The sequence below is a fragment of the Durio zibethinus genome, chromosome 26, assembly GCF_047325235.1.
Source record: "Durio zibethinus cultivar Kanyao isolate XHJ-2024 chromosome 26, ASM4732523v1, whole genome shotgun sequence".
Classification (NCBI taxonomy): Eukaryota; Viridiplantae; Streptophyta; class Magnoliopsida; order Malvales; family Malvaceae; genus Durio; species Durio zibethinus.
Genome location: NC_143187.1, coordinates 8,389,857 through 8,515,268, shown reverse-complemented (window position 1 = coordinate 8,515,268; position 125,412 = coordinate 8,389,857). Strand labels below are relative to the sequence as shown.

Here is a 125,412-nt window from a genome sequence, read left to right as displayed (position 1 = left end):
TATAATTAAATTTAGAGTTTATGTTTAACAATCACGAGGAGAACTAATGTTGCTTCTTTTTTGGGCAGCCCATGGAAAACAATAATCATTTCTTGGATAGGCATAGGCATGCACTTAGTCGTGGATAATCAACCAAACATATTGACATCCATCCGGTCCTACTTTCCATTTGTAGACATGCAAGGTCAAGGGGTTTATTGAAGACATGCATTTAAATATTACAATAATTTTGTTTCAATATATATATATATATATATATGTGTTTGTATGTATAGTACATGAAGCATGCGATGATCATCCAACATGAATTGTTTGTTTAATGGGAGTGTAGTGTTAAGTATTGATTTGGAGGTGATGATGATTTTAAGTTGTGGAAGTTGAGGAATAAAAAATCATGACTGGACATTATCATTGTTGTCCTGATATTATAAATATTGTCATATATAAAGTATATATGAACTGTTATACGATTAGAGAGGAAGGAATGTATAATGTCGAATGAATATGTAGGAAAATGAAGTGAATGGAAAGCAATAAACACAACATAAAAAATCAATCATCAATTATTCACAAAAGAATCGAATTGATTTCGGTTTGATACATTTGAATTTAAATTATGATAACTAGACGTCTACGTAAAGAATCGAAATTAAAACATCAAATTTTTTTTTTTTTTTTTTGCAAAGCCAAACTTTTATTGATAATTAAAAGTTGATACAAAGTAGGGCCTGAAAAACCCTTTTAGACGCCATATAACAGCCACTGTTTCTTACAGAATTCACAGCTTTCAAGGTGGGTGGAAAAGGAATGTAATCTTTAGCTCCTACCCCGCTGCAATTCTATCAACCGACAATCAACACAGAGAGACTTGGGTAAATCAGTTCCTTACCACCACACTCCATAATCTTCAGCCCTGTCTACCTCTGCTATGGCTAGAGCATTGATAAGCCCGTTAGCCTCTGTGAATATCTTCTGGAAAGTTTCATCACACATGTCAACAAATTCCTCAATTTCATTCGTGGTAGATCACAATTCTCATGGACATGATGATTCTTTCCTGGAGCACTAATTTATTACAACCAATGAATCAGATTCAATCCACTTTAGAGTTAATAAACCTGTCAGAATTTACAAAAAGTTCAAGGGCAGTTTTGGCCATATTTGAGTCAAGGGTAAGAGAATATTTCCAGCACTTTCGAGTTTGAGTCTATTAAGATCCCCCACAGCCAGCTTGACCTGGTTTTTCTATTTTTTTATGGTTAATTATTTTTTTTAAATATCATATAATATAATTTATTTCATTTTATTTGAATTTATTGAAATTATAACCACAAATTAATTTATTTTTTTTATGAAGATTTTTTATTTTGAGGGCACATATTCAATGTAGCGACAATTATACAAAATTATTATTTATAAGTTAAAAATTTTTTATTTAAAATTTCAGTGTATCTAAGTTTGTGGAGGCCAATTTTTTTCTTTTTCCCTTTCCTTTCTCACTTTTTCTCTTCACCTTCTCCCCTCTCTTATTTACCATCTCCACTTGTAAATTTATATATATATCTATATATATAGCTTTTGTAATCTTTTATACATAGATCCTTTTGATGTGAACCGTTCATGTTGAATTTGAGGACAACTTCTTTTAGTGGGCTCCAAGATCCATTAGGTCTATTTAGATCTTTTCACAGTAGATGGAACACATGCCTATGGATTCATCTACCAAGAAGACTCAGATGTGAGTTTAGCAAGAAATAACAACTCATTGTTATGATATGTTGGGTCCGATCCCATTGATTTTGATCAATTAAAAGGTTTAAAACTTTTTTTATCTTTGACATAAAGGAGTCTTACTTAAATAAAACCTTAAAAAAAAGAAGAGGAGGTTGTGTTTAAAGGTGAGAAACAGAGGGTGGTGCTGAAACCAAAGGAAAAAGAAGTTTAGAAAAATATAGAGAAAAAAAAAAAAGAAGATTTGATTAAATAGAAGTTGATTCATAATATGATTAAACTAAAAATTTATCAGTAAGTTTATGATTCAAAGTTTTACATTCTAAACAGTTAAGATCAGGCTTAAAATTCTCTAGAAACAAATTCATGGTGTATTTATTGAGTCATCTGTTTGATGATATTTTTTAAATTATCTCTCTAGTTGTTGATTAGCTTTAGTTTTAGCTAAATGTGAATTTTGTATATCCATTATTTAATAGTGAAGATTTTTCTGGTAAGCCGTGATTTGTTCCATTTACACTAAAAGGTTTTTCATGAAAATTTTGGTGTGTTTTTTTTTTTTGTATTTTTTGTTAGTAATTATTATCTATTATTGTGGATTCATTATGATATATTATTTTTGCGTTGTTGTATTTGTTGCTTTAGGCTAAATAAGTGGTATTATAGTGAGAATTTTTTTGAGTTATCGATACAAGAGGAATCCAAGATAGAAGTAAATTTTATTTGAGATCATGAAAGGTGATACAGGTTTCATAAAAAAATTAACAGCATCAAACTATTCAATATGAAAGCCTATGATAGAAGATCATTTATATTGTAAAGATTTATATGAGCGGGTATTAGGTGATTCGACTAAATCAACTGAAACGAAAAATGAAAGCTAAAAGAAATTAGGCAGAAAGATACTGACTACAATAAAAAATAGGTTGATATCAACGTGTTCTATCATATAGCACAAGAAATAGATGCCCACATATTTGAAAAAAATTGACAATATTGTATGAGAAAAATATGTACGAATAAAGTTATGATTGTCAAAAAGTTTGTAACTTTACAGTACAATAATGATGATCGATTACAAAAAACTTGAGTAATTTTTAAGATATAGTTGGATGACTACTAGAGAACTTAAGATCGATTATAAAATAAAGACATTGTTTCTTTTGGGTTCATTATCAAACAGTTAGAATACTCTAGTTGTAACTGTTATTAATTCAGCTTCTGGTTATAAAGTGACATTAAGATGGTAAAATATAGTATGCTTAATGAAGAAACAAAGTGAAAAGATTTAGACATGAGAATCAAGCTCTGATCATAGAAGACATGGGTAAAAACATCGACAGAGGTCAGAACTCAAAAGATCATAGTAAGTTTAAACATAGATCTAAGTCCAAAGATAAAGTGAAGTGTTTTCATTATAATAAAATAGGTTATATAAAGCAATACTACAAAATCTTGAAGTAAGAGCAGAAAGATAAGAAAAACAAGAGTTTAGTTAATGGTAAATTATAACAGTGAATTCAGATAGTGATTCAATTACTTTGATTTATACACATGGTGATTGTAATTATATTGGTGATCCCGACTTTGAGTGAATAGTTGACACAAGAGCGACATATCATTGTGTTCCTAATAGAGAATTATTTATAACTTACAAAGTAGAAGACTTTGATTGCATCAAGATAAAAAATAAAAGTGTGTTGTAGATTGTTGAAATTGATGATATTATTATACAAACTAGTACAGACTGCATGTTGACTTTGAAAGATGTCAGATATATTTTAGATATAAGAATAAACTTGTTTGCTACTAATATCCTCGATAAGAAGAGATATAAAAGTTGATAAAAAATGAGTAGTGAAAGCTTCTCAAAGAATTTATGATAGTTGTAAGGAGAAAACAATACTGCACAATGTACAAATTATGAATGCAATTGAATGATAACTAGATATATACCATTAAAGATGACGTTTCAGTAAACTTATGGCACAAGAGGCTGGCAAACATGAATGAAAAGGGGTTATAGGTTTTGGCAAGACAATATCTCATTCTTTTGACTAAAGATATGTTTTTCGATTCATGTGATCATTGTTTATTTAATAAGCATCATAGAATTTTTTTTTGTAAGAGTTTTCAAAGAAAAAAATAAATTGAAATTGATTTATTCTAACATACATGATCCCATTAAGGTTGAGTCATTGGGTGGTAGCAGGTATTTTGTTATTTTTATTGATGATGATTTACATATGTATATGTTGAAAAACAAAAGCTAACTATTACAATATTTTCAAAAATTTTATGTCATGATGGAAAAGATGATAGGGCTATCTTTAAAATGTATTCAAACTGATAATGTGGGAGAATACACATCCAAAGACTTTAAAAAATACTATTTAAAGTATAGGATCAGGCATGAGATGATAGAACCTGTAATACTGTAGCATAATAGTGTAGCTGAAAAGATGAACCATACCATTTTAAAAAAAGTCAGATGTATGTTAAAGATGATAAAATTACCAAAGTTATTCTAGGGTGAAGCTATCAATACAGTTTGTTATTTACTTAAAAGATCACTATTAGTTCTTTTGGGTACATTAGAGTGTGGATAAGAAAAAATGCTTCATATTCTCATTTAAAAGTTTTTAAATATAAAGCATTCATGCATGTATCAAAAAAATAAAAGGTCAAAACTTGACAGTAAAAACATATAATGTGTGTTTGTAGGATATGATGATAAAGAATTTAGCTACAGAGTATGGGATCTAGTGAACAAAATGACAATTAAAAACAGAAATGTGATTTTTCATGAAAAAAAAATCATAACAGACCTTGAAAAAAATGAAAAAACTACTCAAGTTATTATTGAGTGTGATGTTTTAACACCGACAGGAGATTTCATCATAAAAAATCACATATGGTGAAAAGGAGCAAAAAACAAAACTTAAGAATATGAATGAGCCAACCACAGTTAGTAATGAGTCGGATGCAATTAGTTTTGAGTAAAAAGAGCAATCTTCTCCACTTAAGATTATTGTATAGGGTGAGCAGTCCTCTCCATCATAGAGTGTTGAGCAGATAGAGCTACTTTTAGCATCAGGTAGTGTAGAGTTTTAGCTTAAGAGATCTACCAGAGAGCACAGACTATCCATCAAGTGTCATAATATATAGATCATAAATTTATAGCTAAACTTAATAAATTAATAGAGTCACCATCAATCTTTTTTACCTATGTGTGATGGGTCACCTAACGAATCTATCATTTTAAAGAGCTCATAAGCTTAATTAAGGGTCCCTAAAATAATAGATTTAGGTCTGCTAACTAAAACAGGTTTGAGAGTTCGGTTACATGTAGAGAAGGTTATAGCACCCCTATATATCCATCCAAAAGATGGTACCATATTATTTAAAATTCATCATAGGGTCTTGGTTTTAATAGTTTCAAATTTTTATATTGAAATATTAAAAATAATTCTCAAGATTCTTCATTCAATCTGGTAGAACTCTTAAAAATATTTTCTCACCTCAAGAGTACTAAAAAATCCCATTTAATTTCTTGAAGAGGCTCTGTTGTTAAAAAAAGTTTAATTATTTTTTGAAAATATATCTAATTATTCCACCATTTGGGCCAAATTAGAATTATCTTCTCTTTTGAGTTTCTAAATTCTCCACCATTTTGGCCTATTTAGAAATTATTTTTATTTATTTATTTTTTTAGATTTTTAAATTTTTCACAATTTGGGCCTATTTAGAAATTCTTTTTATTTATCTTTCTTTTTTTTGTGAAAGAAAATAATATGACAATTACTTTTCTTAAGATTTAATTTAAATTCATCCACAATTTAAGACAAATTTAAAGAAATTTCTCACATAGAGATTTCTTAAAAAATTTACCATTTGAAATTTCTAAGAATCTCATCATTGGATCATTACCAAATATTTTAAACAAAAATTTTTATTTTTTTTATTGAGAATAAATATTAATTATTGTTGTTGAAATTTTATCTAAATTATTCCACAATTTAAGATAAATTTAGATAAAAATTTTCATCTAAAAATTTTATAAAAATCTACCATTTGAAATTTTTAAAAATTTCATCATTGGATAATTATTATTTATTCTCAAATTTTAATTTTATTAAGTTTTACATTTTTTATTTTTTCTACATTTAATCATGCAAAAATACTATGAAAATAAATTAAATAAATTAATAAAAAATATTAAACAGAAAAATGATTCAGCTTAGCAGCTAGAAGGCTTGACTCAGCTGCAGGAAAAAAAGATAGAATGGCTTAAAAAGTAACTCAACTTAGCTCGACTTGAGACAAATACTGAAAAAAATCATCGAAATCTGAGAATTTTTTAGATTTTTAAAAAAAAAAATTTTTTTTTAAAACCTCAAAAAATCTTCTTAACTACTTTCTCTGATTTCTGCATCTCTCTCTAATTTTTTTTGTGTTTGTGTGATCTGTGTGGGCATGTATTTATAGGATTCTGAATCTAAAAACTTCAATCTAGAAAAGAATTTCAATTTTCTTTGAATTTCAACCTTAAACCTAACTCCAACTTTACAAACCAGTTTCGACAATTTCACACAAACTCAACTACCAATTTTTTCACATTTTTTATTTTTTTTATTTTTTTATATTTTTTTATTAACAAAATTTACCCAAGTAGAACCCCAGACAGATTGGGGTATCTATAGTTGTCCCTTTTTTTATGTATTTTTTGTGAAACAAGAATTGTGCAAAGACGTAGACAACCTAATCAACTTGACACATTTTTTGTTTTTTTTTTTAAGACTCCTTGAATAACAAAAACTCCTATAAATAGAGGCTCCACAACTTTCGATAAACAATGCTCCTCTAAATAGAGGCTCAATGACTTTGAAAAATAAAAGGCTCCTCTAATCAGAGGCACAACAATTTTGAAAATAAAATGCTCTTCTAAACAGAGGCATAATAACTTTGAAAAATAAAAAGGCTCCTCTAAACAAAGGCACAACAACTTTAAAAAATAAAATACTCCTCTAAATAAAGGTACAACGACTTCAAAAAATAAAAGGCTCATCTAAACAGAGGCACAACAATTTTAAAAAATAAAAGGCTCCTCTAAACTTTGAAAAATAAATGGTTCCTCTAAATAAAGGCACAACAACTTTGAAAAATAAAAAGCTCCTCGACAATCATGTCAAGAGGAGTCATAGATCATGTCGGATGTAATGAAAACTTAAAGATTCACAATTTGAGTTTGAAATTCAAAGGTTTAGATTCACAAGAACCTTTCAGCTTTATAAGAATTCACTGAAATATGATTTTTAAAATTTTAGTTTCACAAGAATTTAAATTTGCAAGATCTAAATATTCACATTTGCAAATTGCATGACTCGCATCCAACATTTAAACATTCTCATTTGAATTTTAAAAATTCATATCCAAAAGTTCAAAGCTTCTTATTTGAGTTGAAAGATTCACATTTGACAAATTTGGGATTCATATCTAAAAAGTTTAAACTTTTCATTTGAATTTTAAAAATTCACATCCAAAAGTTTAAAGCTCTTCATTCGAGTTCAAAAGTTAAAGTTTCACATCTAGAATCTCAAAAGTTCTTATTTGAGTTCTTCTTAAAAATTTTCATTCAAATTTGAAGATTCAGATATAATAAATTTTAGAGTTTCATATCTCAAATATTCTTATTTGAGACTCAAAGATTCTTATTTAAGAAAGACTTCATCCAAAGATTCAAAATTTCTTTTTCAAATGACTTTCAAACTATTAACAAAGTTAAAATTTTGTATGTAATGAATGTCATGATCAATGATGCAAATGTTTTTTTAATGATTCGAATGCAACAATCTAGATTCTCACAAGGCCCTATTCAAATACTTACTAGCTGATGCATGTCCAAACAAAGTTTTAATTTATCAAATTATGTGCATGTACTGTTCAAACAACAATGCTAACATAATGCATGAAATGCGAATATAAATAATGTCATGAAATTTTAAATAATTATGGTGATGTAGTTTTCAAAACTCCACCATTTTGAACTTCTTATCACTAGCTATCTGAGAATAAATTCTGTCTTCTATTACTTGATCCTCGCTCACATGCTTCTCAGTACTAGCCATTTCATAATAAATTTCATCCTCCATCACTTTGTCACCACTCATAAGTTTTTCAGCACTAGCCATTTCAAAATAAATTTTGCCTATTGATCTACATTAATTTCATCATTCGTTCACAACTCACATGTTATATCGACTAATTCATCCATATATTTATCACTTGGTTATATCATTTTCTCAAATTTTGCCCCTTCTTTATTTTGTTAGCCAATCTCTCATCATATTCATCATTTGGTCACACTATGCGTCCTTTCAAATCATCTCTTCAGGTTTCTGTACTCTCTTCATTTTTTCTTATCATTTTAGGTTTTTTTTTTTTTAAAATGTAAGAATCTTTCAAGCACACATTCATTCATTCATTAGCATTTTAAATTGTGAAAAATATAATGCAATCATATATTTCATCGATTTATTCTAGGAATACAGCAATAAGAGAGCATAAGGTGAATTGAAAGAAAGATAATCAATGAAGAACGAGTTTGGCATAAAAATAAATAAAGACAAAAATAAGTTGGATGCATTTCACTATGATGAATGGTATATCCAAATAATGAATATTCAAATAATTTTAAACATCAATCTAGGATTCTTTTTCAAAAATTTATTCAATTGACTATCGAAATAATTTTGAACTCATTGAACTTTGCCCTAGCTTTGAGAGGTCTTCAGATGTCTCAGATTTTTCATCCATGAGAACTGTTTATCCAACTCTTAACTCAGAGATTTTTTTACCCAAATCATCTTTTCGAGTTTTCAATTTGAGTATTCATTTTCTCTATTTTTCATTCTTTTATTTTTTTTTCTTTTTTTCTCATTTTTTTTAATTTTTTCTTCATTTTTTTATTTTTTTTATTTTTTTCATCCATTAGTGATATCTCTCATACATCAATCTCTAGAATAATGTAGCATGATTTCGTTATTTCATCACGAGTATGCCTTAGCCTAACATATGATAATTCAATTCAAGCATTCACATTTGATCCAAATGAACTTTTAAAAGTTGTAATGTAAGCCATAGTGATGGGTCATGAAAGAAATGAATAAAATAGACTCAAAACATGTGTTTAAAGGGTTCAAAACCAAATGATCATTTCTTATTATTTGATCCAACGTGACATTTTGCTTCACATCATCTCATTGCTTTTTTTTTTTTCACATTCACCTCATTTTTCACAAAAAAATTCTCATTACTTTGCCTTAAATTATATATGGCATTCATTTTTCCCTCTTTTTCTTTTGTTTTGCTTTTTTTCTTTTTTTTTTTTAGACTTTTTATGATCTTTTATCTTTTTTTTTTTAAATTATCCCCTAGTGTGAACAGTGATCCTTGATCAAGATTTTTTTAAAAAAAAAAATCATAATAGCCTTAAAGAGGTAGCAATGAATGATTTTTTGAATGGTAAAAAAAATATAGTCATTTTTTATCTCAAATATGAATGCTTTTCTTGAACATCATCTATTGAACAAAACCAAGCTCATAGATCTTTATAAAAGATTACACATCTTCAAAACATATCTATTTCACCTCTGTTAGCAGCTTACTCTTTTTTTTTTCAAATAATCTCCTCAAATCAATGTAAATGAGTTCTCAAAATTAAATCTCAAAATTAAATCTCAAAATTATCGTTATCCTTGTCTAAATATTTATCATCTGAATTTTGAGAATAAGAATGAAAAGCTATAAAAGGTGACAAAGCATGAAACAACGGTTAAATGAAAGAGAAAATGTAATGAAATGCATCAACTTATATTATATTAAAATGATAACAAATGAAATCTTATTGCATAAAAAAATCTTAAAATAATAAACAACTTTCAATCAGCCTTAACATTCTTTTTCAAAATTATACTCCTGTGTAATCAAGTTAAAGATCTTTATTGACATCTTGCCTTCCTGATTTATCGAAGCTAACTAAGCCTTTTCAAATCACATTTATTTTTTATCTTTACTTGAAACATTGATATTGTGATTGGGCAATGAATTACCATTAACATTAGGTGTTATTACCCCTCATTGATCAAAGTTTCTCATTCCATCCTTGATCAATCATTGCACCTTATGCTTTAAAACAATGTAATTCTCTATGAAATGATTGATAATTCCATAATGGTAGTTACAGTGGGTTGTGGGATCATACCACTTAGGATAGAGTGGCTTGAGTGGCTTTAAACGGCTGGGGGCAATCAAGTGATTATTGTAAAGCTTTCGATATAATTTTGTATAAGTCATGAAGATTGGATCAAATACGAGTTTTTCATAAGTAGTTCGTTGCTCTATTAAATCATTTATTGGGCTAGTAGGATAGATCTAAAGTCTCAAAAAAGGTTGAATGTTAAGGCTATATATGGGAGCTTGGGGGTTAAAAATAGGCTGGTATATGGATAAGTAAAATGGTTTTGGTATTGGTTGATATGGGTGGGATGAGGTATTATTCACAGTAGGATAGTATAGAAAGTAACATTGTGGATAGGGTTGATATCCTCTAAACTGTCTGTCAAAGTTTACAGTTTGAGTTTCAGTCTCTTTTTTCTCTAGTACCTTTTTAGTTTCTCCTCCTTTCAACTTACAATTGTTAATAGCATTCTCAATGATTTCACCTGAGATCACTATATCGATAAGATTTTTTGTTGTATTTATTATCATTTTTTTCATAATAGAGAGATTTTAAAGTACTAACAAAAAATACCATGATCTCTTTTTCAGTCAGAAGATACTATACTTGAGAAGTAATATCTCTCCACCTCTGGGCATACTCTTTAAATGATTCAGTCATTTTTTTTCCATATTCTATTAAAAAAGATGATTTGAGGCTAAGTCTATGATATGTCGATACTGACTAATAAAGTTGTGGGTCATATCACTCAATGATCAAATGTAAGTTTTATCCAACTAAACATATCACCTAGCAGCAGAGCTTGTAAGGCTATCTTAGAATACATATATTAACAGTTTTTCATTATTAGCATGGGTAACCATCTTTTCAACAGTACATGATAATGTGAGTTTTTGGATACTTTGTACCATCATACTTGTCAAACTCTGACACTTTAAATTTCAGAGGAATAATCACATCTGAGACTAAACAAAACTCAGTAGCATCTACAAAATCATAAAAATCAATGCCATCTATGGCTCGTAACATTTCCTTTAACAAGTTCATCTTTTGTTCAAGTTTTAAAACTTCTAAAATCTCATTTACCTTAGGCCTCAATTTTTTTTCTCTTTTAGATCATCCAAGTTAGGGATTGGTATTGGTTCTACTACCTTATCAATAAATACAAGATTTACAAAAATCTGGTATTGACTTGGGTTTGAAGCTGATGTCATTTCAGGGTATGTATACCTTACTGGATATATGAACTACTGTGGTGGTGGATCTTAAGTGGATTAAGCTTGATGAGGCCCAAAACTAAGAGGATATATAGGGTTATCCATCTCTTGTGATGGATAGTCCTTTTGGCTAGTATTCTCTTTTTTTTCTCTTTATTTAACTTATTCAAAGCATCCAAAATCTTACTCAACTCTCATTCTAGCTTATCGTGAGCTTTCTCTATCCTTTCAAGATGATTAAAATTTTTTTATTCCATTTATCTGGCTTAAGCTCTTGTAATATATTAGTGAGTCGAGTGTATGAGATTTTTGGTTAGTGAAGCTATCCTTAAACCTTGAATACCATAGTTATGATAAAAAATGATATGCTATGCTTTATGTATCATATATTAATGCATGAAATGTTCATTTTTATGAATGAAATAACAAATGATGCAGATGTAGAATGTTACATATGACAATGAAAATGATGCATGATATTGTAATGCAAATGCACAAAGTCAAACAAACAAAATAGTTAGATCACAAATCATTTTTTCTTGTGTCTTAACTTCGGGTTACATCTATCACTGGATAGAAAAGGCTCTGTCTTAAGGTTGACCTCTTAACTGTGAACTATATGCAAGGTTAGGTGATTTTGACCACTAACGATTTCCAAATTGTTCCTTATATCATCGTTCATCATAGACTAAAAGGCAATCAAATCCTCACCCATCACATGCTACAAACGGAAAAAATTCAATTTGAGTGAGAGTATTTTATAGCTATTACGAATATTATCATTTTACGAGTGTGTAGGTACTTTACTCCCTTTTAAGAAGGACGGAGCTCGGGTATAGAGCTCACGTAATGCATGTAATAGTGTATGTGAAGAAACATATAGGTTTCATGCCCCAAAAATAAAAGATAAGACAAAACAATAAAAATGTTAGTAAACAAATAACACAAATCATTATAATTTAAAATCATTAGACCAAAGAATAGGATAAATTTAAAAGTTTTGGCTTGACTTTCTATGGCTTTTCCTAGCGGAATCATCAAACTGTCATAACATATAGATCCATAAATCTATAGCTACACTTAACAAATTAATGGAGTCGCCACCAATTTTTTTATCTAGGTGTGATTGGTCACATAAGTAATATATCCTTTTAAGAAGCTCCTAAGCTTGACTAAAGGTCCTTAAAAGAATAAGTTCAGGTTTACTAACCAGAACAAAATTCGAGAGTTCAATTACATGTGAGGAAGGTTATAGCACTCTCATATTCTCATCCAAAGGATTGTACCATATTATTTTAAATTCATCTTAGGGTTTTAGTTTTAATGGTTTCAAATTTTTATATTGAAATATTAGAAATAATTCTTAATATTCTTCTTTTAATCTGGTAAAACTCTTAAAAATATTTTCTTATCTCAAGAGTATTCAAAAATCTCATTTAATTTCTTGAAGAGGCTCCATCGTAAAAAAAAGTTTAATTATTTTTTAAAAATACATCTAATTATTCTACCATTTGGGCCAAATTAAAATTATCTTCTCTTTTGAATTTCTAAATTCTTCACCATTTGGGCTTATTCAGAAATTTATTTATTTATTTAGATTTCTAAATTTTTCATTATTTGGGTCAATTTAAAATTTTTTTTTTGAATTTCTAAATTTTTTATTATTTGAGCCTATTTAGAAATTTTTTTATTTATCTTTCTTTTTATTTGAAAGAAAATAATATGACAATTACTTTTCTTGAGATTTTCATTTAAATTCTTTCACAATTTTGTGACAAATTAAAAAAAAAAAATTCACCTAGAGATTTCTTAAAAAATTTATCATTTGAAATTTCTAAGAATTACATCATTGGATAATTGTCAAATATTTTTAACCAAAATTTTTAATTTTTTTGTTTTTTGGTTTTTTTTTATTAAAAATAAACATTAATTATTGTTGTTGAAACTTTATTTAAATTATTCCACTATTTGGGATAAATTTAGATAAAATTTCTCACTTAAAAATTTTATAGAAATCTACCATTTGAAATTTCTATAAATTTCATCATTGGATAATTATTATTTATTCTCAAAATTTTATTTTATTAAGTTTTACATTTTTTAATTTTTTCTAAATTTAATCATGCAAAAATACTATAAAAATAAATTAATAAAATTAATAAAAAAAATAAAAAATATCAAACAGAAAAATGGCTCAGCTCAGCGGCTAGAAGGCTAGACTCGACTATAGAAAAAAAAGCTGGAATGACTTCAAAAGCGGCTCGGCTTGGCTCAGCTTGAGACAAAGACTGAAAAAAATCCTCAGAATCTAAGAATTTTTCAAATTTTTTTCAAAAAAAAAATTTGTTAGAACCCCAAAAAATCTTTGAAAAATCTTCTTGACTGCTTTCTTTGATTTTTGCCTCTCCTTAATTTTTTTTATGTTTATGTGATCTGTATGAGCATGTATTTATAAGGTTTTGAATCTAAGAACTCCAATTCAAAAAAAAAATACCAATTTTTTTTAAATTTTCACCTTAAACTTAACTCCAACTTTACAAACTAGTTCCAACAATTTCACACAAACTCAACTACCAATTTTTTCACATTTTTAGTTTTTTTATTTTTTATATTTTTTTATTAACAATATTAACCTAAGTAGAACCCCTGACAAATTGGGATATCAACACCAGGTATTCAAGTTTAAATTTTATTTTAGTTACTAGTAAGAGAGAGTAAAAAAATGTTTAAGATGTGTAAACTACTCCAGATAGAGAGCATTAGTTAAAAGTAATGGAAAAAAAAATAGAGTCATTACGAAAAAAATGGTACATATGATCTTATTAAACTTTTGAAATAGAGGATACCGTTGAAAAATAAATGGGTATTCAAGTTGAAAAAAAAAAGTGATAAACTAGTGAGGTACAAAATTTGATTGGTGATGAAAGGTTTTTCTCAGAAACCTAGCATCAATTTTGATAAAATCTTCTCTTCAGTTGTAAAGATTAGTTCAATTCGAGTAGTATTAAGATTAGTAGTTAGTTTGAATCTTGAGCTTAAGTAACTTGATGTTAAAATTACATTCTTACATGATGACTTACAAGATGACATTTATATTGATCAGCCTGAAGATTTTAAAGTGAAAGAAAAAGAACCCTTAGTTTACAAACTGAAAAAAAAGCTTGTATGGCTTGAAACAAATTATACAAAAGTGGTACAAAAAGTATGATTATTTTATGGTAAGCCATAGCTATAAGGAACGACAACGGATCCTTGTGTGTATGTCAAAAAATTTTTTAATAGTAACTTCATTATTCTCTTATTATATGTTGATGATATATTAATTATGAGATGCTAGTATGATTCGTGGTTAAAAGAATAATTCTCTAAGTCTTTTGACATGAAAGATTTAGCTCTAACAAAACATATTCTCGGTATGGATATTATCTGAGATAAGAGAGCTAAAAAGCTATGATTATCACAAAAAAAATACTGAATGGATGCTTAGTAGATTCAACATGCAGTATACTAAATCAATTAGTAGTTCATTTATCAACCATTTCCATCTAAGTAAAAAATCTTATTTGATGACTAAAAAAGAGCAACTAGCTATGTCTAATCCGAGAAAGGTTCACTGAAAAGCAGACAACCTGAAATTGCTCACGTAATTGGTGTAGTGAGCAAATTTCTTTATAATCCATGAAAGGTTAACTAGAAAGTAATGAAATGAATTTTCAGATATTTGAGGGACACATAAAAAATGTACTTGAGTTATAGAGTTTCATAATCAGTTTTAGATAAGTTTATTGATGCTGACATAGTAGGTGATCTTGATGTAAAAAAATTACTTTAGGATATTTGTTCACTTTTGCAAGAAGAGCTATGTCTTGACAAATTAAATTACAAAATAATATTACTTTGTCAACTACAGAGGCTGAGTATATTGCAGCAATAGAAGTAGGTAAATAAATTCTTTTGATGAAACGTTTTCTTTTTTAATTGAAGTTGAATCAGAAAGAGTATCTCATGTTTTGTGATAGCCAAAATACTTTAAATTTGTGTAAGAATGTCATGTACCATGCTAAAATGAAGCATATTGATGTTAGATATCACTAGTTACGTTCGGTGATTTAAGAATAGTATATGCTATTGAAGAAAGTTTATACTGATGAGAATGCAGCAAATATATTAACTAAGACATTTTTCAAGAAAAAGCTTAAGCTTTGCAATAACTTGATCATAATAGGTTCTTGGTTAAGGTAAGTTTTAAATGAAATTGCTATGGTGATAAATCTCCTCTTAATGAGATTGAAAGGGGAGATTGTTAGGATATGTGAAATCCAACCCTATTGGTTTTGGCCAATTAAAAGGCCTAAAGCTTTTTTTATCTTTAACCTAAGAGAGCCCTACTTAAATAAAGCCTTAAAAAAAAAGAGGCTGTGTTTAAAGGTGAGAAACAACGAGTGGCACTGAAACTAAGGGGAAAAAAGTCAAAAAAAATATAAAGACAAGGGAGAAATGAGAATTGGTTAATGAAAGTCAACCCGTGATCTAATTGAACTAAAATTTTATCAGTAGGTTTATGATTTAGAGTTTTACATTCTGATAGTGAAGATTGGGTTTGAAACTCTTTAGGAATAAATTCAAGATGTATTTGTTAAATCACCTATTTAGTAAGATTTCTCCAATTATCTATCTAGTTGTTAATTGATTTTAGTTTTAGTTAGAGATAAACTTTGTATATCCATTATTTGATAATAGAGATTTTTTTAATAGTCTGTGATTTTTTTCCTCTACACTAGAGGGTTTTTCATATAGATTTTGATGTGTTTTATTTTTTTGATATTTTTTATTATTAATTGTTATATATTGTTGTAGGTTTATTGTAATATATTATTTCTGTGTTATTGTGTTTGTTGTTTTAGGCCTAATACTCATTTACGTTCAAAGATAATATTTTTAAAATAAAAAATTAAGATTTTTATTAAAAGTATCAAATTTTTTAAATTTTAATAAAAATGACACTTTAAAAATAAAAAACGTAGTTTTTATTGAAAATATAATATTTTTATAATAAAATATAATTTTTATTAAAAGGATAATATTTTTAAAATAAAAATATAATTTTTATTAAAAAAATGATTTTTAAAAATAAAAATATTTTTTTGTTAAAAATAAAAAATATATTTTTTAGAATTCAATAAAAATAACATTTTTAAAATAAAAACATAATTTTTGTTGACAAAAATTTTAAAATAAAAAATATAACTTTTGTTAAAATTATAAAAAAATAAAATATTTTTATTTAATATTATTATTTATAAAATTTAAAATATATTTAGTTAATATTATTACAAATAAAATTTATAATAAAAAATGTGTACAGTTCTAAGCTATAGACAATATAGACCAGCTCCAGCGGGTAAGATCGCCTTAATGGCAAAATCTTGATGTGACAATTCGAGGTCTTGAGTACCACTTTTGAATAGGGTAGCATTTTTCTTCGGCTTCTGATGGTACGACTCCGAATGGTACCATCAGCTTCTGAGCCCTGGCAGGCATAAAGGTCTAATCATAAATTTATAGCATCGAACGGCTATATGTGATAGAGTTGAAAGCCTATTTCACGGGTCCCATTGGCCGGCTTCATGTCTCTTTAGTTTCCAAAAAGGTCAGGAAATTCGTGTGCTCCATGTCACCTCACATGTTGTAATCTTTGCTATCTGTTGTTCAAACCTAACCCCTTCAATGTTAAAAATTTTGATTAGTACCACATCTTATCAGTAGCTATTTGTTTTCAAATTTTGGGTCCAAATTGGTGTCAATTCAGGTCACACTATGCATTTTTTGAATTCAAATTTTCTTTCACTTACATGCCTTGATAATGATATAGAAAAATCATTGAGAATTTCATATCCCTATAATTTTTTTCTTTCCTTTTTTTTTTTTTTTTGGGAGGGAGGAAGGGGGGAATTTAAAAAGGATTCGGCCAACAGTTGAACTGAGATTTGACACCATGAACTCAAACGGTAGTATTTAAAGAAGAATCATGGTGTAATTCTTGGGATTGAATATAGCTTTTCTGGGAACTTGTGTATTTGGAAAGCATCTTTGCCAGCCCTAAGCCCCTAACAACAATTCAAGGGATCAAAAGCCATATCTTAATCTAAGTTGAGCACTTTTATTTTTTGGCCAATCTGAAGTGGACACTGTGATGGAATGGGAGTCAATCTTTTGGGCTAATGCTAAAAAAATAAAGCGAAAAAGTTAGAAAAGCAACAGATAATGTAATGGAACTAAAGCTTTAAGATCATCATTGCTTGGCTAATGCTTCGTGTCTTAATAATCAATAAGAGATAGGAGTCTCTGGTCTGATGCTTCATCAGCTTCGGACTGAAGAGCTAATTTTTGTATTGTCATCTTTCTCTGTTTAAAGTAGTATGCTTTAATCTTCACCTCATGTCTTGTTATTGTCTGAAATATTATGCTTTGGCAAAGACAAAGAGCAGCTTCATGTACCAAATCAGGCTAAATTCTCTTAACTTTTTTTCTTTTGAGAGAAACCACTTTAATCAATTAATGTTTTTATAATAAAAAGCCAAAAAAAAGTTTTAAGTATGTTTGATGAGCAAGTTAACTAAAATTTCGTTTGATATATTTTTTTTCAATCAAACAAACTAACGAAAAGAACATATATTTATGTGTATATATATATATATATTTATATACACACATACGTATATATATATTCACTTTTCGCCCTTTACAATTTTTCATCTTCTAATTTTTTTCATTCACCCTTACCATGCAAAATTCCAAATTTTCTTCACACCTTTTTGTCGAGTTTAAAACAGTAGTAATGGAGTCCTATTATCGAATTTCGTAGCGTATAAAATCAAAGCAATAAGAAATGAGACAAGGAGAAGAGAATGAAATTGAAAGCGTAAAAAAAAAAAAATTGCCAAAGCAACGTATAAAAATATAAGGGGTAGAACGCCGGCATTTTGAATTCAAGGTTTCGCATACACAAAGTTTAAGTGAATCATAAGAACAACAGGGAACTAAGTTTTAACGTTTCGCATTGCATCAGTATTCTGAAATGGAAATTAACTCTGTCCGCCCTGCGTGCTTCCTGACAACATACATTGAGTTGTTCTGGTAAAAATAAAAGGAAATAAAGGGCTAAAGCAACACTGGACAACAATCTTCACCTCAATTTCTATCCACCGGGTGTTAACAAGGTGAAACCTACTTACATCTTTGAATTCCATCATCAAAATTGCCATGACTACTCTCAACAACACCACCTAACCTTTTTTTTCCCTAAAATGGACTATAGCTTAGAGGCCAAAAAAGCCCAGTTCGCTGGCTCTTTCCTTCTCAAATGTTTCGAAGTACTGGTAAATGATTGTTACGGCAAGTAATATTCCAGTCCCTGAACCAATTGCTCCCATGAAATCGGCTAAGACAGTTAATGCACCGATACACATTCCGCCAAACGCAGCTGCAGTTGGTATGTAGCGGTTCAGTTCTTTCTGCAGATTCGAATCTCTATGTCCAGGCATCACCATTTGTTGTTCCTGCAAAGAAAATAGGAAACATGGAGAAGTCAGAACTGCATCCAGTAAAAAACCCTTTTAAGTTTAGACTTTGAAAACTCTCCATCCAATTCTGGATATCAAAGTACTAGAATATCAAATTAATTCTTTTAAAAAGGTACAAGTAATGTAAATCAACAGAACAAATAAGCAGTGACATCATTTAATAACATATTAGGCAGGAGAATTCATGATCCACAAAATTCTACTGCATACAAAATGCAAAAAAGCAAAAGATTAAGCTAATCAGAACTTAAAGGTTTCCTCTGATAGAAAACTGAAAATGCCAATTTTTTTAATAATAAAAACATAAGGACCTTAATGGACAAGGATGGATGAGAAAACAAAACGTATCATATTAAGTTACCTTGAGCTGCTTAGCCACATCTCTGGCAGAAGAACCAGAAACTTCAATCCAAGTTTTTGAGAACGCGGCACAGGCTGAAAGCATGAACACCAGATAAAACAGAGCATGGAAGGGATTTGCAGCCATGTCTGCCAAGCTGCAGGAATAATCAGAAAAACCAGGCATCACGACAAATGAAGAGAGGAAAAAAATGAAAATTCAAGCATACCTATGTGATACATTGGTGCACTGAACCATGTTAAAAAGTGATGGGAGAGAAACAACATCAATTCTAACCTCGCAGGTGCAGTAACATAGTATGCTAGACCTCCAACGGGAATAAACTGACCACCTGAATATTCAGATTCCTTCCACTTGCCCAACAGATTCACAAAGAAGTTACCACTGTACCTCCTGTACAGCAACTGCACAACAATAAACAGTGTTATGGTAGTCCAACATTAACAGTAAAATGAAGCCTTTTCATATTTACCATTCATAGAGTAAAGGAGGTACCTGGGAGATGAAATAAAGATTTGAAACAAGTGCAGATTGCAGGATTATAGGCATGTTGGAAGTGTAGAATAACTTAATGGGATATGACCCTTGTTGTCCACGAGCATTCTTTGATCTTACAGGCAAAACAACACGGAAACCTTGGAAGTAGATGACAATGAGGAAGATCAATACTGTAGCAAGTAAATTTGTTACATTTGGGAGATTCTGCCGATAGAAAGCCTCACGAAGTGCACGAACTTTGTCCATCCTAGTTATCAATAGATGGAACATACCAATGACAGCACCTTCAAATTCAGCCCCCCGACCACTGTTAATAGTTGTAGGACTAAAGGCTTTCCAGATTATGTTTTCACTGCACAATAAAATTAGTATTTAGGATAGCCACGTCCTGAAATGCATTTGAGTTGTAAAAAACGGAAAACAAAGTGATAAAATACCATATATTGGTGGCTATGAAAAGGGAGATCCCAGAGCCTAAACCATACCCCTTCTGGAGAAGTTCATCCAGGCAGATCACAATGATTCCAGCAAAGCAAAGTTGAATAATAATAAGAATAGCATTCCCAACACCAAGCTGACCGACACTGCCATAAATACCAGACAGTACATATGCCACTGCTTCACCCACAGCAATTAGGATACCCAACAGTTTTTGAGCCCCATTTCTGAAAAGAACAAATAAAAGCACAAAAGATTATAGCATGCACATAGATATCATAAAGAATAGATGTCTGAACCATCACAAGCAACTACTGAATCAGAAGTGCAGAAAAGCACCAATAGCATAAATATTTTGCATGTTATAAATGAGAAAATAGCTTGCTTATCTAATCCCTAGAAAAAATGAAGGATTTTTCATTTTGGCTAAAAAGCAATTCCATTGATCAGCGAGTAACTATGTTAAAATGCAAAAATAGAAGATAATGTGAATAATACTTACAAGAGTGCACGATCCTCACGAACACTGTTGTCCACCTCAATGATCTTTGAACCAGCGAGGAGTTGCATCACCAATCCAGATGTCACAATAGGGGTAATCCCAAGTTCCATAACAGTTCCACGGTTGGATGCAAGGATAACACGCATCCAATAGAATGGATCAGCACCCGTCGTAGAATGTATTCCATAAAGTGGAAGCTGACTGCACACCAGAAAGATGAAGAGGGAGATGACAGTGTAGATGACCTTCTCTCTAAAGGGAACTTTCCTGTCAGCACTCTGAACCTCAGGCAGAAATGAAAGAAATGGTCTAACCAGATGCAGCACTCTGAACCCCCCTCCCATATTGACAGTTCAGAACTGAATTACACCACCAATTCAACTATGGTTTGTTAGTTAAGGAACTAGCAAAAAATATAATGCGTTTAAGAGTAGAATAGAAAAAGAAAAGAGACAGGGATGAACAGATATTAACAAGGCCTAAGTAAATACACGTATCATTGATAGGAAAAATCAAGAAAAAGCTAATGCCCATGAGTTTACTGCAACAGTTGAAACACTTTCATAAGTTTCAGCAAATAATTAGAACACATATATAATGACTCCTTGCATAATTAGTATCCGACTTTATGTCAATCTCCAAAACATTCATTCAATTCCTACAATTCGAACAATGATTATTTAGATGCAAGGAAGAATGCATGCCTTGAAAAATGAAATAAAATTAAAATTTTAAAACCAAAGAAGCTATGTAGAAACAAATTGACACCCGCAGCAGACCTATTAATCCAACATAGCAATCTGAAATCAATGTCAACAATGATGAATTAAACTCTAATCCAAATCAATTACCAGTAAGACTACAATTAGGTTTAGCATCCATTCAACCATTAATCGTTACCTATTATGTCGCATCATAACACAACACAACATAAAATAAAATAAAATAATTATTTTAATAGGAAAGATGCATGATTACGATATTTTTAAAAATGATTGGTTCAAATTAATTAATATAAAAATGAAAACCGAAACAAACTCACGCGTATTCAAAGATCAACAAAAATGGCAGCAGGTCTACAACTACATAAAGCAAATCTGGTAAATCCGATTTCGAAAAACAACATTCTAAAAAATTTTATTCATGCAAATCCACATCCCTAATTATCTCACGTAACATAGTCAGCAAATCGTTTTCAGGAAAAAATTATAAATAAACAAACAGTAAATGACTTCAAAAGGAATAATAAGAAACAAAAAAGAAAAGCTAAAATGAAGAGAGTCGGAGACATACCTTGAGGATTCGAGAGAAGATCTGAGCAGATCCAAAGTGAAATAAAGGGGTCCAAATAGATTTAATTGGAGCAAAGTTCCCTTCGAAAATGTTTCGGGTTTTACAAAGAAAAAAGGTCCCCGTGCAGGGTTGAAGCTGAAAGAGACAAGCTGCTTTATGGCACAAATATTGAAAAGTAAAAAAAAAATTAAAAAAGAAAAGATAATCCGTTTACATCTGCTTGACTTTGTTTTGTCTTGCCACGGTATCTAATACAATAGGGATTTACCACGTGCATGTTTTCGCGTATGATTAGTTATTGGATTTCTGGATGTCAAACTCTTTTTGGGCCTATCTGCATCTGCATTATGGGTTTTCGTGCTTTTTTAGGCTTAATTTATTAAGAAATAAAAAAACAGAAAAAGAGTACTTATTCCTTGATTATTATTTTGATTATAAATATGATGATAATCAGGAAATCTCATGATCAATTGAGATTGCTTAATTAAAAATATGGGATTTGGGATCTTTCAGCCCAACCAGATCGGGAGGGAATGGCATTAACCTAAACGATGCGTGAAGGACTTTTTTTTTTTTTTGGCCAATGGGTGAAGGAGTTCAATAATCAGCTTGTCTCAATTGAAGTTTCCATGCATCCATCCTTTCATTTGTAGCATGCATTTAACGAAGGATCTACAAAAAAGAACTCATAATTTCACACTTCACCTCTCAACTATTATCTCGGCTCCATTCATATTTTTACCCTCTCCCGAATCACAAATCACAATAGCATCTTTACAAGTAAAAAATAATGGTATAGGAAAGCTGATCAAACTGCTATAACCATCGCTTACTAATCTAATCTAGGTGACAACTATATATATCATGTATGCTCTTCTTTCCATCCAAGTATCAACATACGCCGACTTTTAATCAAAACAAGTGCAACCAATGGCTTACAACAGTGCCACCAATGGCTTACAACAGTGCCTTTGCTCCATAAGTTCAAATTTGTCAGAAAAAAAATAACCCCTTCTCTCGAGTCTTGCCTCAAGCTGGCAGCTGCAGTTTAGCATTGTTTTTCCAACTGCCAGGAAAATAGACAATTTTTACACATACCGACATTGTGATAATTTCATGAAAAGGTATATTTGTTACCTGATGAAATAATAGTAGAAGAAATCTGCATACAGAGCTGTTTGGACAATGCCCGAGACACAAGCTGAAAACCCACAAAATATGCACACAAGTCAGAATATCAACATGCAGAAATAAACAAACTCGCCAGGTAGCATTGCTCTTAGGCTTCACCTATCCATCGACTAAAATGCTGCTCTGTAAAATAGCGATAGATCCAGTTAAGAATGTAGAAAGCACGATAAGCCCTGCAGGTCCAAATTTATTTCATTAATACAGCACATAGCTGTCAGATATCTCATCACAACAATTGCATAATCAAAATCTAAATGCATCAAAGAGGTTGAACAAGGGCAACCTTGAGCATAGCCAACCATATTCCACTACTGATCCAAATGTTGCAGATGCACATACATCCATTACTCGGATAGAAGCAAAATAGAGCATAAGCTTGAGTAAATTTCATATGCATATTCAACTCTAAGACATCTATGCATATGCATAAACGGTATTTGTTGTCTAATATGATACAGGAATATTAGATGGTTCATTCATGGAAATACATGGTACATACAACTAGAATACTTAAAAGGTAATACATCAATGCTTCGACATCATATACAGCAAGTAACAACACCATGGAAGGAGGGAAGTAGAAAGGTTCAGAATCAAAGATAAAGGAACACATGCAAATGTGGTGGTAATACATCAATGCCATTTGACATCGTATACAGCAAGTAACAACACCATGGAAGGAGGGAAGTAGAAAGGTTCGGAATCAAAAATAGAGGAACACATGCACATTTGGAAATAATCACTTCCATTAATCCTAAAAGTCCTTTACAAATGCCATTAAAACAAATAATTGAGCTTCATTATGATTCCTATGTGCTTAATTTTCTCAAAATCAGAATGGGCTAGAAACATACAACAAACCAGGAAAAGCATAATCTAAATATGTAATCAATTCTGAATTCCTGTCGAACCCTTATACTGCTGTTGATAAAAGAAAATTTTCAATGTAAACCTTCTAATAATCTCTCTCAAATTCATTAATGAAATAACAGGAATCAGAAAGGAGACTCACACATATTTTCTACAATGCTGATGAAGACCACGAAAAGAAAAAGTTACTAACTATTCATATGACAGAAGGCCCAGAACAAAATATCTGTGCTTCAATCAAACCAAAATATTTTTTAAGCTATTAAAAGAACACAGTTAACTACTTCAAATTACTTTACACCTCCAATCTGGGTATTCGATCACTCGGTCACAAGGTCCGATTAGCAACAAAGATACCAATTATACGTACCAAGATTTAAAGAAGGTGATCACTGTCTATTTAGTACCAGTGCTGGTGATGCAGCAGGCATAGGACCGTGTGAAAGTAAAATAACAAATGATAAAACATATCATTTTCATGCCAAACACATATTCAATATCACACCATATTGTGCCAACTATGTTTTTAAAAAAATTTAAGTCACAAACCAAAGCTGTCTTCTACAAAGAGTGTAACGAATGAAAACTAGGCATACCCTAAAAAGAAGACATATTGCCCAGTTAAATTATCCACATTTCCACTTCGTTGTAGCAAAACTAACTGGGGAAGAATAGCAAGAGCCTCCAAGTAGATTGAAAATGCCCAGAAGATCTGCAATAAAAAAATTAATAGCAAATCCTATTGCAGTTATGAGTTCATGAGGAACAGAGAAATTGCTTGACAAGATGAAATAACTAATTTCAGTAATACGAAAGAGGAGTTTTTTTTTTATTATTTATTTGGATAGGGTGCCTAGTATCCAGTAAATTTCTCAGAGAATGTAAAATTAACTTAGGAGTTAGCAGCTCGAGATAAACAAACTTTAAGAAAGAAATCAAATCAACATTACAAGCAAAAGATAAGAGGACATATATGTGATATACAGCTTCAGAAGTACAATTATGAAAATTTTCACAGAGAGAGAGAGAGATTATGCAACCACAACATGAAGCAAGAGAAAAGCCCAAACTGCTTCCTCAAAGTAAACAGTACATTGGGCAACCGAAGAAATGAATAAGACAAAGGCCACACAGGATGAAAGATCCAAAGCACGCAAGCTCCAAAGAACTTCCATAAGGAGATGGTTGAGCAATATTAATAATCATTTAACGCATAGGCAAAAGGGAAAAAAAGAGAGGAAAAGCCCAGCTACTGTTCTCAGAATCACAGCCATATGAAGTGACATATATTTCATGCCAAAACAGATCATTGAGTAAACCAATCATGCCAAGTTTATCATAGTAAATAAGGAGAACCAAAAACAACAGAAAGAAGAAAGATAAAATTTATCATGGTTTCATCTCAGCATTCTAGGCTGTTTGCTTTGTTTTCAGCTGGTATAATTGGAACTTGGGAAGTTAGTATTACTGAATAATAGTATAAAATAGAACCAAATTCTCAATATTCACATTCATACAATCAAGATTTCTAAAGCATTAATAATTCAACGAATGATCACCTCCTGAAATGTGAACTTCTCATGGACCAAAAGCGCCAAGACAAAGCTTGCCAATATGAGAAAATGATAACGAAACGTGTCGAGGTCCTTGTCATAGGAACGCCTCACGACTCGGTGCATTCTCATACACCAAACAATGGCGAGAGAGCTGGCAATAAAGACGAGCTTCATGATGGTGTTGTACACAGATATAAAATCCGTGAACAGATCCAAGTAACGAGTCAAAAACACCAGCGCATATAGCTCCTGAGTCTTCAACGAAATACCTAAAAAAGAGCAAATTCAACTGGCAGAGTACAGAAAATGACAATACTAATGCTCTGCTTATTTCAAAATTTTCAATATATTATTAGTGAAGAGAAGAGATATCGAATTAGTAAACAAAAACTCAACAAATTCAGTTACTAAGGAACCAAACAGAAAAAATAAGAATAATAATAAAGTTAATTTTCCGTTTTGTTAACGAATAAAATGAGAGATTACAGGGGAAAAAAGAAAAATTAAAGTTACAGTTAAAAAAGTGCTAGAATACTTCAAAATTTAACCAAGATTAATTTTTAGCGGTTTCTCGGGAACCAAACGGAAGATGAGTAGCGAAAAAGTTACCTGAGCAAGATTTGGTAGCGTAGATTTTGAGGAGAAGCACTAAGATGCTAATTAAATGAGTCATGTCACCTGCAAATCTGAAGATATTCATTTTGAAATTCGCTTTTTTTTTTCTCAACAAATTTCGAACAAAAGGAATGACGATTGAGAGGATTTAGGTTGATCCCTGATTTTTTGAGAACAAAAAATATCAGAAGAGGAAATGAATTGAAAGTTGGATTTTAGAACATAGAAATAAGGGTGGGTTTTTCGTAGATTGTAAAGGAATAGATGACGTGGCGCTAGGGAACTGCATCTTTGGTGTTGCTTCCGCCAAGGGGACGGTGGTAATGCGGGTTTTGTTCCCGTGCAACGCGGCTTCATTGAGAAACTCTATGCCTCCGCTTCTTTCTTCCGGAAATTTTCGGGTTTTTTTTTTTGGTGGTATTTAATTATTTGATGTATTTATTTATTTATTTATAACGAGTGAAAATGAGGATATGCATATGGCTTGGCAAACAAAATTAATAAGGATGATGGTGCCGTTTAACCTCGTTTCCTTTTCGTGGGACTGTCGTTTTCGTTGATTTTTCATTTTTCCGCATGATCCTAACCTAATTCTTTAACTTTAAGCATTCCCCTTAACATTGAAGAGTAAGAAATATATCCCCCAACTAACAAAACTATGCTTAAGTATCATGCACTAAACAAATTTGGAATATTCAAGTTAAAAAACGCATTTTTCCTTTTATTAAATAATAAATTCATTAATAATAAGATAAATGAATTTCCTGTTCTAATATTGAATGTCTTTATTTTCCAAAATCAAACTAAGAAAGTCCAAAAATCTTATTTTAAGTTTTTTTTTTCAATCAAAACTATTTATACAAATATATTATTTTCTGTGACTTAAATTTATTTATTAGTAAAAGTTACTTCCACCACACAATAATATCTTTCTATGAACTAACAAAAAATTAATTCAATTGATTAAAATTTATTCTCTTCAACAAAAAAAAAAAAGTAGATTTAAATCTTATCGATGATCGTTTATTAAGATTATATCGAATGTATAATTTACAATCATCTTAAACTGTTAGATACGATATATTTTAATCTAACTTAAAAAATTAAATAACTTACCTATTTGAAATTTTATATACCATTATATTTTAAAAATTCAATTTTAAAAAGTAATTATAGTACGATAATTCTTCTTATCTTGCTGTAAAATGAGCTATTAAGAATACATAGACTTAGATATTTGATCAAATAATAATGGTAAGCCATTTCATATTTTAAAAGTACTATACATATATTTAATGTAATACAATAAACAAACATAAAATAAACAAATCCATTGTCTTCCAACAACTTAAAGGAGATGACCAATGCATTAATGCATCTTTATATTAAACATCTCAATCACAATCTGCTATTACCATAAATAGGAGGACCGATACAGGAGAGTTATCTCCACTCATTGCTATTATGTAAAATATTTAAACAATTTGAAAACTTTTGAACTTATTATGGAACGTGAAATTAACAATTACAATTAAAAATATTATAAGTTTCAAGCAAGAAATATATTTTTAATGCCGTGTTAAGTTTTTATTTTATTGTTGATTATTTTTTATGGTCTACATTTTCATGTTTTTATTTAAAAATAGGATTTGAAATTAAGTAAAAAAATTATCTATCAATCAACAAATCAAATCCTTTAAATTTGCATATTAGACACAATATATGAATGATACCAATATCGTAGTGTGCTCTATGTGAGATTTGTTTGGTAACTATTTAACTAATATGGAATTCAATAATATATACTATAATTTTATTAATTAATAAATAATTATTATAATATTAAAAAAAATATTTGATACGTCAATAATAAAGTTTTTTAATTTCATAAATATGATTAAAATAATGATATATATCTCATTTTTTTAATTAGGTTTTTTTAAATATATGTATTTAAAGATATGTGTCATTATTTTAATTTCGCTTGTAAAAATAAAAAAATATACTATTACTATATTTGATAATTTTTTTATATTAATAAAAGAATCTTCTTAAGTAAAAGTAATAAATAAAAAATTATATTATTTATAAGTTAATATTTGATATACTATCAAGTGTAAACTATAATTTCATAAATATTGTTAAGGCATTGGCATATGTCATATTTTATTTTTAATTATTTTATTTTATTTTTTTAGATATACTAGAAGGATATATATTACTCTTTTAACTTTGTTTATGAAATTTAAAATTTTCAAATATTTAATAATTTCTTATTATTTAATACATTATAAATAAGAAATCAAATTTTAATAGTAGCTATAAATTTGAATGAAAAAAATTATTTTCATTAAAAAAAAGAGAAAACTACATAGTAATTTCATAATTTCCAAGCTACTATTAAGTTAAATAAATTAGAAGTTTTAAATTTTGTTAGGAAATACTAAAAAAAAAAAAGGCCAAGTTGAAAAGAAATGACAGAGACCTATCCAAGGACCCGAGAAAAAACGAAAAGGCTGCCCAACTATTCTTAAATCCTTTCATTAGCTGTCGCTTAAAGGTCACTGCTAGCCAAAGGTCTTACACAACAGACGCAGCAACAGCAACAACACCAGCTGCTGCTGTTAAACCATTTATATCAATCCGATTCCTAAAAATCCGAAAAAGGAAAAAAGAATTTTGATTCCTTCTCTGGCGAACCAAACGAGATGGGTTGTACGGGATCCAAACGAACCAGGGGTAACGGTAAAATAATTAATTGTTCGCTTTCTTCAAAATTTTGGATGTTTTATTTCGGTGTATTTTATGTTAATGATAGTTCTTTGCAATTACATTACGTCGAATTTTGGATTTTTTCTGGAATTTGACTAATTTAGACCCCTGTTTTGAGAATTTTGGTTTTGAAAGGTAGGGTTTAACTTTAAATTTAATCATCATATGATTTACGCTAAATCTGTTTTTGAAACAGTTATGCATTTGGTATTTGATTTCTATGTCTCATAGTTGTTTTATTAATGAATAATCCGTATTTGTATTGTAAGATTGGAAGCTAAAAAAATGTTTGATTAGTTCTGGAGTTTTTGGTGATCTCAATGTGTTGCAGAAAATACGAAGCAAATCAGAAAGCCAAAGCCTTGGAAGCATGCTGAACCGATTACAAGGACACAACTCATGCAGATGCGTGATGAATTTTGGGATACGGCTCCTCACTACGGTGGCCGGAAAGGTATTTTCTCCCTTTATAGGTATTTACCATCAAGACATCGACGGTAATTGTTAGCAAGTTTCTTTGAATGCTGGTTTTCTGTTGATATGATATTTAGAAAGTTGGATAACTTATGCTTTTGTACTCAAACTAAGTATCCCAGAGATCAGTTGTTCAATGCAGTGTTTAGATCAGTGCAATGGGCTCAATACCAGTTGTTTGTGCAATGTTTCCTTCGTTACAGTTTGCCTTGCAATTTATAGGTGCAATTAGGTTCTAAAATTCCTTGCAGAAATGATAGTTGGAGTGGACAATTTAGAGAGTTGATTTGTGAGGATGGACTGCTTGAGACATCTAATTTTGGAAGTGAGTTGTGGCTACCATCAGGTTATCACCTTGCCCACGATTGGTCATATATATTATTTTTTAAATGGAATATGATCATGAATCTGTTCAATTGGAACTGTTGATAAAACAATAAGTTGTACCATTGGACTGGCAGACCGTAGTGTACTTGAGTCCTGGTTTCACAGTTGACATATTAAAAGTTTTATTGAGCTAAAGATCTTGTTAGGTGAATTTTGAGATGAAAAATTGAATGAAATTTTCTTCCTCTTTACTTGTGAGTACGATGTGCCAACATATAAGGGTTTGTGTTAATAAGTGTCCCCTGGTTGACGGTTAGTTTATTGATGCTAGGAATGAAAAGATATACTATATTTTTTGTTCTATCATGTTTCTGTTTTACAGAACCCGAGTGGAGAGTTGACTACATGAAATGTGATGTTTCATTTTGTATGCAATTGGGGTTGGTTGACTCCAATAAGGTTCCTCAAATAAATGAATAAAATCTGAATTTCAAACTCTATGACTGTTACTTTTTTTCTATTACTATCTTGATGATATCCTGTCACTTAATATCTCACACAATTTCATTGTTATATGTGGTCATGACTCATGATTGTTACTTCATATGTTTTATTTCCCCAATATCAAAGAACTAACATGAGGGGAGGAAAGAATATAACTGAAGAACGAATGTTCTGTTATCAGAGATATGGGATGCGCTTCGAGCTGCGGCAGAAGCTGAATTAATCCTTGCACAAGCAATTATTGATAGTGCTGGCGTGATTGTCCAGAATGATGATTTAACAATTTGCTATGATGAGAGAGGTGCCATTTGATAGCTTTGTCTTTCTTTCTATTCTTTCTATGCAAAAATTGTCAATTCCCATAATTTAACTTGCTCATAAAATTAAAATTGCAGGTGCCAAGTATGAACTGCCCAAGTATGTCTTGAGTGAGCCGATCAATTTGATTCACGAGACCTGACAAACAGAGACCAAAGAATACAGTGATTCATTTAGAATGTAAATCGTATAAATTAAGATGATAATACTCGAATCTCCAAGATGTCTTCCTATTAAAATCCCCACTCGTGTACAATATAGTTCTTGTCAGCAAAAGCTCGAGCTGTTTCAACAATGGGATTCCATTAAACTCCCCATCATATTCTAGGAGACAACCGAATATCCAACACAATTTCAATAAATTTATGATGTATGGATTCAAATGTTTAGTTTGGAAACTAAAAGAATTTTTGTGAATTTGTGTATGGTTTGATGAAACTTTCTTATGTTTATGGTTTAAACTGAAGATTTCTAAAATAGTTACCGGATTAACAACATAATTGCTTGATTTGCTGTTGACCCTATCATTGGGGTAAGTTTGGTTTTAGTCGAGGCCCATAAGTTCAGCTTTCAAAGGCCAGTCCAAAAAGCTAGCCTGTTTATGTTTCTTTATTATAGTTTTTAAAATAGGCCTTGCCCAAAAGTTACCAATTCAAAAAAACTCTGAACTCTAAACCAAAGCCAAGGGCATCAGAGTTTTATTCCCTTCTCATTCCTTCCTTCTGTTTCTGATTTTTTTAGTAAAAAGAATTCCTAATTAAACATCCTAGTTTAGACCTTAAACCCTAGTCTTAGCAATGCCAAAAAAGCCACTGTTTGATTGCTTTTTCATATTGCTTTTTAGTTCTATGATTTCTTGGATATTGATGTGAAACAAGTTGGTAGTTTTTTTATGGTTGAAGGGCTTTTATTATATTGCATGCGTGCAAAAGGGGTTCAGAGCATTACGGCAATGTCTTTCCCACCCTACAACCTACACATAGTAGCAAAGGAGTGCAAAATCGCCGCAAAGTAAGTCCATTGGCATGTGATGTGAGCAACTAATCACCAAACAAAATCCTTTAAAAAATAAGTTTAACTCGAGATTAGAAATTGGATTTCCCCCAGAAGAAAAAGAAAAAAAAAAGATTGTTAACAGATAACCAGAACATTGTCTTTTGGGAACTAGACATGAAGAAACCTTTTCCAATACAAAAAAATGATGCCCTTCACTTTACCTTCTTTGCGTAAAAAGGTGAGGAATCTTCAACAAGGTCAGCCTTCATCGGATGATATAAATCATGAGAAGCGATAATGGCAGTCAAAGATTTGGGCACTATTAACTATGTATTAATCTTCATTATTAGACCAAAAAAAAAAAAAAGAAATATGTGGGAGCCATCTTTTAACTTTTTAGCTAACAATGTTCAATGTCGAGACAAACAGAACTTGTTGCATTATTAATGCGATATTGTTTAGCCTTGCTTTGGGGTATAGCTTGCTGGAAAAAAAAAAGGTGCCCTAATCATTTGCATTGGGAGTAGTTTTGCAACCCAAATTTCACAATGTTTCTAGTTTCCTTTTTGATGGAAGTATTCTTAAGTGTGCCTTGGCTCTCAAAGAAATTACAATCAACATTTTTTACTAGGGTTTGTGTTATAAAGCGAAAGGTCTCATGTCATCAATAGCCAAAGATTAAAGTTTAATATATAAGCAAGGATGAACCCTTCTCTTCAATTGTCTTTTTTAATACAAAATTCCGAAATAAATCGCCAGGTCCCCAAACCAAACATTGAAAAAAGAAATGTTTAGATATCCCGTGGCACATTTATTTATGATTTAAAATTTTTTCTCTTTTCCTCTCTCTATTCATTATTTTTTGTCTCAATGGTTGAATCAATCTCATAGGTAGTTGAGATTGTTGAACAAAATTAATCTCAGAACAGACATTTTCTACGAATATGCATCTGACTGGTTTAAAAGAACACCAAACAACCATTAAATCGAGGTAGATATCTTTTCATAAATAATTAAATAAATGCCTTCCAGCTTCTACATGTACCTTCTAAATTAGCCCTAAATTGTTTATTGTACTTGAACGTCTCGGGCAGACTCTTTTTCTTTTCTGCTATAAATTCATTTACTTCAGCGTCTACTTCTCCTAAAGAACCTTAATTTATATCGTCCAGACATATTGGATGGAGAAACTACATGTATTGGATTCTAAAAGGGAGAAATATCAAATTAAAATAGAAAATATTGAGACTAAAACATTAATTATGTAATGTCATGAATGTATGCCAAAGTTTTTCTTTTTGGGCCAATAATGTGTGTTTCTCAATTAATTCATCCATATATTATTGGTTGTGTATGCTTAAAATGACTTAATTATGTTGCACATATATTAGTTAAAAAAAAAATTAAGAGTCAATGAAAGCTTGTTGAATTGGTAAAAATTAAATATTTCACTAATAAAATTTAAATTCAATTCTTACAACTAATAAAATTTTTTTATTAACGATATGTAAATTTAATTAAATTCTCGTTGAAACTTACAGCATGCTTTGACATTGAAATGGGGCAGCCTTTCCTAAACTATAACTTTCTTTTGTTCACCAATTGGATGGTTGAAGCAAATAATATTGCTCATATTGTATAACATAAACATGCAAAAACCGTGATGATCTTGGGATCTTATCTTCTACTACCATATAAGGCGAGCGGAAGATGTGAATTTAGGACATGAATAACAAGAAAGGCATATCTTCTTTTTATTCACTTGTTCATTATTAATGCTAAAGGTTCTTGCTTGCCCTACAAAAGCACACTGCATCTATCGGCAACTCGGCATGGCTGGAATGAAAGACAGCTACTCACAAAGAAAAAGTAAACTAAAAAAAAAAAAAAAAAGGCCAAGTAATGGCCAACCCTCAAGGTCTCTCTGCTCTCTGCACAATTAAAGAAAAGTACTTGGGGATAGTTCATAGCTATAATTGGCACCAACAAAGTTAAACGGGGTTGTTTAATGTTGTCACATGCATTATGGTCCCGAGTTTCTAACTTATCTATAGATGAACAATTTGGTCCCAAGGAATTAGCTCATGGACAAATAATTATTTTGACCTATTTTTGGTTCCTTATAAATGAATGAAAAGCTAACAAATATGTAAACCTAAACTTTTCTTTTTTGGTCTGAAATTTAAATTTTAAAAGATGACAAAGTATCATAGCCAATAAAGTTGAAAGTGTTGACACATAACTCTTTCGTTCGTCTGTGAGTTTAATAATTCCATTGAATATGTCGAAAACAATTTAAAAAAAATCAAGAAATTAAATATAATAAAAAGATATGAAATTCGAGTACCTTTTTGTTATTTTAAACTTTCTTTTTCAACAAAAAATGCAATAAGTATAGACTCAAACCATTAATGCATCTGAATACAGTAAGTTATTATTCAATGGTACTATTTTATCCTATAGAGTGAAGGTATCCTAAAGCCAACGATGATACCTTTTCTGAATTTGACACAACGCGCATATTTTTTTCCCAATGGTTGCACTATGCAACAAAAAATTATGTGGTCCATTCTTGACTTAGTTTTTTTTTTTTTTTTTTTCACTTGGAGAATCCAAAGAAAAATCCACATGGAATTGGATTGACCTTGCCTGCGATCTGCTTCAATTATTGACCATGTTCGATAGCCAACCCATTCCTTTCTTATGCTTCTTTGTTGTGGGCACATGTAGCATGAGCTTAAATAAGAAGGATATGGGCATTGTCAGAGAATAGCTGATTCACTAGCTAATTCATTTTCAGGCCTCAACATTTTGATTTATCCCGCTCTTTTAGACAGATTAATCCTCACGGTTCACATTTGCATGTTATTGTTTACTTCGACTCGTTGGTTTCATAATTTTATTTTTAAGATTGGGTGAAAATTACAAAAATATTTATATATTCAATCAAAATTTAATATATAATCGATATAAGATTTATAATTTTATTCTAAAATTAACATTAGTTTTATTTCTTATTGACTTGAGTTTCGTTTCAAACTTTTGCAAGTTTTTTATTTTTTAATAATAGACAGTATCAAGATTTGAACCTAATTATTAAAATAAAAAATCCAACATTTTATAGATATAATCAAATTACTTTCACTTGATTAAGCAACCAAAGACTAATCTCTCAGATAGGGTAGGATGGGGGCCTCGGATGCTAAGTTAATTGTAAGAGTTTTTAGCAGAGATGGGCCTTTCAGCACAGTATTTGTTATTTTGGCAGCATCCCAGCATTTTCGTATGGAATGTCTTGTTGAGCATGAATTGAATTCCCTTCAGGCGAAACACAAACCACTGTCTCTCTCTCTCTCTGCAATAATTTCGGTTCGGAAATCCAACAGACATCCACTTAAAGTTTCATAGCTTTGTTTTGCTGATGCATCAATTCAAGTTCATTTCACATTGTCAATACTCCAAAATTCTCTTGTTGAGATTTTGTTTTCGGTTGTTCTTATATCTGGTTCTAGCTAAATATTGAACAGTGAACTGTCTTTAAACCTCCAATAACAAAAAGTGCTGGTATTTCTCATATCTGTAGCTGAAGAGGAATATATTTAATAACAAAATCTCACTTTTGGTGTCACCATAACGGGCATGAGGGTCCAGGAAGCACCCCTGGACCCTCTTTTTCCTTTTATTAAAAGAATACGGTATCTTATTAATATAGAACAGCGACGGCTGCAACTTATGACCCCAGGTGACAGGAAGAGAGTTGTAACTATGCATTTTAATTTTTAACCTTGCTCATTCACAGTTTTATTTATGATTTGGCAGCCACAAAAGCCTAAAGGAAAGGAAAATAATGAACATCCAATGATCCAATTTACTTATAAATTTGTTGACTACTATTTGCATGATAAGTCCAAAATTTTCATTTTTGTATACATGAAAGCTGAGATTTTGTTAATAAGATGAGTAATTATAAACCATGTCGTTTTGTGATCATGCATCTATAAACTAATTAATTAGATATCTTGTTATCATTCCATGTCTTGAACTAGTAGATTGTGGCTCATAATTACTTTGATTAAGAAAATATGATGATGAGAATTAGTTTTCATTTAAATTTCGTTGTATATTTGATGTGATGTAAATAAATTTATTATATCATTAATTGAATTCAAATATTAATTTTAATAAATTAATTTAATATAAATATTTTATTAAATATTTTTTTTAATTATAATAACTTTTATTACTGTTTTTAATTTTATCGCAATCAATGAACAACGTCATCGAGTCATGATTCATGGGTTGAATCTTGACACATGAGAGCGACTTTGACAGTTGAAAATCGTAAACTTGCTTTAAATCAAAGGAATATTACCTGTTTAAGAGCCATGCTACTGGCCAAAATTCGAAGGTCCATTGGGAGGCTTAGGAAAAAAAAAAAATGAAGTTCATTCACAAATGGAAGAAGCCTTGTTTTTAACATTTAAAATTCAAATCTGGGCCGACTTATTTTTAATTGTATAATATATATTATTTTGTTATAGTTAAATATATTGTATAATTTATATATTTATAAAAGATAAATATATATTATTATAATATAAACATTAAAAAAATTTTAATTAAAACTTAATAAAATTTAAAAAATAAATTTGAACAAGTATAAGTTGTAACATTTACTAATTTAAATAGATATGAACACAATTTAAAACTCAAATTATTAAACTAAAATTTGAACAAGCATATATAATATTGATATTATGCCTAAATTAGGTTAGAATATGACCCGACCAATCTATTCTCCTCTTGTCTCCTTTTAGTCTTTTTAAGCCTTGTTTAGAGTTGTCATTGGATCAGGTTCGAGATGGATTTTATTCACCCCTAATTCGATTTGACTTTATGTGTTATCAAACTCAAACTTGATCCTACTCAAATTTTTTTTTGTTTTTTCATACTTGAATCTGACTCCGATCCAATACTATATAAATAGTACCCGACTCGACCTAATTCTAAATAAATAAAATGTTATTTTTTAAAATATAAAATATTATTTTTAAAAATATAAATATTTAAAAATATCATTATATAAATAAAAAATTAAATAATTAATTAAAAATAATTTTTTTATATAATATCGGGTCGGATCGGGTTTGCATAAAATCTAAACCCGACCCGACACCAATTGTTTCATAATCTTATCCGACCTGAAACCTAAATTTTGAAAAAAAAATCTATCCCATAGGTTCGGGTCAGATCGGATCGAAACCTGTCGGTGATGAGCTAAATTGTCGACCCTAACTTGTTTAATATTTTTGTTGAAAATAACTTTGGCCTTCAAATTTTAATTTTGATCCAAACGCAATGCTAAATGATAAAAAAATTTTTTTGGTTTTTCAATTTAAAACTTGATTTTATAACTTAAGCTAGAAAGTTCTTTAAAAGATGCTTTTAAGGTGAAAAATTGCTTTTAGAAAGGAAAATCACTTTATTATCTTTATATTTATAATATTTTATTATTTTGTATATATATATATATTTATACATTTCAATTACTCATAATATTTTTTTTTATAGTAATATTAAACGTTTAAAAATTTTAACCATATTTTTTTTCAATTTAAAATTTGTCCAATTGCAACAAAATGCTAAACTAGATCTTAGAGAGGCTCATAGTTATAGATATCTTTCTTCTCTTTTTAAGCTATGGGTCAGTTATGGAATCATCTGTTTGGGACCTAACATCTTATGTAGATGTTGATGATTTAATAAAACTTCCTAAAAAATATGGAAATTTTAATGTGTTCTGCAAATATCAGCCATATTTCTTTACCATTTTGGTTCAAAAGTATGTACGGAATAATAAATTTACGAACCATAAAGACAAGGTAATTATGGGTCTTATAAAGAACAATATTTAAACATTTTATAATATGAAAAAAAGCTTTTGAATATTCTCATTTTGGTTTTAGGTATATTTTATCTATAAAGCATTTGGGATCCATTTGGAATATGGCGTTGTTTTTTGAGATCCATTTCAGCCTCTACAACTCTAATTTTATATGTAGAAATTGGTGGCTACAGCATAGGGATGAGAAACAAAAAATCAAAAAATCAACTTAAAATTATAATATTTAGTTTCGATGATTATTTTTATTCGATTCGAATTAAATTTAAATATTAAATATATATATTATATTTAGATTAAATTTTAAATTAAAATATAAAAATCGAATCGAAGTAATTATATATATATTTTAATTTTTATTTTTAAAAATTTTTATAAAATAAAAAAATAAATTCATATCAAAATTTATTTAATATATTAAAATAATATATAAAAATTAAAAAAATTAAAAAATAATAAATCAAACTAAAAAATTAAATAAAAATTTAATTTTAATTTAAATTCAAATATAATTTTAAAATTTTATAATATTATATAATATTTTAAAAAATAAAATAAAATCCAATATGATTTCTCAACTATTATCACCCTTATTATAACCTATACAAGCCGCCCATAGAAATTGAAGATGCAAATTACTGTCTTCGCTTATGAAAAGTTAAAGAATTACAAACAAAATCATGCTTATATTTTAATATTTTTTTCACCTTCAATCAAACATGGCATCATTCAAAAGGGCAGAAACAAACAAAAAATTGAAACATCATAGTTAGTCAAATTACATAATGTAGTGTTGTTTCAAAAAAGGTCACTTCTTACAATTATAATATCATGCCAATATTCAACATATTGGTTACTTTTTGGTCCCCCCCAATTTCAAAGAAAACCTTAATTTTATTCATACTTTCATAATCAAAATCTTTTATTGGAAGATGGGGAGCAAAGAAAATAAAATCAAAACCTTTTTCTTTGAAATAGTTCTTTTAAAATTTAAATACAAAATGAATTTGCATGCTTAAATGGACAAACCGCTTTGTTGGCATAATGTCCTATTTCCACAGTTGTGTTTCTGACTTTCTGCCTGTAACAGATCTAAGCTAATCCCTCTCTCTCTCTCTCTCTCTCTCTCTCTCTCTCTCTCAAAGTATACTTTGTAAGTAACACTCTAAACACTTAAAAGTACTTCACTCTCTCTTTCTTTATATTCTTTATGGTACTCTCTTTATCGCTCTCCCTTTGTCTGAAGAAAAAAAAGGAACTCTGTTTCTTTCTCTGGGGTTTTTTCATGTTTTTGTGGGACTATCGTTTTCTTTTGAAAGATAGGCCCAGGGTTGTGAAAGAACATGTGAAGTGGGGTGGCAGACAAAGAGAGAGAAAAATAGATAGAAGGAGAGTGATTGATAGAGAGAGAGAGATCGGCGGGGGGGGGGGGGGGTGTTTCTTAATGATGGGAACGGGGTTGTGAAAGAACATGTGGAGTGGGGTGGCAGACAAAGAGAGAGAAAAATAGATAGAAGGAGAGTGATTGATAGAGAGAGAGAGATCGGGGGGGGGGGGGTGTTTCTTAATGATGGGAACGGTTCATTTTGCTTTTTGGGATTTATCAGGTGAATGTAGTTAAAAACACCTCCTTTTCCTCTTCTTTTTCTTTCGTCTGCTTCTTCTTCTTCTTCTTCCTGTTCCTCTTTGCCTAATTTTTCTTTTTGCTTGCTCTTTTTTCGAACGTTGAAATCATGGGTTTTTAGTCACCAGCTTTCTTTCTTTTTTTTCTCTACTGCCCATTTCTTTTCAAAAGATATAATCTTTGAAGGATTTAAAGCTACAAGGTTGAAACTACCGGGTTTCTTTAGGCTTTTTATTTTTATCTATGATTTATTTTTGCATGTTTCAAGTTCTGGGTTCTGTGCCTTTAATCTCATGCATTGAAGGTGGAAACTTTTGGTACAAAGAACTCTTCTTGCTTCCTTGAGTTTGAGTTGCAGCTCTGAGGTTTCAAGCTTGAAATTTTGGAAGTTTGCTTACTTGGCTTTCTAAGGTACTTCTGTTACTTACTATGGTTTATTGTACTTGTAGGTATATGCCTCTAAGTAAATGATGGGTAGCTTAAAGGGCTTGTTGTGCTTGATGGGAAATTTTCAAGTTTGTGGCTTGATCATCTTAAATGGCCTTATGGTCCTTGAAAATGAATGCTTTGCTTCTGAGGAAAGATCTGTGAGTGCTTCAAGTTTGGTAGTTAAGACAGTTTTGCTGAATAATTAGTGGGATGTGAGGATTTTTGGTGCTTTTAAAATAGCCATAATTAAGGGGAGATTTGTGGCGTGCGAAATTAATGAAAATGCGATATGTTTTGGTATGTTTCTTTAAGTCAAAAGAGATTCCGAAATCAAACACATTAATGCTCTGATCATGACCAGGGCTGTTCGAGATAGTATACTCAAGGATGCAAATGGTGATATCAGTAATCATCTACGCAACCACATTCATTTGACTAATTGTATCCACCTGAAGAACCATATGCATAAGCACAGCCCTATATTGGCAGACAGATCGCTTATGAGGGACCTTGTAGTCCTTCAAAGGTCACGCTCTCTCAGGGATCCTTCTGCCAGTCCTCCCTCTTGGCATTCACCTTCTGTCGTTGATTTGCTTTCCAAGAAGGGTGATAAGGATGCTGTCCGGGAGGGGAGAAGGTCTGTGGGCGTTGAGAGGCAGAGGGATGGAAGGAGGCTTTCAGTAAGCTCACCACCTTTAGCTAATTTTGCAACGTCAAAAGTTGCTCCGGGTGAAGCTAGTGGGGTCAATGAAGGAGTGCCTGCAATTAGTGACCGTAGTAGTAAGAGTGGAGCTAGAGATCGTAGAATAATTAGGAAAGAAGAATCTAGTATGAGAAGTAATAGGACTGACCTTTTGGGTGAAAATAAGGAGCCTGTACAAGAGCAAGATGGTAATGGTTTGCCTCCTGACGCTATATCCGGTAGTTCCAGACTGAAAGATAAGAAGAGTAAAAAGCAAAAGGGGAAGCAAACACAAGTTCCTCAAGTGAAGACGCTATCTGAGCAATTGAATGACCTGCCCCTGGATAGTGATGATGTAGCATCTTCAAACGTCCACCTTCGTGGAAGGCGTGTTAGACCAGAGCAAACTGGTGATGAACCTGAAGTCAGCATCCGTGGTTATTCAAGTGGATTAAACAGGGTGAAAAGATGCAAGTTTCGAGGGGCAAGTAGAGCTCGGGCTGTTTCTTCTTCTAGAGAGGTTGGAGGTCAGAATGAGTTGTCTGTGGCTTCTAATTCATTTGTGCAAGGTTCAGTGTGTCCAAAGTATGGTATGGAAGAGGAAGAAAATGAATATGATGAGCGAAATGTTACTAGGGCCCCTAGAAATGGATGTGGGATTCCCTTTAACTGGTCAAGAATTCATCACAGGGGTAAAACATTCCTTGACATTGCAGGAAGGAGTTTTTCCTGTGGTTTATCCGAATCTCGATTAAGGAAAGGTGGGGCAGGTTCCCATGGAAGAAATGCTCCTGAAATGCCTGTGGAATCTGATCAATCAAGCTCATCTGCAAAATCCAATGCAGAGGCGCTGCCTCTTCTAATTGAGGCATTTGGTTCTGAGAACAGCACAGAGAATGCTGGTTGGGTGAATGACTATTCAGGGGAGCTAGGAATATTTGCTGATAATTTATTGAAACGTAACATTGATTCTGACCTTGCTTCTGAAACAAGATCTGGTGACCAACACAAGTTAGGCAGGAACCGCCATGGTAGGCACCAAAATATCACACAAAAGTACATGCCAAGAACTTTTAGAGACCTTGTTGGACAAAATTTGGTATCACAAGCCCTTTCTAATGCTGTCATGAAAAGAAAGGTCGGATTGCTATATGTCTTTTATGGACCTCATGGAACGGGAAAAACTTCCTGTGCTCGGATATTTGCCAGAGCATTGAATTGTCAGTCAGTTGAACAGCCCAAACCTTGTGGCTTTTGCAATTCTTGTATTTCGCATGACATGGGTAAGAGTCGAAATATAAGGGAAGTTGGTCCTGTCAGTAATTTTGACTTTGAGAGCATTATGGATCTACTTGATAATATGATCATCTCTCGGCTGCCTTCGCATTACCGAGTTTTTATATTTGATGACTGTGATACTTTGTCTCCTGATTGTTGGAGTACCATATCAAAGGTCATTGATCGAGTGCCCAGGCGTGTGGTGTTTATTCTTGTCAGTTCAGGTCTTGATATTCTGCCTCATATAATCGTGTCCAGGTGTCAGAAATTCTTTTTCCCAAAACTGAAGGATGCAGATATCATTTATACTTTGCAGTGGATTGCCTCCAGGGAGGGCATTGAAATTGACAAAGATGCGCTTAAACTGATTGCATCTCGATCAGATGGATCACTGAGGGATGCAGAGATGACACTCGAGCAGCTGAGTTTGCTTGGGCAAAAAATCTCTGTTCCTCTGGTTCAGGAATTGGTGTGTCTTCATAACCTAATTAGATATTAGCATAATAATTTACATTGCCATGCACCGGTTAATATTAATGATGCTCTTCTAAATATGTGCTGTGTTTGTTCCATGTCTTATATGCTGATGAAGAGTTGAGTTTCTGATTGCCTCCGCCCTTTTTTCGCCTGGCATTTTGGCTACCTAAATTAAATCAATCCAGTGGTCTCCTTATTTCGCTTCAAATAATTATATGTTCCTTGTATATTCTAGTTGAAATATTCAGCTAGGTGTTGTCACTACTTCTGCACCTGAGAAATTTTGGTTATTGTCCTTTGCCAAATTTTCTAAAGAGTAATATTACTCAACTTTTTACTTGATTAAGCTATTTATTCTTTATTTTGTTGATTTGAGCTTTAAGACATGCTCGTATAATTCTCTATATCATTGTTTTGCTTTGTGATTTTGCAAACAGAAGACAAAGGTGGCTTTGGCTTCTTTTCTTATTTAGTTTAAATTTTGATTGACATTATGAATCTCGATTCAATCTTGTTCACCTACATAAGTGTAGCTGTAGTAAAGCATGGCATTTGTTTTTTTCTGAATATTATTAGGCTGCAATATGTGGTTTTTCCCCTTATTTATGAATTTCTTAAAATCAAAGGTATTCCTTCATTTAGTCTTTTTTATTTTTTAGTTTTTTTGTGGAATACTTCGAGTCTAGGTAAAGAGTGACACCTTAAGTTGGGAAAAATAACGAAAGAGAACAAAAGATTTATGATGATTAGCTGATATTTCTACATATGATTGCTCTAAATTTTATGGATGTGATTCACAGGTTGGGCTTATCTCTGATGAAAAGCTGGTGGATCTTCTTGATCTAGCATTATCTGCAGACACAGTAAACACTGTGAAGAGTTTGAGAGTGATAATGGAAACTGGTGTGGAGCCTTTAGCTTTGATGTCACAGCTTGCTACAGTGATAACTGATATTCTTGCTGGCAGTTATGATTTTACTAAAGAAAGGCATAGAAGGAAGTTCTTTCGAAGACAGCCATGTGAGTCTTAAAAGAGAAAATATCTTATTCTGTTTAAAATAATACTAAATAGTTGGCTAAACCATCCATTTCCTCTTTAGCTCCAGTAATAATTGTATGTATGCTCCCACTAAAGTTTCATATTTGGGAATCTTACTTGGTGTGGCGCTTTTATTATTGTTATTATTATTATATGTTTACCATTTTTTACATTGTTCAATCCTTTTCTGCTCATCAAACTTTTGTCTTCTGAAATTCTGCAGCTCTTAGATTGCAGCCAAGTACAAAAACATACAAATAAATGAATAGACAAATACTCATTGGTTCTTTATGTTTAAATATTTATCTTTCTTCCAAAACTGATAGAACAGATTTATGCAATCCAGTGTCCAAAGAAGATATGGAGAAACTACGCCAAGCTTTGAAAACATTATCTGAGGCAGAAAAACAACTGAGGATGTCAAATGACAAACTAACATGGCTAACTGCTGCTTTGCTTCAGCTTGCTCCTGATCAGCAGTATATATTGCCCATTTCTTCTGCTGACACTAGTTCTCATCATAGTCCCTTGCCTCTGAATGATGTGGATGGAAGAGATGTAGCCAGGAAAGGAGGTGAGATTGTTGAGCTGTGTAATAACTCTAGAGGCTTGTCAACAAATGCTAGGTTGGAAAATCTCTATCCTGGAAGTTCTGGTGATTTTGAAGCTGGTATCATGAATGGCATAAATTTAGATAGGAAAAGACATGCTGTGGCTGAGGTAGCTCCTAAACAAACATCCACAGTCTCTGCTGATTTGATCAGGGTTACTGGGAGGCAGAATTTAGTCAAAAACCATAAGGGAATCGAAGAAATTTGGCTGCAGGTGCTTGAGAAGATTCAAGTTAGTAGTCTAAAAGAGTTCTTGTATCAAGAAGGAAAACTGATCTCTGTCAGTTTTGGTGCAGGTACATCCTAATGTGCTATATGCTCATTTTTGCTTGCCTTGATCATGCAGCTGTAACATACTTTTAGATGAGAATTGTTGCCAGCTACTTAAATTACTATGTGCAAGAAATTTTAGCAACTTGAAGCCATAATGCATTGGCCATTGGCATTTTAATGGTTTTATCTTTTATGGGATTTAATGAAGTTCACAGCCAAGGCTGAGTAAGATAACCCAAAAATTGATTTCAAGAATTCTTTCTCATCTAGATGGTAGCTTCGTGATTCACATCCAAGTTTTGCATATTAATTGGACCCAAAATTTATTCCTTTTTTCCCCTTTTATTTACAAGGATTTCTTGGTATTGGTATCACCTCGAGCAGCCACGTTTAGAAATGGTATGATTTTATAGGCGTCTCCTGCTTTTAATTGAAGTGTTCTTTTCTTTCAGCTCCAACTGTACAGTTGATGTTCAGTTCACACATGACCAAATCTAAGGCAGAGATATTTAGGGGGCTTATTTTACAAGCATTTGAGTCTGTTCTTGGTTCTCCCATGACAATTGAAATTAGATGTGAAGGGAAGAAAGATGCCAGAGTTGGCATTCATGGACTTCTTGTTTTACCAGCTTCCGGGGATGGTCCATCTCAGATGGTCATGGATCCAGAGTCTAATTCTGGAAATATGATGCATAGGGCAGGTTTTGATGATACTAACAGAAGGTTTGTGAGAGATAAAGATGCTGGGATTGGCTCTCAAGCTCAGCTGTTGCACCCCGAATCTCTTGAAGCAGGAAGGAGTGAAATTGTTGAAATACCTGCGACCCCAAGAGAAGCCAAGGATAATGAACATGCTCACAACATAGAATCTAACAGAAGAGGTTCTAGGGTGAAATCAACTTTGTCGTCTACCTCAGGAAGACGGAAACTTAGGGAACTAAGTCAGAGTCAGAGCATTGTTAGAAGTAAGGTATCCCTTGCACATGTAATTCAGCAGGCGGAAGGGTGTACACAGCGAAATGGATGGTCAAAGCGCAAAGCAGTTTCCATTGCTGAAAAGCTTGAACAGGAGAACCTGTATGTATATCTGGTGCCATTAAAATTCTCCAATTCTGTCAGCTTTTGTTTTGTGGGTTGCAGGTGCTTGGTCAATTGTTAAGCACCTGAATCTTTTGTTTTATTATAAAAACTATGGTAAGAAATGCTAGGTAATCCTTTTATATTTTCACATTTTTGAGGCCTGTCCCTCTGTGAACCTATGCAAGTCTATCCTAGTCCATAAATTTAATTAGTTATTATTTACTAAAGGATCATACTAAGATGAAAATATAGAATAAATTGGAGTATTAATCATTTTCTGCAATCTTCATCTAAGAATTAACTTAATATTTGTAAATTTCAGGAGATTGGAACCTAGGTCGAGAAGCTTGCTTTGCTGGAAAGCTTCTAGAGTAACTCGTCGGAAGGTAATTTATCTAATAACTAAACTTCTTAAATTAGCATTATTCTGATAAAAAGTAGTGATTATTTGTTCCAAACTTTTCCCCCTTCTAATGTCTGATAATTTTTCTCTCTGCAATAGTTTTAACAATGTTTGTTTATCGTTTTTTAAGATGTTTGCTTATGTCCCACAGCTCTCACGCTTGAAGATTCGGACACGAAGACCGCATTCATTATTGAAGCTTGTCTCCTGTGGAAAATGTCTCTCTTCTAAATCTCCTAGGTAGGCCAAAAATTTTGGATGGCTTTGAACGGTTGGTGCATGACTTAATTGAATTCATATTACATTTGTAATTAGCTATTTTCTTGCCGTTTACAAGGTCAATTCAATCTGTCAAATCTTTTTCCTTGAATAAATGTACAAGTTCTTTCCAATGAGAAAATGTAGGCACGCAACTAGATAGTGCAGCCATATTTTTAGTGAATTCTAGTTTATGCTAATCATTAATGGTATTAGGCCTTGTTCAACTTCCATCCAATAATTGATTTTCCACGATCAATAGTATTTATCACTTACTCTTTTAATATAATGGTGGTGACTGGGGAGATGACCCATGACAATACTTTCTAGATGTGGCCAATGACTTTTGAGGATTCTTTGAATTTGTTGTCATGCTAAATGATTGAAGCTTGTGCATATGGAGCTCTCTTTTTCTGGAATAAATTCAGCATCAAATTCTCTCGCGCAGTTCATGATACATGCATCATGTACATGCTTAAATAAAATGGTTTCTCAAGAAAGAATAGCATGTCAATATAAACGAGGTTTCCATGTTCGTGAACAAGTTGTTTGAAGATCAAAGCTTGACCATGATACCAGTGATGGAAGTTTTAATTATGGTGTAATTTTGTCTATTCTGGAATGAAACAGTGGTGGTGCTGACTTTCCCGTTCTGTTCATATTCATATCTTAGTCAAAGCCAATCGGGATGGGGCTCAAACCTCCATAGCCATAGGTTTGTTGGATCACAAACGATTTGAATAAAAAAAAGAACCGAAAAGTCTCAAATCTTTGTTTTGCAAAGATGTCATTCTTTACAGCCCCGTCTAACTTTGAACTCAAACTTTGTCAAAAACCCAGAATTCAGTTTTCTTGATTGACCCCTTCTTTACTCCAAACAACAGTAACAACAACAACTAGTTCAAAATGATCGTTTGACGCTTGGAAATGTATGTTAGAACTTTAAACCCCAAATCCAATGAGAAAATATGACAATGCAATGTAAGTATGACTTAGAGTATTCAATTTTAGATTCAATTGTATTTTAATATTACTAATTTAAGTTGATGTATTGATCTTGACTTAATTCTCCTTAATTATTTGTTCATATGGTCTGCAGGTTGAAGATTTAGATTATTTATAAAATGCAAAAGAAATTATCCATGATTTTATTTATTTATATGAATCGTGTATTCAATGCAAAAGAAATTCAATGCCTAATTCTTGTTAAATTGTTTAACCATGGACCTATCCCATGGCTTCAAAGAGTGGTTTAAAAGCTATATAAGGTTGTTTTCGTTAAAAATGTATTGTTATGTGTAACATTTTTATTTGATATGAAAATTAACGTCATTGATTTTTGTTTTTATAAAAAAAAAAAGTGATAACTTAAGAATAAAAAAATTATAAATGTTGAAATTTAAAATTTAAAATTATTAAATTATTATATGAATTAATTAAATTAATTTTAATTTTAACTTCAAAATCTAATTAATTTTGCTTTATATTTAAATGTTTTTAATTTGTCATGTTTATACAAAGTATTCACATCCAATCATGACACTTGAGTGACAATATTATCTATGATTTTAAACTAAATATTTATAAGTTTACATAAAATCATTGTTTAATAAAAATTACTACAAGTGATTATGATAGTCATTCGATTTAAATTAGAAAATTGTATCAAGTAAATAGAAGATGTATGATTCAGCTAATGTATTGGCATTTGCATATGCTCCGTAGTTCGTACGTAGGAATTCAATTTAACCAATGAATGCAATATTTTAAAAGTCCAAAGCACAAATCATTACGTTTACATTTATTTATTTGTATGGCAACTTGTTTTCTGAGGTTTTGGAAAACAGCGCGTCTACCGGTGTGTTTTGTCATGGTCAATACATTTCTTTGACTTTGTTTTTAATATTTTATGAATTGGCCTACTATACGTGTCGTGATTGGAAAGGACAAGAAAAATGGAGCTGTTGACGGAAGGCAATGGGCCACGTGTCTTCCAACTTGCGATCGAGGGCAGCGGTATGGAGAATGCAAGTGGAGGCGTGTTGTGTTATTCAACGATGACATTAAATTTTTTTAGCAAATGTATTTGGGACATAATAATGTTTAAATTGATGCAAGAATCGATGGACTGTATCCCTTATAAAAGTATTATTTACTTTGAAAACTTGATATTGATTTTCAAAGTCACATTAAAATAAGCTCTTCTTCCCCATCGACCAAACTATCAATTCCCATTTATTTTCAAATAAAAGTCGATGTCATGTTCCAACTTCCAACTTTCACATCCTTCCCAACCATTTAATTTGTACTTTCATTTCATTTTCTTTTACACCCTTTTCATTTGATTTCAAAATTACTCCTCATTACCCGGTCCTTTTCTTTTTTCCACTTATGTGTTTACTCTTATAGGTAGTGGTTAAGGGGTCACATCTTAAATTTGTGTGTATTTATTTTATGTAAAAAATATATAAAATATAAAAAATATTATGTTATAATTTATATGGATATATCAAATATTAAAATTTTTTTAATTTATTATAATTTTAAATTATATTATTCTTTATTTTTTTTATCATTTTAAGAATTATTAAATCTATTTTAATTTTTGTCTTGGTCAATTTATTTATTTGTTCAATTTTTAAATGAAAAGGCTTAGCAATGGATTTCCTTGAACTCTCCGAGAAGCTTTTGTCGACAAAAGACATGGTCTTTTTTTTTTTTGAACGTTTGTTTTGAGTGTTGGATTTGCTTTTTGAAGGTCAACCTGTTGTAATTGTGTTTTTCGGAAAACGTTTTATAGTCAAAGTTGATTTTTTTTTTCCTTTTGCCAGATGGATGCTGGCAACTACCAAGAACGATAAAGCCAACCTCTTCTTACAATGATTTCACAATTCCACGCGCCTAAAAGTCGCGTGCCCACTGGCTTTCTTATGTCAAGTGTCAACCATTGAATCGGAGCAAATCTTACGAGTTATGTCCCATTTTGCTTAAATGGGGAAAAGAAATTTAATCAAACTATGAAATATGAATAATATTAGTATTTAGTGTTACATATTTTAATTTAAAAAATGAAATTCAAAATTCAATAATTTATTGTTGTAACATAGAATCATTAATTGGAATGATATTTTAATTTAAATGTCAATAAATCAAAGATTTACTACTTAGAAAGTGGATTGTGATGATTTATCATTTTATCTTAAAATAAAATTGAATTAAATCAAAATTTTAATTTAATTATTTTTAATAAATAATATATTCAAAATTTAATATTTATAATTTTTTTTTATTTTGAGATAGTTTCTTTTTTTAAGTAAAATTAAAAAAAATTAATAAATCTACAAAAAATTGCAATGCAAAATGCCAACAACATTGTAAAACCAAAGTCGTGGAAGAGCCAGCAAGAATCTAATTGAAGTCTAACCAGACAAAGTGAGCTCATTTTTGAAACCCCAAAAAGTCCAAATCCTGGATAAATTTAAACTCTCCCTAAAAAAGCCGTCCTTCATGGTTTACAAAATCTAGTTATAAAAACATACGGGTAAGGTAACCCAAGCTGTACGCATTTAATAACCAATCTCTTTCTCTCTCTCATTGTTTAAACAGTAGATAGAAGAAAATGGAAAATAAACGAATGGACAAGAATCTGAATAATTATCCGTCGAAGCCATACAAGTCATTTTCACATCAACTGCATTGAAATTCTTTGAGAGAGAGAAAACGCGAACAAAGGAACACAAAAGGGTCAAGAAAGGGGAAAAATTATCTCCCTCTTGTACCAATCCTTTTTTTTTTTTTTCTCAGTTGTATAAAAGAGAAGCTTTTTTTTTTTTTGGTTACCAAATCTTGCTGTCATTTATGTACAACATCGTTTGAAGATTCAACCATCAACCAAGAACAAGAATAAGGCTGAAAAATATTGGGTATTCTTTTTTTTTTTTTTCATTTACATTTTCTTTGGCTTTTCATTTCATTTGTTTGTGGCAGATCTAATTCTGTTTTACCAGAGTTGGTTCTCTTAAGACCCTTTGTTTTAGAATTTCACTTTGGAGTTATCAACCATGGCAACAGCTGCTATATTCTCTTCTCTAAGGAGGAGAAGATCGCCGTCTCTAAATGCTTTCTTGGCTCCCGTTGACTTAACAGAAGTAGCTCTTGTTCAAATCCTGGCAGCTATATCATCTGAGCTTGTTTCTTGCTTTTCCAACAATGTGTTCTTCTTTCAGCGAAGAAATTCTCGATCTTTGATTCGGAAGATTGAAATTTTCGTTGTTCTCTTGGAGTATTTGAGGGATTCAGAATCAGGTTCCATTTCAAGCCTGCCTTCAACAGCCATATTGTGCTTCAAGGAGCTCTATTTGTTGCTATATAGGTCAAAGATACTACTTGATTATTGTGCTCAATCCAGTAAGTTATGGCTTTTGCTTCAAAACCATTCAATTTCAGGCCATTTCCACGATTTGAATCAGGAAATTTCCACCCTCTTGGATGTTTTTCCAATAAAGGATGTTGAATTGAGTGATGATGTTAGGGAACAAGTTGAGCTGTTGCAAAAACAGGCTAGGAAGGCAAAATTGTATGTTGATAAAAGTGATGAGAATTTAAGGGTTAGATTCTTTTCATTTCTTAATGAGTTTGAGAATGGGAGGATACCAAATTATGTGGACTTAAAGTTGTTCTTTGTGGAGAGATTGGGGATTAAGGATGCCAAAAGTTGTAGGCGTGAAATTGAGTTTTTGGAGGAGCAGATTGTGAATCACGAGGGAGATATTGAACCAACGGCTTCTGTGCTTAATGGGTTTGTTGCAATTACTAGATATTGTAGGTTTTTACTATTTGATTTTGAGGAAGATGAGGTGCAGTTGTCTTTTGGGAATCAGAAGAAACCGAGAAAAGAGTTGATTACTCGGGAGATTGCTGATACATTTTTAACTATTCCTAAGGACTTTTGTTGTCCGATATCTTGGGACTTGATGAGAGATCCGGTGATAATTTCGACAGGGCAGACTTATGATCGGAGTTCGATAGCTAGGTGGATGGAGGAAGGGCATTGTACTTGTCCAAAGACAGGGCAAATGCTCATCCATAATCGCCTTGTTCCTAATCGGGCTTTGAGGAACTTGATCATACAGTGGAGTACTGCTCATGGCGTCCCATATGATCCTCCGGAGACCACAGATGCATCCGCAGAGTCTTTTGCTGCAGCTTTGCCAATCAAAGCAGCGACTGAAGCCAATAGCGCAACAGCAACTCTTCTTATTCAACATCTAGCAAATGGATCTCAGGGAGCTCAGACTATTGCTGCTCGTGAGATTCGCTTGTTGGCTAAAACAGGAAAGGAAAACCGTTCTTTTATTGCAGAGGCTGGAGCGATACCACACTTATTGAAATTGCTGTCATCTTCAAACCCTGTTGCTCAAGAGAATTCTGTTACTGCAATGCTGAATTTATCCATTTATGATAAAAATAAAAGTCGAATTATGGACGAGGATGGTTTTCTTATATCAATTGTTGAAGTCTTGAGGCTTGGCCTCACAACAGAGGCAAGGGAAAATGCTGCAGCAACATTGTTCAGCCTCTCTTCAGTTCATGACTATAAGAAGAGAATAGCAGATCAGGGAGGAGCAGTTGAAGCCTTAGCAGGGTTGTTGAGAGTGGGAACCCCAAGAGGGAAGAAGGATGCTGTAACTGCTTTATTTAATCTGTCCACTCACACGGACAATTATGCGAGAATGATAGAGGCTGGAGCTGTTACAGCACTTGTAGGAGCTTTGGGAAGTGAAGGGGTTGCAGAGGAAGCAGCAGGTGCATTGGCCTTAATTGTCAGGCAACCAATTGGGGCTGAAGCTGTGGGGAAGGAAGAAATGGCAGTGACAGGGTTAATAGCAATGATGAGATGCGGAACGCCAAGAGGGAAAGAAAATGCAGTTGCAGCATTGCTTGAGTTATGCCGCAGTGGTGGGGCTGCTGCAACTGAAAAAGTGCTTAAGGCCCCTGCATTGGCTAGTTTACTTCAGACTCTGTTGTTCACGGGTACAAAGCGGGCAAGAAGAAAGGCTGCATCACTTGCTAGAGTATTTCAGAGGTGTGAGAATGCATCCCTGCATTTTGGTGGATTGGGTGTTGGATATTCATTTGCAGGGAACTCAACTACAAACAATTCAAGTTTCACGGGTGATGTGTCAGTGCCTATGTCCATTTCTGTGTTGTAATGGTTACATCACCTCGTGGTGTTTCTTGCTTATTTAAGTTCCCATTTTTTTGGTAATATATCTACAAATTCTTTCATTGAAATGTCTGATAATGAGAAAAGAATTTATAGAAATGAGATACATGATTAAGTTGTTGGAGAACGATAGAAGTGTTACTGGGCAATTAGCTTGATCTTATATATATATAACGTCCAATGAATAGATCACAATGATACAATAATACTGACAAAGACCGTTAGAAGTTAATGAAAAAATAGCACTTAAAGCGGCTAAAATTTACATTTTCCTTAGCAGTTTTATGCATCATATAATTGTCCATATGTAAATTAAAAATTGTTTAACTTTGAACGTTCCATTTGCCAAAGGTACAGGTTGATTCTTATCAAACAAGAAATCCTTTTTCTTTTTTTTTTTTTTTTGGTTTTCGTTTTACTATCGCATTATTTGACCTTCAATTATTAGAGTATCATTTCCTAATTGATAACTTTGGGCTTAAGTTGAGTTCGAGCTGGTTAACACAATGGGTTGGGAGGATTGTGGAGAGGGAGGTAGTCTTGGCTTATTGAAACAAGGAAGTACTGGCTTGTGATTTTCCCCCATATTTTTGCAGCAAACAGACAAGATAATATATAAAAGTTATTAAAAAATAGTTCCGTGGGTCCCAGTTTAATATAGGACTCGACAGAGCTTTGTTCCAAAATCCTGTTTACTTCTTAAAATGGGTTGTCTGAGTTTCTAGATGTGGATTCTTGGACTGAAAGAGATAAAAGAGTGGCAACTAAACTTCCCAGCTCCTGCAGAAATTGGCCATTCATTCGCTGCATTGTAAGCACATGCAATGGTAAGTTTGTAACTTCTTGCTTAAGCTTTCCCTTCATGGTTACTTATTACGTCAGTTGTACTAGATTCATAATGTAATCATCTCTTTTTCTCTTCAATATTCTGACAAGGAATCCACGGGAACTTCAATTTTTATTCAGAATGAATATTGGACTATGAGTCCGAACTCAGAAAGCATCTATAAAAGCTAAAGTAGTCAAAAAGCCATGGTTTGATCAGATGTTGTATTAGCTCCAACCATAAGAATAAGGCATCTCAACTTTTATCAACTCATTTGGAATTACTTTGTGAAGATTCTGAGGAATGGCAAGAAGATATTTCAACAATGGGGGACTTTCTGGAGATTAAAGTAGTGGTTGCCTTTGCAAGTGATGTAAGATTTAGACTTAGTTTTTCTTCTTTCAAATAATTGCTTCTACTAGTTTTTCTTCTTTCAAATAATTGCTTCTACTATTATCTCTTAGTGGCAACATTTATTATGATATAAGGTGACACCAACGGCTTTGCTCTTTTATATTCTTATATGTTGCTGATACATGTCATCACTCATCGTTGTACTGATAATTGCGTGGAAAATACTTCGACTTAGAAGGGTAACCATTTACATTTCTCATTGATTCATTCATAATCTTCCTTCATTTCTAGGATCCGAAGAAGGTTAACCATAAAAGCGGAAACTAAGTTCAGGACCTCAGGTAAAGGTAATATAAGGTAGATGAAAATTTCATGCCAATAAAAGTTTTGGCAATGCTCTTGTTGAGTGGGGTATGCCTTCACTATAAGCATGGTATTCTGTTTTATTGACCAGAAGGATCCCCAAGTGGATGAGCGACTTACTTTGAAAACCATTGGGAATACTCTGTCCCTATCAAAACTTAATGTTAAAATTATGCTTGAAGTTGAGCTTATCTAAAGTGGAATCATAGCAGGTGCTGCTACTACTATGGTCAGTAATTATAGTAATCAGACATCAATGATTCTTGTTTCAGGTATTAGTTATTTCCACTGCTTTACTCTCTTTTTAACTTTCTATTGCTAGAATACCTCAGCTTCACTACTAGTGTACTAACTCAAAAATGGGAGGGTACAGGTGGGAGCAAAAAAAAAAGCCAAACAAAAAAAGGGGAAAGAGATTAGACAAAAAAAGGTTCAACTTGAACATTCTGGGTCCCAATAATTGTTGATATCAACTACCCATTATAAATATTGGAAAAAGATTGAAAATTGCCTATCCAGACAACACATGAAACAAATGAAAGTGCTACATTGTACATTTGATGAGTGTTCATCTGCCTGGAGATTCATTAATTTATATTGCTTGCAAAGTAAACATAACCACTCCAAGCCCTTATCTATTTTGGCCAGAAAAATATAGTGGCTTTAGGGGGAGGTGCGTTTCCTTTTCCTACGGAACAATATTTCTTGATGAATGTAGGGCTTTTCTCCCACATGAAAAAGAAATATTTGGGTTTTGACTTTTGATATTACAACTAGTAGTCGAGAGGAAACAATGTTTGAAGTATTACATTAATTATAAATTATACATAATTGATTTGTTCATGGTTGCATTGTTTTAGTTACTGTCATTTTTATCAGTGTGACCGCCATCTCCTCAGGGGGAGCCTCTTCTATGGCATATTCAGAATTTTCCTTTGTACCCTTTTGTTCAAATACGCCGCTTTAATCATTTGAGATGGTCAGCTCCTAGCATTCAGGAAGAAATGACAAAGATTTTGAATATTCTTTTGTTTCTAGAAACAATTCTAAATGTTTTCCATTTTACCTTCAACATCTTTAAAACAGGGAGGAGCTGCCAGGGCCTGTTTCTTCAACCCAAGGAAAGGTCTCATTAACGTATGGTAGTATTTCTTCACGGCAAAGCAAAATCTAAAATTCCGAGTTGCATGCATCGCCGTGGAACATTTACTTAATGTCGAAAGAAATTTCTGGTCCTGACGAAGCAAAGACGGAGTTACGCTTATTTAATTAGCCTGACTCAGTTTGGTGTTTTGACTTGGACCATCACAGCAGGTGCATAGTTAGGCTTTACTGCCTCAAACTCTAATACTCCTTCAAAGAAGTGCGTGGATGACATTTCACGGTACAACTGCTTCTATGACAAAGTGAAGCAAAGAAATCAAAAAGGTCAATTGTTCATTTAATAGAAAACAAGTGCTCCGTAGACTCCGACGATTCTTATTGAGAATAATTACTCGTATCTCATATCAAATTTATTTGAAATTTATTAACTATTATTTAATAAATAAATTTGACTTATAAAAAAAAAATTTAAGAAAAAAAATACTAAGTAAATTTATATATTTATAATAGATAAAATTTCATATTAGGTATAAAAAAAATGTAAAAAAATTATAAAATTTTATGGGATAGACATTTCATAAGATTACTGAAGATTTATATCTTATGAATATGTATGTTTGTATGATGTATGAGAGTGGATTAGAAAAGAATGAGATGATCCATGTAAATATAATAAATAGGTATATATATATATTTATTTGTATTAAAAGTGCGTATATAGATATCTATTTATTTAGATTGATAATATTTTATGAGATTAGAGTAGATTAAGTGGATTTTATGAGTATTAATTATAAGTGTTTGTTTTAATGTATGTTTGTAATTCTCTACAACTAGTAAATTTTATTTCTTATCCATGCACATAAGTCAGTTGGACTAAATCATGTTAAATTATTATCTTTTGTGTACTTGATTCATTATTTGATAATATTTTCGTTGACGTGAATTAGATTGAGATTTTTAGTCTAATAAGTGATATCAGAACTATAATGATCCCTAACAAGTGATATCATGGTTCGAAATATGAGAATAAACAAGCTTAGATAAGCTCAATTTAAGAAAAAAATTTAAGTTCATATTTTAAAAATGAGTTTGCATGAAATGTAAAAGCACACAAGAAAAAATGATTGTTATACTCCAATTGCAGATGAAGTTAAGTATGTATAGCATCAATACAATTGATTTGATAAAATTTGAATCAATGTGGAGATTATTAAATAATAACTCAAATCCCATAACATATTTGTTTAAGATTGGTTATATATTGCTTAATAGGTAAGTTTGACTCATTAAAGAAGAATTTGAAGAGGAAATAGATTTTTAATAAGTAAATTTGTATGCTTATAAATAAATGAAGTCTCTATAAAGTTAGGTATGAGAAAAATATGTAAGAGAGTTGTAGCGTTTTATTGGATAGACACCTCATAAGATTACTGAAGATTTACATCTTATGAGTACGTATATTTGTATGGTATATGGGAGTAAATTAGTGGAGACTAAGAGGGTCTACATAGATATAATGAATGGATACATATTGATATGTATTTGTTTATGTTAAAAAAGTATATATGAGTATATGTTTATTTAGGTTGAGAATACTCAATGAGATTAAAGGAATTAAGAGGGTTTATGGGTATTAGTTTTGAGTATTTGATTTGATGTATGTTCGTAATTCTATACAACTAGTGAATCTTATTTTTTATCTGTAGATATAGATCAGTTAGATCAAATCACATTAAATTATTATCTCTTGTGTGCTTGATTTATCTTTTGATTATATTTTTGTTGATGTGAATTAAATTAAAATTTTTAATTTAAAAAATAATATCAGAACTGTGATAATACTTAATATGTGATATCAAAAATGTGATAATTTCTAACAATTCTTCTTATATTGAATTGCTGCAATGCTTTAAGAGTTTGATGGGGTGAGAGCTTATAACTATAGGATCGATTGCATTAATAATTTACTTGTCAAGCCCATCGAGTGCTGATTTTGGATGCAAATGGAACTTTTCCAACCAGGCGGCCAATACCATTGCAAATTTGCAAATTATGGTCTAATTGTCACCACTCATCAGGTCATCATTGTGGCTTGCTAAAAGTCATGTGCTAGATGTTTTATTATTCATTTAAAGTATTACTTTTTCACTGTTGAAGACAGTAATCGCATTGATTGGTACTTAAATGGGTTTTAATTTAGTCTGAATGGAAAGTCCGAGGAAGCGTGGTTCTCAGCGGGTATGGGTAAATCAACTTTTTCCTAAATTTTGCATATTATTCTTTTGAAAATTTATTATTGGAGGCCTCAAAGCGCAATTCTTTTGAAAGCCCCAAAGCCCATGTAGTGGTCTTTTTTAACCCACCAACTATTAAGAAACAAGCCCAGGCAGCTTTGATTCTGTGTGAAATGATATGAATCACCAAGGGTTTTTCTTTAATCTTATTTTGAAATTCCTTTTTTTTTTTTTACCTGCTTAGGTGTTAGTTAAGAATTTCATTAAATAAAAAAATTACATCAACCTGAATCTCCAGTGGCACCAAATCTGTTAATCAGACCACGCCGTTTCACTCTAATCACATTCTATAGTAGCTTATGGAGAAACATGCTTGAAAGAATAAACACCTAATTGTAAAGCTAATCACTTTATGTCTTTAACTACCGACCACAATTTCATTATGTCCATCTCCACCTTTGATTTTTGTTTGTCTCTAAGTTGATTGACGGTATCAGAGTCATCAATTGCTTTGACCACATTGAGAGGAACTCCTGGATATTTGGCTCCTGATTGGTATAGCTCAATCTTCACATAAAAGGTTTTGATATTTATAGCTTTGGGATTGTTGTCATGGAGATAGTCTAGGAGATTGGACAGGTCACAGCCTGAAAATAAGCAAAGGAGGATCAGCTCATTGATGTGATGTTTGAAAAGTTGTATTATGAGGAGGGTGCATGCATGTGAAACTACTCAGGTCGGAAGCAGTGAAGATGTTAAGGGTTCCCAATTGGTGTTTCCAATGTGGTTTCACAACGTCAATGGTGATAACAGTCTTGAAAGGAGCGTTGAATGTTCCTGCTTGGTTAGATTATAGCCCCAGGAATACAAAAACAATGGCAACAATGAGAAGAGAGACGGAGTTTAAGTCCAACAACAATGGCAAGAAAAAAAAGTAGACATTCTAGTTTCTCCGGTTGGCCGAAAGGGGGAAAAAAAGAAACAAAAAATTCCCACGTAATCTTTCTACATTTTTCGACAACAAAATCATTGTAAATACACATTACAGAGAAAAAGAATCCCTTTGAGTTGAAGGCTTCAAACTTCATTGTTTGTGCTTGAAGCTAGTCTCTTCTCATTGCACCACCATCATTGCTTAGGTACAAGGATGTCAAAATCAGTAACGGTCCATTCAGCTATTTGATCAGGGTCTTTAAATATTTCAGTTCCCAAATCAACGGACATCCATTTCCTTCTAGCTGGTGGAGTACCCGGATCCTAATATTAAGCAAAATCATGTTAAGTCAACAAAAAATCGACTAGCTACTTTATCATTTTGTTTTCGAAGTTAAAGCAAACATATAGAGGGAAGAAGAAAACCTGGTAAAAATATAGCGACTGAGACAGCCTCCCAACATCAAGTACCCATGTTCTTGGATCGCCAATCCAACCTTCCCCTTGCTTAGTAGGGTATCCATATTCACCCCAAACGGGGTGAGGCAAAATCTGTAATATTTCCTGAGGTTGAGGATTGCTGTATGGATCACACAAACTATAAGGAACCTCTAGCTGCTGTGCATTCCCTGGAGCACAATACAAGTGATAGGCTGCATAAGGAAAATTGGTTGTTTCACTGCGATGCACACGTGTGCCATTGGGGAAGGTGTGGTAAGGCGGGCACATATTGAGGCTGTTTGCATTGCACCATGCACTTATGTTCGGATTTATGATCATTTCACAGTACCGGGTGACATCTGAAGTTGTATCGCCATCACATTGCTGGCCATTGTTCTTCCAGCAGCTCCCTATGTCTATTAGGTAGAACTGGCTGCTGGGACCCCCACCTTTGATTACATTTAAGGTGAACCTTACTTTAAAATTTGGTGACTCTGGAATCTGTATAGTGAGCATGGTCAGTAAATCTAATGATTATCTGAAAATGTTTCGCTAGTCAACTTGTATGATAGATAAAAAGAGTAAACAGAATGTTTTTGTAGAATGAATATACCAAATAAAAAAAAGGATGTTAATAGATAATGCTTCTGTAAGGATATAGAGAAAGAAAGAATTACTTACAATTTTGGACATCCCTCTAGTTGGATAATGGTATCCACCAGATAATCCATATGTGGCATCAGATCTCAAGTAAAGCATCAACCAAGGATACTTTATTGAAGTCTTCAAGACATGATGAAAGATCCAGCTTCCCATACCAATTTCCTTCTCCCAAGTTACGGAATAGTAAGATGCGTTCCCTAATCCTTTACTCCAATCAGCATCCAAGTCCCATGATCCATAAAATTTTCCTCTTAGAGTAGTCCAATTAGGCCCTCCCAGCGTCGTGTAGTCATGATAAATCAATGGTTGATTCATGCATCCTTCTCCAAAGCATGGGAACCCACTATCAGGACCAAATGCTCCTGTTTTATGGCCATTTTTGGGGCACTTGGCAGCAAAAGTATCCATGTTGCCACTCTTAAGCATGATCATCCAAAAATGCCATGGATTTGGGGTGTCTTGAACTTGGCATTTATAGCCTAGGTATATTTCCTTGTTTGCAGCATACAGGTTTACATCAACAAGGGCATTTGGTTGCACTCCAAGAAAAGGGTCTCCAACTCTTAGTTTGTTATCATCCTCTGTGACTCTGTGGACCAATACATAGGGCAACACGTTGCAAAGGGAGCAGTTCTTTTCTGTAAAGTATATTAATCACAAGGAACAATAATTTAATGCAAGACCTATTCCCCCACCGCTTAAAAGAAGAATCAGTTAATTGATGCCTCCTCTTTTAGGTAAGCAATTTTCTATATCTTCTGACATAATTAGAATTCAACTAGCACAGCAGCTAATTATTTTCATTTCAAAGGGATAAACACTATGCAAAAGAAATCATCAATCCAAAGCTTTTGTTGATGCCCATGTAGGCAAGACTATTTGGAAAACATAATAGAGTGCAAAAATATAATATAAAGAAATGGAAACCAATCCATTTCTGTGTATTGTGGTATATTAGTTTTCACTGAATGGCTAAATTGGAAGGATAAAATAGCTTGCCTTCTTCGGATTGAGAAGCCTTATATATGTCAAAGCAATCTGCTGCTCTGGGGCTGCCCCTGTGTGGAACCTCTTCTCCAACCTCATTGCACTGGTTCCACGCCTCTATTGCCAACCTCAAGCCATCTCTGCTCATTCCTGGATCCCCAACTGCTGATAAATACCCATCATTTTCAGCACATGCATACCTTTCCTTCCAAATAAAAGCCACCACTAGACCAAGAACGAGAAATAAACTACTTGGCTTTCTGGCTTTAGCCATTGATAGATGAAATCAAACAAACTTCAGTTCATACGCATATACATTCCCATGCTTATGCATTGTATTTATGCATGGAAGAGAATTGTTTGAAGTTGAATGAAAGTATTTAGGAAAGTGCTCTCGGTGTTATTATATTTTCTTTATGATTGCATCAAATCTACTCTTTCTCATATGCCCCTTTTCTTGTTCTTTGCGAATTTTCTGAGGTTTACTAGTCACAACTTTTACCGTTCGTTCGGTACACATTCTGTTTCATAAATTGTTGGCTTGATGCTTAAGCTTTTGTTGAAACTGATTTTCCTACCAGAAAGAAAACTTGTACCAGCAAGAAAACGACAAGTACAGACCAAATTTACTTACAAATTATATCCCAATTAATCCAACTTAATCTACGATTAAGTATACTAAAACATGTTCTTTGAGCCTGTTCTAATCTTGAATGGATGAATTATACCCTTCACATGGAAGAAATAGAATTATGATATAGCTGCTAGTAACTACTATAGCAGTGGTAACAACCTTCACCGGACCAAAATTCTGCACTTTTCTTGTGACAAAACCAAAACTAGGTACCTCAGTTTTGTGTCTGAAGAAAGACAGACCACCTACTACTAGCAGTACAACTGTACAAGCCAACAGCTGAAGCCAACCTAGTAATAGCAGCTTCATATGTTGGGTGAAACTGACGAGGGAACCCCTATCTGTTCTGCCTTTTGGAAGTCCATAGATGGGACCATGCTGTTTTTGACGCCCTAAGAAGGGAGTAGTATACAACTTTTGGCCAACCTCAACATCGAGCTTGCTTCAATAAGCCTTTCTAATTTAATTCCATAAAACACTCGCTGCATGACCCTTTTCCACGAGTCTTCGTAATAAATCACATGGGGTTGGTGTGGATAGACCGATATTAAAGAGATTGACCTAAACGATTAAGACAGTTGGTGTTCTTTTATTCACAGTAATCTTATTACCAATTAGTTCATTTGATTAGCCTCAATATTGTGGAAAACAAGGAAAATTTGAATGCATTACACTTTATCACAAGCAGTAATTGATCGATTTATAGGAGGAAATGGTTAAAGAGGACAAAGAAGGTAACAGATGCAGACCACTTGCTGCCACATTTAGAGTAAACTCTCCCTTACAACGAGTTTGATTCAGGAAATGCAAAGACAAAAGAGGGTGCAGTTGATGTAGTAAAAATATTAAATCCCTATAATTTATGTTCTTTTGTTATAAAGAAGGAAACCCAAATAGTTTCTTCCCCCATATTCTTTCTCTGTCAAATGAAACAAGAAACCCGGAGAGGAAATGAGCAGACCCATAGTTAGTCACTTAAACTTGGGCGAGAGTTCAGCCCAGCCCAGACGATTTGAATGCATTGTACAAACTTTGACCATAAAAGGGAGAAAAGCCATTTGGAAGCAAAAAAAAAAAGAAGGCTAAAAAGCTAAAGAGGCAAACAGTCCACCGCATTTTGCTTACAAAAGTGACGGAAGAAGACTAAAGAGATGAAACCCTTAAATCATCAAATACCATAACAGTATCAGATTAGTATTACATCGAAAAGGAAAAAGAAGAACCAAATCACAAAAACCCAAGAAGAAGTGCCAAATTTCCTTGTACAAAAACTTGCTTCCATTTCAAAGCCTTAGCAGCTGTTGGCATTGCAAATACTAAATCTGTAATCTGGGGTTGAAGGAACGCTTCGCTTTTGGTAGTTGTCATAAATGAACTTGGTTTGTTCCCTCAGGTGGGGGACCAAGGGGGTCCTCTGCTGAGAATAAATTTCTCTTCAAGTACAAACCATAAAGTGGAAAAAGGTTAGGTGGTCACAGGATAAAGGGCGGTCCTTTCTTTTGGGAAAAAAAAAAAATACTGGCACTAAACCCACGTTCCTATTTAAGAGCCTGACTGTTCCCAAACTACTAGAACCCTCCATTATCAACAAATTCAGTTTTCTTATCAGCTTGCCCTCTTTGCATCTCCTAAACCTTAACAAATCAAATAATTCTCGTCCCAAAAACCAGTCTTCAGGAATTTCTTATGGTGTTTAATGATGAAGTGGGGAAGAAAAAAAACTTCTCCATCCTCGTTCTCGTCCGACCTTCCTTCACTTTCTCGTATGTTCCCCACTGCATGGCTTTCCATATTCAAGCGAATGAGCATCCATTCTGAACCTAAACCTGCAAAAGAAAAGCAAAAAGAGATGAGGAATTCTATGTCAGTGAACTCATCAAAGTTTGTTGGTGGAGGAGAAAGATTCCATGGTGGCGATGGTGAGGCATTTTGGAAGCTGTCATTTGGAGAAGATAGCGCTGATGGCAAGACTAGTGAAAGTGTATCCCGGTCAGCTTGGTATGATTCAGATGATAAGCTTGATTTTGCACCCTCAAGTTTTCGGAGCTGTGGATCAAATGCTACGAGCATAAAGGAAAAAGAGGAAACTAAGGCGTTCAGCAATATGGCTTTTGGTAAAATGAAGATCAAAGAATTTCGTAGGGATACGCAGATTTTACCAGACATGAATATGTACAAAGGAGAAAAGACGATAGTACTTAAGTCACCAAGGAGCAGGATGAAAACCGAGAAAGACTTGAAGTTGAAGAAGACAAATGAAAGAGCTATGGAAGAGAAAAGGTTGAAAAGACAAAATAAATCAGGTGAAGCACAGCATAAATCAGCAAAATCAGCAGACAAGAAAACCTTGGAACTGGAACCTTTGAGAACACTTTCAATTATTGAAAGGGAAAATCTGAAGTTGGCAGGTGATTATCAGAGAAAGCATCAACATCCATCTACCATTAATCTAAGAACCTCTAATTTAACAGCAATTAAAGACGGCTCTGCATTTCCAGCTCAGAAATTAGCGGAAACTGATGTATTTTCTCCAGAAGAGTTTAGTTCAGAGGGGGAAAAGTGGAAAGTAAAGAAAAATGAAAAGATGAAAGTGAAGAGTGAGAAACAGAGGAAATCTCTTTACATGAGCAGAGAATTACCGAGGAGGAGAATGAAGCAAAACAACAAGGTCCGGGCTTTTTCTCCAAGAACAGCTTCCAGAGTTGAAATCTGCAAAATAAAAGCTCTGGAAGACATGAAGAAGGCCAAATTGAAGATGAAGGCAGCAGAACAGACGGCAATTAGCCGAAGAACTGGATTAGAGAACTTTGCCATGGTGAAATGCTCATTTGATCCAGAGAGGGATTTTAGAGATTCAATGATCGAGATGATCAGGGAGAACGGGATCAGTCAACCAGAAGAACGAGAAGAACTCTTGGCTTGTTATCTGACACTAAATTCTGATGCATACCATGATCTAATTATCAAAGTATTTCAGCAGGTATGGCTTGACCTGGATCAGGCCTGTTCTGACACAGTCCTACAGAAAGAACAATGTTTCTTTGATTAATAACTTTCTATGTGATGATGACCAAAATTGTGAATGATTTTCTAGTTTCTACAGTTACACTTGCACTTATGCTTCTAATTTGCATCAAATTACAATTTTAGCTTTAAATCCATAGTTTAAGAGTCTGGCTAGAAGTGACTTGACATCAAGCATGCAAATGCAAGAAGATATTCACCTTTACTTACACACTTATGCCCATATCTCCATTATAAGCAAAGTCCCTAGACATTTTCTCGTACTGTCTCATGCTTTCCTACTGCACCTTCATTCTGCACCATCATTTTGCTGTTGGCTATTGTTAGCACTTAGCAGCAATCCAGAACAGGGCACTTCTTTCCAACTTTCCAGCATAATGGATTCTGATTTTTCATAATTCGGTAATTTCTCTTCAGTAGTCTCAACATTCATTTCACAACTACTAGTGTATGGTGCATGCTACAGAATTACTGCCACGTTACTTCCATAAGCCTAGATTCAATTTGTGTCTGGTGCCATATCTTGGGATAGCATTGCTAGTTCTCTGAAGCAAATTAGACTGCAAACTTTTACCAATGTTAGATTTGTTCAAGAATCATTCTTCGCCAGCTAAGAACTAAAGAACAACTCCATCTACTTCAATCATGCTACACCCAGGCTCCTTGTTTATTTTTTAGGCCTTTATCTTTCACCTCACATTCATAACATCATCCTATCTTTGCAATGATGCATATGTATTTGACAACTGAACATAACCAGCACCATTACTTGGTCTAACTCTAAGAGCTTGATAGCAACGTGCTCTGCCATTTCCACATTACCATGGTTTTTACAACCACTCAACGAAGACTCCCAAAGCACAGGAGCGTCTTTCAGTGGCCTTGTTTTCACAAGGTCCAAAGCCTACTCTAATAATCCCACCCAATCCAGGAGATCCACCATGCAGCCATGGTGCTCAATAGTTGCTTGAATTCCATAATCGTCAACCATGAGTTGAAACATATGACGTCCCTCATTTAACAAGCCTGCACAACTGCAAGCAGAGAGAACACCAACTGAAGTCACCTCTGTTAGGAAAATGAGGTCCAGTCCCATGTAAGTGGTTTTGGACCAAGTAAAGGCCATGGGTCTTGATCTTTTATTTTACACAGAGCTCTAGCTACTTAATAAAAAAGAGGTGGGGTTATTTTAGGTGTGTGTCGAAAACCAAGCAGAGAAAGAAGAAAAGCCAGGAAAAGCAGAGAAAGAAAAAAAAGAAGGGAGAGTTAGTTGAACGGAAGTCGATCCGTGGTCCGATTGAGTTAGAACCTTGTCAGGAGGTTTATGATTCAGAGTTCTACATTCTGAATGGTAAAGATCGGGTTTGAAGCTCTCTAAGAACAAATCCAGGGTGTATTTGTTGAGTAACTTATTTGGTGAGATTTCTCCAATTGTTTCTCTAGTTGTTGATTAGCTCTAGTTTTAGCTAGAGAAGAACTTTGTATAACTATTATTTGATAGTGAAGATTTTTCTGGTGGCTCGTGGTTTTTTCCCTCTACATTGAAGGGTTTTCCACGTAAATCTTGGTGTGTTTTATTTTTCCTGCGTATTTGATTATTGATTGTTGTCTATTGCTTCTGTGTTGTTGTGATTATTGTTTCAGGCGCAACAAGTGGTATCAGAGCGAGGGTTATTTTGAGACATCGATACAGAAGCAAACCAGGATAGAAGTAAATTCTGTTTGAGATCATGAAGGGTGATACAGGTTCCATGATAAAATTGACAGCATCGAATTATTCAATTTGGAAGCCTATGATGGAGGATCATCTATACTGCAAAGATTTGTATGAGCCAGTATTGGATGATTCGGCTAAACCAGCAGATATGAAAGATGAAAGCTGGAAGAAGCTAGGTAAAAAGACGCTGGCTACAATCAGAAAATGGGTTGATATCAGCGTGTTTCATCATGTAGCGCAGGAGTCAGATGCTCACATTGTTTGAGAAAAATTGGCAGCATTGTATGAGAGAAAAACATGTATGAATAAAGTTATGCTTGTTAAAAAGATTGTAACTTTACAGTACAGGGATGGACGATCTGTTACAGAGCACTTGAGTGATTTTCAAGATATATTTAATCGGATGACTGCTATGGAGCTTAAGATGGATGATGAAATGAAGGCGTTATTTTTTTTGGGTTCATTGCCAGACAGCTGGAATACTCTAGTTGTGACTATTCTTAATTCAGCTCTTGATTATAAGGTGACATTGGAGATGGTAAAGGACAGTATGTTTAATGAAGAAACAAGACGAAAAGATGTAGACCCTGAGAATCAAGCTCTAGTCACAGAGAACAGGGGTAGAAACATCGACAGAGGTTAGGACTCAAAAGGTCGTGATAAGTCTAAACATAGATCCAAGTCTAGAGGTAAAGTGAAGTGTTTCTATTGTGGTAAGGCGGGTCATATAAAACGAAATTGTAGAATCTTAAAGCAAGAGCGAAAAGATGAGAAAGGTAAGAGTTCGGATGATGACAATGTTGCAGCAGTGAATTCAGATAGTGATTCAGTTACTTTAATTTGTACACATGGTGATTGTAATCATGTTAGTGATCCCGACATTGAGTGGATAGTTGACACATGAGCGGTATATCATTGTGTTCCTAAGAGAGAGTTGTTTACAACTTACAAAGTAAGAGACTTTGGTTGTACCAAGATGAAAAATAAGAGTGTGTCATAGATTGTTGGGATTAGTGATATTATTGTACAAACTAGTACAGGCTGCATGTTGACTTTGGGGGATGTCAGACACATTCCAGATATGAGAATGAACTTGCTTGCTATTAATATCCTTCATAAAGAGAGATATGAAAATCGATAAAAGAATGGACAATGGAAGCTTCTCAAAGGATCTATGATAGTTGCAAGGGAAAAACTATGCTGCACAATATATAAGACATGGATGCAATTGAACGGTAACCAGGTAAATACCGTTGAAAATGATGCTTCAGCAAACTTGTGGCACAGAAGGCTGGCACACATGAGTGAAAAAGGGTTACAGGTTTTGGCAAGGCACTCTCTCATTCCCTTGACCAAAGGTATGTCTCTCGATTCATGTGATTATTATTTGTTTGGTAAGCATCATAGAGTTTCTTTTCGTAAAAGTTCTCAGAAAAAAGAAAATAGATTGGAATTAATTTATTCTGATGTATGTGGTCCCATTGAGGTTAAGTCATTAGGTGGTAGTAGATATTTTGTTACTTTTATTGATGATACTTCACGTAAAACTTGGGTGTATATGTTGAAATACAAAAGTCAAGTACTGCAGTATTTTTAAAAATTTCATGCCATGGTTGAAAGGATGACAGGGTTACCTTTGAAGTGTATTCGAACTGATAATGATGGGGAATACACATCTAAAGGCTTTGAAGAGTATTGTTCACAGCATGAGATCAGGCATGAGAGGACAGAACCTGGAACACCGTAGCATAATGGTATAACTGAAAGAATGAATCGCACCATTATGAAAAAAGTTAGATGTATGTTCAGAATAGCAAAATTACCAAAGCCATTCTGGGGTGAAGCAGTCAACACAGCTTATTATTTACTTAACAGATCACCATCAGTTCCTTTAAGCTTTGACATTCCAGAAAGAGTGTGAACAGGGAAAGATACTTCATACTCTCACTTGAAAGTTTTTGGGTGTAAAGCATTCATGCATGTGTCAAAAGAGCAGAGATCAAAGCTTGACAGTAAAGCTACACAGTGTGTGTTTGTAGGATATGGTGATGAGGAATTTGGCTACAGGGTATGGGATCCAGTAAAGAGAAAGACAGTCAAAAGCAGGGATGTGATCTTTCATGAAAAAAAAACTATAGCAGACTTTGAAAAAAATGAGAAGACTACACAGGTTACTGTTGAGTGTGATGTTTCAACACCGACAGAGATTTCACAGGAAAGAGCCACAGATGGTGAAAATGAGCAAGAAACAAAACTTGGGGATATGAATGAGCCAGCTACAGTTGGTGATGAGCCAGATGTTATTAGTTTTGAGCAGGGAGAGCAATCCTCTCTACCTAAGAGTGTTGTGCAGGGGGAGCTACCTTCGACATCAAGTGATGTAGAGTCTCAGCCTAAGAGATCTACTAAAGAGCGCAGGCCATCTACCAGGTATCCAAGTTCAGATTTTATTTTAGTTACCAGTGAAGGGGAGTCAGAAAGCTTTCAAGATGTGCAGGCTACTTCGGATAGAGAGCACTGGTTAAAAGCAATGAAAGAAGAGATGGAGTCATTGCGAAAAAATGGTACTTATGATCTTGTTAAACTTCTCAGAAAAAAGCTTGAGCTTTGCAGTAACTTGGCCCAAATGAGTTCCCTGGCCAAGGTAAGTTCCAAATGAAACTGCTATGGTGATGAATCTCCTCCTAATGGGACCGGAAGGGGAGATTGTTAGGAAAATGGGGTCCAGTCCCATGTAAGTGATTTTGGACCAAGTAAAGGCCATGAGCCTTGATCTTTTATTTTACACAGAGCCCTAGCTACTTAATAAAAAAATGTGGGGTTATTTTAGGTGTGTGTCGAAAACCAAGCAGAGAAAAAAGAAAAACCAGAAAAAATAGAGAAAAAAAAGGAGAAGGGAGAGTTGGTTGAACGGAAGTCAATCCGTGGTCCGATTGAGTTAGAACCTTGTCAGGAGGTTTATGATTCAGAGTTCTACATTCTGAACGGTAAAGATCGGGTTTGAAGCTCTCTAGGAACAAATCCAAGGTGTATTTGTTGAGTTACTTATTTGGTGAGATTTCTCCAATTGTTTCTCTAGTTGTTGATTAGCTCTAGTTTTAGTTAGAGAAGAACTTTGTATAACTATTATTTGATAGTGAAGATTTTTTTGGTGGCCCGTGGTTTTTTCCCTCTACACTGAAGGGTTTTTCACGTAAATTTTAGTGTGTTTTACTTTTCCTACGTGTTTGATTATTGATTGTTGTCTATTATTTCTATATTGTTGTGATTATTGCTTCAGGCGCAACAACCTCATTGTGTTCTAAACCTTTCACAAGCATCTCCGAGAAGATCACGAATGCATTTTCTCCAAAGCCATGCATCCCTAAACAACAATTATGGAATTCCATGTACTAATATCCTTCCTTGAATCATGTCTAAACACATTCGGGGCCTCATCGATGTTCCCACATTTTGAGTACATGTCAACAAGAGTTGTACCTACAAAACCGTTGATACCTATTCCATTCTATCAATATAAGCATGAATCCTTTCACCTTGCCATGCTGCTCCAAGATGAGCACGCAGACCAATGTGCAATTATCCGGCCTCACTTCCTCATGCTGCATAGCTTCAAAAAGCACCAAAACTTAAACCAAAACAGCCTGTATGAGAATAACCGGAAACCATAGCATTCCAAGACACCACACCTTTATAGGCATTCCATCAAAGAAACTTCTAGCTTCTTCGAGTAACCCGGTACTTAAATATGCTGAAATCATAAAATTCCATGACCCCACAGTCCTTTCCTCAATTTCATCCAAAAAAAAAAAAACTACTAGTCGATCTTATAGATCCAGTTTAAATATAAGCACTCAAAGCATTCCTTTTAGGAATTCTTTGCAAGCCCAAACTAACCACTTTCCCCATACAAATGAATCAAAGTATTTGCCACAAAAACATCAAACCCAATACCCTTTTCAACAGCAGACCATGAATCTGCCTCTCTTCTTAAAGCCGGACAAACCCAGCACAAGCCTTCAAAACAAAAGTGAAACTATGCTTATCAGGAAAAACAGGGCCTTCAAGCATTTGGAGGAGAAAGAATGCGTTTTGAGGGGTATGGCTATTGGCATAAGCTATGATAAGGAAGTGTAAGAGAAAGAATATGGGTTACTAATGTGAGTGAAAACGGAGTGAGCATAAGTGATAAAAGAGGGTGATGGGGTCAGGATTTGTAACAGCAAAAGAAATGAGTTTGTTTGAAGCGAAGGTTGTGTTGTACAAAGACCAGTCTTGACAAGGTGAGCATGGACTTGGTGGATTTCAGAAATGGAAGTTGCCATTTGTGTGAAGGAAAGAATTGGTGGCTGAGATAAGGTTCCACTCATTGTCGTAAAAGTCAGCTATTTTTCTGTTTCTGCAAGGAGAGAAAAGGGCTTCAAAGATTTTAATATTTTCTTTTAAGAGTGAATGTAAAACTGTAAACAGAAAAGAAGATATTTTTACAAAAAATTTAAAAAGAAAAGAAGAGTTTTACTTTTAATTCATTGGTTGAATTATAGTAAATAAAATGATTTTTGTAGTCTTCTTTTTTCTTCTCATTTTATTTGCATACTTAAATCTAAACAAGAAATATTGATTCCGTTAATGTGCTATTCATCTAAAACATGTTTTCCAGTTGCATCATTGCATCAAACTCCAAAACCACAAACCAGCCACGTTGCGTTTGTAGCACAAAAAACACCAAAACCCAGAAACCATCCCAAACGCGTCCGTCTCCAATTACAAACGTTGAGCGAAACAGAAACCGAGCCAGGGCAGCAACAAATATACTTTACTCCCATCTTCATCTTTACAATTGCCTTAACACAAACAGAAAATGCTGACAGCTTATGTGTGGCGCATGATATCGATGATATTTAGTTGCAAAACAGATTTATCGCTATCCAAACAATAAACATACACCATACAATACATCCAGTATTATGTTGAGAACCAAAAGGGTTACTTTCTAATACCAACAATTATTATTGTAAATCTAAATAGCCTGTTGGAGGAAGCGGACACCTTCCTATTACCTAAAGAAGCCAAAGTGCCATTCAATAGCCTGACATAGATGTAATAGGATAAGCTAAACCATGTACTTGAAAGTTCAAGCCTTCAAGTGGGCGCAGGAAAAAAGCCAAACATGAACGATGATCATATTGTAATCACCATTAGTACACATTTCAAGAATGTTGAACATGCATGCAAATTGCAATCTAAAACAGACACTCCTTTATGCAGGCAGCCATAAAATAAAGATGGTAACATGCTGACCTTATAAATACGCTAAAATTGGCATTATTCCTCAAAAATATGTGAAGCATAAGTGAAGTATATTGAAGCAGTAAAAAAGAGGCCATGTGAATCACTATAGATATATAGCACCTAAAAACAAATGAACAAGGGTGGTGAACATTAGATCATGACATGCTCCAGAAGATGAACTCAAACATAAGTATCTACTTGTTTCCACATCAAACCAACCACACCTAGATTTAGTACGTCAGAAATATTGAGGCATCAAAAGCCGTAAAAAATAATCAACTAATATCAAGTTCTCTCCGCAGGAGTAAGATGCCCCATCTGTTCTGCAAGGTAATTTACATTCTTCATACTCCACCAAAATCTGCCATGATCACTAGGTTTGCTTTCATTCTTTCTGGCATCAGAATCTTTTCTTTCTGACTGAACTTCCTGAGTATCAGTTGAACCAGGATTTTCAGTCAAAAATTGCTCCCAGAATACATCATTAACCCCAGCTGCTTCAGGTGCAGTGTTCACTGCAGCTTGTTCCTTTGCTATAACTGGCTCAGAAGCAACAATGGCGACGGGCTCAGAGTTCATGTCAATCCCAGGGGAATTAGGTCGAGCATTAACATAAAGTTGTATGCAAGATATTGCTGGGCTTTCTGCACAACTTGTTGATTCATCCAATTCTAGGTTTGAATTAAGTTGAATGTTAGTTTGACCAAAATCGTGTGCCACATTCTCCCAAAACACCATGGATGACTCTAATTTATCAAATGGCTCCATGTTGGACAATGATGAGCTATCTGCATTTTCTCTAGCAATTAGAGAATTGCCTGTCTGATTATCTTCAATCCCAGCTTTATCATATAAGTAAGCAATTCTAGGCAACCTTCTCTTTCTGTCATTAACCTCCAATTGTGGTGTCAGATCTATGGCAAGTCCTGGTTTCTGCAAGACTCGAGCCACAGAAGACACCATTATTTGCTGCCGCTGCTCCATATTATGGAAACGTTCCCTCAAAACCCGCATTTGCATCTCAAATCCTTGCCGTTCCTGTTCATGCCTCTTTAACTCTAAAACAAGCGATTCTATTTCATTCTTACGTCTCTCAATCTCATCACTTAAATTCTGCCTCTCTGATTCTGTTAAAGCAGAAGCTCCTTGACCTAGGAGATTCTGAATGGAATGACTATGAACTGGTTTGCGTCTGTGTATGTTTTTCAAAAGATGAGGCTGACCACTTAAAAAATCCTCATTTGCAAATTCCCACCGTTCAGGATCAATTTTCCTGAAACCCTGCCCAAATATGAAAATAATTCAATTCAAGCCACAATAAGAAACAAAAAAGTAATTAATTTATAAATGTGGAGAGACCAAAATCAAGTGGCTCACATATGTATTAAGCTGTCTGATAAAGCTAGAAAAGTTATTGTGCTTGAAGAATCTTGGAAGTAAATCTCTTGCAAACTCTGGCGGATTCCATACAATGAAACTTTTATTACTTGCAGTCCATGACACAATAGAATCCGTGGAAGCGTCATCCACCATCTCATATGTCTTTGTAAGGAATGGAGGGAGTGAACTTGAGCTTCCCTGGGCATCATCCATACCAAAATTTCCAGTGTACGTAATCCCCAAACTCCTAAAGTCAGTTCCCAGCAGTCAAATATCAACCAACTGCAATAATTTACTCATAAATCGATCTCTCAGATGTTGGATCTAACCAGTCAAAAATTTCCCTGGGCATCATCCATACCAAAATTTCAGTGTATATAATCTCCAACCTCCTAAAGTCAGTTCCCAGCCGTCAAATATCAACCAACTGCAATAATTTACTCATAAATCGAACTCTCAGATGCAATAATTTATTCTTCTGCAATACCCAGTCAAAGATTTCAGGTATGTCGATCTAACCAGCTAAAAATCCCTAAAAACCCAATTCAAATCACTCAACTCTCTTCCAAAATTTAATGAAAGCAAAACCCTTTCGTCCTCCAATCACAAACTATATATTATCGTTCAAGTTTTTCCGGCTTCAAATTAAAAAAAGAAACATCACCGATATCCAGAGAATTGAGAAGTCAAAACCCACCAAGGTCTCGAACATGCAATAGCTATTATACAAAAGTCCTGTATGCAAACCAAAGCTAAAATTAAAACTAAAGTTAAATTAAAAAACGAACAGAAAAGAAACTGTTTGATTCTGTTATTAGTTTGAAACTGTCAACCATTTGAAAAGCCGTTGATCAGTTCTCCAAGAACCACAACTGCAATTTTTTTCCTCATTTTCGAACAAAAGAGGAAAGAAAAAGTAACAACTTGAAGCAAAAGCAACAAGAAATAATTAAAAATTAATGAATGGTTCACGAGCGTTAGTTGATTTGTTATTACCTGAGACAGTACATAAGAAAAAGGCGAAGTTGCAGAGAAGATGATGAAATATGACCCGGAATTCGAAAACTCGCAAACAAATAAACAAAAACGAATCGTTTAGAAATTTGAGGGGTTTTTATTTTCTCTTTTCTGCTTCGAGAATATTTGGGGATTCTCGTTCTTTGAATCGCGAAAGAGTAAGAAAGGTCAGAGATTTTCCACGATATTGTACTAATTTTCTTTGTCTTTTTTTTAAAGAAAATTTGTAATTAAGTGTAGGAGCAATTGAGTGTCATTATCGTTGAAATTTCAAAAATGGGGACATTGACGTGGAGGAACATGATTGGTGGATGATTTTCTAATTCATTCTTTTAAATATATATAATAAATAGAGAGAGGGGATTAAAGGAAAGACCCGTAAATATATGGATGTTAGCGTATCTTAATGTAGGGGTGACGTGTGTGCTTTGGTGAGAAAATCTCTAGAAATTTAAGGGATTTGTGTATTTACACGTGTCAAGCTAAAAATGGTTAGAACTTTAAATACTAGAATAGAAAATGATGTAATGAAAAAAATAATTGGGCAAAGTTTGATTTTTTGTTACGTTTCGGCCCTTCTCTCTTTTTTTTTTTTTTTCTCGGAGTTTCCAAAAATACGGAACTAACTCAAATATAGATAAACAATTCAAAAAAAATTAAACGTCCATGTCTATACTTGCAAGGTTGAATTTTAGAATTTCATATAAAGTGTTATGAGCTTCTAAAAATTTTGAGTTGAAGTTTGGTGATGTGCTTTCCATTGCAATGGCAAATGGCAGTGACATTTGGCCCATGTCTATCCGTGATTGGATGTTAATACTTGGGGCCGAGGCTTTTGTGGACAAATGATGCCACAAACAGAATATAACCCTTGTTTGACTTTTGGCTGGTGAGTCGATGTTTTTATGGATATTTTGAATGAGTGATAAGGTTAATTTTTAAAAAATTAAAAATTAATTATTATAATAAAATTAAAATTAAAAATAAGATATATATTTTAATAATAAAATAAATTATTAGTAAAAAAATAATCATTATAAATAATTAAAAATTAAAAAAAAAAAGAAATCAAAGGTAAAAGGGGAAAGAGATGCTCCGATGAAAACAATATTTTCTTATTGAGTTTAAAGCTCCAATTGCGAAGTACGGCGCCATTCTTTTGTTATCTAAATGGTATATCAGTGAGGTTGCTTCCTCTAATCACATCACAGCGACGTGAAACGGAGATCCACATGGACCCTTAATCATTGCGGTGGGTGGCCCCCCCAACTTGGGAAATGTAATTTGGGCCTTTTTAAAGTCAACGACAGCTATTTGAAGAGTGAAGCCCGTTAAACTTCTTGGGTTAATCGCTGAACCCCTTTCGTTGGCCCAAACTTTGGCTTAAGTAGAATGCCTTTTTGTTTTTTTTATTTAAGAAAAATATTCAACTGCTTTTTCATCTTCTAAATGATGGAGAATTCGAGATAAGATAAATATAAAATTCGAAACTATCTTATTTTCTATTTTAATTCTTTATGGCCACTACAAAAGCAAAATGAGAAGTGAAAAGACAAGGTACCAAACGAGGGGGCTCCGAGGCAGAACCTCCCTGTTGCTGGGGATGAAATGCAAAAAATGTCCATTGTCTCGTGGGTGGCGGGCATATCGGGCATCACGTGACCCCACCAGTTTAACGGATATGATTTAGAGCAGACGGGCTTAGACGGACCCCACCACATTTCAACCACCACCGCAAAAAAAGTGTTTAATCCCATCCCTCCCGTAATTGGTGCCTTGCTAAATGGGAAGAAAAAAGCCACCAAAACACAAAAAAGGCAATATAGAATTACGGCTACAGTAGGCTTAATTAAAGCAATGGGGGTGGCGGACTCAACGGGGTCAATTCAAATCCATTTAGTATGTCCTCTTGGAGTCCGCGGCGCACGTGCGGAGGTACCGGACCCACATCTTATCCTAAGTGCTTCTAAATTTCTTTTAATTTGATTTTGATGATTAAGGGAAATTTTTAATGACGATTTAACCCATTAGTGCTCCATTAGTAGAATAGTAATATAATATTTTATAATTATCAGATCAAGATTTAATTTTAATAATTTTAAATATAAAAATAAATTTTATTTTTATGTATCTTTAATTATCATTTATAATTGTAAAATATACTCAAATTTAATGTATCAAAATATAAAAAAAAAAATATTTATGATATTTAATAAAAATATATATAAATCGAATTGAATCAACTTAAATTTGATTGATATAATTGGAAACTTGTTCATGATTGGATCCACATATTAAAATTCTTTTAATTTAAAATCAAACGGGGAAAAGAATATTTAACAAGAAAAAAAATGGGAGCTTAGGAAGAGATATAGAAAGGCTTGGAGTGAGAAATCAAATCGGAGAGCCCAAATAGGGAGGGTGGCGCCGAAGCAGAACAGGGTGGTCCCCCTTATCACACACCTGTCAAAGTTGAAACACCTGGTGGTCTAATTATGCAAACTCACGCCCACAAGAAAAGGAGGAGAGGTCATGTGTTGGTGCCGGTGGTGGGCATGGTATCGTGAAGTCGAGAGCGGCCAAAGAAGCCTAGCGGAGCAGTCGTGGCGGCAGATCAGAGGGAGAAAAAGGATATACTACTTAGTACTAGTGTCACGGGCCCATCTCCGTGTCTTAAAATCGCGCGAAGTTCGAGTCTCGACGCTAGCATTATATTATTTACCAAATCTCATGAATCATGATTATTTATTTACGGATTTTAAGTATGTAGCTTCAGGAGCATAACAGCCAACCAACATACAAAGGATTTACACATATGCAGTACTGACAAATGTGACAGTCAGTCAACTCAGCCTGCCCACCGGTTCAACGAGGCGGGTCCCCGCCGCACATACGCTGCATAATGTCCCATCAACGGATCAACTTGCCAAATTGTTTTTATCACTTTCTCCTTTTTTTTTAGAAAAAAAAAAATACTAGAAAAAGAAATTGAAGCCATTTCGTTCTCCTTCTAACACACTAAGTTCCAAATGCAACTTTTGGCTTTAGCCCCTTTTATCCTATATTTGATTTCGTTTTATGGATTATTTATTCAGTCTAATTTGAATGTTATTAAAACAATGCAAAAATATATTTGATCGTTTGGGATTGTTATAGATTTATTTCTTTAGGTTAATTAGGAATTTATATTGATAAATTTATATAATTATTTTTAAAAATAACATATAATATATTTAATATTTAATATTTAATATTTGAAAATTTTAAATTATGATTTTTTATAAAAAATTAAAATGAAAATTATGATAGATTAGTAACACATAAACAATTAATTCAACCAAATGTTGCTCTAAAACGAAAACGGCTAAAGCTAACAAAACATTATTTTGCAGGCGAATTGTCTTTACCTTTACAATGTTTATTGTGGCTGGGGCAGGTGTAGCTTTTTAAAAAGCCTAAACACGTGTTACCCATGTGATCCCGGAATAAAGCTTTGCATGTTAATCAGTGGCTCCCTCGTAATTTTAAGGATCATTCATGGCCAATTGCACTACTTCCTTATATTTAGCTCACACCCTTCCCCGAGCATCTTGCATTTAACAACACTTCGTCACTTTCCTCTCCAAAAAAAAGAAAAAAACACAGAGGAATTTATATATATATAAAAAAAGCCAAATCCTTTCTTTCTTTTTCTTTTTTCCTCACTCTGTTTGTTTCTTGAGAAAATAATACTCCCGACTTCCATTAACTAAATAAGTTGATGACGTCGCTATTTTACAGAAGGCATTGAAGCATGACGTCAGGGACGAGAATGCCTACGTGGAAGGAGAGGGAGAACAACAAGAGGAGAGAAAGGAGGAGGCGAGCGATCGCGGCTAAGATCTTCGCGGGGCTACGGATGTACGGAAACTACAAGCTTCCGAAGCACTGCGACAACAACGAGGTCTTGAAAGCTCTGTGCAACGAAGCTGGTTGGACCGTCGAAGAAGACGGTACCACTTACAGAAAGGTAAACGAAAAAACCTATTAACTCTTTTTTTGGCATCTATATGCGTATGTTAGCACAAAGTTACGGAATGGTGTTAGAATGCACCATGAGTAGCAATTGATCTTCTTTGTTATTACCATGAACGGTTGAGATTTGATTAAAACTGCAACGGTGTTTGTTAAGAAAGGGGAAAGCACAAAGCACGAAGGTTGTCAAAGATTCGTTTTTCTGTTTATGTTTCTGTTTCGGCTTTGGTAACGCAAAAAGGACGAAGAAGTTTTTTTCGGACAGCTTTAATCAGAACTTGCTTTTTAATATGACCATAACGCCCTCATCGGTCATATAAAATTACCATTTTCAGTCTGTCAATCTACTGTAGCATTTCTGACAAGGGTAATTCCGTCATTTCGATTCGCCATCCAATATGCATATCCTAGATTGGAACTCGCGCTCTGCTTTAATGCAACTGAAAAAAGTACATTTCCAGTTTTGTCTTTTTCCTCTCCCAAAATGCCACAACAAATGTCATCAGTGTTGGCGGAACAAATAAGGTCACTTTGGTCATTTTAACATAAGGTTTTTTATTCCGAAAATTTCCCGGGATTATTGGCTTGGCAACGCTTTTTAATCAGACGTAATGAAAAAAAATGAAGGAGAAAAGGAGATATCGAATCCTTGGATTCCACTTTTAGTTAATGGAGGAGGAAACAAAGCGTGTGGGGGATGGGGTTTTTGATTAAGCTTACATGTTGGAAGAGGTAGCGTGTTAGCGTGGCTCATTATGCTTAAGTAACGCCATTGTCTTTGACATTAGTTTTCTCTTTTTATCAAAGTTTTGTCGGATTGCAATGACTATGTTGCCCTATCATGCTTTATTTTTTCATCAGATGTGACCCCGGGATTGGTTTGGAGACAAAAATGTCGCATGTAATGCTTGGCAAAATGAAGACTGGTAGTTAGATTCTCTTTATAGAAATGATTTATGTTCATAATTCATCATATGCATTGATCTTTTCTAGTCTTTGTTGTTAAAGCCAAGTGGCTTAGGCACAGTCGGTTATTGGTAAAAGGTGTAAACTTTTAGGTACTTGAAGATTAACCTAAGATGCAATTTGATTTTTGTTTTTAAATAAAATGAAGTATCACCATTTTCGACTTTGACTTAAAGTTGTAATGATGGCTGCTGTGTTAGCTACTATGTGCATGAACGCGAATTTGATCATAATTAAGATATAGATATATACTAATGGTTAGGTACATATCCCATGGGACAGTGAGAGGCATGGGTCTTTACGGCTATAGAGATTGGAAATGATAGAAGGAATGATGTTAATAGTTGAGACAATGAGCTTCTTGCAAGAGATTAATTACTTTACATGAATTTTTCGACTAATGATCGTGTAACAATTAGCTAGGGGATGAGAAAGTTGGGAAATGGTACTCAGAGAATTGTGTATTTTGTTATTGCTGCTCCGTCATCTAGAGCTGTTTCAGTAATTGTGTCACAGCCAATTGTTTTTATCCATTTCTGCAGGGATGCAAACCAGTGGACCGCATGGACATAGTGGGAGGTTCTGCATCAGCTAGTCCATGCTCATCATACCACCCAAGTCCGTGTGCATCTTACAATCCAAGTCCTGGTTCTTCTTCCTTCCCAAGTCCGGCCTCATCCCATTACACAGCCAATTTCAATGGCAATTCTGATGCCAATTCCCTAATCCCCTGGCTCAAAAACCTTTCCTCTGGCTCATCTTCAGCTTCATCCAAGCTTGCTCACCATCTCTACATTGCTGGGGGGTCCATAAGTGCTCCTGTCACCCCACCGTTGAGTTCTCCAACTTCCCGAACTCCTCGAACAAGAAATGACTGGGACGAAACGACTGCTGGCTCAGCATGGGCTGGGAAGCACTATTCTTACCTGCCTTCATCAACTCCACCAAGTCCCAACCGTCAGGTTTTTCCTGATTCAGGATGGCTTTCTAGACTTGAAATTCCCCAAAGTGGGCCAACATCCCCTACGTTTAGCCTTATCTCACGAAACCCGTTTGGATTTAAAGATGAGACTTTATCAGGTGGAGGATCACGAATTTGGACTCCCGGGCAAAGTGGCACATGCTCCCCAGCATTTCCTGCGGGTGTTGATCAAACATCGGATGTTCCAATGTCTGATGTGATTGCTGTTGAGTTTGCTTTTGGCAGCAACGTAACAGGGTTAGTGAAGCCTTGGGAAGGAGAAAAGATCCACGAGGAATGTGTAGCCGATGATCTTGAACTTACACTGGGAAATTCAAAAACCAGGTAATTTGGGATGGATTTATAGTTTTATGCATGCAACATTTGTGTAATTCTTCATATGCTGCATCTGTTGTCTAATAACTTGTTTTCATGGAGCAGATAGAGCTTCATGGAAAAGAAATGTTAATCAAGAAGCACTTGCGGAAGAGGACGAGAATATTCACCATGGGACTTCATTTTGGCTTCGCGCATATTTACACAAGGAGTTAAATTTCATGTCAAAATCTAAGTTTCTGTGTTCCGGTTGGCATCATTATTTAGTACAGTGACTAGAAGCATCTGTTCCAACCCCATCCCCCACCCCATCTCCTTCAAACAAAGCAGGAACAAAAGAATAGCTCATAGCTGTGACTTTGCCCCTCAAGTGCACTTTATTCATCCATTTCATATTTTTCCTTCAAAACAGGAATTTTAGTAACGCCATTGACAACGGCACTGGCTGTTTGGTGTGATTGTGGTTTTGTGAATGGAAGTGAATTTAAACGTCTGAGATTTCTCATTGCTTCTGAAATTCAGATTGACCCATCTCTATTTAGTGTTTATATGTACTTGTGACGAGTTTCTTCCAACTCCATCTTGATTCAATCTGCAAGTTTTCTCCTTTCATCGAAATCACTGTTTTTGAAATGCAACTCAAAATCCCTAGTGAAGAAATCAATGCATACGTGTAGAGCGGGCTAACCAGATAGGTAAATGAAACTGGTTGCCAACAGTAAAGTAAAATTTTTTTGCTTTTCAATTGACCTTCTCTGGGGTTTGAGTTGAGGCAAATCAATACCTTAATAGGAAGCATGTCCATGTTGAAATATGAGGGAGCAGAGGCATTCATCAGAGTGACAAGTTGAGGTGTTATACTAAAATGAGCAGGGAAAGGGGTTATCCAGCTTATTTGTCAGGGAAAAGGCATCCCAAAAATATCAAAAGAATTTATATTCATCAGATTGAAATTTTCATCACATTATTTGCCAAGTCTTCTTTTTGGAGACAAGCAACTGCCGTGGCATCTGGCATGGAGTCGTTTTGCTGCATCATTTTCAGAATTAATTCTCTTTCAATACACTACAGTTAAAAACTTCATTCATGGATTTCCAAGATCTTTTAAGTTGATCAAACAATGATGATAACAATCTTTTCATTATCCCTTTGATATGGAGAAAGTATGAGATGCTCAAGAAAACAGCAGTAAACATTAGATTTTGAATGATTGCACACTCAAAAAACTTACATTTCTACACACTAAGCATGATTTCTGTATGGTAATAATTCTAGATTAACTGATATGATGATGTTTGAGAAAACAAAAATGGTGTCCCACATAGCACTCAAGTCTTTTCCTTTTTCTCTTTCCCCGCCTTTTTCTCCTTCTGTCCCTTTCCCCAATGCGTACAGTCGATCTAATAATCACCAAGTCAAGACTATGATCCATCCACTCATCTATTTTGAGCACTTCAGGGTAAAGCCGACTGAGATATCTATTTTGACCAGAAAAAATTGAGAGGCTAAAGAGATCCTCAGGGTAAATGATTTTATGCCCCTGATGGTTATTGAACTTCTTTGGCTTCTCAGGATTGTGGCCTCCAGGTGAATGGTAAAGAAAGAAAAAAGGGTTGGGTGGTGCCATAGTGGTAATGCAATTATGGTGCTGCCTTGTTAATCATTGCTCTGCAGCCGCAGAAAATAATCACGCTGTCCTTTTAGTTGGGCCAAGGGTTTGTCGTGTGATCATTTATCAGCAAAGTCGGGTTCCAGCAAAGTTGAAATGAAAAACCGCCTAATCTTCAATTTGGTTTTCAGATGATATTACGTGGGCCTCTGGTTTGCTCCCAACAAAGTATAGAATTTAGGGTTGCATAGAGTTCTGAGCAAATTAATTGCCGCAACTATTTATTTCAAAAGCTGGTGATCCATCCATGTTGATAATCCTTTCAAGTGATAAGAACCATAGAGTAAAGCTTGTAGTCTTAGTACATAAAGCCAGCATTGCCTTAACTTGGATTTCCAACATCATATGATATCATAATGGATTACCTAGAACAGACCAACAGTTTTGCAGCTAAAGCAGTGACCGTGAGGTTATGGTGGATGCACCAAGATCTCACTGAAAAGGAAACCTTAGCCAGGGAAACATTGAAAAAAAATCTATTCTTCTTTGTTTTCTTTATGATTTGAAGGTTCAATAATATAATACAATCACAAGAAATTAATCTGGATATTCCTCAACATATATATATACATTGCATTAACATGCTAAGTGTTTTCTTTTTCTTTCTTTTCTGCCAGTCTTTCCATTTTCCTTCCAATTTTTCCCATCCAGGTCCTTCCCTTTTGGAAGACCTATAACGTATACAACAATCTGATATCAACTTTAACACAGGCAAAGAATGATGGTGCAGCAGATCAGAATAGATGATTTATAGAGAATGTACATAAGATTCATCTACCATTGGCGCTTTTCCACACTAAGCCTTGAAGCAAATAGTTTGATACCCAACTCAGGAACTCAACTTAGCATGTTATATAGATCAGAGAGTGCATGGTAGAGAATGACAGCAGCAGGTGGCCGAGGCATCGACCCAAGAAGTATATCTGATGCTGTCATTGACTGGCTGCCATAGAATCGGGAATTCTCTCTTCTGCGAGTGGTGACAATACTCCCTTCAAGGGAACATCCAACAAAAGCACCTACATATTCAAACATAAATCAAAATTTGAGCATTAACAAGCAACAATAAGATTAAAGGAAACATAAACATAGGGCAGCAGCCGCAGTCTGCTGAGAATAATGGATGATGCAGTTGTTGATCTAACACTTTGTAAGAAATTCAACCAGTGATACTTGACTTCGTAGGATTAAAAGAGTGGGCAAAAACACCATATGTGGGCAAACAGGGGCCTCTCATGTAGGTCAATAGTTTTGTTGTCATATACCCAATAGACAACATTATCGATGTCAATATTCAACATGATATAGTGACAGACCTAAAAATCACTAAGACAAATATGCAGCTGAATTTAATCCAATTACATTGAAAGAAAAAAAAAAACCCTCAGATGAGATGAGACAAATACCTTTACTGCAGCTGTATGTATAACAAGCAGAATAACCACCATCACCAGCTCGTACATCAGCTTCCACAGCCCGTCCAACAATACCAGCAGCTGCACTCAAACCAGCTCCAATAGAAAGATGTGCATTGCCACTAAAAGTCTTAACAGCATCACTTGTTCTCAAGATTATAATAAAATCTGTCAGCTCTCCCCCAGCCTGCAGATGTAACCCTTAGTAGTTAGGAAATAAGTGAAAAAGAATTTAATTTCACAAGATTCGTCCATTGCATCCACTGTCCACATATCCCGATTTAGTTCCCTTGGCTCAAATAAAGGCCCTGTGCGGATTAATAATAAAGTTGAAGCTCAAAGTTTGCATGTTTTTTTTTAATAGAAAAGAAATTGTTTTCGGACAACAACAAACAAGGAAAAAAATTTACCATTTTTCCATTGAAAAAAAGCAACAAAGCTAAAAATGATCCTTAGGAGTGGAGACTGGAGAACGTGTGAGAGTGAAGCTAGAACCAGCAATACACCCAGACACACTTTTACTTCTGAAAAATTAATAAAAGTTGATTCTGTTCCATCAACGTAATCTAGAAAGAGTAACGCCTATGCTACCATTTCCAGTTTCTTGGCTATGAATTTCCAACAGGAAAAGTTTAGTTTATGTGTTGTTAAGGAACAGAGATTAAGTATTCACCTGAGCTCCCCATCCTATACCAAATGAAGAAATGGCAGAGGGTGGAGACCAGGAGCCATCCTCTCTACGTGCAATCACAAGTCCTGTACCAACATTGTATGTAACCATGACACCAACTTTCATAACAGATATTATGGCAAGACCTTTTGCTTCTCGAAGAATGGCATCTGGAATTGATTTCTCAGGTTTCAAAGAACCAACCTGGCCAGTGAAAAGGAAAGAGGTGAGAATCCCAAAAAAACTATGTACAATTTCAATGAGAATAAAGACATGATAGTTTTACAACAAACAAAACTATAATTTCCTTCTGTAATTGGCACTCAAACTTGCATATATGAGAGTGTCACCCTCCTTTTTTTTTTTGGTGCATGACATAATAGTCTCAAGAAGCCTCTAGGAAAATGAATGATCATCAAGCTAAAGAAACTAGCAGAATAACAGGCCCTTTATATTCACAGGAAGGTGCAATTTTGTGCAAAACCATACACACTGGTTTACTAGTTAACAATTAATCAATGACATGTACGCCTCAAAGCTCAATCTTACCTTCGTAATATAACCCCGAATTGCATTTGTTGCCTTGTAAATTTCATGTTCCATGGACTGTCCCCAGGGAAAATTAACCCAAGATCTCATAGTACTCAGGTCTGTCAGGTCATGGGTTGGCAACTGAGCAGTATGACTAACTTGGTCCATCAAGTATCGTTGGACAGACTCAAGCCGCACACAGCATACATCACAGACACGTTGTGGATCAGCAACACGAAACTTTTCTGGCATTAAACTCCTTCCTTTAGAACACTCACCACAAAATATTCCTCCACAAAACCTGCAATGGTGTCTAGAACACAGGATTGGGTGAAACCTCACACCACACAGCATACAAGCAGAAGCAGCACTGTCAGCCAACCACTTTGGTGGTTCCGCTTCAAGAATTTCCTTCATATTACCTAAATTTGCTTCAGTTAGCGTCTGGGCCATCTCTTGCCAAGCTTGCTCAAGCAAATGACTTGATAGCCACGAAAAGCCACATCTTTGAATATCACCGGAAGTGAAAGCATTTACTTTCCCACGAGCAGCAAGTATCATCTCCACTATCACATCCCACATTGTTAACTCCTTCTCTTGCTCAAGGAACTCGCCCCATCCCATATCACCTTCAGGGAAATAACCCCCATTGGAATGAAAACCTCTAGCCCACCCTTCATGATGACATTCAAGCATAGGTGGAACTGAGACTGGTATCCAAACCCCAGTGTCTTCAGCAAGCGGGGAGTCATAAAAGAAGTATTTTCCTGGCTTCGGATGGCTAGTCCTTGGTTCTTTTTCCTCATCATTCAACTCCTCCGTGCTTTTTGTTGGCACTGATAACCCATTATCACATTCTCCAGAAACATTCATTCCTTGACTCTCAAAACTAGCATGGCTTGGCGAATCATATCTTTCAAGTCCCATGCTATCATCCTAATTAATAACATAAAAAGGAAAAGCAAACACTCATCAAATAGAAAGAAAAACACCCAAATAAAAAACATCCCAAAAACTTTGAATTTCATGGACTAAAAACGCATCATTTTGATTATTCCTTAGCTTAAAATTAGCATTAAAGTTAGACCCTAATTAAAAGGAACAGAGAAACAAAATCAAAATCCCAAACTTTCTGAATCCAATGAATCTATGACTAATTCAAAGAATAGAAACAATTTCAAAGACTTACCGGGAGAGAATTGAAGTTCCGATTGCCGGTAACATTGTTTAGGGACAAAGAACAAACCCTAGAATCCAAAACCTGGTTTTCTCGAACTCCGGAATGAGGATCAAAGCCCGGACTTTGATTGGAACCCTCCATAAAGTGATTTAATTCAATTAAATTCTTTACCCAAATAAGGGCATAAAGGAAAAGCTATTTACAGAGAAAAAAAAAGAAGAAAATAGAAATAGAGGCAGAAAAGAGGAAAAAAGATTATATAGTTTTGAGGAGTTGATTTTATAAGAGAATTTTTATTTAATTTTAGTGAAATTAATTCATTAATCATTGAAGAAAGAGGTTGGATGAATTTGGGGCTGCCTTCAAAACTTAGAGTCCTTTTAATGTAACGTGTTGGTCATCTTATATATTTTAATAATTAAATAATTCCGGCATTTGCCCTCGTTGTAATAAAAAAAAAAAAAAACCTTGAAATAGAAGGAAAAAAAAAATACCATGTCTAAATTCTAACAACATATGATCAAATTATGGATTCAGTCCTTCAGATTCAGACAACAGAAAAAAAGTCACCCAAAGGCAAGACAAAAGAAAGAAAAGACCTAAAAAAAACAACTCTTATTTGACATAACAGCATCTAATTTCTAGAATCTCTCTCCATGGAATCAACAGGCTCTAAACTTTTCACCTTCTTCCCAATTCTCTTCCTTTTGTTATCAACTCTAAGCCAGCCATCATCATCATCATCACCAGCTGATAGCATTATTGACAAAGACTCTTCAGTCTCTTGGTACCGCACCTTGTTAGCCGTCCAAAGGAACAACAAGAATCAGATCCCAAACTGTGTAGAAATGGTGTCAAGATCTCAATGCTTGCAAAACCCAAAGTGCCGTTGGTGCCACAGTGAAGCTCTGGATGATATGTGCTTTAGCAGGGCTGAGGCTTGGCGCTTGCCTCAACAGGTTTTTCTTTGTGATTGATTGATTTATTCACTTTCAACTTACTTTCTCTTTTTCGCTTCATTGTATTCTTTATTTTGCTTGCACCCTCCTAGTTACTTGTGAATGAATGAGTTGTTCAAAAGAGAGATAATCGTAATCTTTTTTTGTTTCTATGAACTAGGGAATTGGCTGTTGATGGTCATCGAATTTATAATATGGGTTTCTACTATTCTTTTACAGGCCTTTTTTTTCCAAATTTTCTACTATTTGATTTGTTGCCCCATGTGGATTAGTAGTTGAGAAGGGAGAGGGAGTATTCACGAATCAAGTTTATTCTTTTGCTGTTGGATTGGCCGAAAACTAGTTTATTGAGTGGAAATTTAGGAAATGACTTTTGATGAATTTAGCATTTTGATAGCTGTGTGAAAATGTGGGAGAAGTAATTGGTTAGAATTTGTCTCTTGGATTTCTTGATGGTTGGGAACCAGCTGCTTAAGAAGATAAACGTTCACTTGAATTCTACTTATTACAAGATTTTGTTGGCTAAATTGGTTGGACTTTAAAGACTCTTCATTTAATGGGGAATCATCCAATCCTTAATGGACATAATCATTCCCTTTCCTCTAGAATTCTCTGATACTCTTCTCTAGAGCTGATTGCAAGTCTATTTGGCATGTGATGTTTCTTATGTTCATGATTGCATTTGTTAGATCTATGTTAGCTTAGGATGTGAAATTCTGAGTGTTTTGTTTTAACTCTTTAGGGCATTGTGTAAATCTTTTCCTTGGTTATAATAGTTAACGTGTGTTGCATTCTAAGGTACCAGTTATGGTGCATATAAAAGTCTAGACAGAAAATAACAGTGTCATGGTGATCTGCACCTAGAGGAAGGAACATGACTGTTGAACATTAATTCAAAACCATGGACTTCTTTACGGTTTGAGTTTTTGGTTTCAATACTAAGACTTGAATACAATTTAGTTGTCTTTTTTCTAGGGGTCCAAGACTTGTATTGGCTTATATTGTGTTTCTTATCATGGGTTTTGTGTTCGTTGCCTCCTATGTGTGCTCAAATAGAAGGATAGTGGCTTCTTCCCCTTAAGGATTTTTGAATAGACGTATTGGAGTCAGGACTCAGGAGAACTTGTATCATCTTGCCTTTGTTTCTCAAGAATTTTCTGCTTAAGGGTGAAAACTCTCAAGCAAATGCATGGTCCGACTCAGAAAGTATAGTTTTTAACATGTTTTGATGACATACGGGAGGAAGTTTGGCAATTTGGCTTGACAATTGAGCTGGAAAATGGGAAGCTGCTTGCTCAGGGGAGCAAAACTAGTTTTATAGAAAAGTTAGGAAGCCTATCTTGAACATAGAAGTGATATAGTTTCTTACCTTTCGGTTTTTTTTCCCTCCACGTGGAAATTAAAGGCATCTTTCACTGAGTCGCATTCAGTTTACCTGCATCACCAGTAGCCTTACTAAAGGGGCTTGCTGTTGTTGGTAGTGTATTTTTCTGGTGAAATTCATTGGAGTATGGCCAGAGAAACTCTTCATGAAATGCATATGCTATTTTTCTTCTTTTGTTGTACAATACAAGTGTTTCTCCAAAATTTTTGGAAGGAAAATTTGCTTCAATATTACTATTCCTAAGGAAATTGCCTCCTGTTCATAAATTGTGCACTGCATTTGGAAATTTAAGAAATCAGAGGGATTTCCCCTAAGATAGCCTCCTAGTTTAAACGTTCCATCTTGCAGATGATTCCCCTACAATTACCTGCTTAAGCACAAAAGGGGCACTTCCTTGAGAGAATCAGAGTTGGATCAGTTGCACTAAGAAGGCAGTCTAAACAATGATATGCATGTTTTGAGAGCTCCAGCTTACTCCTTTTGAATCTGGCATGACCCAAGCACAAAGCAGCTACAAAGTCCCCCTTCCCTTCGTTTCTACCTAGTGATGAGCTGCGAATCTTAATGTAGAGCTCATTAATACTTGTCTAGAAACTGAAAAGTTTAACCAGAAGAAAGTGAATGAGGCTACTCTATGTATGAGAAATCCTGCAATCATGGGATTTCTTTCTGTGATACTCTTTATTTACCATCTTAGATGTTTTGATCGGCTGTCATAGTAATGGAATAAACTTTTGTTGAATTAATTTAAGAGCAGGCTGGAGCTTACTGTCAAACTTTAGCTATCTTGGCGCTATTTACACCTTGTAGGAAGCAGATTCAAGCAGCCTAGATTGTTTGAAATCTTCTTGAAAAAATGTTCAACAGAATTATAACCGAAGAAAAGATTCCAGCAGTCGAGACACCTAAATTTCAGCAATAGCTTTATCAGTTTAAGGGGTCCTACCTAGAGCTTATTTTTCAAACTTCATTTGAACCTGAAGCCAGTAAATCTTTTGCTTCACAGAACTTTTATAGTATTTGGTTTTTGAATGTTTAAAACAATTTATGGATCCTTCAATCGTTAAATTAAATACTATCTGAAAGAAAAATACATAGAACAGAGGACTGGAATTTGATCTAAACAATTGCATTATCTTACCTTTCATTTTCTAATATGAACAAATTCTATTGTTCATAATACAAATCACAAAAGAACAAATTGAACAATCCAACCCTCCGCCCCTCGCCCCCCTAAAAAAAAAAAAAAAATCTTAAACAAAGCAAGCGTCATAGCTTCAAGTGAACAAAGTCATAATCATCCGCACCATCAGTGCTGCCACCGTCGCCACCACTAAAATACTGCTTGACCGCTTCTCTCATATCCTCAAACCGTTCAGACCACTGAAAGAATTGCACGAGCTTCTCCAGCTCCCTATCCTCAGCATCCTCCACAAACGGCCGTATGGAGACAGCATTATCAGGCTGCAAAGAGTAAGCATTTGGGTTATCATCAACTATCACAATTTTCCCCAAATCTCTCCCCATTTCAGATAAGTCCTTAACAAACCTCCCTTCCACTTGCTTGCACGAATCCCGATAAAGCCGGTAAGATATTAACCCCTTAGGATCAAGCTTATCCAAAACCTGTGAAGCATACCGCTGAAGCCCCGCCGTGAACACCACCACCTCGTATTTCTTGCTGATTTCTTCCAAGAAGAAATCGACACCCGGCCGTTTCAATACGTAAAAATTCATAATTTGACCTTCAATATTCGGCCTTACAACAAAATTATACATTTTGGGAGGTGGGTCAGGGCTTGAATGCACCAGGGTCTCATCTAGATCAAGAAAGATAGTTCTTTTAGACTCCGAAATCAAGGGTGGAAGCAAGAAACGGTCGAATACAAGAGCCCGAGGAACAATGAAATTGCTTTCGAATTCATCAAGTTCTTCTTCTTGTTTAAGGATTTTGAAACCCATGTGGCGGCACTTGATGGTTGAAGGGGTTGCTATGGGGGCTAACTTTGAGAAGAGCCTCAGAAGGCGGCGACGGCACGTCTTGATGGACTTGTTGAGGGAGGAAATGACGGAGAACGAAGCATTCTTCTTCGTCGGAGAAGTCTTTCTCCGGTGGTGGTTAAGACGGTGGCGCTTGATGGATCGTGAAGGAGTTCCCTTGGTAATCTTGGAAACCATCTCAGGGCTCTGGATTATGATTGGATGATCGAGAATAATCATCAGCTATAGAAAAACAAAGAAGGAAATGTTCGCAGATTTAAAAGGAAGAGGAGGAGGTTTCCTTTCGTCGGGTAGTAACGGGGTAAGTGAAGACTCCGTAATGTTTTAAATCTTGGTTCGGTGTAACGGTCATAAGGATAGAGGTTCGGAGTGACGAAGCTGGGCTTAGTGAGCGACAGGGTGGTCTCTTTTTCTTACGTGGATTTGTTTTTTTTTGGGGGATAAAAATGTAACTGTAGAGTGCCGTTGCTCCCTGCTTTGATTATCTTGTTATTTTATACTTACCCTAGTTTATAACTTTTTATTGTTAGATTAAAATTAAAATCTGCAGGAAAAAAATTAAGGGATAATAATATTTTTCTGCTAATTTTGTGTAGTTCACCTTTTTCCTTTTTTTTTTTTTTTATTATTCATTCAAAAGAAGTAGGCAAGCCTACTACAAAGTAAACAAACTGCATTACTCAAGCAGAACTATTGTTTGCAAAAACATTAATTACAAGAAAATTAACAGCATTCATTTAAGTAGGATGTTTTCCTTTAATCCCCGATTCTTAATAAGCATTTTGTTGATCTCATCATCTCTTGCAATCTGTTGTATTCCTTGAAGCCTAAATCTAATGACCTCCTTGAGAACATAGGATTTTGTCCAGGCTATCCATAATATTTCCTCAAAATGCATGCGTGGTGTTCCAAGATTTCAGGTCCTTGATTCCCTAACCCTCTTCAGTCTTAGGATGCATATCTGCTTCCAACTTTTGCACCTGTAGCCTTGCAGCCCTCTTTTTTTCCAGAGGAATGCTGCAACAAATCTGATTTACTCTATGGATAATATGTTGGGCAAGAATAAAATTTCTACACCAAAATAAATTCTGTAAGCAAAACAAGACTAATTGTATGAATTGTAGCCTAAAGGTAAAGTATGTTTCTCCCACATAAAAGATGTAAGGTGTGTGAGTATTGATTTATACGTTTGTCAAAATTACCATGATTTAACAAGTGATGTTTTCTATCATTGACCAAAAAAAAGGTAGAGTATACATGATGATAGATATTCATATTTTTTGCTTCACAGATTACCTTAATTTAAAATGCCTTTTTCATGATCAGAAGTTACATTTAATCTTGAACTATATATTAATAGCATTACACTACCTTTTAATTGGTTGGAAATTGGAATTTCATCATAAAATTGTTAAAAGCAGGAAAAAAGGAGAAGTGTAATATCACTCTTTACATTTTTTTTTATAATTACAGGAAGAAAATTTCTGCAATATTTTTGGTCAATGATTGGAAATACACACACACACAAAATATATATATACAGTATTAAAGATCGTGTACTATATAAATATATGCATATTAATTCTTAATCTTCTAAGGTTTTTGAACTTAAAAATATCAGAGGTGCTTTATTAATCTCCGACGTCGGCTCATTTTGGCAGCACCAAAATACTGCTTAACCGAATCTCTCATATCCTCGAAACCATCGCAATATCTCTCGAAGAACCCCATCAACTTCTCCAATTCTCTATCTTCAATGTCATACTCAAATCGTTTTATGGGGATTGCATTTGCAGGTTGCAAAAAGTACGAGCTTGGGTTATCATCAACAATCACAACTTTTCCGAGGTCTCTTCCTATCTTCGACAAGTCCTTCACGAACGTTCCTCTCACTAATTGCTTGCATGAATCCCTGTATAGACGGTGAGATATCAGGCCCTTAGGGTCTAGAACATCAAGCAGCAATGAGGCGTATGGCTCGAGTCCTGCTGTGAACACCACCACCTCGTACTTCTTACTGATTGCTTCCAAGAATTCATCGACCCCGGGTCGTTTCAACACGTAGAAGTTTATTCTTACACCATCAATGATTGGTTTAATCATGAAATCATACATTGGTGGAGGTGGGCCAGGCCTTGAATGCACCAGGGTCTCGTCCAAGTCAAGAACGATGGTTCTCTTTTTGTCCGAAACTAATGGAGGAAGCAACTGTTGGTGCTTGTTTAATACAATAACGTGAGGCAGAGAAAAACTAGTCTCAAATTCGAATTTAAGTCTAGGGCCAACATCGGCTCCAAAGCTGCAGGTCTCTTCCCGTTCAAGGATTACGAAGCCTTGGTGGCGTCTTGTGCCTGCCAACTTGAAGAAAAACTTGATGAGGCGACGGTGGCATTTGTGAATGGACTTCCTTATGGAAGCAATGACGGAGAAAGATTTGGTTTTCAATGTTGCAGATGATCGTCTCTTAGGATGATGGACACCGTGGAGGTGGTGACGACAGAACAGGTGGTCATTGTGGTGGTGGTGGCACATGGTGGACTTTGGTTGGTCCCTTTCGCCCATCTTTAATGACATTCCTTGGTTCTGGGTATCAATTGGACGGTCGCTAACAATTGTTGTGCAGAGAAATACGAGGAAAAATATTATATAAAAATCTAGAGACAGAAATGGAATCAGTGATGTTGGAATCTATGTGTTGAGGTTTGGGGGGTACGAGATTGGGAGGTTTTGAAGTTTGGTTCGGTGCAACAGTGATGCAGTTACGTTGAACGCCAGAGCTGGATTTCCAGTGAATTTAGTAGTGGCCTAGAAGGAGAGGGGGAATATTGTTGTTTCTTTTTTCTGTTCAGGGAGGCAACGACGCTAGAAATTAATTAATGCATGACAGCAAAGAATTTGGTTTGTAGACCTAAAAAATTAGTAACTTAACTGAAATATTGAGAGGTGCAACCTGCAATAATGGGTGGCATCAAGGTTGAATCAAATTTTCTTCTCACTTTTTCTGTCATATTATTTATTTATTTTTTTGTCAAACCAATTTAAATATGATAAATACTTGACAAATAGATACGTTTGATTTAATGGTGAGTACATTAATCAAATTTTAAAGTCATAAGTCATGACTGTTCAAATCCTACTACTTATGGAAAAATTTTAAAAAATAATTAATAATTTAAATAATAAAAACAAATTAAAAAACAATTAAATCCAATTAATTTGATCTTATCAAACTCGATTTAATTGAATTTTGATATGTTCTTACCTGATTTGATGTGAATTGGATTTTGTTAATTTTAAGAATCATATTGAACAATGATTTTCAATCTAATTTAATTATGATAATATTAAATAAAAATCAATACAAACATGACAAACTTAAAAAGTGACGAACATGTTAATATATATATATATATATATATATGATATAAATAAGAGTTGTGCTAGAAGATGTTCATCGTAAAATATGTTGTGGTATCAATAGCATGAGTCCAGAACTACCCTCGACCCAGCACAACTCATATGGTATCTGACTCGGGGAAAGGGGATTCGTTGATTCAAGTGTGATGACCCATGTGGGTTGTACTTACCACGATTGATCTTGTGCTAGCTCAGTCTGTGTATTCTAATGTTCAAGTTCATTTTAGAAATTGTGAAATTTCCAACGCACGAAATTAAAGAGTTCGAAATTTTTTAACAACGCATGACCTTGTAGCCGATTGGCTAGCTGACCTAGTCTAACTCTTTCACAATCTTAGTAATTTTTTTTCTCTCAAAAATGTCAATTTAAAAAGAAATCATTTCAAAAATCATAAACATCTAGCAGTTTATGGTATACGACTATATTAGTCAAGAGAATTTATATATATATATATATATATATATATTTATAAAAGGTTGCAATCAGGGAAAGAAATGAATTTTTTTTAATTACTAGTAATTATAACATTAACCAAACAATCGGATGTAAATTTTGTCATATCTCAAATATGTACAAAGAAAAAAAATTATTAGAAATAGTGAATCAAATATTATAAAAGATTTGTTTAGGATTTGTTAGATATTATTTGATAGATAAAAAAATTTGTAGAAAAAAAATTCTAAAAGAAAAAAGATTCTTAATAAGCAAGTTTGTATAATTATAAATAGGTAAAATCTCTATACGGTTAGGTATAAAAAAAAGATGTAAGAGAGTTGTAGAATTTTATGAGATAAACAACCTATAAGAGTACTGAGATTTTACGTTTTATGAGTGTGTATGTTTGTTTGTGAGTGGACTAAAAGAGACTAAGAAGGTCCACATAAGTATAATGTATGAGTGTATATGGATATGTGTTTGGTTGTGTTAAAATGGTGTACATAGGTATGTGTTAGTTTGGGTTGAGAATACTCCATATGACTAGAGGATATTGAAAGGGTCTATAGATATTGATTATTGAGTGGTTAATATGTTTTGATGTATGTTTGTAATTTTGATTGAGGATACTCCATATGACTAGAGGAGATTGAAAAGGTCTATAGGTATTGATTGTTGAGTGGTTAATATGTTTTGATGTATGTTTGTAATTCTCTACAACTAGTGAATCTTATTTCTTATCCATAGACGTAGGTCAGTTGGATCGAACCACGTTAAATTACTGTCTCTTGTTAATTGATTAATCGTTTGACTTTTTTTTCACTGGTGTGATTGGATTGAGGCATTTTAACCTAACAAGTGGTATCAGAGTTATGGTAATCTTTAACAAGTAGTATCAGAGCTGTAGTGATCCTCCAACAAGTGGTATTAGAGTTATAGTGATCCCTAACAAGTGGTTTTAGAGCATAATTTGAGACATAGAGGTAAGTTCAAAGAAGTTCGATTTAAAAAAAGAGTTCAAATTCAAGTTTTGAGAATTGAGGATCAATTTGTGTGAAGCATGAAGACACATAAGAGAAAATAATTGTAAGACTTTTATTGTAGGTAGAGCCAAGTATGTCTAGCATGAAGACAGATAATTTAATGAAATTTGAGTCAAGGTGGAGATTGTTAGGAATAGTGACTCAAATCTCATAAAAGATTTATTTGAGATTTATTATATATTACTTGATGGATAAGAAGACTTGCAGAAAAAGAATTCTAAAAAAAAATGATTATTAATAGGCAAGTTTGGGTGGTTATAAATAGGTGAAGTCTCTATAAGATTAGGTATGAAAAAATGATATAAGAGAGTTGTAGAATTTTGTGAAATAAACACCCCATAGAAGTACTGGAGCTTTACGTCTTATGGGTGTGTATGTTTGTTTGTGAGTGGAGTAGAGGAGACTGAAAAGTTTCACATAAGTATAATGTATAGGTGCATATGGATATATGTTTAGTTGTGTTGAAATGGTGTACATATGTATATGTTTATTTAGGTTGAGAATATTCTATAAGACTATAAGAGATTGAGAGAGTTTATGAGTATTGATTGTTGAGTAGTTAATATATTTTGATGTATGTTTGTAATTCTCTATAACTAATAGATCTTATTTCTCATCCATGAACATAGGTCAATTAGATCAAACCACGTTAAATTACTGTCTCTTTTATAATTGATTGATCATTTAATTTTGTTTTCGTTGGTGTGATTGAATTGAAATCTTTTGGCCTAACAAGTGGTATCAGAGCTATGATGATCCTTAATAAATGGTATCATAGCTGTGGTGATCCTCAACAAGTGATATTAGAGCTATAATGATCCCTAACAAGTGATATTAGAGCTATAATGATCCCTAACAAGTGATTTCAGAGCATGATTCGAGACATGAGAAGAGGTAAATTCAGAAATGCTCGATTCAAGAAAAAAGTTCAAATTCAAGTTCTGAAAATTGGGGATTAATTTGTGTGAAGTATGAAGACACACAAGAAAAGATAATTGTGAGACTTTCATTATAGGTGGAGCCAAGTATGTCAGCATAAAGATAGATGATTTGATGAAAATTGAGTCAAGGTAAAGATTGTTAGGAATAATGACTCAAATCTCATAAAAAATTTATTTGAGATTTGTTAAATATTACTCGATGAACAAAAAAACTTGTAAAAGAAGAATTCTAAAAGGAAAAAGATTTTTAATAGGCAAGTTTATATGGTTAAAAATAGATAAAATCTTTATAGAATTAGATATGAGAAAAATATGTAAGAGAGTTGTAGAGTTTTATGGAATAAGACACCCTATGGAGTACTGAAGCTTTACGTCTTATAAGTGTGTATGTTTGTTTATGAATGGATTAGAGAAGACTAAGAGGATCCATATAAGTATAATGTATGGGTGCATATGGGTATATGTTTAGTTGTGTTAAAAGAATGCACATAGGCATGTATTTGTTTAGGTTGAGAATACTTCATAAGACTAGAGATTGAGAGAGTCTATGTGTATTGATTGTTGAGTGGTTGATATGTTTTGATGTATGTCTGTAATTCTCTACAACTGGTGAATCGTATTTCTCATCCGTGGATGTAGCTCAGTTGGATCGAACCACGTTAAATTTCTATCTCTTGTGTGATTGATTAATCGTTTGATTTTGTTTTTGCTAATATAATTGGATTGAGGCCTTTTGGCCTAACAAATGGTATCAGAGCTGTGGTAATCTCCAACAAAAAATAGTCTTTTAATATAATTACTAAAGGACTTCCTAAGAGGATAAAAAAAAATTTTGAGTTTGAAACATAAAAAATATTTTTTAAAAGTAATTATATCTCTAAAATAGAATAAAGTCTTAAAATTTTCAAAACAGAAGTAGTAAAAATGGTTATACTGAAAATCTATTTATAATGAATGAACAAACATAAATTTCTATTTAAATGATTTTAACCTTTTTTGTATAATCATGACTTTTAAGAACAAAAATCTATTTATATTTAAATAGTTATGACATTTATTATATAATAATTATTTCTATTCAAATATAATTATTTAAAATATAAATAAAATTAATATAATATTAATTTTATTCATTGATAATTAAATCTTTCTATCCATATACCACATTTTAAACTATCAACAATTTCATATTAATTTGAAATGTTAGTGCTTAATCTTTAACATTTCACATAAATAAATATTATAAATATAAAAAGATATTTCTCGATTTAAACCTTTAATTAACGTATGTATCTTAAAATTTCAATAAATATGATGGTGTCCGCAAATTAAACATTAACTCGTAATGTTGAAATTGAAAATATAACACACATAATACTTATTTATTTTTTTGTCAAAGGCTTGTAACTATTTTAGTTTATTATAACCATGTGTTTATCATATTCATAAATATTAACAAGAGATACCCCAATCCTTCTTGTTGAAGCGACACCACTTCTATATTTATATAGGTAGAGTTTTCATTATGTCTCCATTACTTTAGATATTTAAAACTCAGTTAAGAGTATAAAAACTTATCTTCTTCACGCAATAGATCACATTAGTTTATAAATTTTAAATAGATTTGATTAGTGTTTAAAAAACACATAATAATAACTTATTTTTACCCATTAAACTTTGTATTTAGAAGTTAGTAATTCAAAGTTAAGTTTCCATTATTGGTGTCTAATAGTAAGGGTTTAAATCCATTTTACTTATAGTACTACTAACCAAATATCTTAGAATTCAATTTTCTTTTATAATAATTACCTCCACATGAATCACTTTAGGTTAATATGCCCAAAATTTTCATTTTGCTTGTCATATATATGCTCTAGAAATTGTTGCCTTGTTCTTGTCATTTTAAGAAATAGATGACATTAGTTGTGGCCATAACTTTATAGTCAATAATATAAATTTTCAACCATTATATTTCTACACTTTTATTGTTTTTAATATAATTATTCCTCTAGTATAATTGGATAAACTGAATGAATAAACTAAGCCATTTTAGTTCTTTTAAGATATTTAAGGACCTTTTATGATTTTAATTTAATAAGTTGTACTAAATTTATTAGCTTGTATTATTTGCTCATAAAATTATACTAAAATCTTACAACATTATAGTAACAATTTTTATTTATTTTTATTCTTTTCACCCTCACCATATGCAAATTTGCATTCTTTTATTAAAGAATGTCCCATTCAGTTATCAAAATATTATATATATTTAATCAAGTTGTCATTTTATTTATCTTTTCACTAGTTGATTGTTTTTTTTTAAATAGGAGGTCTTCAAATCTACCATTAGTAAAAAATAGCTAGTAAATATTTTATCTTAGTATTTCCTTTTCATAAGAGTTTCAAAACTTTTATTTCAACTTAATATGAAAGTGTACATCAATAAGTATGATACCAACTATAATCACCCTCAAAATTAGTAAATTCATGCCTTTTATAGTCTTCTAATTTTATAAAACTTCCATTCTAACTCTTGGATACTTAAAATTTATTTGATCATGGACATTAAAGTCATATCCACCATGGTTCATATCATTAAAAATAGTCAAATTTTCATGTATAACTACACAATACTATAAATTTTGTGTCTAAATTATAAAATACATGATTTTTTTTCACCCAACAAATGAAAAGCATTTTAACTAGTTATAAAGAATTATATAACTTCTCCAATTGAATTGAAGTTATCTTAGATAATATGTTTATTTCTTATTGAAATAATATTACATAGATCAAATAATATGAATCATGCATTATTCTCTTGCCAAGAAAATGCCATCATTGAATATGGACTATAAAATATGATTTTATGATAAAAACATATATACTTGCTTCTTTTTCAAAAAGGTTTATAAATTCACAATTTCTTTTATGTCTTAAAATAATTTTTGAAAATTTTATCATTTTAATTTGATAACCATGGTCTTACCAAAATATAACAAGGCTATAAAAGAGTTATAACCAAAGCTAGCAAATACTCCATGTCTATTTTATGCTTATGACTATTCAATGTTATGATTAAGAAAATTCACATATAACATACCATAAAATCATGAATCATAAATTAAATAATTTAATTCAAAATCAAAATATTAAAAAAATGGTCAATAAAGGAAACAAAATTCAATAAGACTCAAGGTCTCTAATGAATTATTAATCATTAATTTTTTAATAGAATATAAAAACTAGAAAGATAATAATAAAAAACTTATTTTATATTTAATATTTATTCCACCGAGAAACTATTTGGATAATTAAAGTTTTTCATACTTATTTCAAAAGTCAATTTTACCAATTTTGTTAATTTCTTTTCCTTGTATTTTCCTCCTACAAAATATGAATTTCATAATTATCTTTAAATTGTTAAAAAAAAATTAAAAAATTTAAAAGAATTTTAACTTTGAAATGTAAAAAACTCTTTCTTAAAGGTAATTATGCTTGAAGAATATAACAAAACTTTCAAACTTTTAAAGCAAAAATAATAAAAATGGTTATACTAAAATATATATTTATAATGAATGAACAGACATAAACTTTTATTTAAATGATTATAATTTTTTGTATAATCATGATTTTTATGAATAAAAATATATTTTTATTTAAATAATTAAAATTATTTGTTATATGATAATTTTTTTTTGTTTAAATATAATTATTTAAAATAAAAATAAAAATTAATTTTATTCATCAATAATTAATTTTTTTATCAAATGTAAAATGCACCGTATTCTAAACTCGAACACCTATAATCCTAGAAAGTGTTCATGTCGGAGGCAAATTTTTCAGTGTAATTACATGGTTTAACTTCTAGTTTCTTAAAAAACATCATGACCTTAATCTTTAGCACCTTCGAGGTACTGTTTTACGGCATCTCTCATGTCTTGAAAAACATCACATCTCTCAAAAAACCCCGCTAACTTCATCAATTCCCTGTCCCAAAGCTCATCACCGAAAAAGGGTTTTATGGGGATCCCATTTTCAGGTTGTAATGCAAAAGACTTTGGGTTATCATCGACGATCACGATCTTCCTCAAGTCTCTTCCCATCTCCGACAAGTCCTTCACGAATTTCCCTCGCACATGTTTGCATGAGTCCCTGTAAAACCGGTGCAATATGAACCCTTTTGGGTCAATAGTATCCAGCACCTTCGATGCATACGCTTCGTGTCCTGCCGTGAACACAACAACTTCGTATTTCTTGCTGATCATCTCCAAGAACTCATCCACCCCTGGTCGTTTTAACACGTAGAAATTTATTGTCACCCCGTCCATAATTCTTGAAACTGAGAAATCGTACCTCGGTGGAGGCGGGTCAAGGCTTGAATGCACCAGTGTTTCGTCCAAGTCAAGAACAATCGTCCCTTTTTTGTCCGAACCCAATGGAGGAAGCAGGTTGCGGTGTGAGACAAGAACTGGAGGCACGAAGCTGGTTTCAAATTCAAGTTGGAGTCGAGGGCCAATATTAACATTGTTGGGTTCGAACTGCGTCTTTTCTTCCTGTCCAAGAATTTCGAAGCCCTTGAGGTGGCATGATGGCGTCACTATACGAGCTAGCTCGGATAAAAACTTGGTGAGGTGATGGCGACACTTGACAATGGACTTCTTTATTGATGCAATGACGGTGATGGATTTGATCTTTTTCACTGGAAACCGCCTTCGTTTATGATGATAACGGTGCTGACGCCTGATGGGCTTTTGCTTATCGGATAGCATTTCTAATTGGTTCTAAGGTGTGATTGGAGAAAGATAATTTGTTTGAGAGAAATATGATCTTAAGGGAAAATTAAAAAACATAAAGAAACAAGAGAGATCACAGAGGAGTTATTTTTAAAATTTTGTTCCATTGGCAACAACTAACAGGTAATTATTGAGTTAGTCAGAGCTGGATTCCCAATTTAGGAGTGGAACTGTTTTACAGATAGAGATGGAATTTTCTTGGGTTAAATTTTATAGTTTTTTTCTTCATCTGCGTTTTCTAGAATGATTCTCCTCCTTGGCTTGGGAATTTTTATAAAAATATTTAAATTAAATAATATTAGAAATAATAATAATAATAACAAAATATTTTTTTTATTTTATTTTATTAATTTTTTAAATAATTTGATAAATTTCATTCATATGTAATTTTGTTGTATTACTCTTTAGCAAATATAAAATTCTAGGTAGCCAAATGATGGAGTGATCATTAGGAACAAGAATGATTCTATGCTCTTTTCCATTTTTTTTAAAATGGATAATATATAGTGTAGGATTTACAATGTCACTAACCAGTAATATCTCTAATTACATAAGCAAATGCCAAACTGGGTCAATACAAATATCATTTTTATGGTGTTGTAAATTATAATTAAGCAATAAAAATTAGGCAATAAGATAGACACGATCACGCAATCCATGACAGAATGTGAGATCTCTTGGTTGGGTCATATAATTGCCTCCATAAACATAATTAAATTTATATTTTTTTCTAATTAGGATATGAGTCCAAATCAAGACTCATTATTTTCTGCAGTTTGTTTTTTCATATTTTATCATGATCTCATACCCCACAAGAGCCCATTTTTTTCTCCTTCCATGGGCCATATATAGCGTCTGAAGGCCTACCGCAGAAGACCGTCTGAACTAACAGAAACCAAGGATAATTCTTTAAGCAAAAACTCTTTTCTATTTCGTATTTAATTATTGAAAATGACCTAGTGAAAAATGGTGATTTGGAGCTGTGGATTGGTCAGACTGCCACTTGTCAATGGCTGGCGAGCAACCGCCAGTGCTTTTGTCTCCAATTGCCTAATCATTTTGGTGGGAATAATGCAGAACTATGGATTTTGTTCAACAATATGAGATATGTCGATCTGATATAATCCAAAATATTAAAGCAAGTGATGATGATTGAGCTGGCTGATTAGTTGATATAAACATGGAGAAGCAACAACAAAAAAAAAAAAAAAAATCAACAAACAAATCAAAAAAATATTGGACCAAGGAGTATATAATTTGGGTTTTGAAAATTATCATGCGCATTAAGAGAAACAAATGCAAAATTCCCCGTTGACTTAATTTTTTGTTCCCTTATTGGCTTGATTTTCAAGAAATGATAGCTCTTACTGTTAGTGATCACCTACCAGGAAAGAAACAGACAATATTTTTATGGTCTGAAAGACTGAAATCCTTGTAATAATTAAACTATTTATAAAAGCAGAACAAGTTTGTGATTTAATCAAATTGTCTGAAACATTGGCTTGAGTCCCGCGCAAAATCCCCTGATACTCGGTGAGGAGATTTGGATATATTAAAATTTTACCTTATGAATCAATATAATAGATTCATATGAAAAATATGATTAAATTGGCAAGTCCATCTTAAATTTTTGTCGGTTCAAGTGTAAAGAGATTACAACTAGAGAACCTATTCAATGCATTCATGTATTTTTTTATTATTTATGAGTAGGAATGTAATCAATCGAATTCAAATTGATATAATATTAAATTGAATTCAAATTCGACTTTAAATTTGAAACTCAAAATTTAACTCAAACTCGATCAAATTTTAAATTTTTTAACTCAAATTCAACTTGAAATAGAAATCGAACTATTCGAGCACGCTTGATTATATTCAATTAATATATAAAAATAAGTTCGATTCTTATATTCGATAAAAACTTGATTATTTATACTCAAATTCAAATTTAAGTTCGAGATATTTTATCAATTAAAATAATTAAAATATATTAAAATATAAAAACTTGATTAGATTCACAAGTAACTCAAGTCATGTATAAGAATACTCAAATTCGGGTCGATCGCTAAATCAATTTACTCGAATTCGATTTAATAATAATCGAATCGAATTCGAATTTTATTCGAATCAAATTCGAATAACTTACGAGTATCAATATATTATTTACACTCTACCCATGGGTGTGATGGAGCATTCTTCAATGCTTTTTCTCTGTTGACAAAGCCATATTAACTCACATTTTCAACGATATCTCCAAGCAAAGAGATAGATAAATTAAATAAAAAACAATCAAAGCAGAAGCAGCAAGAAATAATTAGATGCATGGTCAATCCATCAAATCCAATTTCTCTCATTCCTTGTTATATATATATATATATATATATATATATATATATATGTGTGTGTGTGTATGTATGAATTTCAAAAGTGTTAAAAGTGATCAACTTAATATAAAATTTTAAACTAACAAATTTATCTTTAAATATATAACATTTATTAATTAATTTAAGTTTAATTTAAATCAACTAAAATTAAAATAGAGTTTATGTGAAATTAAATTATTTAAAATTTTAATTCAAAAAATATTCAAAGTGATTGACTAAAATATTTTTAGTAAATATTTTATAAATTTTAATTTAAATAATATTTTTTTATTATTAGACCTTTTTTTTATAATTAAACTAAAAAAGTATTAAAAGTGATTGATTAAAATTATTTTCATAAAGTTTTAATATAAAATTGTTAAAAGTGATTAATTAAAATACCATTAGTTATTTTTTTATAAATTTTAATTTAAATAATTTTTTTATTATTATACTTTTTTTATAATTAGAATGATTTTTCACATCAAATAAAAATAAAAATAAAAAGAGATCAAAATTTAGTGTGCATAAGAATAGAACAATTATATGAAGTTTGTTTTTTTAGTTGTTGTAAAAATAATTGTATGTAGTTTATGTTGATAAATAAATTCATTAAAAATAATCATAATTAAGTCATTAAAGCATTTATTTTCTATTTTTTGTCTTTCAATTTTTTGTTTTAATAGATTTGTTAACTATATATGTATGATAATACTTTATTTATTTAAATATTTTATGAAAATATGCTTTATGAATTGATAATTTAATTTGATTATTGATAACATAATTAAAACTTTTTAGTCCCTTAAAATAATTCTTTAACATATCATTTTTACAATTTAGTCTAACATCTATAATTAATTTCTCTTTTATATTTATTTTTTCTAAAATTTTATAATTGTTATTCTCATAAACAAAAACTAATATCATATTAAATATAAATTAGTTACACACCATTCATCAACAATTAGCACTATGTGATTCATTAAACACTTTAATTAAATTTTTCACCTATAAATTAAATGATTTTGGAGGTGATGGAGTTACTAATAGTTTAGGATTAAGTCCTATCAAATTACTATAAGAATTGTTCACTATGATTGAAATAATAATTGATTTAATTTTCTTTTAATATTTATCTTAATGTGCATATATATAATTAATTTATATCTCAATATTATTTAATTTTTCTCAATTGTATTAAATTGTTTGGTTTTTTTTTGTCATCAAATGATTGAACAACCTAACGTAAATTATTTTAAGTAGAGAATTATCAAATGAAATAAAAATAATTATTTTTTGCTAATTCATTTAAGGCATGACACAATTTATTATAAATATCTTTTGAATGTGATTATGCCAAAGTTACATTAATTTATGAAAATTTATATTGTTAATGCTGAAAATGAAATCATTGTAAATTGTATAGGTATTACATAACAAATTTTTTATTCTGAGAATTAAAATTTTCTTAAGAAAACATGATAAGTATCAAAGTTAGGAATTTATTTTATTTCATTTTAAGTTTTAAAATTATGTATTTTAATATTTCTATATAATAAAAATTTATATATAATAAAAATTTTCAAATAAAAAAATAAATTTTCAATTGGTAGAACATATAATTACATTCAATTAATGAAAGTATCAATGAAAGATTATTCTAAGTAAAAAAATGAGAAGAAAGATTTATTAGTTATGTATAACTCTATATCCATATGACAAAAAAAATTTAGTGCTTTATAATGTTTCAATAAAAAATATACAAATATATTGATTTTAAAATTTTTAGGATTAATATGAAATTCTTTTATTGAGAGAAACATTGTATGCTCCTTTATTTTCTCATTTATATCAATTGAAAAATGTTTACTATTGCATCAAAATTTTTAAGATTACCATATTAGGTAATATTTGTTTAAGAATTAAAATTCAACAAATTAATTATCGCTAGTACATTTAATATAAAAATATTAATATAAATTATAATTTAACTAAACTTAAAAATGATTTAGGAATTAATTACTAAATTCATTTTATAAATCTTTATTTAATTGTGTATTTAGTATTTCAATTATTTTGAATTTTAACTTTTTATAATTTTGAGTTGGAGTTTAGATTTATGAACAATGACCAATTAGATTAAGTCAAATTTTTTGATTTATTTTTATTCATAGTATACTCAATTATTTACTTATGCATCTAAATAAATTTGACTCAATAATTGTTGCATGCTTCTTTTTGTTTAAAAAATTGGATTCAAATCATTCTAAATCCAAATAAAAAAGAAGTATACTCAATTACTTATAATTATAATTTCACTTTAGAAATACTCTTAAAATTAATTAATTTAACCACAACAACAATACAAATAAGACATTGGAGATGAAAAAAAAGTATAAATAAGAAACTTTTTTAAATTATTATAGAAGATGAATAAAACATATTAAATTCTGATTGGGTTAATTGAAATTTTGGTTATATTCAATCATTTCAAATTTTAAATAACTATTAAGTTGTTAACTTTTTTAAAGCAATTAAAATTGAATCAAGTTAGTTCATTTTTATAATTTTGTGTATTGTATTATTTTTAATTAAATTAAAATTTAAAATGAGCAAAAAAATTATTTATACTCAATTTGAGTTTTGAATTATTTTACGTTTGAGTTTATTAATCAATATTATTTTAAATATACTTTTATGACATTAATAATAAATTTAAAAATAAAATGAGAATGCAACACAATAAAAATTTAAGTGCAAAAGTGATTAAAATACTAATGATAATTCTAAAATAAAATCCTTATACCTAATTCTTACGAAGATTAAAAGATGTATCTTCTTTTGAAAATTTTGAAAGTCGTATTATAGAAATATTAATTTAGATCATCGAACTTATAATCACTCATTTGTTGATCAAGTTGCTACTATATGGATTGAGAAAAATAATTCAAACATTTTATTTGAAAGAGATATCATAATTCATACTAATTTAATAGAAATTATTCATAATTTAATGGTAAATCATTCATAACTTAATGGTAAATTATTCATAAATTAGTAATAAATCATTGATAATTTAGTAGTAAATCATTAATAATTTAGTAATAAATTATTGATAACTTAATTATCAATCATTGATAATTTTTTTATACATAAAGTTATCAAGGATTAACCATGATTACCAGTTGAAACAAAATCAAACTTTTATTATGGGGTTAGGATAAACCTACCATAAACCTATTTAACAAGAAAATTAATAAAAAATTTTAAATTTGAATAAAACAAAAATATTATTATGTAAAAGGAAATTATCTTATATATTATTAGTGGACTTTTAAATTTCATATTTTATAGTTGCAAATGCATAATAACATATTAGTAAATTAATGATATGTTAATAAAAAAAAGCAATAACATAATAGTTAATCATTAATAATCTAATAATAAATCACGGATAATTTAATAGTAAATTAATAATAACTTAATAATTATTAGTTTCAATTTAATAGTAATTAATTGATAAAATTCGTAGAAAATCATGAATAACTTAATAGTAAATCAATAATAATTTAATAGTTAATCATTATAAATTTAAAAGTAAATTAATATAACTTAGTAGTAGTAATCATTGATAACTTAATAGTTAATTAGTAATAAATTAATAATAAATCACAGATAATTCAATATAAATTAGTGATAACTTGGTAATGCATAATAATTAATTTAGTAATAAATCTGTGATGATTTCAAAGAAATAATAAAAAACCAAATAGTAAATCAATGATAATATATAAGTAAATGCATAATAACATAATAATAAACTATTGATAATTTAGTAGTAAATTATTGATAAATTAATAATAAATTAGTTATAACTTTATAATAAATAATCAGTACTTTAGTAATAAATTATCAATAATTTAATAGTAAATCATATATAATTTAATAGTAAATCATTCATAAATTATTAGTACTTTAATGTTAATTTATCATAGATAGTTTAATAGTAAATAAATGATAAAATAGTATTAAATCACTTATAACTTAATTATCAATCACTAACAAATTTTGTATATTTGAAGTTGTCAGAAATTGAACTTTGATTATTAACAAAAAATGAAGCTACGAATTTCATCTTAGGAAGCTATGATAAATCTACCATAAACCTATTTAATAAAAAGATTTAGTGAACAAAAATTTAAATTTAAATGAAATAATAATATTATTATATAAAAAGGAAATTATCTTATATTAGAACTAAATTCTTACTTTTATTACATAGAATTCGTTTTTAAATATATGATGACATAAATTTTATCAATAATAATAAAAAATATATAATAAGTTATCAAAAGATTACTAAAATTATACCAAAAAGTTGCCAAAATTTTATTAAAGATTATCAAAATTGTATCAATGAGTACCAAAATTATATTATAAGTTACCAAATTAATATCAAATGTTACCAAAATCATATTGAAGGTTAACAAAATTTTATTAAAAGTTATCGAAATTAAAATTATATAAAAAGTTATCAAATTTTACTTAAAGTATAAAAAATTCAGATTAAATTGTTAGTATTTATCATTATTTTCAAAAGTATATAAAAAGTTATCAAATTTAATCTATATTATACAAAAATAAAAATTAAATTATTAGTATTTATAATAATTATTATTATCATAGCATCAAAAAAATTATTTATTGAGATAAAGTTTTAGAAATAAAAATTACATGTACGTCGTTGCCAAAAACTAGTATATTTATATATTTGGATCATCTAGGCTGCCCCTTAAATTGGCTTCCTTAGGTGGGTTGTTGTACACACTTCTTCGCGGCCGTTGAGGAACAAAAGGGAGCAGAGACCATTCTCTGTATTTTATCTCTCTGTTTTGATCTCTCTTTCTGTTTCTTTTCACTGTTTTGCTAATTTTCTTTGTCACATAAAAGTTAGCAGTCATGGCTAAGATCTCCGGGGGTAACGGAAATCATGGAGTAGTTCTGAATGTGAATGGGGAAGCCAATCATAATCCTCCTCCATCAGCCTCCAAAAGCAAAGACTCTGTCCTCTGTTTCTCTGTACCTTTCATGCAAAAGGCAACTTTATATTCTTCTTTCTTGTCTTTTTCTTCTTTTTCCTTCTAACAGTAAACTCCAAATTAAATTGTTCAAATCTTGTCTTCGAAAACAAAATTTTGATTTTTGATCTTAACTGATTGCCTTGCTTCAATTATGTCCCTAGCTATCTTCACCCCATATGATTCCAATTCTCATTTGTTACTGATGTGTTATGGTTCAAAAGAATGAATGATAATTCGTTTTCCATTCCAATATGCAGCTGATGGCTGAGGTGTTGGGCACATATTTCCTGATATTTTCTGGTTGTGCATCGGTGGTGGTGAATGTAAACAATGACAAAGTGGTTTCACTTCCTGGGATTTCAATGGTGTGGGGATTGGCTGTGATGGTCTTGGTTTACTCTGTAGGTCACATCTCTGGTGCCCATTTCAATCCTGCAGTTACCATTGCTTTTGCTACCTGCAAAAGATTTCCTCTGAAACAGGTAAGTCATAGCAGCATGGTCATAACTTTAAGCCAAATTTGGTTATATTGTAAGAACTTGGGATTTGGGAATGAGTTTTCTAATGGAGAAAGTAGAAAAAACTTCTGCGCAAATGCAATTTGGTGCAAGGCAGTGTTCTGCAATTGATACATCTGGAACTGCACAAGTAATTTCCAATGGCTAATTTAATTTGCTTCTTTCATTTAAGGTGCCAATTTATATATCAGCTCAAGTCATTGGATCAACTCTTGCAGCTGGTACCCTTCGTCTGCTGTTTAGCGGACCACACGACGTCTTTGCTGGAACATCGCCACAAGGGTCTAACTTGCAGGCATTCGAGGTCGAGTTCATCATCACTTTCTACCTCATGTTCATTATATCTGGTGTCGCTACTGATAACAGAGCTGTAAGTTCTACCATTTCACCTTATCATTTTTTTTATTTTTCATTTTTTTTTTTTTGAGAAAAATTGGAGGAATATGGTAAGCCTAAGTTTGCCTTTGAATTACATGCAAGGTTAATGACAGTGACTCAGTCTTTTCAATTCTTATCTGCATTGAAAACCATATGAAAGAAAACGATCTTAAACGTTTTAAAGTAACAGCAATAATGTTCTGATTCGTTCCAATTCCATTTACTTGTGTAGATTGGAGAACTTGCAGGACTTGCCGTTGGTGCAACCGTGCTGCTTAATGTTTTGTTTGCGGGGTATTAACTTTTTCCGTAACCTTCTTGGCTGCTAACTATTACTTCAATTTGAAATCATAGTTATGCAACATAGTTACAAATCTTAAGAACAAACCCGAATTCAAACTAAGCATGTTTTGTCCTCGGAGTCATTCTTTTTTGCCAGTACAACTTTGTGCTGATGAATTAAGATCCTGTTCGACAGGCCAATTACAGGAGCTTCGATGAACCCAGCAAGGAGCTTGGGACCAGCAATTGTGTCCAATCATTACAAAGGGATATGGATATACATTACTCCACCAATTCTTGGGGCAGTATCAGGTGCTTGGGTTTATAACATGCTGAGGTATACTGACAAGCCGTTGCGGAAGATTACCAAGGGTGCTTCTTTCCTCAAGAGTTCACGTAATTGTGGTTAACTTGCCAAGAGTAGAAACGTAGGAGGTCTTTTTTTGCTTGTTATTTATGTAAATCAGGAGATTCAGGACTATAAATGGACTATAAATAATGTGTTATAGAAGTGGATCGTTAACCTTACTACAGAATATCAATGAAGGCAATTTTAATAGGCATGTTTTGCTCATTTCTGAGGTATTTTTGTCACTGATCCTTTACTTACCCTCATATTCTTGAAAGCAGATGATTTAAATTCCCAGTTCCATAATTGCTTGAACAAATTACACTGTCCTTTATCTTCTTTTCCAAACCATCATACTAGTCCTCTATTACATCATCAAAATTATGTAAGCTAGAAAAGTAAAGACGCAAATAACAAAGAAACCTTAAGACCTTTCATCCTGATTCCTGAGGAGGAAAAATTGGAAACGAAAATTTGGAAATGGATAAGATTGACAAAAGCATGTTATCCTCTGAAGAATTAGTTGAAATCACAAGCTGAATGTTTCGTATGCATTGATAGAATGCGCCGCCTTCAAAAGCTTGTTCAAATCGGGGGAGTCTTCCCGTTGAACAAGCGCATGATTCCTGCATATAACTGTTCACATGCACCAAAATAGAAAGAGTCTATGTTGGATGTTGCATCTGATAAATCATAAATGATATCCTGACATGTGAACCAATTTTGAGTCATTTTAAACTTCACAAACACATAATAACAGAAACTTGATACATAAGCATGAGAGTTCCCTGTAGCTATCAGCTCAACATGGTTGCCTCAAGTGTCGATGGAGCTAAATCCAGAGGCAAAAGGAAAGATAGATGTTATAGGGGCCCAAAGATAATATAGTTCACATGATAAACCTTGCTAACAAATCAATTTGCAGAACAAAAACGGTTTGTTTTCCCCACTTGATAGCTGAAAATTTTGTCCACACAAAAACTAAACAGAAAGATACTGCAAACCACATGCAAATTGGAAATGCATTTCCTTTCCAACATGGAAATTCACTCATCAACAACAGTTTACCAACAATCATTCAAGTGCATTATGGCTGATTAGACGGTTGTTTTAAAGAACAGAGCAAGGCGAGATCTTCATTTGCGTTATTTCCTTCATCTATACAACAACTAATCAGTCAAACGTAAGTTACTCATCAACTAAATAACTAGTCACTGTAGTTACATGTACAATTGTAAAACATCGTTCATTCAATAAATTTTCAAATAAGTCATATCTTACTCAGACCAATAAATAGAGCTAAAGTTATAGTTAAAATCGCTAGTAAAAAACTGAACTAACTAGTTAGAGTATGCATGAAGGAGCTAAATGAAATATATTCTTTTTATACATATGTTTATAAAGCACTTACCTAAGTTCAATTTTTAAAAGAGACAGGGATAAGCAAAAATACCAATTGAAAGAATAAGTTCAATTAAAATTTTTTGATTCATCAATCATTATAAATGGTATTAACAAAAATAGAACAGCAGGACAAGAGTAGAAAAGAAAAAAAAATAGATTCATCATCTTTGAACATAGATCAAGGAAAAAAAACCTTTGGATCTAATACAAGAATACAAGAAAGACCGCCTTACAAATATTGATTAGTAGAATTTCTTTTTATTCCTTCCTTTTTCTTTTTTTTTTTTTTATCTATATCTAATACTATCGACTACTCTTACTTGTTACTAGACGTAAGCAATTCCCTAAAATAGAAAAAGGAGTGCTTACAACAAAAAACAACCAAAACCCAATGTCATATGTTCAAATCCTAGAGAGCATGATTCCGCTCTTGTTAGGTTGAAAATTACACCGAACTGAAGAAAAAAAAAATTGAACAGCAATTCATATTTGACCTCCTTGAATTAAATTAATTAAATTAAAATTAAAGGGATCAATAAAAAATAGAGATTTTAATTAATCAAAGGTTCAACTGACCACCACGTCTGTAATGTAAATATGCGGTTATGAATAATCCAGCCAAAGTAATAGGAATTAGACCTAAGACAACTCCAAACACAAAAACTTCAATCATTTCAATTTATTTGAAAGAAGAAATATATACAATTGTACATCAGAGTTGAAAAAGATTTAAAAAATCAGGGGAAAACTAAAGGATAAGGTAAATCTTTAATTGCATTATTATCAAGTCCGCAGTGCTTCAAATCTGTGCTTGCAATCTATTCTGTGTAGAACTGCTGCTAGCAGAACCATCTCTTGTCCTTGTTCTCGGAATGAGTATAGGTCTACAACAAACTAAAGCAAACAATAATTCCATCATAAATGATGTCATGCTGACCCATATAAATATAGTTTTCTTCCAGTACCATATAATTCTTTTTATAAAAGGAAGCTCAGAATCAAGGATGAGGGACGCATCATATAGTTCAGGAATACCAGCACCCGGCCTGTACTCCGCTCGTTGTTCAAGTACTACCCTTAAACAAGCAGTAGGCACAATTCCTTCATTCAAACCTCTAATCTTCAGATTCAGAGTCTGTGCCTCTGAAACATAGCCAGTGATAAGAGGAGTAACCTTAAAGAATGTCAACAGAATGCGGATAGGCTCACTTTTGAATTTCAACATGCATGGATGGCTTGAACTGGCAAGAGTTTCACCATTAACAGACAGGAAATCTACCCTGACCTTCAAAAAAAAAAATTGCACTAGCATTCATCAAATACAATTTTGGTTACAAAAAGTTAAAGAGTCATATAACTGATAAAGGTAAATAAAAACCATTACATTTACTCAGGAAGAAACACCTTTTATAAAATGGCCATCTTTCCTTGTTACCAAACTTTCATAGCCCTAGTTCTAGACCAAGGTTTCAGCCAACATATCATTAGCCTCAATCACTATATTATGTTATTTAATACATATGGGATAGAATTGTTCAGGATAACAGAATACATCAAAATTAAACCGAACTTTATACTCAATTTTAGTGTTTGAGAGCAAAAGGAAGTGGTCTAAGACTCTAAGTTTATGCTGCTAATAAGCAAACGAACAATCACCAGAATATTATCAAATGTATTCTAGAACTCTCTTATGGTAGCAGGCTGCTACTAACATATGGAAGTATCAACTGAACAATCCAATTTTCCCTCAATCATTAGGTTAGAAATGCTATCATCTCAGGCAAATACACTGGCTATAAATTTTTCCTGGCTCACGAGGCTAGTAACCTGAGGAAATAATAACCCATTCCCTCAATGATTAAGGTTGACGGACACTCCAAATCCAACAACAATATTGTTTACTAACTTACTAGGTCCAATTACTTCGTCTAATAAGTTCTGAAATTACTTCAAAACTGGCTCATCAGTAATTCTTATCAAAATTAAAACAATTGATACATTTATGACTCACAAAGGTGCTAAAGAATGTCAGCATAAAACCTAACCAATCTAAAACTACAAGCAGAACCATAAACCCCAAATTGAATTCTCGATGAGAAATAAAAAACACAACTAAACAGAAGTAAAATAACTTGAAAACAATGGCAATTTCTGCATTCCATAAATCAACCAAATACCTGGAACATCCCAAGATTTCTGTTGTACTCTGACTCTGGCAATGTCAAAGAAACCGTAACCTGCAATTTGTGATCGGGTGGTATGACTCGGGAACCCACATTCTTCCCAACATCTATCTTCTCCATACATTTCATGCCACAACCAACAGCAGCACAAGATACAACAGGAACGAATGCAACCGGACTACTCTTAGTAAAATCAAAGTTCAACATTTCCTTTATCTTCAATGGTTCCTCCACCAAATACCTCATCAAAACCCCACTAATCACAAGTGAAGTAAACAATAACCCACATAAAACACAGCCTACATATGTAGCCCAAAACATTCCCCACCCAAATCGGAACACAAGGTTCCATATAGAATTAAAATCCTTTAACCACTCATACATCAAAGGACTAAAATACCCACAAATAGAATTCCATATATTTAACAACTTTGTGATTATATAAGCTCTACCATTCCTCAAAGCTTGAAAAGGATCAATAATAAACATGTAGCAGGAGCTTAACACTGACAGAGGAAACGTAACGAAGCTTATTAGCAAATTTAACTGAAACCCGATTGCCTTTATCATTAAACCAGCTATAAACACTAGCAAACTCGAGGAAGAATATAGTGACTCACTTAGTTCAGCGCCCGAATCAGCCGAGTTACGGGCTCGGTCAACTAATTCATCGTTTCTCGCAGTGGTGACCGTGGATTCGACGTCGCTTTTCTCTTCTATGACGCGGTTCGAGTTGAGGCCATCGCGAGTTGACTCAGTTATCTCGAAAGTGTGATCATTTGTCTTCACATCGCGGTAAAACTTAGACCTTGGCTCTCTCAAATTGGTTTTCGAGTGGTCTTCGATGGTGGAAGCTTCTAGAAGTAAATCGCCGGGTTCCTTGGAGGAGATTCCTCTGCGAGAGAAGACCCGATGGCGGATAGTAGAAGGTAAGTCGGACGTGGAAGAATCTGATTCGTCGAAGGCAAGGCAATCGTAAAAAGGGAGGTCGTCGAGTGCGTCGAAGAACTGGTCCTCTTCGTCGGCGTTTTGGGATTCCATTTGGAAAATTGGCGACGATAGCATCCTCCTTTTCCTTTTTCACATTTCTTTCCTTTCCTTAGTTGTTAATTGTTTTTCAAATTATAAAAATTAGTACTAGTATTAGTATTGTTATGAAATTAAAAATAATTTTGGATAATATTTTAATGAACGAAATATTATATTTATATATAAAAAAAAGAAAAGAAATATTTTAAGTAATTATAGAAAAAAATTATGATAAATAAGATTGTTTTTGCCACGTGTATAACTTGGGTGAATGATAATGGGCCTAGAAAACGTGTACAATAGGTTTAGTAGCCCTTTAGTTTCTTGTGAGACTTTCTGGCCAACAGGGCAGAGGATTTAACTTTTCTCCATGAAGAATCAAGACTTAATTATTCATAGGCATATAACTTTGCCGGCCAACAAAATTTGAAAAAGCAATGTCTTTGTAATTTGATACATTTCAGATGTGTCATGGCTCCAAAATTCAACTGATATTGCTTTAAACATTTCTCCCTTTAAGATTGTTGAAGGCAACCAGAACTTTCTTTTGGTTATTTACACAAAGAAAATCATGACTAAACTACCCAGTTTTAAGATTTTACTGTTAATATAATTCTTGATGTGTAACGAAATATTTTGCAGTAGTTTTACTTTATAAGTTGATCTTTACATGACAGGCTTGCCATTGCCAGCAAAGTGAAATTCTAATAGAGTTAGCGGATGAAAGGCTGGGATCTGAATTCAATAAGGTGCAAGCAGAAAGGATGATAAAAATAGCTCTCTTCTGCACAAATGCTTCATATGCATCACGGCCAACCATGTCTGAAGTATTAAGCAATATGCTAGAAGGACCAGCAGTCATACCAGATGTGAGCACTGGAGCAAGTACCTAAAACTGAGATTTAAGGTGTAAGGCCGTAAGGGATCATCATAAACAGACACATAACCAGAGCTCGAGAGGAAGTCAGGTCATTTATTCAAGGCCGGCCGGCCAGGTTCTGGCGGGTCAATCTTCCTCTGCCTCTGAAAATGATCTGTATGACATCAACATGGAGTCCTAATTAAGAGTCTAATGCAACAAGTAGCTATGGCAAGCCAGACAGCCCTAATTCAGTAGGTCAGGTCCAGATTTCAACATCTGTCCCCCCGTTACTTGACCCTCAATCCTTCACGCCTTGATCTTTATTATGCCAATCACAATTCCAAATGTGTGCGATATTAAAATAATGCACTGATTAAAATGAAATTAGAGTACTTTTTCTTCGTATGAACGATGTTATTGTCTGCACCGCTTTGCTCTCAAGAATACGTTTGGAATTTTCTATGATCTTCAAGTCAAAAGATACAGGCAACCAATGAATTTGTTCGTCCATGAATAAAGCAAAAGACAATTGAAAGCTGTTTAAATTAACCAACCAATTAGCTTTTGGTTTTAAAAACTGAAAATTGACCACACGTATAGGGGGTCCACGTGCTGATCCTAGTCAGCATGCGGTTTGAAAATCTGAAGTAACCAGCCGTATGAAATAATCCTATAAAAGAAGCCAATCACTTGGCAAAAAATCAAAAAAGAAATTCCCAAGATAATGCAATACTCCATTAAAAATAACACTAGTATTCCACAATCACGGTTAGGTCACGCTACGGGAAAAGTGTTTTGATGAAAGGTCAAGAATGACGAGAATGCATGGTGGCTAATTTCATTTTAAAGTTTGTTAAACATTTTAATTTGACTAGCATAAACTATTTGACAAGTTTACACCGTTCTCCTACATTAAGTCAAATGAAAGGAGTTGCTTAAGAGAGAGGAACAGTCTAAATAATGGTTGCAGATAAAAAGGGGAGAAAGATTTTCTGTGTACTGCAATTTTGTCAGGATGATGCTTGTCAAGACCGTGATTTTGGTATCGGCTGCTCTAGCTTTGAGTTTGATAGGAACTCATAAATCTGAGGCTGCCAGGCTGCCTGAAGACGAGGGTGTGATGATGAATTAATTGAATTATTTCTTTATGATCATTTTCTTGTTTTAGTTTTATATTCTTGTTCTTGTCATGTTTTATTTTTGGGTTTCAATGAACAAGATGTGATGACATCGGGTTTTTGATGGATGTGTTTATACAGTGAATGTTCTGAATCAAATTGCCAGGACAATGGGAGCAACAGACTGGAATTTTGATGAAAACGTTTGCCAAGAGATTGGCACAACCAGGGTAGAAAGAGGATTTGTCCCTGAGAGAAACGTTACTTGCTACTGCCAGAATGAAACCTGTCATGTCACACATTTGTAGGTTCCGGTCCATTCTTTTTGTATTCATTTGTACTTAGTCTTCTTCTACTACCTTTAATTTCTGCACTCATTTCAGGTTTTTATTGTATTGGATTTTGTTTTTTTAAGAAAAAACTTAACAAATATCTTACACTCTTTGTAAAACATTTTCAGTGTTCCTCAATAAACCTCGAGAAAAGATCTAAACAGGTTTTTTATTATAGTTTATTCAGACTTAAACCGACTTAAAAGGTGCAGGTTTTTTACTCGACTGATCCCACATCTTGTCAAGTATAAAACTGTGGAATTCTAGTTGTCCATAATCATAGATATGTTATGTATAGCTTAGGCCCAGAAAAAATAAAAACTGAAATATACAGATAGATTCAAAGTGACTAATAGTTAGCTTGTTATATGGATTTCAGAATATTTAAGCGTCAGAACCTTCCAGGTGCACTTCCATCTGAACTAGTACTTCTTCCTCACCTCATAGAGATGTAAGCAACACAATCTTTTTCTCTCTGACATCACATGGTGTGCACGCATATAAATTTAAGTATATTAGAATGATCTTAATATTGCGTGCAGTGATTTTGCTTACAACTACCTGAGTGGTTCCATACCAGCTGAATGGGGTTCCATGCAGTTGGAGAAAATGTGAGTTATTCTCCCCAACTAATTTCACCATAAACTTATGCAAGAAAAGATAAGATAATTGTTTGTTATTGAGCTAACCAGACAACCTTCACGCAGCTCTGTCTTTGGAAACCGATTATTAGGGAGTATCCCAAGCTATCTGTGGAACATTAGCACCCTTAAGTACTTGTAAGTTTTGAAGTACTCTAATTTATGGATGATGTTCAGAAACTGGAATCCTTTTGGTCCATAAATTTTACATTTAGAGATAAACTTCTTAAATTTTATTATTTGCATACTTTTAGTAACGAATTTTAAGTACACAATCAGAGGAATGAAGAGTTTTATTCTCCGGTTGGTGAATGTTGTGTCCTATTACTAACCTTAGCTTATCTATCTTTCAGGGATCTTGAAGTAAACAATTTTTCAGGACAAGTCCCTCCAGAGTTCGGGAAGTTGGTCAACTTGGAAACTTTGTAAGTCATTTCAAGACTTCCTCTTCAAATTTTTGTTTTCTTGAACTTTATATTCTCTTGAAATGTCTCTCAATAGTATTTGAAGGATGTAATACATTTGTCCTTTCAGAAGATTGTCCTCCAACAGATTGAGTGGAAATTTGCCATCAGAACTTGCTGATCTGAGGAACTTAACAGACTTGTAAGCCTTTTAGTAGGGTTTGTTATACTAGTTGAATTGAGTCACAATAAAAAAACGGAAGAAGTCTGTTATTAACTTACTAACATTAATATTGCAAAATGCAGTCGGATAAATGACAACAACTTGAATGGCGGTATACCAGATTTCATTCAGAACTGGAACAAACTTGAGAGATTGTAAGATATCCTCAACTTTCAAGAGGTTTCTAAGTGACTTTAAGCATCAAATTTGTATTTTCACTTGAAATCTTCTCGGTTGTTTTTTGTTAATTTATCTGAGATAACCAGGGAAATGCAAGGTAGTGGACTTGAAGGACCTATTCCATCATCGATTTCTGCTTTAGAAAACTTGAAAACTTTGTAAGTGAAAGCTTCTCAATTTTACCATCAGCAGTAGATTTGTGACAACAATTTACTGAACTTTTTGTGGCTAAACGTTTTCTTCTCAACATTATACTTATGTACAGGATAATAAGTGACATAAATGGAACAAATCAGTCTTTTCCTGATATAAGGAACATGAAGGGCATCGGGCGAATGTAACATTCACTGTTAATCTTCTACTAGTTTAAAAAGGCATATGATTAATCACTTCTGGATCATTATATTTGACATCACCAAAATTCTGGATGTTGTAGAATTCTAAAGAAATGCAGCATTTCTGGGCAGATCCCTGAATATGTCTGGGACATGAGTGAATTACGTATGCTGTGAGCATTCTTTATATGTCTTTAATTACTAAAAACTTTTTAATTTTTAGAAGTATCATGAATTCATGGGGAATTTTAACCATAAGATGTAATATATTCATGTTTTTCTTGTGATTTTGGACAGGGATCTCAGTTTTAACAGTTTAAATGGAGAACTTGAAGATGTCATTCCCCCTGGCAACTTAAAATTCCTGCAAGTTTCTTTCTTTCCCCTCTTTCTCCTTTGATGAAAGAAATCGTCTAAGCCATGATTCCAATATTTTTCTAGTTTATGGTTTGTAAAGCTTGTAACACTGACTTTACGATATGATGAACATCAGCTTTCTAACTGGCAACAATCTCAGTGGAAATATACCACAGTCAATCTTGAGGACAGGAATAACTGTGTATGTGTTTTCTACTAGGATTTCTAATTCTTGTATCTATTTGAAGAATATTTGTAAGTTTTTCCTCACTTGCAATAACTCTAAGAAGATGGCTCTATTTCATTCTTTCTGGCAGAGATCTTTCCTACAATAATTTCGCATGGCAAAGCCCTGAGCAGCCTGCTTGTCAGCCATTGTTGGTTTTTCATTTTTTTACTTTTAATTGGAGAGAACTGTCTACTTCCTGTATGCTTTCCTAATGCAATGTTACTGAATTTTATTGTGTTTTGGTCTTTAAATAGGAGTAATGTTAATTTGTTCCGCAGTTCTTCATCAAGAAACCTGTAAGTTGCCCTCATACTGCATCTATTGTGTATGTTATAAAATTCCAGCTATGGCCATAGAATCCACTGTCATTGGTACAGCATAGTTACTCTTTCTCTTGCTCTCAGTTTTTAGGCTTGACTAAAATAAAATCCATCCTTTGTTCTTCATTAAATAGTTCAAAATTTTAAGCCAAGTTTCTCTTAATATAAGTAATTTTCCCTAAACCCTTTTGGTGTTAATCCATTCCCTTTTCTGTCTATCATAACAGAGGTGAAATTTTTCAATGCAAGAATGATTTCGAATGTGAAGAATGTAAGTATGCAGAAAATGATCCTTTCATTTCGAATTTTATAGTCTAACCTTATATTTTCATGTCTTTCTTCATTACCATTTTCCAACAGCGTCTGCAAAGTTCCTCCCATCTGTAGTTTAGTACTTTTTTGTCTCCATTTCAGATTCACACTCTTTGTACGTAAATTGTGGTGGTGATGATGTGACAATAAACGGTAAAACTTATAGAGGAGATAGAAAATTTGGTTCTGGTGGTGCTGCAACATTGTATCAAAGTGATGATAACTGGGGATTCAGTAGCACTGGAGACTTCAGAGATGATGACAATGAACTGAACTTACAGTCACGTTTTATTGCAACTGTTCAGTCACCCAACCTCCCTGAATTATACACTACTGCACGTCTGTCTCCTCTTTCGCTTACTTATTATCAATATTGTTTAGAAAATGGGAACTATGTTGTGACTCTACACTTTGCCGAGATTCAATTCTCAAATAATGCAAGCTATGGAAGTCCTGGAAGGCGCATGTTTGATATTTTTATTCAGGTAAGTGATCACAATTGAGATGCATGATTGTGTCAATAGCTTATCAACAAGGTTTTTCTAGAATTTTTTTTTCATGTGGCAGGATGAGGTTGTGGAGGAAGATTTCAATATAGCAGCTGAAGCTAAAGGAGTTCTTACCCCCTATACAAAATCATATAATGTTAATGTAACAAATGGTAGAATAGAGATCCGCTTCTACTGGGCCGGCAAAGGAACTCAAGCAATTCCTGACAGAGGAATCCATGGTCCACTCATTTCAGCAATCTCCCTAGAGAATCCCAGTATGTGATCTTTTTCCCTTTTCCTCATCCTGATCCTACTCTTTATTACACGTTTAGCTATAGGTATTATTATTTCCAGCTTAATTTCAATTAGCTTAACGGATTGGTGAGTTCTTTGGGACAGATTTCAAACCTGAAGAGAAGAAACAGAATGTTGTGCCAATCGTTGTTGGTGTCCTAGGAGCATTGCTCATATTCTTGGCATTGGGTATCCTTTGGTGGAGATACTATTTCAAAGCCAAGAGGCGGCAAGAAAAAGGTTTGCATTGTTTCAGATAGAGAAGTCGATCCTTAAGAATTTTCTTTCTTGCAATTTCAGATAGATTAACCACGTATTAAAAAAAATGACAAGCATTCTTTCAGCTTTTAGATCGCATGAAATACCTTTCTATGAATCTCAATTTCCAGGTTCCCGGGTAAAATTGTTTACTTTCAGGTGTAAAATTTTGTGTGTTCACAAATAGACATAACAAAACCATGCACAGATTGGGTTAATTAGACGAGCTTCCAAATTCTCTATCTTTTTTCCATAAACAAATATATAAATTTGTAATGGACAAGGAACTCTCTTCTTTTACAGATCTTAAAGGACTAGACGTTCAAACCGTTTCTTTCACTTTAAAGCAGATTAAGGCTGCCACCAATAACTTTGATTCTGCAAACAAGATTGGAGAAGGTGGATTTGGACCTGTTTACAAGGTATACAAGCCAGATATCAGTCATCATGAACCCTATATGTGGAGACCCACACCCAAAGCGTTACCCTATAGTAATCTGATATTTCACTTTTAAAAGTTATGCTCAGATTAATTTTCATTATTGGGTAGCAGGGCCAGCTTGCTGATGGTACAGTCATTGCTGTGAAGCAGCTATCTTCAAAATCAAGTCAGGGCAATCGTGAATTCATGAACGAGATTGGCATGATATCATGTTTGCAACATCCGAATCTTGTAAAGCTTTACGGATGCTGCATTGAAGGTGATCAATTGTTGCTAGTATACGAGTACCTGGAAAATAATAGCCTTTCTCGGGCTTTGTTTGGTAAGTGCAGCATACAATATTTTACGTGGTAAATTTATTTGGATGGAAAAATGAAACAAAAACCTGGAGAGGTGGACAGTGATTGTTTTGCCTATTGAATATTTACTGGTTACTTTCTTTAGGCCCAGAATATAGTCAAATGAACCTGGACTGGCCTACCAGGCAAAAGATTTGTACGGGGATAGCTAGAGGTTTAGCGTTTCTCCATGAAGAATCTAGACTCAAAATTGTTCACAGAGACATCAAAGGTACCAATGTTCTGCTAGATAGAGACCTCAATCCTAAAATATCCGACTTTGGATTGGCTAAGCTTCATGAGGAGGAAAAAACCCACATCAGCACACGAGTTGCAGGAACAATGTAAGCCAGTTCTTGTCATCGTTCCATTTTATTCTAGATTTCTAGTTGATTATTCTGTTTTGAACTTCAAATCTAAATTGCATGACAAATTTGAATGCAGAGGATATATTGCACCGGAGTATGCATTGTGGGGATATTTGACGTACAAGGCAGATGTTTACAGTTTTGGAATTGTGGCACTGGAAATTGTCAGTGGGAAGCACAATATGAGTTATGATCCAGATAATAAATATACTTGCCTTCTTGATTGGGTAATCAGTACTATATATACATAACAAGGAGTCTTTTAGATTGTTGAAAAATATAGCAATGTCCTTAATTGTTCTTATGTATTTTTTTAGGCCTGTAATTTACAGCAAACCGGAAAGCTATTAGAGTTGGTGGATGACAAGCTGGGAACTGAATTTAACAAGGTAGAAGCAGAAGGGATGATTAAAATAGCTCTTCTATGCACAAATGCTTCGCCCTCGCTAAGGCCAACGATGTCTGAAGTAGTAGGCATGCTAGAAGGAACAATCAACGTTCCAGAATCTGTACCTGATCCAGGTAGTTACAGTCAAGATTTGAGGTTTAAAGCCATAAGAGACCATCATAAGTCTATGAATAGTCAGAATTTGGAAAGCCAGGTGGGTAGTTCAACAACTGCAGGGTCCAGGATTGAACCTTCTGATGCATATGCTTATGACCTGAATGAAATCAATGAGGAATACCATTTAAGGTTCAGAACCATGGAAAGCCAGACATCAACATCATTCCCGTCGTGGACTGGCTCTTCAACAATGTCTGTATCTGCCCATGATCTTAACGAAATCCAATCAAGTTCGTAGCAGTCAGAGAAACATACCATGGTTGGATTGTCAGGATGCTCTTACCATTTATTTTATTCTTTTTGTCTTTGTTGACAATCTATATATACTCGTTGTATCGTATTTGTATATTTTATCAAAGACCTTGACTTAGCTTGGGATAATGTGAGATACGTGGTTGACTGTTGGCGCTAAGCTGCCATTGAAACCATTGGCGGATCCTTTAAAGAACCTGCCCCAAAAATTTTGAATTTTTTTTTTTATACGTGCGTTATTTTGATAATAAATTTGAATTTTTTTTATAAAAAAATTAATTTGACCATCTCAAATTTAAATTTACAATGTAGATATGTATTATTCTTTTTTCTATGTATTTATATTGGATATATAATTACAAAAGTTATTTGTATCTAAATATTACAATTCTTAATTTCCGAAAATTATAATATTTTAACTTGTGTTTACTTATTATAAATTTTTTAATTTAAAATAAATAATAAAATTGTCAACATTATATTTTCACAAATATTTAAATTTAAGTTTAATATATATATATATAAGTATTACAATAACTATAATAACTTGACAAATATCCAATTATAATTTTTTTTTCAATCAATCTTTTTTATTATATTATGCATGCTCATTTTATTTGAAAATTATTACATGTCAAAATAATTAATATGATTAATTTAAATGCATTTTCTATTTTCATAATATAAAAATACCATGTAAAAAATTAGAAGTTTTTAATTTATCATATTAAAGTTTTTATTTTCTTGTTTTAAAATTTAATTTATTAAAAAAAATTGTGATTTTTTTCACTTTAATAATTTAAATATTAAATATGATAAAATAATATGTATTTTTATAAAAAATAATATTAATAATTTATAATTAAAAATAATGAGATCAATTATTAAACATATTCATTTCTATATATACATATATATATATTAACATATTTATAATTATAATTTTTATTATTATATATTTATATTTTTTTATTATTAATAAATTTAATATATTTTTAAAAAATTATTACAAAATATTACTTTAATCTCTCAAAATTAGAATCGAAGATCGCGACCGTTGAAACATGAAAATGAACCTTGATCTTATATTTCAGAAAAGGTGCGTGCATCAGCAGACTTCAATGGCCACAAGGATCACAACTGCGACCAGAAAAAGGTGTCGGCACGAGAAATTTCGCGAAAAGCATAATTTAACAAACTGCAGTGTCACATCAACGAAGGGATTAGCATGACTATGAACAAATAGACTTTGCGACATGTTAAAACCTATGTGCTTAAAATTGATGGTCTCTGTCACGCAAAGCACTGCACTGGAACGGAAAGCGAAGCAGAAAAAAAATTTTTGCTTTTACTTTTTTTTTTTTTTTATGATATCCCTTTTCTTAATTTACTTAACACATTTTATTATTTTTAACACCTTATTAATAATTTATTACATTTCATACTTAAAATTAAAATTTATCAAAATATAAAAATACTCTATCTCCTCTCCCTCACATCCTATCTCTTCTCTTTTTTTTTCCTAATTATAATCCTAAAAATTTAAAATTAAATTCAAAGAAAAATTTATCCATTTAAAATTAAAAAACTTATAATTAAAGATAAATTGCTAGTTCTTTATATTTGAAAGTTTTTAAAAGTTTTTGAAAATGAATTTTCAGATATCCTTAAAAACTTTTGTATATCAATTTATGAAAATCAATTTATTCAATCTTATTTTCAAATTTCATTATTACAATTATTTTTTTTAAGTTTACTTTTTATTTTGATAATATATAAGATATTATAAATTTTAATTATAAATTTTGACAACAATATAATTTATTACTATGAAGAAAAAAAAATTACTGCTAGTCTGAAAATGAAGTAAAAAGAAAAGAAGAAAAAAAAAAAGAGATGTGAAGGATAAAAAAATAATTGATTAATAGATATTTGAGTAATTTTATTAACTATTAAATTTATAATAAAATTTTTAGGATGTATTGTTTAATTCTTAGGGTGAAAATAGAACTTCTCTTAATCGGCTTATGCTCGAATCTATAATAAAATATGAAAAAAAAAATCTCATTAAATGCTTATCATTTAAGATCCTTTATATAAATGACATCTGTTCAAGATAAAAATAAAATTTTATGAATTATTGAGGGTATAATAAAATTTTTAAAAAAATCATATAAAGCTTGGTTAATTTTAGACCCTTAATATGAATGATATTTGTCTAACATAAGAATGAAACTTTATGAAGTATTAAGGGTATTTATGATAAATAAAAAAAAGAAAAAAAAAAGAAAAGCACAAATTTTATAATAATATATGAAAAAAATCTCCATAAAAGTACTGTTCATTTTAGACCCTTTATATGAATTCGGTGAGAAAAAATTTTCCAAAAATAAAAAATTGATTCAAAATTATAGTGTTTGATTTGGTTTGAATCAATTTTTTTTATTTGATTTGAATTAAACTCAAATATTAAATATACATATTAAATTCATATTGAATTTCAGATCCATATGTAAAAAACTTAAAAAATTGAACCAAACTTAATTATTTTTTATTAGTTTTTATTTTTTTTTTTAAATTTGTATAAAATAAAAAAATAATTATTATATATATAAATCTATTTAAATATATTATTGTTGAAATAATATATAAAAATAAAAAATAAAATTTAAAAATCGATAAATTGAATCGAATTGATAAAATTCAATTCAAATTGAACTAGTTTCGAAAGAAAATCGATTTAAATTTGGATCGAATTTTAAAAATTTATAATATTATATATTATCTCAAAATTTTGAACTGAATTCGATTTGATTCAAATCGTTATTATTCTTAATATGAACAATATTTTGTACGAAATAATAAAATAATTTTATAAATTATTGAGTGTATCTGTGCTAAATAAGCAAGTAAAAAAATAAAAGCACAAAATTATTAAAAAAACCTTATCAAAAGTATTATATTGAAAATATTTTAAATATTACAAGAAAAAACTAAAAAAATGTTATTCCCACTTGATCTAAATTATAGTATATAGAAATTATTACTTCCCATTTCCAAAGCCATATGATTGATAATCAATTCTTCATTTAACTCGTACACTTAATTGAATTAAATAAAAAATATTGCAATGTTAATTAATAACATAAAATATATCATCAAAGCTATTTTTTTAACTTAAAAAAATGTGATTGAAGCCAACTTATTTGAACAAGAAATATATGCATTAATATATAAATTAGAAAGCACAAAAGTTCATTTTTGATTAATATAAAAAGAAAAAAAACATAATAAAATAAAAATAAATAAATAAATAAATGATTATCTTGTGTCCAAATAGGAATGTTAATAGGTAATTGGATAGAGTGTTCTCCATTTTTATTTTTGGATTTTTGTATTATACATATTTTTATGTTTATACTCGATGGATATTTCATATATATCTTCATTATGATCTCGGTGAGTATTTAATCAGTTTGAGTAATTTTTATACTCATAATATTTTTAAAAAATAAAAATAAAAATTTATTTTTTTAGTTTTTTTAATTTTTATATTGTATATTTAAATACTTTTTTTGATAAATATTTATTAATATATATTTTTCAATAAAAATTTATTTATTTTAATTAATTTAAAATAATAATTTATATTATTTAATAACAAATATATTTATTAAATATATATAAACATACATGTAAGGTATGGATACACATGCTATATTAACCATCCCCAATCCCATTTTCATATTCAATAAAAATTTAAAATCATACATATCCTTATATACATATATCATAATATCTATTCTCATATTTATTCATGTGAAAAGTCGGATTATTGATATAGATAAAATCGATATTCTTATATCCAAAGCAAAGAAAAAAATACCTAAAAGTTATTTCTCTAAATCACCTCTAATCCATTTTATTCTTTTCCTTAATTAACCCTCTAACAAATTTTTATGTCTCATCTTATGTGTCTTTAAAATTGAAGAATCTTATATTTGAGACAACTTTAATCTATTGTATAAATATAAATTTTTAAA

The 125,412-nt window shown here is 32.6% G+C and overlaps 15 protein-coding genes, 1 long non-coding RNA gene and 3 pseudogenes across 28 annotated transcripts; 9 read left to right on the top strand and 10 right to left on the bottom strand.

The window, feature by feature from the left end:
- Window positions 1–18,228: 18,228 nt before the first annotated feature.
- LOC111274948 (uncharacterized) lies at window positions 18,229–21,987 on the bottom strand. 2 transcript variants are annotated; one of them, XM_022859996.2, is made up of 7 exons: window positions 21,863–21,987; window positions 20,570–20,928; window positions 20,067–20,294; window positions 19,627–19,981; window positions 19,408–19,535; window positions 19,132–19,267; window positions 18,229–18,746 (listed from the first exon to the last, which is right to left on the bottom strand). In XM_022859996.2, the coding sequence occupies exons 2-7, from the start codon at window positions 20,911–20,913 to the stop codon at window positions 18,507–18,509; spliced, it is 1,431 nt and encodes a 476-aa protein (XP_022715731.2). In that variant the 5' UTR covers window positions 20,914–20,928; window positions 21,863–21,987; the 3' UTR covers window positions 18,229–18,506. The 2 variants fall into 2 exon arrangements, with proteins under 2 accessions (XP_022715731.2, XP_022715732.2); XM_022859997.2 differs by having other exon boundaries at window positions 20,115–20,294.
- A 567-nt stretch (window positions 21,988–22,554) lies between these two features.
- Window positions 22,555–26,334, bottom strand: LOC111274949 (ER lumen protein-retaining receptor A). Its single transcript, XM_022859998.2, has 6 exons — window positions 26,089–26,334; window positions 25,483–25,748; window positions 24,520–24,635; window positions 23,153–23,226; window positions 23,000–23,063; window positions 22,555–22,928 (listed from the first exon to the last, which is right to left on the bottom strand). Exons 1-6 carry the CDS (start codon window positions 26,177–26,179, stop codon window positions 22,892–22,894), a joined length of 648 nt encoding a protein of 215 aa, XP_022715733.1. The 5' UTR covers window positions 26,180–26,334; the 3' UTR covers window positions 22,555–22,891.
- A 2,211-nt stretch (window positions 26,335–28,545) lies between these two features.
- On the top strand, window positions 28,546–30,906 carry LOC111274950 (uncharacterized). Of its 2 annotated transcripts, none has more exons than XM_022860000.2 (4): window positions 28,546–28,833; window positions 29,198–29,320; window positions 30,353–30,472; window positions 30,567–30,906. In XM_022860000.2, exons 1-4 carry the CDS (start codon window positions 28,803–28,805, stop codon window positions 30,629–30,631), a joined length of 339 nt encoding a protein of 112 aa, XP_022715735.1. In that variant the 5' UTR covers window positions 28,546–28,802; the 3' UTR covers window positions 30,632–30,906. The 2 variants fall into 2 exon arrangements, with proteins under 2 accessions (XP_022715735.1, XP_022715734.1); XM_022859999.2 differs by having other exon boundaries at window positions 28,550–28,839.
- Window positions 30,907–38,433: 7,527 nt separating this feature from the next.
- LOC111274947 (protein STICHEL-like 3) lies at window positions 38,434–45,725 on the top strand. 3 transcript variants are annotated; one of them, XM_089755497.1, is made up of 8 exons: window positions 38,615–38,994; window positions 39,461–39,598; window positions 39,802–41,869; window positions 42,678–42,897; window positions 43,263–43,823; window positions 44,253–44,877; window positions 45,203–45,266; window positions 45,435–45,725. In XM_089755497.1, the coding sequence occupies exons 2-8, from the start codon at window positions 39,549–39,551 to the stop codon at window positions 45,525–45,527; spliced, it is 3,681 nt and encodes a 1,226-aa protein (XP_089611623.1). In that variant the 5' UTR covers window positions 38,615–38,994; window positions 39,461–39,548; the 3' UTR covers window positions 45,528–45,725. The 3 variants fall into 3 exon arrangements, with proteins under 3 accessions (XP_089611624.1, XP_089611623.1, XP_089611622.1); XM_089755496.1 differs by having other exon boundaries at window positions 38,983–39,376; XM_089755498.1 differs by lacking the exon at window positions 39,461–39,598 and having other exon boundaries at window positions 38,434–39,422.
- Window positions 45,726–49,068: 3,343 nt separating this feature from the next.
- LOC111274946 (U-box domain-containing protein 17 pseudogene) lies at window positions 49,069–51,894 on the top strand (annotated as a pseudogene). Its single transcript, XR_016334138.1, has one exon. The product of XR_016334138.1 is annotated as a U-box domain-containing protein 17 pseudogene (transcript).
- A 706-nt stretch (window positions 51,895–52,600) lies between these two features.
- LOC149511312 (uncharacterized) lies at window positions 52,601–54,646 on the top strand. Its single transcript, XR_016334139.1, has 2 exons — window positions 52,601–52,966; window positions 53,239–54,646. It is a non-coding gene; the product is annotated as an uncharacterized LOC149511312 (long non-coding RNA).
- Window positions 54,647–56,856: 2,210 nt separating this feature from the next.
- On the bottom strand, window positions 56,857–60,184 carry LOC111318686 (uncharacterized). Its single transcript, XM_089755428.1, has 4 exons — window positions 59,688–60,184; window positions 58,707–59,326; window positions 58,011–58,526; window positions 56,857–57,908 (listed from the first exon to the last, which is right to left on the bottom strand). Exons 1-4 carry the CDS (start codon window positions 59,947–59,949, stop codon window positions 57,780–57,782), a joined length of 1,527 nt encoding a protein of 508 aa, XP_089611554.1. The 5' UTR covers window positions 59,950–60,184; the 3' UTR covers window positions 56,857–57,779.
- An 872-nt stretch (window positions 60,185–61,056) lies between these two features.
- On the top strand, window positions 61,057–65,668 carry LOC111318685 (transcription repressor OFP5-like). The gene has a single exon (XM_022921560.2). The coding sequence runs from the start codon at window positions 62,006–62,008 to the stop codon at window positions 63,356–63,358; it is 1,353 nt and encodes a 450-aa protein (XP_022777295.2). The 5' UTR covers window positions 61,057–62,005; the 3' UTR covers window positions 63,359–65,668.
- Window positions 63,930–70,247, bottom strand: LOC111274226 (pentatricopeptide repeat-containing protein At4g18840-like; annotated as a pseudogene).
- Window positions 70,248–70,393: 146 nt separating this feature from the next.
- On the bottom strand, window positions 70,394–72,943 carry LOC111274945 (heat stress transcription factor A-4a-like). Of its 2 annotated transcripts, none has more exons than XM_089755280.1 (3): window positions 72,719–72,943; window positions 71,720–72,457; window positions 70,394–71,623 (listed from the first exon to the last, which is right to left on the bottom strand). In XM_089755280.1, the coding sequence occupies exons 2-3, from the start codon at window positions 71,933–71,935 to the stop codon at window positions 70,628–70,630; spliced, it is 1,212 nt and encodes a 403-aa protein (XP_089611406.1). In that variant the 5' UTR covers window positions 71,936–72,457; window positions 72,719–72,943; the 3' UTR covers window positions 70,394–70,627. The 2 variants fall into 2 exon arrangements, with proteins under 2 accessions (XP_089611406.1, XP_089611407.1); XM_089755281.1 differs by lacking the exon at window positions 72,719–72,943 and adding an exon at window positions 72,556–72,579.
- A 3,388-nt stretch (window positions 72,944–76,331) lies between these two features.
- LOC111318684 (BES1/BZR1 homolog protein 4-like) lies at window positions 76,332–79,533 on the top strand. 2 transcript variants are annotated; one of them, XM_022921558.2, is made up of 3 exons: window positions 76,332–76,748; window positions 78,262–79,025; window positions 79,122–79,533. In XM_022921558.2, exons 1-3 carry the CDS (start codon window positions 76,533–76,535, stop codon window positions 79,123–79,125), a joined length of 984 nt encoding a protein of 327 aa, XP_022777293.1. In that variant the 5' UTR covers window positions 76,332–76,532; the 3' UTR covers window positions 79,126–79,533. The 2 variants fall into 2 exon arrangements, with proteins under 2 accessions (XP_022777293.1, XP_022777294.1); XM_022921559.2 differs by lacking the exon at window positions 79,122–79,533 and having other exon boundaries at window positions 76,394–76,748; window positions 78,262–79,029.
- A 1,616-nt stretch (window positions 79,534–81,149) lies between these two features.
- On the bottom strand, window positions 81,150–85,359 carry LOC111274942 (uncharacterized). The gene is made up of 5 exons (XM_022859989.2): window positions 84,491–85,359; window positions 83,320–84,237; window positions 82,774–82,974; window positions 82,092–82,287; window positions 81,150–81,704 (listed from the first exon to the last, which is right to left on the bottom strand). The coding sequence occupies exons 1-5, from the start codon at window positions 84,620–84,622 to the stop codon at window positions 81,523–81,525; spliced, it is 1,629 nt and encodes a 542-aa protein (XP_022715724.2). The 5' UTR covers window positions 84,623–85,359; the 3' UTR covers window positions 81,150–81,522.
- Window positions 85,005–87,600, top strand: LOC111274943 (uncharacterized). Its single transcript, XM_022859990.2, has 2 exons — window positions 85,005–85,440; window positions 87,173–87,600. The coding sequence occupies exons 1-2, from the start codon at window positions 85,138–85,140 to the stop codon at window positions 87,197–87,199; spliced, it is 330 nt and encodes a 109-aa protein (XP_022715725.1). The 5' UTR covers window positions 85,005–85,137; the 3' UTR covers window positions 87,200–87,600.
- Window positions 87,601–87,876: 276 nt separating this feature from the next.
- On the bottom strand, window positions 87,877–89,187 carry LOC111318683 (uncharacterized). Its single transcript, XM_022921557.2, has one exon. The coding sequence runs from the start codon at window positions 89,042–89,044 to the stop codon at window positions 88,094–88,096; it is 951 nt and encodes a 316-aa protein (XP_022777292.1). The 5' UTR covers window positions 89,045–89,187; the 3' UTR covers window positions 87,877–88,093.
- A 1,134-nt stretch (window positions 89,188–90,321) lies between these two features.
- On the bottom strand, window positions 90,322–91,546 carry LOC111274225 (uncharacterized). Its single transcript, XM_022858844.2, has one exon. It carries the CDS (start codon window positions 91,397–91,399, stop codon window positions 90,443–90,445), a length of 957 nt encoding a protein of 318 aa, XP_022714579.2. The 5' UTR covers window positions 91,400–91,546; the 3' UTR covers window positions 90,322–90,442.
- Window positions 91,547–98,555: 7,009 nt separating this feature from the next.
- LOC111274224 (uncharacterized) lies at window positions 98,556–99,501 on the bottom strand. Its single transcript, XM_022858843.2, has one exon. The coding sequence runs from the start codon at window positions 99,432–99,434 to the stop codon at window positions 98,556–98,558; it is 879 nt and encodes a 292-aa protein (XP_022714578.2). The 5' UTR covers window positions 99,435–99,501.
- Window positions 99,502–106,644: 7,143 nt separating this feature from the next.
- On the top strand, window positions 106,645–108,606 carry LOC111318682 (aquaporin NIP1-2-like). Its single transcript, XM_089755925.1, has 5 exons — window positions 106,645–106,921; window positions 107,163–107,387; window positions 107,596–107,793; window positions 108,034–108,095; window positions 108,280–108,606. Exons 1-5 carry the CDS (start codon window positions 106,784–106,786, stop codon window positions 108,491–108,493), a joined length of 837 nt encoding a protein of 278 aa, XP_089612051.1. The 5' UTR covers window positions 106,645–106,783; the 3' UTR covers window positions 108,494–108,606.
- Window positions 108,607–110,815: 2,209 nt separating this feature from the next.
- LOC111274941 (seipin-2-like) lies at window positions 110,816–113,163 on the bottom strand (annotated as a pseudogene). The gene is made up of 2 exons (XR_016334263.1): window positions 112,014–113,163; window positions 110,816–111,121 (listed from the first exon to the last, which is right to left on the bottom strand). The product of XR_016334263.1 is annotated as a seipin-2-like (transcript).
- A 1,616-nt stretch (window positions 113,164–114,779) lies between these two features.
- LOC111274940 (putative LRR receptor-like serine/threonine-protein kinase RFK1) lies at window positions 114,780–121,565 on the top strand. 5 transcript variants are annotated; one of them, XM_089755903.1, is made up of 24 exons: window positions 114,780–115,025; window positions 115,170–115,332; window positions 115,740–115,811; window positions 115,903–115,971; window positions 116,068–116,139; window positions 116,355–116,426; window positions 116,536–116,607; window positions 116,712–116,783; window positions 116,895–116,966; window positions 117,074–117,145; window positions 117,245–117,316; window positions 117,441–117,509; window positions 117,637–117,702; window positions 117,818–117,877; window positions 117,984–118,025; window positions 118,277–118,320; window positions 118,464–118,846; window positions 118,929–119,127; window positions 119,252–119,386; window positions 119,708–119,826; window positions 119,958–120,168; window positions 120,291–120,528; window positions 120,629–120,779; window positions 120,870–121,565. In XM_089755903.1, the coding sequence occupies exons 1-24, from the start codon at window positions 114,926–114,928 to the stop codon at window positions 121,353–121,355; spliced, it is 3,111 nt and encodes a 1,036-aa protein (XP_089612029.1). In that variant the 5' UTR covers window positions 114,780–114,925; the 3' UTR covers window positions 121,356–121,565. The 5 variants fall into 5 exon arrangements, with proteins under 5 accessions (XP_089612029.1, XP_089612033.1, XP_089612030.1 ...); XM_089755904.1 differs by having other exon boundaries at window positions 114,829–115,025; window positions 116,539–116,607; XM_089755907.1 differs by lacking the exons at window positions 120,629–120,779; window positions 120,870–121,565 and having other exon boundaries at window positions 114,792–115,025; window positions 120,291–120,532.
- The last annotated feature ends 3,847 nt before the right edge of the window (window positions 121,566–125,412 follow it).

Excerpts from the sequence above, each read along its gene's own strand:
- LOC111274948 (XM_022859996.2), bottom strand. The coding sequence starts at position 20,913 with ATGGGAGGGGGGTTCAGAGTGCTGCATCTGGTTAGACCATTTCTTTCA. Across the intron at positions 20,295-20,569 it reads CGTGAGGATCGTGCACTCTT|AAATGGGGCTCAAAAACTGT; the intron begins GTAAGTATTATT and ends TGTTCTTTTCAG. Across the intron at positions 18,747-19,131 it reads ATGTGGCTAAGCAGCTCAAG|GAACAACAAATGGTGATGCC; the intron begins GTAACTTAATAT and ends TTTTCTTTGCAG.
- LOC111274949 (XM_022859998.2), bottom strand. The coding sequence starts at position 26,179 with ATGAATATCTTCAGATTTGCAGGTGACATGACTCATTTAATTAGCATC. Across the intron at positions 23,064-23,152 it reads GCATTTTAGTCGATGGATAG|CTTGTGTCTCGGGCATTGTC; the intron begins GTGAAGCCTAAG and ends GTGGGTTTTCAG. Across the intron at positions 22,929-22,999 it reads TTCTACTATTATTTCATCAG|TTGGAAAAACAATGCTAAAC; the intron begins GTAACAAATATA and ends TTTTCCTGGCAG.
- LOC111274950 (XM_022859999.2), top strand. The coding sequence starts at position 28,803 with ATGGGTTGTACGGGATCCAAACGAACCAGGGGTAACG. Across the intron at positions 28,840-29,197 it reads CAAACGAACCAGGGGTAACG|AAAATACGAAGCAAATCAGA; the intron begins GTAAAATAATTA and ends AATGTGTTGCAG. Across the intron at positions 29,321-30,352 it reads TCACTACGGTGGCCGGAAAG|AGATATGGGATGCGCTTCGA; the intron begins GTATTTTCTCCC and ends TTCTGTTATCAG.
- LOC111274947 (XM_089755497.1), top strand. The coding sequence starts at position 39,549 with ATGGCCTTATGGTCCTTGAAAATGAATGCTTTGCTTCTGAGGAAAGAT. Across the intron at positions 43,824-44,252 it reads CTCTGTCAGTTTTGGTGCAG|CTCCAACTGTACAGTTGATG; the intron begins GTACATCCTAAT and ends CTTTTCTTTCAG. Across the intron at positions 44,878-45,202 it reads AAGCTTGAACAGGAGAACCT|GAGATTGGAACCTAGGTCGA; the intron begins GTATGTATATCT and ends TGTAAATTTCAG.
- LOC111318686 (XM_089755428.1), bottom strand. The coding sequence starts at position 59,949 with ATGGCTAAAGCCAGAAAGCCAAGTAGTTTATTTCTCGTTCTTGGTCTA. Across the intron at positions 59,327-59,687 it reads GGCTTCTCAATCCGAAGAAG|AAAAGAACTGCTCCCTTTGC; the intron begins GCAAGCTATTTT and ends TATACTTTACAG. Across the intron at positions 57,909-58,010 it reads AGTCGCTATATTTTTACCAG|GATCCGGGTACTCCACCAGC; the intron begins GTTTTCTTCTTC and ends GCTTAATATTAG.
- LOC111318685 (XM_022921560.2), top strand. The coding sequence starts at position 62,006 with ATGATGAAGTGGGGAAGAAAAAAAACTTCTCCATCCTCGTTCTCGTCC.
- LOC111274945 (XM_089755280.1), bottom strand. The coding sequence starts at position 71,935 with ATGGATGATGCCCAGGGAAGCTCAAGTTCACTCCCTCCATTCCTTACA. Across the intron at positions 71,624-71,719 it reads TCAGACAGCTTAATACATAT|GGTTTCAGGAAAATTGATCC; the intron begins GTGAGCCACTTG and ends ATATTTGGGCAG.
- LOC111318684 (XM_022921558.2), top strand. The coding sequence starts at position 76,533 with ATGACGTCAGGGACGAGAATGCCTACGTGGAAGGAGAGGGAGAACAAC. Across the intron at positions 76,749-78,261 it reads ACGGTACCACTTACAGAAAG|GGATGCAAACCAGTGGACCG; the intron begins GTAAACGAAAAA and ends CCATTTCTGCAG.
- LOC111274942 (XM_022859989.2), bottom strand. The coding sequence starts at position 84,622 with ATGGAGGGTTCCAATCAAAGTCCGGGCTTTGATCCTCATTCCGGAGTT. Across the intron at positions 84,238-84,490 it reads GGAACTTCAATTCTCTCCCG|GATGATAGCATGGGACTTGA; the intron begins GTAAGTCTTTGA and ends GTTATTAATTAG. Across the intron at positions 81,705-82,091 it reads TACATACAGCTGCAGTAAAG|GTGCTTTTGTTGGATGTTCC; the intron begins GTATTTGTCTCA and ends TTGAATATGTAG.
- LOC111274943 (XM_022859990.2), top strand. The coding sequence starts at position 85,138 with ATGGAATCAACAGGCTCTAAACTTTTCACCTTCTTCCCAATTCTCTTC. Across the intron at positions 85,441-87,172 it reads CTTGGCGCTTGCCTCAACAG|ATGATTCCCCTACAATTACC; the intron begins GTTTTTCTTTGT and ends TCCATCTTGCAG.
- LOC111318683 (XM_022921557.2), bottom strand. The coding sequence starts at position 89,044 with ATGATTATTCTCGATCATCCAATCATAATCCAGAGCCCTGAGATGGTT.
- LOC111274225 (XM_022858844.2), bottom strand. The coding sequence starts at position 91,399 with ATGTCATTAAAGATGGGCGAAAGGGACCAACCAAAGTCCACCATGTGC.
- LOC111274224 (XM_022858843.2), bottom strand. The coding sequence starts at position 99,434 with ATGCTATCCGATAAGCAAAAGCCCATCAGGCGTCAGCACCGTTATCAT.
- LOC111318682 (XM_089755925.1), top strand. The coding sequence starts at position 106,784 with ATGGCTAAGATCTCCGGGGGTAACGGAAATCATGGAGTAGTTCTGAAT. Across the intron at positions 107,388-107,595 it reads AAAGATTTCCTCTGAAACAG|GTGCCAATTTATATATCAGC; the intron begins GTAAGTCATAGC and ends CTTTCATTTAAG. Across the intron at positions 108,096-108,279 it reads CTTAATGTTTTGTTTGCGGG|GCCAATTACAGGAGCTTCGA; the intron begins GTATTAACTTTT and ends CCTGTTCGACAG.
- LOC111274940 (XM_089755903.1), top strand. The coding sequence starts at position 114,926 with ATGATGCTTGTCAAGACCGTGATTTTGGTATCGGCTGCTCTAGCTTTG. Across the intron at positions 116,784-116,894 it reads TGGAACAAACTTGAGAGATT|GGAAATGCAAGGTAGTGGAC; the intron begins GTAAGATATCCT and ends TGAGATAACCAG. Across the intron at positions 118,847-118,928 it reads TGTTTGATATTTTTATTCAG|GATGAGGTTGTGGAGGAAGA; the intron begins GTAAGTGATCAC and ends TTCATGTGGCAG.